The sequence below is a fragment of the Salvelinus alpinus genome, chromosome 8 (assembly GCF_045679555.1).
Source record: "Salvelinus alpinus chromosome 8, SLU_Salpinus.1, whole genome shotgun sequence".
NCBI lineage: Eukaryota > Metazoa > Chordata > Actinopteri > Salmoniformes > Salmonidae > Salvelinus > Salvelinus alpinus.
This window is the reverse complement of record NC_092093.1, coordinates 59,476,325-59,620,503: the sequence shown is the minus strand read 5'-3', so window position 1 is coordinate 59,620,503 and position 144,179 is coordinate 59,476,325. Positions and strand designations below refer to the sequence as shown.

The 144,179-nt window shown below is 45.3% G+C and overlaps 1 protein-coding gene across 1 annotated transcript; it reads right to left on the bottom strand.

Annotated features, from left to right (window-relative positions):
* Window positions 1-27,056: 27,056 nt before the first annotated feature.
* Window positions 27,057-121,375, bottom strand: LOC139583371 (activin receptor type-2B). Its single transcript, XM_071414373.1, has 11 exons — window positions 120,938-121,375; window positions 44,631-44,838; window positions 42,460-42,566; window positions 41,079-41,227; window positions 39,451-39,597; window positions 39,221-39,364; window positions 31,698-31,846; window positions 30,371-30,485; window positions 28,173-28,311; window positions 27,833-27,963; window positions 27,057-27,670 (listed from the first exon to the last, which is right to left on the bottom strand). Exons 1-11 carry the CDS (start codon window positions 120,987-120,989, stop codon window positions 27,476-27,478), a joined length of 1,536 nt encoding a protein of 511 aa, XP_071270474.1. The 5' UTR covers window positions 120,990-121,375; the 3' UTR covers window positions 27,057-27,475.
* Window positions 121,376-144,179: the final 22,804 nt, after the last annotated feature.

Genomic DNA, 144,179 nt, shown 5'->3' with positions numbered 1-144,179 from the left:
AGATATAAGAAAGTTTTGAAAATATTTTAGTTTTTTTGGACATGTCTAATTACTCTTCTTTTTGGCCCAAAACTACCTCCATACCGTGCTTCCATTCATTTGTATGGGTTACCTTCAGATCAGTCCCGTGACCGTTGTGGGGATCCTAGAGCCAAACGGAGAACACCATCGTGTTCGTGAGAGTCTCATCTTTCCATAGTCTCCTGGTCTGACAAAGTAGCTCTGCCACTTTCCACTGCAGATGCGGAAGGCCGACACATGTGATGGATTGAGACGCAGCCCATGCAAAAACAGCCATCTCTAGCTTAAACTGACAGATTTTTATGAGGGTAACCCATAACCCATTTTTATTATGTTACTTAAATCAGCCATAAATAGACTATTAAGGATTTAAGACAAAATTGTCAAGCCTGTTACGGTCAACACTGTAATTTTATTTAGCACATAATAGGCACTTACTATAGTAATGTTTAAATTAACCTCTTCAGATGGGAAGCATGTTTTTTATGAAATTGAACATGTGTCTTTATGACAGAATGTAAAAATTTGGTGAAATCAAATGTTTTTTTCACCAAGTTACACATCCCAGAAGGCACTGAATTGGTGGAACGAACCTGGTACATTCTATTTAGATGTTACCACTTCTTATTTAGATGCTACCACTTTTTATTTAGATGCTACAACTTTTTATTTCGATGCTACCACCATTTATTTAGATGCCACCACTTCTTATTTAGATGCTACCATTTCTTTTTGGGATGCTACCACTTCTTATTTAGGATGTGTCATGTTTTGTCTTTGATCATCATGTCTTGTCCCTGTGCTTCCCTCTGCTGGTCTTATTAGGTTCTTTCCCTCTTTCTCTCTCTCTCTCTCCTCCTCCCTCTCTCCCTCTCCCGCTCTCTCTCTCTATCGTTCCGTTCCTGCTCCCAGCTGTTTCTCATTCTCCTAACGACCTCATTTACTCTTTCACACCTGTCCCCTATTTTGCCCTCTGATTAGAGTCCCTATTTCTCCCTCTGTTTTCCGCTTCTGTCCTTGTCGGATTCTTGTTTGATGTTTGCTGTTCCTGTGTCCTTGTTCCGCCCTGTTGTGTTTTTGCCTTCTTCAGATGCTGCGTGTGAGCAGGTGTCTATGTCAGCTACGGCCTGTGCCTTCCTGAAGCGACCTGCAGTCTGTGGTCGCGTCTCCTGTCGTTCCTCTCTACTGACGAGAGGATTTCAGTTTCCTGTTTTGGATTTACCTTTGATATATCCAGGAGAATCATTGTTTGTTTGATACTGGAATAAAGACTCTGTTTCTATTACGTCGCTTTTGGGTCCTCATTCACCCGCATAACAGAAGAATCCGACCAAGAATGGACCCAGCGACTACGGATTCTCGCAACACTGCCGTCGAGATCCAGGGAGCAATGCTCGGCAGACACGAGCAGGAATTGTCTGCTGCTCGTCATGCCGTTGAGACCCTGTCCGCTCAGGTCTCCGATCTCTCAGGACAGTTTCAGAGTCTTCGTCTCGTGCCACCAGCTACTTCCTGGTCTTCCGAGTCTCCGGAACCTAGGGTTAATAACCCACCATGTTACTCTGGGCAGCCCACTGAGTGTCGCTCCTTTCTCACCCAGTGTGATATTGTGTTCTCTCTCCAGCCCAACACATACTCAAGAGAGAGAGCTCGGATCGCTTACGTCATATCACTCCTTACTGGTCGGGCTCGGGAGTGGGGCACAGCTATCTGGGAGGCAAGGGCTGAGTGTTCTAACGTTTATCAGAGCTTTAAAGAGGAGATGATACGGGTTTTTGATCGTTCAGTTTTTGGGAAGGAGGCTTCCAGGGCCCTGGCTTCCTTATGTCAAGGTGATCGATCCATAACGGATTACTCTATAGAGTTTCGCACTCTTGCTGCATCCAGTGACTGGAACGAGCCGGCGTTGCTCGCTCATTTTCTGGAAGGACTCCACGCTGAGGTTAAGGATGAGATTCTCTCCCGGGAGGTTCCTTCCAGCGTGGACTCTTTGATTGCACTCGCCATCCGCATAGAACGACGGGTAGATCTTCGTCACCGAGCTCGTGGAAGAGAGCTCGCGTTAACGGTGTTTCCCCTCTCCGCATCTCAACCATCTCCTCCCACCGGCTCAGAGACTGAGCCCATGCAGCTGGGAGGTATTCGCATCTCGACTAAGGAGAGGGAACGGAGTGCTGGACATTTTGTCATGTCATGTCCAGTAAAAGCCAGAGCTCATCAGTAAGCGGAGGGCTACTGGTGAGCGCTACTACTCAGGTCTCTCCATCAAGATCCTGTACTACCTTGTCGGTCCATCTACGCTGGACCGGTTCGGCTGCTTCCTGCAGTGCCTTGATAGACTCTGGGGCTGAGGGTTGTTTTATGGACGAAGCATGGGCTCTGAAACATGACATTCCTCTCAGACAGTTAGGGAAGCCCACGCCCATGTTCGCCTTAGATGGTAGTCTTCTCCCCAGTATCAGATGTGAGACACTACCTTTAACCCTCACAGTATCTGGTAACCACAGTGAGACCATTTCCTTTTTGATTTTTCGTTCACCTTTTACACCTGTTGTTTTGGGTCATCCCTGGCTAGTATGTCATAATCCTTCTATTAATTGGTCTAGTAATTCTATCCTATCCTGGAACGTTTCTTGTCATGTGAAGTGTTTAATGTCTGCTATCCCTCCTGTGTCTTCTGTCCCCTCTACTCAGGAGGAACCTGGTGATTTGACAGGAGTGCCGGAGGAATATCAGGATCTGCGCACGGTCTTCAGTCGGTCCAGAGCCAGCTCCCTTCCTCCTCACCGGTCGTATGATTGTTGTATTGATCTCCTTCCGGGGACCACTCCCCCTCGGGGTAGACTATACTCTCTGTCGGCTCCCGAACGTAAGGCTCTCGAGGATTATCTGTCTGTTTCTCTCGACGCCGGTACCGTGGTGCCTTCTTCCTCTCCCGCCGGAGCGGGATTTTTCTTTGTTAAGAAGAAGGAGGGTACTCTGCGCCCCTGCGTGGATTATCGAGGGCTGAATGACATAACGGTTAAGAATCGTTATCCGCTTCCCCTTATGTCGTCAGCCTTCGAGATTTTGCAGGGAGCCAGGTTCTTTACTAAGTTGGACCTTCGTAACGCTTACCATCTCGTACGCATCAGAGAGGGGGACGAGTGGAAAACGGCGTTTAACACTCCGTTAGGGCATTTTGAATACCGGGTTCTGCCGTTCGGTCTCGCTAATGCTCCAGCTGTCTTTCAGGCATTAGTTAATGATGTACTGAGAGACATGCTGAACATTTTTGTTTTCGTTTACCTTGACGATATCCTGATTTTTTCACCGTCACTCGAGATTCATGTTCAGCACGTTCGACGTGTACTCCAGCGCCTTTTAGAGAATTGTCTCTACGTGAAGGCTGAGAAGTGCGCCTTTCATGTCTCCTCTGTCACATTTCTCGGTTCTGTTATTTCCGCTGAAGGCATTCAGATGGATCCCGCTAAGGTCCAGGCTGTCAGCGATTGGCCCGTTCCTAAGTCACGTGTCGAGTTGCAGCGCTTTCTCGGTTTCGCTAATTTCTATCGGCGTTTCATTCGTAATTTCGGTCAAGTGGCTGCCCCTCTCACAGCTCTGACTTCTGTCAAGACTTGCTTTAAGTGGTCCGGTTCCGCCCAGGGAGCTTTTGATCTCCTCAAGAAGCGTTTTACATCCGCCCCTATCCTTGTTACTCCTGACGTCACTAAACAATTCATTGTCGAGGTTGACGCTTCAGAGGTGGGCGTGGGAGCCATTCTGTCTCAGCGCTTCCAGTCTGACGATAAGGTCCATCCTTGCGCTTACTTTTCTCATCGCCTGTCGCCATCGGAACGCAACTATGATGTGGGTAACCGCGAACTGCTCGCCATCCGCTTAGCCATAGGCGAATGGCGACAGTGGTTGGAGGGGGCGACCGTTCCTTTTGTCGTTTGGACTGACCATAAGAACCTTGAGTACATCCGTTCTGCCAAACGACTTAATGCACGTCAAGCTCGTTGGGCGTTGTTTTTCGCTCGTTTCGAGTTCGTGATTTCCTATCGTCCGGGAAATAAGAACACCAAGCCTGATGCCTTATCCCGTCTCTTTAGTTCTTCTGTGGCTTCTACCGACCCCGAGGGGATTCTCCCTGAAGGGCGTGTTGTCGGGTTGACTGTCTGGGGAATTGAGAGACAGGTAAAGCAAGCACTCACTCACACTGCGTCGCCGCGCGCTTGTCCTAGTAACCTTCTGTTCGTTCCTGTCTCTACTCGTCTGGCTGTTCTTCAGTGGGCTCACTCTGCCAAGTTAGCTGGCCACCCCGGCGTTCGGGGTACGCTTGCTTCTATTCGCCAGCGGTTTTGGTGGCCTACTCAGGAGCGGGACACGCGCCGTTTCGTGGCTGCTTGTTCGGACTGCGCGCAGACTAAGTCAGGTAACTCTCCTCCTGCCGGTCGTCTCAGACCGCTTCCCATTCCTTCTCGACCATGGTCTCACATCGCCTTAGACTTTATTACCGGTCTGCCTTCGTCTGCGGGGAAGACTGTGATTCTTACGGTTATCGATAGGTTCTCTAAGGCGGCACATTTCATTCCCCTCGCTAAGCTTCCTTCCGCTAAGGAGACGGCACAAATCATCATTGAGAATGTGTTCAGAATTCATGGCCTCCCGTTAGACGCCGTTTCAGACAGAGGTCCGCAATTCACGTCACAGTTTTGGAGGGAGTTCTGTCGTTTGATTGGTGCTTCCGTCAGTCTCTCTTCCGGGTTTCATCCCCAGTCTAACGGTCAAGCAGAAAGGGCCAATCAGTCGATTGGTCGCATATTACGCAGCCTTTCGTTTCGAAACCCTGCGTCTTGGGCAGAACAGCTCCCCTGGGCTGAGTACGCTCACAACTCGCTTCCTTCGTCTGCTACCGGGCTATCCCCGTTTCAGAGTAGTCTTGGGTACCAGCCTCCTCTGTTCTCGTCCCAGCTCGCCGAGTCCAGCGTTCCCTCCGCTCAGGCTTTTGTCCAACGTTGTGAGCGCACCTGGAGGAGGGTCAGGTCTGCACTTTGCCGTTACAGGGCGCAGACTGTGAGAGCCGCCAATAAACGTAGGATTAAGAGTCCTAGGTATTGTCGCGGTCAGAGAGTGTGGCTTTCCACTCGTAACCTTCCCCTTACGACAGCTTCTCGCAAGTTGACTCCGCGGTTCATTGGTCCGTTCCGTGTCTCTCAGGTCGTCAATCCTGTCGCTGTGCGACTGCTTCTTCCGCGACATCTTCGTCGCGTCCACCCTGTCTTCCATGTCTCTTGTGTCAAGCCTTTTCTTCGCGCCCCCGTTCGTCTTCCCTCCCCCCCCCCCCGTCCTTGTCGAGGGCGCTCCTATTTACAAGGTACGGAAGATCATGGACATGCGTTCTCGGGGACGTGGTCACCAGTACTTAGTGGATTGGGAGGGTTACGGTCCTGAGGAGAGGAGTTGGGTTCCATCTCGGGACGTGCTGGACCGTTCGTTGATTGATGATTTCCTTCGTTGCCGCCAGGGTTCCTCCTCGAGTGCGCCAGGAGGCGCTCGGTGAGTGGGGGGGTACTGTCATGTTTTGTCTTTGATCATCATGTCTTGTCCCTGTGCTTCCCTCTGCTGGTCTTATTAGGTTCTTTCCCTCTTTCTCTCTCTCTCTCTCCTCCTCCCTCTCTCCCTCTCCCGCTCTCTCTCTCTATCGTTCCGTTCCTGCTCCCAGCTGTTTCTCATTCTCCTAACGACCTCATTTACTCTTTCACACCTGTCCCCTATTTTGCCCTCTGATTAGAGTCCCTATTTCTCCCTCTGTTTTCCGCTTCTGTCCTTGTCGGATTCTTGTTTGATGTTTGCTGTTCCTGTGTCCTTGTTCCGCCCTGTTGTGTTTTTGCCTTCTTCAGATGCTGCGTGTGAGCAGGTGTCTATGTCAGCTACGGCCTGTGCCTTCCTGAAGCGACCTGCAGTCTGTGGTCGCGTCTCCTGTCGTTCCTCTCTACTGACGAGAGGATTTCAGTTTCCTGTTTTGGATTTACCTTTGATATATCCAGGAGAATCATTGTTTGTTTGATACTGGAATAAAGACTCTGTTTCTATTACGTCGCTTTTGGGTCCTCATTCACCCGCATAACAGGATGCTACCACTTCTTATTTAGATGCTAGAACTTCTTATTTTGACGCTACCACCATTTATTTAGGATGCTGCCACTGCTTATTTAGATGCTAGAACTTCTTATTTCGATGCTACCACCAACTAATTAGATGCTACCACTTTTTATTGAGAAGCTACCACCATTTATTTAGATGCCACCACTTCTTATTTAGATGCTACCATTTCTTTTGGGGATGCTACCACTTCTTATTTAGGATGATACCACTTCTTAGTTAGGATGCTACCACTTCTTATTTAGATGCCACCACTTCTTATTGAGATGTTACCACTTCTTATTTAGATGCTACCACCATTTATTTAGGATGCTACCACTGCTTATTTCGATGCTACAACGTATTATTTCGATGCTACCACTTTTTATTTAGATGCTACCACTTTTTATTTAGAGGCTAGAACTTCTTATTTAGATGTTACCACTTCTTATTGAGATGTTACCACTTCTTATTTAGATGCTACCACCATTTATTTAGGATGCTACCACTGCTTATTTAGATGCTACAACGTATTATTTAGATGCTACCACTTTTTATTTAGATGCTACCACTTTTTATTTAGAGGCTAGAACATCTTATTTAGATACTTGAACTTCTTATTTAGATACTTGAACTTCTTATTTAGATGTTGCCACTTCTTATTGAGATGCTACCACTGCTTATTTAAACGCTACCACTTCTTATTTAGATGCTACCACTTCTTATTTAGATGCTACCGCTTCTTATTTAGATGCTACCACTTCTTATTTAGATGCTACCACTGCTTATTTAGATGCTACCACTGCTTCTTATGGCACTGTATTTATATTGATGCTAACACTACTTACTTCGATTGTCAAAATGGGACCCTGGGTGATTGTTTCTCAAGGACCCCCTAAAGATGCATAAACAAGGGACATTTTGAAGGGTTTTGAATGATCATACACTCTTCTCGGTGTTGGATAGTGTTCAAGCGTCAAAAAATTGTTCAAGTGCTGAATAATCGCCTTTCTCAAAGACCACCCCACATACTCCCTGGAGTTTAAGAAGATCTAGAGTAAACAATTCAAGCCACTGCCGAATTGTGTGGCAAGTGCCTCTCCTTGACGAGCTTCCAGGAAAGTCAAGCCAGCAGTGAGTGTGCTCTGGGAGGCTCAAGCCACAAAAACAATAATACCGGAACCCCCTCCGACAGCATGTCAGCCCCAGCCCTCCTCACTCAGACTTAATGCGAGTGGTCCTCAGAGCCGATCCTGTTGTCCTCTAGGATGCCTGACCTCAGAACGTCTCTGTGTTTTGCTGCGTCTTTAAGGGTGGCGTTGTCTTGCTAATTCAACAAGACAGCTCGCCAGGGTCAGGGTAAAAAGAGAGAGAGAGAGAGAGAGAGAGAGAGAGAGAGAGAGAGAGAGAGAGAGAGAGAGAGAGAGAGAGAGAGAGAGAGAGAGAGAGAGAGAGAGGGAGAGAGAGAGAGAGAGAGAGAGAGAGAGAGAGAGAGAGAGAGAGAGAGAGAGAGAGAGAGAGAGAGAGAGAGAGAGAGAGAGAGAGAGAGAGAGAGAGAGAGAGCACTTAAAAAGTTAATTGTTTCTATTTTTGACAGGTCTAGTTTTAAGAATAAGGAGGTAAAAGTGGCCTAAAAAAAGTATTCCAGTAAGCAGAACAAGTCAGTTGTAGGGCTAGGCTATAAATATTCATGAACTCATTTCACCACTGTTTAAAGATGCACTATGCAAAAATCTATCTGCCATTTCATGGTTGCTAAAATTTTAATAGTTAGCCTAATTTCAGTTTATGTGACTAAACAAGCAAGTATAGTGTAGTGAACCACTATACCATCTAAACCGCTGTGAAATATATTTTTCATAACCAAAAATATTGTACTTTTAGCTGTTTGAAGCTGGTGTACAAAACTGAAATTAAAAGAAGCAAAAACAAAACTTAAGAACGGGAAGCATAGAAATAGCGCACATAGAACAGATCTACCACTTCTTAGACTTGCTTTCAAGAGAATGACAGATTTATAACTCACAATTCTATGTGAATTTGGTCAGGTCGCCAAAAAAGTTACATATTGCACCTTTAGTCTGTGTGTCACACCTAGGTTGTATTCATTAGGCCACAGGCTGAAACAGGGAGGGACTACTGTACGTGACATTGCCCAATAAGAAACACTCATTTTTGTTTTCCGTTACAAAATGTTTTTCTATGGTGTGCCCTAATGAATACGACTCAGGCATTAGTAAACTAGGAACCAGTTCATCTTCCCGTGTGGTTCTTTAAGCACCTTTAGGAGGATGATATAAGGAGATCATGTTTGGACCAGAGCAAGGCCAGTGTAATTTACAGGATCGTGAGAAAAGGCTAGTCTTAATCACAGATCCTTTGACCTCAATCCCCTCAGGAGTCTGGCTCGTTACACCCTCGCTTTCCTTCTCTTCATCTCCCTCTATCCCGCATTTGCCGCTCCTGCAGTCTGTGTCCACACACACACACACACACACACACACACACACACACACACACACACACACACACACACACACACACACACACACACACACACACACACACACACACACACACACACACACACACACACACACACACACACACACACACACACACACACACACACACACACACACACACACACACACAATTCAAGCCTGACTTCTGTGCTCCAGAGCGAGATCCTAAACCTGCTGGTAATAAACTGCACTGTCATTACCATCAGCTCTAAAGACGTGGGGTAATCAGCTCACTAATAGTATACCACTGATACTGTCATGGTCTAACATCCCCACCTGCTGGTTTCTACGGTTAGGAACCAAGAGTGTCCTGAACACAGCTTAATGTACCTGCTCTCTGCTGAAGGAGACATGCCATCGAAGGAAACGCCAACAGTTTCCCTCATATCTGTTTTGACCGAGAGTTAGTGCTCCGTATCTGAGCAGACTATGGAAAGGACTGAGATGAGGAAGTTATATTGAGAGCCCCAAATGGTGTTACCTATAGGGTTGCCAAGCTTGGAAAATCCTGGATTAAAGACAATGGTTACATCATTTTACAGCATTTTTTTTGTTGCTTGGTCTATGAAGGGGCACAGAGGAAGTGAGAGAGAAGTTTTTTTTCTCACCCAGAAGTGTGTAGGTCTACATACATTGTCCAAGCCGGAACAGAACTCCTACTGTGCTGTAAACTGGAGGACAGTTCATTCCTTGCGAGGCCTCACTATAGCAGAGCATAGATAGGCTAATTGCTAACATGGCATGTTGTTTTGAGGGGGAATTCACTCCGACACCGTGGCAGACTGGGCCTGCTAATTACAGCCTAGGGTTGGCCAACGCACCTGCTCTACACAGCATCAGCACAGGTTTGCATGGGCAGGAGAAACAATGCTCCGTAACACACACACACACACACACACACACACACACACACACACACACACACACACACACACACACACACACACACACACACACACACACACACACACACACACACACACACACACACACACACACACACACACACACACACACACACAGCATAAAAGGAGCACAAGGACACAAACTTTCACATGCACGCATACATTCAATTTCAGGTTTTGCCAGACACACACACTCACAGCCGAGACTAGCACATCTCGATTGAAATAAACGCCACTCAGTCACACTGTGTCAAAACCGCCCACGCCCGCCACTCGCTCCCACCACTTCCTGCTCTGGGAGATTGGAAATCCTGTGGAGGTCGTGGGCAGCAACTAGTGGTTTCTGCATCAATTTTCTGATTGCTCTCAGCATGGAAAGCCACCAGATAAAGTGTTCCTGCGTCAGTAGCACTCAAGACCCACAGTTAGCTCCTTTTGATGAGTTTCAGGTGACTCGCTGCACTGTGAAAAGTAGAGAGTTCATTTTATGTTTAATGTACATGTCCCAAAGTTGCTTGATAGAGCACTCCCACTGGGTATAGACATTATTAGTTCAATATCTAGTTTTGGTTGAGTTGTCAACTAATTGTGAATTCAACGTGAAATCAACAACAATGTCACCATGTAATTGGATAGAGGTTAAAAAGTGATATGGTTTTGCAAATCCAAATCAGTTTTCCACGTTGATTTAACATCATCGCATAGATTTTTGGGGTTGAAATGATGTGGAAACAACATTGATTCAACCAGTTTTTGCCCAGTGGGCTGTGAGCTACAAAATCTGGTCTAATATGAATAACAATGCCTCCAAACAGGGCAGTAAGATACTATTTGCACTGCCTCCAATTGTAAGGTATGTCGACACAAATTGAATAAACCCTTTTTCATACCATAGTTATTGGCACCATGCTGGAACGGACAATGTGAAATGGAAACAACCGAGCCAGCACAGTACGTTTTGGATCTGCCCTATAGTGTGCATCAACTATTACTCTCAATAGCCTATTTATTATGATAAATCATTCCATTCAAATTCTAAACAGCTGTAGCAATACCTTTGAATATTCTGGCATTCTCCCAAAAGGGCACGTGAGGGTATGAACTTTCTCATGTAACTGAACAAAAATATAAACGCAACATGCAACAATTTAAAAGACTGATTTACAGTTCATAAAAATAAATCATTACATTTAAATAAATTCATTAGGTCCTAATCTATGGATTTCACATTATTTCGAATACAGATATGCATCTGTTGGTCACAGATACCTTTAAAAAAAAAGTAGGTGTGTGGATCTGAAAAATAGTCCGTTTCTGGTGTGACCACCATTTTCCTCATGCAGCGCGACACATCTTTTCGAATAGAGTTGATCAGGCCGTTGATTTTGGCCTGTGGAATGTTGTCCAAGTTCGCTAGATACTGGCGGGAACTGGAACACTCTGTCATACACGTCAATCCAGAGCATCCCAAACATGCTCAATGGTTGACATGTTTGGTGAGTATGCAGGCCATGGAAGAACTGGGACATTTTCAGCTTCCAGGAATTGTGTACAGAACCTTGCAACATGGGGCTGTGCATTATCATACTGAAACATGAGGTGATGGCGGCAGATAAATGGCACGACAAAAAGGCTTCAAGATCTCATCATGGTATCTCTGCGCATTCAAAATGCAATCAATAAAATGCAATTGTGTTTTTTCCCGTAGCTTATACCTGCCCATACCATAACCCCACTGCCACCATGGGGCACTCTGTTCACAACGTTGACATCAGCAAACTGCTTACCCACACAACGCCATATACACTGTCTGCCCTCTGCCCTGTACAGTTGAATCCAGGATTAATCTGTGAAGAGCACACTTCTCCAGCGTGCCAGTGGCAATCGAAGGTGAGCATTTGCCCACTGAAGTCGGTTACGACGCCGAACTGCAGTCAGGTCAAGACCCTGGTGAGGACGACGAGCCTGTTGAGGACAACTGCAGACAGTTGCTGCATAAATTCTTTGGTTGTGCAAACCCAGTTTCATCAGCTTTACATGTTGTGGTCATATTTTTATTCAGTTTACTTTACAACGTAATGAGCTGGATTATACAAAAAATGTGATTACATTTGATCCAGCTGTATTCAATTTCCTTTATGGTGTTGGCCTTAATAGAGTTAAGAGTATTTAGGTGATAAAAGGATTATCCCAGTCTGTACTGTACATCCTAGATCCGTCTCTCTCCATATAGATTTCCCACGCAAATTGGTTGGTCTATGTAAAGAGGACACACAAGGTCCCATCTTCCAAATGAGAACTTCTCTGCTCCCCATATTTATGAGCTGTTGGGAGAAGTTGATTCTAATGAACAATCATGTGACAGTTTATTATTAATAAAATCATACATTGGAAAGGTAAAAACGTATTTCAACAAATCATCACGTCGTCCCCACCCCCTGTCCTTCTGTGGCTGGTGATCCCTGACAAACAGGTTGGCATAATGGCACGCTACCCAGTAAAGCAGTGCCAGCTGAGCTCAGACTGGATTACTGTCACCCATTACATAATGATGGCATTATCATTACAGCTAGACAACCTATGACAAGTCTATCATTTCCAGCATCTCAGGGTTTCCCAAACTTGGTCCTGGGACCCCCCCGAGCGAGTGATGGGGGCTAGGCTGGTCATTAGCGTTGTGGTACTACTGTGTATTTGATATCCGCCTGGTCCATTTGGCGGGTGAGCGGCAGTGGATGAGTGGTAGTGTCCTGAAGTTGGCTAAGAGATAATAATAATAATAATAATAACACAAACAGTAAAGCGACCCATAGTGCTTCTCTGTAACCCAATGAGCCATTACACTAGCGATACATGTGCTTTGCTTTTCCTGTGGTCCAATTGAAACGTTCAATGCAATTAGTAATGACAACTATCAGGAAACGCATTATTCTGTCTGGGTCCCTATTTGCGATTAGCGTACTTACCCGTAAAAGCCTGATAAACTGATTGAATTAGAGGGAGGGGCCCCTCGTAGGACATAACAAGACCCCCCGGTTCGGATGTCATCTATCTGGGGCTGAAACCTCATCTCTCTGATCCGGCAACATCAGGGTCGTATTCATTATGGAATGCAGAGGAAATATTTTGCAACGGAAGACAGAAATGTGTTTCTTATTGGACAAGCACAAGTTGTGCATCCCTATTTCAGTTTGTTTTGTTCCATTTCATGTCTAATGAATATGACCCAGCTGTAGTAGGAACTGGTTCTCCATTATGATAAATCACAAGATGCTTTGATTTTGTTGACTAGTAAATGATCCTCTTATCAGACCAGACCAGAGTGGAAGGAAACCAGACAACGTCATTTTCTGAGGCTGGTAACTCTAATGAACTTATCCTCTGCAGCAGAGGTAACTCTGGGTCTTCCTTTCCTGTGGTGGTCCTCATGAGAGCCAGTTTCATCATAGTGCTTGATGATTTTTTGTGACTGCACTTGAAGAAACGTTCAAAGTTCTTGAACTTTTTCACATTGACTGACCTTCATGTCTTAAAGTAATGATGGACTGTCGTTTCTCTTTGCTTATTTGAGCTTTTCTTGCCATAATATGGACTTGCTATTTTACCAAATATCTTCTGTATACCACTCCTACCTTGTCACAACACAACTGATTGGCTCAAACACATTAAGAAGGAAATAAATTCGACAAATTGACTTTTAACAAGGCACACCTGTTAATTGAAATGCATTCCAGGTGACTACCTGGAAGCTGGTTGAGAGAATGTCAAGAATTTGCAAAGCTGTCATCAAGACAAAGGGTGGCTACTTTGAAGAATCTCAAATATAAAACACTTTTTTGGTTACTACATGATTCCAAATGTGTTATTTATATAGTTTTTATGTCTTTGCTATTATTCTACAATGTAGAAAATAATAAAAATAAAGAAAAACCCTTAAATGACGGGTACTGTATGGTCAAAGTTGTTTTCTCTAGATTAAATTAGCCTCTAATCGCCACAGCAAAAAATCCAAAACCAAAGACCAGGAACCAGGCAGTTATCGTTCAGTGTAGTACAATTATTTCTGAAAATATCGTAGAATTACAGTAGTAGGTCTGTTTTCATTTATTATATTTTCATTCATTCTTTATATGATCGTTTGGGTTAGGACACTATCATAAGTCCTTATGAAGTGTTCCACTTCACTGCTCATGTTTGTCTTTTTTTGTTCTCTGATTTTACATGCAAAATAATACAAAAAAATGTAGAGACCATAGAGCCTATACCATAAAACAGGCTGGTATTGAGGAAACACAGTAATGTACACATTGAACAACTTGTTGTGAGATGGTATACAACAGTATTGATGCCACGGACAGTCACTCTGACAGTGACAGGTGTGTGTGGATCCCTTCCTTTGAAGATGGACATCACCCACTGGGCAATAACAACACAGAGCTTTGTTAGAGGGGCAATAACCATTCAGTCACCACAACTGCCCAGTGCCCGGGGCTCCGACTAAGGACTTGATAACTACAAAGACCTCTCACTGGTTTAGATTACTCTAAATAAGGGGAGTACAGACTGTACACTAAGATTACATTTCCCTTCCTAAGGTCATACGGGGCGGCAGGTAGCCTAGTGGTTAGAGTATTGGGCCAGTAACCGAAAGGCTGCTGGATCGAATCCCCGAGCTGACAAGGTAAAAATCTGTCGTTCTGCCCCTGAACAAAGCAGTTTCCCGGTAAGCCGTCATTGTAAATAAGAATTTGTTCTTAACTGACTTGCCTAGTTGGATAAACGTTCAATACAATGAAACTGGGGTTGTGAAGGAAAGTACCCAAAATAAAACATCTATAGGCTTAGACAGTATCGTTTGTAAGACATGTCAGCAACATAGTGAAAGGGAAACGGGGATACCTAATCAGTTGTACTGAATGCCTTCAACTGAAATGTGTCTCCTCATTTTACCCAACCCCTCTGAATCAGAGAGGTGCGGGGGGGGGCTGCCTGAACTGGACAGGGACGAGCAATGTTGGAGATTTCTTACTGTCAACCAGTGACAAACCAGGTGGAAGAAATATAAATCTGGTTAAAACAATACCGTCTTCCACTAACTCTGTCCTACAGTAATTCCCAATAAGGACACAAGATAGGCACTCTTTGGTCTCTCTCCGCTCCATTTCTTCCTGTCTTGGTTCTTTCTCTTCCCCACTCTCTCTCCCTCTTTTTCTCTGTTCTTCCTCTCTAGGTGGGAGTCCTGTTCCTGTTGATGGGGGGACAGTGTGTTGGCCCCTAATAAACAACAGGGAGACCCCACTCCAGAGGTTATAATCTGGGATGAAGAGAATGCACTCCAGGCCTCTGCCCTGCTCGCCTGCGGCTGTTAGAGGCTTGCAGTGCCAACCTAAGGCAGGCATCCCCGAGAGACCCCTCTAAACATCCCAATCCCTCACAGGAAACAAGGACCGCCTGGCACTACCCAGAGGGCATTGCCATGGCAACTTGAGAGGTAGCAAAAGGAAATCATAAACTGTGTGTGTGTGTGTGTGTGTGTGTGTGTGTGTGTGTGTGTGTGTGTGTGTGTGTGTGTGTGTGTGTGTGTGTGTGTGTGTGTGTGTGTGTGTGTGTGTGTGTGTGTGTGTGTGTGTGTGTGTGTGTGTGTGTGTACTGCTGTAGCTCAGGCCCCAGGTGGGTTGGGGGTTTCAATGGGTGGAACACGGCCCATGTCGTGGTTGATCTGTGTGTCGAGGTAACAGCCCCAAGGGCAGCCGTCTGTCTGTTTCCACTCTGGGCCTCACTGGAGGACGCAAAAACACTCATAGCACTCCACCTATGATAGGCCAGCCACAAGGGTGCAAAGCTAGGATGCCAATCCAACGCACAGGAAAACACACTGTAACCTGATGGCAGGATGACACAGCATCCTGATAGTCTGTATTTTGTTTTTCTTCCAGATGTTAAAGCTACTGAACAACCACTGTCAGAATCTAGCAAGTGTAATATTACGAATGAGCAAGCCTATTTTATGAGACAATAGGGGCGGTGGTTAAGATTGTCCTTGAAAAAACAACAACTTAGTACTTGTGTTTTCTGAGGTTTGGAAGCATAGGGTCGCTGAGGGTGCTGCAGCACCCCCTGAAAAATATGAATTAAAATAAAAATATAAATAAGATGGGCAACATCCACATGAGGGAATTATTTGTTCAACAGTGCCATCTAGTGGCCATAAAGCTGCACTGACATTTCCAGAAAATAACCATTACACTGCCTCTTCCAGATTATTCCAATTATATATATACCAGTACAATTATTTTGGAGTTCTCAGACAAACTAGGACCAGTGACATTATATGGACACTGTACCGTGCCATGTAGGGAGAAGTTGCCCCTTGACACCGATCTTGAGTCACTTGAGTCCCCTACAAATGATTAACGGGGAGAGGAAGCTGATCCTAGATCTGTACCTAGGGGAAACTTCACCCTGGACCATACAGGGTGGTCCGCCTAACAGCTTGAGTTACCTGGTAGGACACTGTCATTTTCCCATCAGCCCACTCTTCAGGAAGAACCCGAGGTCCTGATACGAGCCACACGTTGTCAAAGCACTTGGTCAGGTCCCTGCAGTACATCTCCAGTCTGGAATACAAAACAGTCTCTATTATACTGGGGCCACACACGTTCGAAAGACTTAAAAGTAAAGTAAGCTTTCAGGTAGATTAGATTGACAGAGTTTAATTTCAGCATAGGTCATTCCATTTATATACAGCATTAGGACCAAGTAGTATCACTTAACTTATGGAATAAATGCAATGAATATAACGGAATGTTTAAAAAGGGTTCCCATCTACCTGTTCCAGTAGCCGGTGTTGTTTTCATAGTTGTGGGGCACAATGTTGGACATCTATAAGGTCTCGGCTATTGACAGCTGTTGATAGGGACAGAAACTGAGTCTTTTCTGTGAGAGTGATTCATATCACATACCTTCAAAACAAAAGGAGTAAAGTCACTGGTGTAAACACCATCAACTGAGGACGAGACAATACAACAAGACCAGCTTACTATTCTAAATGAAAAGATGACTCGTCAAACATCATGTGAAACTGTAAACAGAATTCATGTCAACTGTAACGATGACCTGGAATGACACCACCGTTTTGGACATGTGTGTTGGGAGGGTAGGGCAGTGGTTCCTAAAATGTGGGGCACGAGAAAGTAACTTAGTCCGGTTTTAAACTGACTCTAGAAAGTTGTGATAGTAGAATGCACAAGGTGCAATTTCTAAATTGGGTAGTGCATCATCAGTTCCTCTTGTCATGTCAGTCATTACATACCTTAGAGAGCTATTTATAACTTCAGAAATGTCCAGATCAACTAGCCAATGTCAGCTTTAGTTTTTTTTAAAGCTCATAGATAGCAGTTTTTTTCATCACTCAAATATCCTCACCTTCCAGTTCTCTGCTGCCAATGACTGGAACGAACTGCAAAAATCTCTGAAGCTGGAGACTCTTACCGCCCTCACTAGCTTTAAGCACCAGCTGTCAGAGCAGCTCACAGATCACTGCACCTGTACATAGCTCATCTGTAAATAGCCCATCCAATCTACCTCATCCCAATACTGTATTTATCCTGCTCCTTTGCACGCCAGTATCTCTACTTGCACATTCATCTTCTGCACATCCTACCATTCCAGTGTTTAATTGCTATATTGTAATTACTTCGCCACCATGGCCAATTTATTGCCTTACCTCCCTTATCCTACCTCATTTGCACATGCTGTATATAGATTCTTCTACTGTATTATTGATTGTATGTTTGTTTATTCCATGTGTAACTCTGTGTTGTTGTATGTGTCGAACTGCTTTGCTTTATCTTGGCGAGGTCGCAGTTGCAAATGAGAACTTGTTCTCAACTAGCCTCCATGGTTAAATAAAGGTGAAATAAAAAATAAAAAACATGAATACACATTAGACATGGCACAATGTATAGAATTGCAAGAAAATTTGCTTTAAACTGCAACATTTTCTTTGCACCCCATGACAAAATGTGAAGAATTTCAGGAAGTAAGCTTTAAACCTGCCAAATTCCCTCCACCGACAAGAAGTACGTGAACAGTTAGTGTCATGAACGGTGCTTGTGCCCATAGATATTGACGTGGCGTATGCGCGATGTTCCCCAATGCTGGAAGGGGGGCTCCGAGTGAAAAAGTTTGGGAAAACCTGGGGTAGGGTACCTCTGAAGACTTGTTTCCTGCGGGGGCCATATGGCCCCTGGACCAGACACTGCCCAGGTAGTCTGCATTGTGTGCAGTGAAGGGTTCTGGGATACTGTGGTCTGGCTTGAACTTAGTGCATCCTGTTGGCTTTCCCTGCGGCAGCAAAAAGAAGAGGCACATCTAGGATCTCGCTTTAACTGTCTCTCTCATTGCTAACATTAGCCTACCACTAAATTATTTCCTAATAGTTTCTCGTGTGAGAGGTGCTCTGCGACCCATCTCAGTATTTTTCCTGGCTAAGTCATAGGACAATGTGAAGCCATACAGCCTGGTGGACTTGCCAAACTGTAACAAAGCATTGGTATTATTCAGGCAGACAACAATAGGGAAAATTCTACCAATCTAGTTAGCTATTTGAGAGCGAAATGAAAATACATCCACATTTAGCTAGTGGCTCTATTTGTGACTACTTTTTCATATAATTCATTGTGTATTTGGGTAGCTAGTAACAACAACCCTACAGTTGTCTCAACTTTTGAGGGAGCATGCAATTGGCTTGCTGACTGCAGGAATGTCCACTAGAGCTGTTCCCAGATAATTTAATGTTCATCTCTCTACCATAAGCCGCCTCCAACGTCATTTTAGAGAATTTGTCAGCACATCCAACCAGCCTCACAACCGCAGGCCATGTGTATGGCGTCAAGTGGAGGAGCGGTTAGCTGATAACATTGTTCCCATGGTGACGGTGGGGTTATGGTATGGGCAGGGATAAACTACGGGAAAAAATACACAATTGCATTTTATCCATGGCAATTTGACTGCACAGAGATACCATGATGAGATCCTGAGGCCCATTTTCGTGCCATTCATCCGCCGCCATCACGTTTCAGCATGATAATGCACGGCCCCATGTTGCAAGGTTCTGTACACAATTCCTGAAGCTGAAAATGTCCCAGTTCTTCCACGGCCTGCATACTCACCAGACATGTCATCCATTGAGCATGTTTTGTATGCTCTGGATCAATGTGTATGACAGCGTGTTACAGTTCCTGACAATATCCAGCAACTTCGCACAGCCTTTGAAAAGGAGTGGGACAACATTCCACAGGCCACAATCAACAGCCTGATCAACTCTATGCAAAGGAGATGTGTCGTGTTGCATGAGGCAAATGGAGGTCACACCAGATGGTGATTTTCTGATCCACGCCCCTAACGAAGGTATCTGTGACCAACAGATGATTAACTGTTCCCCAGTCATGTGACATCCATAGACTAGGGCCTAATTTATTTATTTCAATTGACTGATTTCCTTATATGAAATTTAACTCAGTAAAATCTTAAATTGTTGCGTTTATATTTTTGTTCAGTATTTTGTTACGCTACACCTCAAGCATGAACAAAAATGAAAAGAATCACAAATGAGTCACTCAATTTCTGCTGTATGTTTCTTTGGGAATGAGAAGCTTTGGTGAGTTCACATGTGCAGTAATCTTGTGTAAGTATCAGTAGTAGAGGCACTTAGCCCGCTGGTTGTTCACTGTAGGTGGAGCATTTCACGGTTGAAGCAACAGTCAGAACACAGAATACACAACATTATCACATAAAAACGTTAGATTTTTTATTATGCTGCGGTGATCAACATCCTAGCACACTATAAAAACACATACTGTAAATACACTTGTCTATAATTCTAATTAAAAAGGTTGTTGTAGCTTAGTTGGTAGAGCATGACACTTGCAACACCAGGGTTAAGGGTTCGATTCCCACGGGGGACCAGTACAAAAAAAAAGTATGAAAATGTATACACTAACTACAATAAGTTGCTCTGGATAAGTGTGTCTTAAATGAGAAGTAATGTAACAACTGTCGTCATGGACAATGTAGGCACATAAGAAAGTAGACGCAAGAAAGTAGACGCATGATGCGGCAATCAAATGCTTTTTAACAGTTTTTTTTTATTGTTTACTTTCATATACAAAAAGATAAAATTGAAATAATCCTTTCTAGTATTTTTTTCTCTAACAGTCTGGGTGTAGTTGTTTTACACTGGGCAAATACTACATTCATACTGGTTTATTCTGGCACCAAGTGCAGAGTCGAAACAGCCACACCTCAACAACTAGGCAAATCTATTTCAAACTCTGAATACTGAGATCTAAAATTACCACAGTAAAAAAGGAACAAGGATCCACTGCAAATTAAAGAACTATGTTACAATGATCGTTCAAAACAATTCCTCATCATTACAGCAATACAATGGATGTTGTATTTTTTCTGGGATTTTCATATATGAAACTTTTAAACATGTTCTTCAATCCAAAAGAGGGGTTACAGCAACAAGCTCCACTCTCTGTATACATTTAGTCTTATACAGATTATTTGAGGATATTTATGTTAAAATCAGTAGTACAAGCCATCTCTGTTCTACAATTTAGCTACAATAGTGAAACATAACCTACAACATTTACATTTCACGAATCCTGGTATATAAACAACACTTTTAAATAAGACCCCTTGACAAAACAAGAACCCCCCCCCCTCCCTCACCCTTGTTTTGGTGGGTCTTGGAAGAAAGACATTGTGAATCAGTCCTTGCAGTGGAAAGGTTTTTCGGTTTTGTTTGGTTGAACAATTCCAATCAATGCAAGGAGCCCCTGGCGAGCTCGTAGGAGGAAAAAACAAACATTCACCATTGACAATGTCTACCAACAGCAAATCCCACCTCTTTTTAAAGGAGCGAAATAAACTGTCACTTTATGGAATAATGGCTTTTTAAAGCATAGAGTAGCAAGCTATTCGCATCCAGAGGCTAAAAAGAAGTTGTGGAAGTTTTTAGCAATTGGCAAAGTCAATAGTTCTCTCCAGCTGGGGAAGGTCTTAATATTTTAGGAGGATAAGTCGATTGCCAGGGCTCACAGCTCGCTGCTGCTGATTGACGCAAGACTTGAACCAACTGATCTCTGGGAAAACATGAGGTAATGTTCAGATAGCTTGAGCCACTGTCCGTGCACAGTAAATAAGCAACGTAATAACACTTAAAGATGTTCAGAGAGTTGGGTAAAGTAAAAATAAGAAGAATCAAAGTGGGATTGATAACCAATCTTAGGGTACAATGGTAATTAGTGTTATGTTTTTTTTTGAGAGAGAGAGAGAAAGACAGGGCTAGAATGAAATCTCAGCCAACTGAATCTTTTAACAGTCTGAAAAAAATCCTCAGTCAGTAACAATCACCAGAACCATTTTGTTTCAGTTCTGCCTGATGACAAAGTGAGCTGTCAAACCTCTATACACTAACAATTTCAGTTGGGGAAAGTAGCAGACAAAGCACTTAAACGCTTTTCCATACAATACCATTTCTTTGCTGTTGAAAAAAAAGAAAAAAAAGAAAAAAAAGAGGTGAGATGCTCAGAAACTAAGAGGGTTTTCACATTGTCAAGGGGTGCATGATACATGTTACACCAGTACAAACGAGGTAACCTGTTGGCATGACGAAAGTGTACACCATTATTCTGTAGTATCGACGACTATCCAGCTAGCAACACTGTTTCACGTGAGGTCTGAGGTAATTGGTTCCTGAACAACCTGGATCTAAGACTGCATCCAGAATTACAGCTGGTCACTTAAGAGTTTTTACATTAGATTATATATATGAGATTTTTTTTTGTCAGGTACTAATAACAAATAAACAAAGAGGGGCACCACAGTGGTTGCTTCAGCAATGACAATGAGGAAAATAAAGGCACAACAACATCAGAACACCTCAGGTTTTCCGTCCGACGCTCCCAGATAGCAATGTTGCTGATATCACATGCTGTTTATATTCCAAAACTTCACCCTTGTCATCATGAACCACAATGTGAGTATTGGTAAGAATAGATTTGACCCGATATGCAATGCAGAGCAGGCTGGTGGGAGTAGATATAGGAGGACACACTCATTGTAATGACTGGAATGGAACCAAACACATGGAAACAACACATTTGAGACTCCGTTCAATTTATTAAATTCCAATGAGCCAATCCTCCTATAACTCCTCCCACCAGCCTCCTCTGATCCAATGCACTAAAGCTAAAATATTCATTTGGAAAGACCTGTGTTAAGTCCAGCTCCCATTCCATCTCATCCTGGCCCTAAGCTCTCAGATTTAAGACTCAACTAGAGACGGTAGAATCCTTAAAATGGCACCAGAGTAAAAAAAAAACAGACAATGATGAAAAAAAACAGACTAATACTTGCCTTTCCCATCGTGGATAAAACTTTAAAACCGCCGACTGGTATTGTATAACTCATCATAACACTGACCAACAAAATAGAAAGAATTAAACCCTTAAGTTAACACTGCACAGCATATGTGATGCTCAGAGTGCATCAAGACCACTATTTGGAAAGAAACAGATTTACAATTTGAATTCTAATAGCTCACTTTGCATACCTTGCTCTCCCTCCTCATCAAATGCATCCACTTAACTCTTGAAAAAAAGGTCCTAGCAAGTCAAATCAAGGCCAACAATGTCAGATGACTTTCTCTAGCTTCTCAAATCAAAGTCAAAAGGTCAAATGGGCAGATAAAGATTTTGTCTCTACTGTTACAAATGTTAACAGCAAAGTGAGACAACCTGGTCTCAGTGCATTTCGTATTATTCTGTATGTAAACCCAAGACAAACATTTAGTATATGTTACATTTCGTATGGTAAATTTGTGGATGTCCATTATCCACTTCATATGATCCGTTACGAATTACAATTCGTTTTATATGTAACGAATTTGCAAAACGTATGATATGTTACGAACTCTAGCTTGATGGCTAATGTTAGCTAGTTTTGTGGTTAGGGTTAAGTTTAGGAGTTAGGTTAAAGGTTTAGGGGAAGGGTTAGCTAACATGTTAAGTAGTTGCAAAGTAGCTAAAAAGTAGTTAGTTGAAAAGTTGCTAATTAGCTAAAATGATAATGTGAGATTAAAACTCGCAACCTTTGGGTTGCTAGGCATTCATATTACACGCCCACCCATCCTACTTTCATTGTCTTATGTAACCATACCAAACGTAACATATCATACTAATTTGAGTGTCCATATTTACATTTACTATGTTAAAACTAGTTAATGAGACCAGGCTGAGAGAGAATTGGGACACATTACAACCCCCCAAAAAAATATTCAAACAAAGAATTTGGTTCCACCTCTTGCAGACTTAGGTGCAAGGGATTTGGCTACACGTTTCTCATGGTTAAAAGTCTGACTGAAAAAAAGGTGAAGGCCTATCAAAACTCAACGAACACTATGACCAAGACAATGTCTGGGGATCGACAAACCAACCTTCCTCTTGACAACAAAGCGCATTTTTCAACCAGACGTTTTGGTTGGTCACTAGCTCAAGGGCCTATTACAGTACCTATGAGGTCAGAAAGAATATGTAGAACTATTGCTGTAGATATTGCTTGCTACATTTTATATCCAAACTGGCAATTTCTTGATCCCGTTACACTTATAGCATTAATACAGTTAAAAACTGTTTTACAATAAGATTCTACATAAAACACTAACCTGATCATTTGACACAGACATAACCTTGATTTGCTAACAAGGCAATGAAATCAAACCAATAATAGCTCCGTCCTGGTTAATGATAAAATGGTGTGAAGTTAATCCAGAGAAAATAAAAAGTGCCATACGAGTGTGCTTCCTTATTATTGTTTTCTTGCTCTCTAACACAGGGAAAGAGGGGCTCCTTGAAAAGTAGTCTCTTTACAGACCCAAATACTTGTTAAAGTTCTCTAACCACAAAAACTTAAAATGACGCTAGCTATGGTTTCACTTATTCAAAGCAACATGGATCGCAGAAATCCGCGGGCCCACGTCAAACACTGGGGTTCATGATGACAAGAGGTTGAAGTCATGAGTCTGTCCATGAGTGCAACTAAAACACACTGAAACCCTCTGCTTTACACACAGGTGTAACGCTGCTGAGAGATGTCAAACCTTAAAACGTATGGCACAGTGAACAATAACTTATAACAATAGCTTTCTTCTGTAAGGTGTAGGGTTAAGGAGCTGAGGCCACTGCGGTGCCTCTTGTCAGTCAACGTGTGATGAGATGGGGACGAGAATCCAGGGACAATAACCCCCACACCCCCCAAGGTGCTACCAAATCAAACATCAACCAAGAAAATATTACTTTATGCTTTAAAAAGTTAGAATGCTATAAATCGAGAGAGAAACTAATTTGGAGACACATTGCTTTGTATAAGGAAATTCAATGATATCTCTTGGTATTCATTTAGTCTTTTCCGTAAAAATGCTTTCTTTTTTCATCACGGAATGGGATAAGTCATTAAATACATTTTAAAAGCAATGACAAACCCAAGGTACACTAAATAGGCAGAAGTATGTGGACACCCCTTCAAAACCCGTTGCTGACAGGTGTAGAAAATCGAGCACTCAGCCATGCAATCTCCATAAACAAACATTGGCAGTAGAATGGCCTTACTGAAGAGCTCATCAAATTTCTGCCCTGCTAATGTGAAGTCAAAACATCTAGGAGCAACAACGGCTCAACCGCAAAGTGGTAAGCCACACAAGTTCACAGAATGGGACCGCTGAGTGCGGAAGTGCGTAAAGATCGTCTGTCCTTGGTTGCAACACTTACTACCAAGCTCCAAACTACCTCCGGAAGCAACGTCAGCACAATAACTGTTCGTCAGGAGCTTCATGAAATGAGTTTCCAAGGCCGAGCAGCCGCACACAAGCCTAAGATCACCATGCAAAATGTGGTGGAGTGTCGGCTGGAGTGGTGTAAAGCTCAACGTAATTGGACTCTGGAGCTGTGGAAACACATTTTTGGGGTGATAAATCACGCTTCACCATCTGGCAGTTCGACGGACGAATCTGGGTTTGGCGGATGCCAGGAGAACGCTACCTGCCCAAATGCATAGTAACAACTGTAAAGTTTGGAGGAGGAATAATGGTCTGGGGCTGTTTTTCATGGTTCGGGCTAAGCCCTTTAGTTCCAGTGAAGGGAAATCTTAACGCTACAGCATACAATGACATTCTAGACGATTCTGTGCTTCCAACTTTGTGGCAACATTTTGGGGAAGGCCCTTTCCTGTTTCAGCATGGCAATGCCCGCATGCACAAAGCGAGGTCTATACAGAAATGGTTTGTTGAGATAGGTGTGGAAGAACTTGACTAGCCTGCACAGAGCCCTGACCTCAACTCCGTTGAACACCTTTGGTATGAATTGAAAAACCGACCTCACCAATGCTCTTGTGGCTGAATGGAAGCATCGATGTTCCAAAATCTAGTTGAAAGCCTTCCCAGAAGAGTGGAGGCTGTTATAGCAGCAAGGTGGGGACCAACTTCATATTAATGCCCATGATTTTGGAATGAGATGTTTGACGAGCAGGTGTCCACATACTTTTGGCCATGAAGCATATAGGGGTATGGGGTATGCAAAAATATTACAGGTCAGACACAATGATGGTGGTGGGTGGATATTCGTTTTTTGTGAGGAAAAACCAAATACAGGTTCAATGTTCCTTTAGGTAATGGAGAGGAAAAGACAAGTTGGGAAAAGTCAGCAGAAATTATGAATAATGCTCAGGTGTCATACTGTATATAGGTAGAATTCTACAACTGTATACAGCTATTTACAAGATTTTCTTTCATTTATACAACATGACATGGTACCACTTCTTTAAATGATTTTGGACATTTTATCTTCCAAAATTCCTTAATCACAAAAGCCCCCCCCCCCAAAAAAAAAATCACATTAAAACATACTTACTACAAGTCAACACAACTAACAAAATATATAACAGAACTCATATACATTGAAAAATCTGAGGTATTTCTGGTTTGAGGTGGTCTGTGGTTCATGAACAATATATATATTTTTTTGTGTTTTAGTTTTCTGATCTATTTTTACTAGATTTTATTGTTTGTGTTGTTCTCTTTCACATCGGAAGCCTTGTCATCCCTACCAACGTACTTCTGCTCTTGTATGCACGTTTAGTTAAATCTACTGAGATTTGTATGTGTAATGCACAGGGGGAAAAAAATGGAACACAGAAATATATTCATCTTTGAGCTGAAACAGCAGCATTGTAGACATTCACTGTTACATTATGGCATACAGAAATGTTGCGTGTAACTTTTCTCTTCTAATGAATGAGAACGTGTAACCAATCTGAATGAAGTGAAGTTTAAAATTGGTTGTTACGCTTGGTGCCCTGTCGAAAACCTTTCTACAATGCAGGACCTACCCGGTCAAAACTCTAAGTTTGGTCCCTGTGAGAAAGAGGTAAATAACGAAGGTACCAGGCAGTGACGCTTCAACTGTACTCCGCCCTCCCTCTCGACACTAGTGAAGGATATAGGCTTTTGCTGAGGCCTAAGATGGGCCTTCTGTGGATAGAGTCTAGGTCCTTAGCTCCCAATGTCCAATACACTCACTGAAACAAAATAAGAAATAACAGAAAAAAAAGGGAAAAAAAGGGAAACATTTAACTCATCTTCAGCTGTTTACGGCTGAAACTTTCTTTTCATGGTCTTAATTTCCATCCCTCTCCGCTACACATTCAGTCACTCTCACTGCACAAATAGTCACAAGCAAACACACACGCATTCATTCTCACACCCAAAATGCATACAAATCTTCACCATGGTCATGCACCTATTGTGGTTTTACAAATTTTCACCATGGTCTTGCACCTATTGTTTTTGTAGTTTGTTTGGGCACCTTCAATGTTTAGACCATTTTGATCTCAGCTAAAAAGGTTTGAACCATGTCAGAAAAGCCCCTCTCATCAAAGTCTGCCCCCACCCTACCCATCAAAGGCAGCGGATGTGGCTCTCGCTCTACTTTACGGGACGCGTTGCGATATCAGCTTAAATCATCATCTCCTGCCCCCTTGAGACTGGTTACCTGAGTAGTAGCTCCGTACCAAACAAAATGCACTATCCAGATGCTGTGGGAAGCAAGCCATTTTCTTTTGAACTTTTCAACATCCACTGATTAATATGCTATAGTCAACCCCAGTCAGAGTCACCGGTAAAAACATAGCAAAATCCAAAAGGAAACGAGTCCAGTTGCCTTCCACTTTTCCCTGTGTTCTAGAGACACCCGTTAGTTCCGAAGGTTTGTATAGCACGCTGTCGGAAAAGGAAAAGTTTTCTGAAAACTAAAATCCCTTGAGGAAGGTTAGTTGTGTGTAAGTCTTAATGTTCATATAAGGTTTTTGCAGCATTGATGTATTGTCCAACATGGTAGATGGTTGCTTAGTTGGTTGGTTTTGTCACAGGCAATCCTGTCCAGAAGACAGAGAGGAATAAACTAAACCCAAATAAACGGCTGAGAGCTGAAAACGGTTGAGGTACCTGCACCTTGTCAGCATTCATAAGTCGGCACCTGAATGCACTACTGAGATGTCAATTTCGTTTTTTTTTTGTAATTCTTTTTTTCTTGTCCTCTCTTGATAAAAACACAGTAGAGAAGAAGTGTGCTGGTAATATTGATCCGATTGGAAAGAAAATAACAATAAAAATCAATTTAAAAAAAGATGTCAGGATAAAACAGCAGCTGCATTCATGTTTTTTTTTCTTCTGAGATCGGCTGAAGCTGAAGAAGAACAAGACAAGGCTGTTTTGTTTGCTTGCATGTTGTCGCTCTGCGTTGGGTAGGTGGGTGTTGGTAGGGCAGGGGTTTGGGCTCAGATACTGGACTCTTTGGGTGGCAAGTCCACGTTGGTGACAGAGGTCACCATGGAGACCAAGCAGTCTGAGGTAGGGGGGCTGGTCAGCCGGCGGATCTGCGAGATGCGCTCCTCCACGCAGCCGGCCGAAAGCCGCGCCTCGGCGTCATGGTCCCAGCACTCCTCTATTGTCTCACACATCGACTCTAGGCCCTGCGAGACACATCAGAGGACAGGAACATCTCAGCACTTAACATCATGTTGCAGGCCTGGGTGACATATTGTGGGAAATGTGAATCAAAACTGTACTGCTGTAAGGACATCCCAGTATTGACCCACTGCTCTCTGCGTTGGAGACAAAGCGAGAATACTCACAGCGTGTTTGAGCCAGCAGTCCTTGAAGACCGGTCTCATCTTTTTGTGGACCACCACATCCTGTAAGTCCTCCAGGGACGGGTGCTGGCCAATCTCCTCCTCAAACGGCAGCATGTACTCATCCACTGGGTCTGACCATACAACACAACAGCAACATCTTAGCATGGAACCCCAACAGGCTATGCTACGTCGTTACCCACAAGCTATCAACATTTATGTGTACTCATTTGTCAATTACACTGCATTAAAAGTTTTCAGCCTGATTCCAATGTGGTATGATTGACAATAAATCAGCAAGTATGATCCTGTGTGTGCGTTTGGGTGTTAGTGTGTGACTCACCGTCGGCCGCCTTGCAGCGCGACACCAGCTCCCACAGCACCAGGCCCATGGAGTACATGTCTATCCTGAGGAAGGCATCCCGCTGAAAGTTAATGGCCCCTTCCAGGACCTCCGGCGCCATGTAGCGCCTGGTACCCACCTGCACGACGGACAAGACACTGTCAGACTAGGTCCCCTACACACACTTCCTTTTCCATGTTGCGTGAGTACATGAGCTAGCTTTAAAACAGTGTCTCCAGGATGTTTTTTGTTAATAAACTCAGCAAAAAAATAAACGTCCCTTTTTCAGGACCCTGTCTTTCAAAGATAAATTCATAAAAATCCAAAGAACTTCACAGATCTTCATTGTAAAGGGTTTAAAGACTGTTTCCCATGCTTGTTCAATGAACCATAAACAATTAAATGAACATGCACCTGTGGACCGGTCATTAAGACACTAACAGCTTACAGACGGTAGGCAATTAAGGTCACAGTTATGAAAACTTAGGACACTAAAGAGGTCTTTCTACTGACTCTGAAAAACACCAAAAGAAAGCTGCCCAGGGTCCCTGCTCATCTGTGTGAACGTGCCTTAGGTATGCTGCAAGGAGGCATGAGGACTGCAGATGTGGCCAGGGTAATTAATTGCAATGTCCGTACTGTGAGACGCCTAAGACAGCACTACAGGGAGACAGGATGGACAGCTGATTGTTCTCGCAGTGGCAGACCACGTGTAACAACACCTGCAGAGGATCGGTACATTCGTACATCACACCTGCGGGACAGGTACAGGATGGCAACAACAACTGCCCGAGATACACCAGGAACGCACAATCCCTCCATCAGTGCTCAGACTGTCCGCAATAGGCTGAGAGAGGCTGGACTGAGGGCTTGTAGGCCTGTTGTAAGGCAGGTCCTCACCAGACATCACCGGCAACAACGTCGCCTATGGGCACAAACCCAGCGTCGCTGGACCAGACAGGACTGGCAAAAAGTGCTCTTCACTGACAAGTCGCAGTTTTGTCTCACCAGGGGTGATGGTCGGATTTGCATTTATCGTCAAAGGAATGAGCGTTACACCGAGGCCTGTACTCTGGAGCGGGATCGATTTGGAGGTGGAGGGTCCGTCATGGTCTGGGGTGGTGTGTCACAGCATCATCGGACTGAGCTTGTTGTCATTGCAGGCAATCTCAACGCTGTGCGTTACAGGGAAGACATCCTCCTCCCTCATGTGGTACCCTTCCTGCAGGCTCATCTTGACATGACCCTCCAGCATGACAATGCCACCAACCATACTGCTCGTTCTTTGCGTGATTTCCTGCAAGACAGGAATGTCAGTGTTCTGCCGTGGCCAGCATCTCAATCCCATTGAGCACGTCTGGGACCTGTTGGAGCGGAGGGTGAGGGCTAGGGCCATTCCCCCCAGAAATGTCTGGGAACTTGCAGGTGCCTTGGTGGAAGAGTGGGGTAACATCTCACAGCAAGTACTGGCAAATCTGGTGCAGTCCATGAGGAGGAGATGCACTGCAGTACTTAATGCAGCTGGTGGCCACACCAGATACTGACTGTTACTTTTGATTTTGACCGCCCCTTTGTTCAGGGACACATTATTCCATTTCTGTTAGTCACATAACTGTGGAACTTGTTCAGTTAATGTCTCAGTTGCTGAATCTTGTTATGTTCATAGAAATATTTACACATGTTAAGTTTGCTGAAAGGACGTTTCTTTTTTTCCTGAGTTTAGTTAGTACCACGTTTAAAGCAGTGTCTCCATGTTGGTCTTTGTTCATAGTTAAGTATGATCTTTAAAGCAGTGTCTCCATGTTGGTCTTTGTTCATAGTTAAGTATGATCTTTAAAGCAGTGTCTCCATGTTGGTCTTTGTTCATAGTTAAGTATGATCTTTAAAGCAGTGTCTCCATGTTGGTCTTTGTTCATAGTTAAGTATGATCTTTAAAGCAGTGTCTCCATGTTGGTCTTTGTTCATAGTTAAGTATGATCTTTAAAGCAGTGTCTCCATGTTGGTCTTTGTTCATAGTTAAGTATGATCTTTAAAGCAGTGTCTCCATGTTGGTCTTTGTTCATAGTTAAGCATGACCTTTAAAGCAGTGTTTACGGATGTGTTTACGGACCTTTAAAGCAGTGTTTACGGATGAAAACTAGTTAACTAAAATCGGGAACGGGGCGCCATTTGGGACAGACTGATGGTGACCCACTCACCTGGCCATGAGTGTCCCCTGGGGGCTTGCCCGGCTCGAACCGCACCGCCAGCCCAAAGTCTCCGATGATGGCCGTCAGGTCCGTCCGCAGCATCACGTTCTTACTCTTGAAGTCCCTGGAGAGGAGAAGGAAAAGAGGACGGGGGGTCAGTGATGTTGTAGAGTAGGGCTATTGAACGACACGGCAGCAGGGCTATTGAACGACACGGCAGCAGGGCTATTGAACTATATGGCTCGAGGGCAAAACTGGGTCATGTTTAGTAGGGCACAACGTAGCAAAAACTGTTGCGGCAGAAAACAGAAAAGCGTTTTTCTTATCGGACAAGTTCAGGTAATTTAAAAACGTTGCCTGCCTACTGAACCAGACCCTGCTTTTCTTTTCTACCAGTTCAATTAACATCAGTGATTGGTCTGAGAGTTTCCTTCCCTGGTGTCCAAGGTCTGAAAAGGACCATATAGTATTTCATTGAATAACCCTGGCTTAGAGAGATCGGATTGGCCCCACAACTGGTTTGGGATCAGTTGGCCCTTTGTCATGATCGATCTGATCATGAACTACACACAAATAAAGAAGACCCACTGCCGACAGGGAACGGTCCTGTCTAGACTTATGGCACAGTTTAATCAGAACTGAGAGACTCGCTACAAACAGGGAACGGTCCTGTCTAGACTTATGGCACAGTTTAAATCAGAACTGAATGACCCGCTGCCCACAGAGAACGATCCTGTCTAGACTTATGGCACAGTTTAATCAGAACTGAGAGACTCGCTACAAACAGGGAACAGTCCTGTCTAGACTTATGGCACAGTTTAATCAGAACTGAGAGACTCGCTACAAACAGGGAACGGTCCTGTCTAGACTTATGGCACAGTTTAATCAGAACTGAGAGACTCGCTACAAACAGGGAACGGTCCTGTCTAGACTTATGGCACAGTTTAATCAGAACTGAGAGACTCGCTACAAAGAGGGAACGGTCCTGTCTAGACTTATGGCACAGTTTAATCAGAACTGAATTGAAGTGTATTCCCAATGGCATAAAGTGTAAACAATTTTGATTTCCTGCGGTCAAATAAATTGCAGTAAAGAGGTTTGAGTGCTGTTAAAAGAACAGATACCGTCAAGGATAGATCCCTCCGGATTGTAGAATGACGACACCGGGGCCCGCAGAGTGAACAAAAATGTTGCATAATCATTGCTACGGTATAGGATTACCTTAACTTACCAGATAGGTCACTGAGAAAACAGAAACGCTGCTCGAACCAGACCCCAAGTCTAATGTCTCGCATTCTCTCTCACAAAAACCAGTGCTGACCTCGTGTGCCCTTACCTGTGAGCGATGGCCGGTTTGGGTCCCTCTCCTTTGTAGCGAGGAACGTCCTCGTGCAGGTAGGCCAGCCCGCAGGCCATGGTCTCAGAGATGTGACACAGCTCAGTCCAGCTGATCGCGTTCCCCTTCAGATAGTCTGTCATGGAGCCCTGGAGTATACACACAGGCAGACATACACAGAACAAGAGAGAGGAGAGCGAGAGAGAGCGATAGAGAAAGGAAGCGCGAGAGAGAGAAAAATAGAAAGTGAGAAGTGGAGCAGTTAACAAGATAAAGTAAGACATCCCGAGAGCACACTAAATAACTTTTCAATGATTGAACTGGGGAAAATATAAGTATATTTGACCGCAGAGACAGGGTTGCTATCATTCATACATAGTTTATTGTACGAGATCAATGAAGGCCAGCCACTGAGGTCTGTCAAATTGAGTGCTATTAAACTGTAGCAAAACAACTTTCGCGGAATTGAAAATTCAACAGCGAGGAAAATAAAAAGGCAATACCTCTCGTATAGGGATGGGCAGATTTATTTGAATAGCCAAACAAAAAAAGTCAAGGGGTCTCAACACTTTCCGAAGGCATTGTGTGTGTATATACAGTACCAGTGAAAAGCTTGGACGCCACTACTCATTTCAGGTTAATTTTTACTATTTTCAACATAGTAGAATAGAAGTGAAGACATCAAAACAATGACATAACACATATGGAATCATGAAGTAACCAAAAAAAAATCTACAAATATTTTATATATTTGAGATTCTTCAAAGTAGCCACCCTTTGCCTTGATAACAGCATTGCACACTCTTGGGATTCTCTCAACCAGCTTCATGAGGTTGTCACCTGGAATGCATTTAAATTAACAGGTGTGCCTTGTTAAAAGTACATTTTCTTTCCTTCTTAATGCGTTTGAGCCAATCAGTTGTGGTATACAGAAGATAACCCTATTTGGTAAAAGACCAAGTCCAAATTATGGCAAGAACAGCTCAAATAAGCAAAGAGAAATGACAGGCCATCATTACTTTAAGACATGAAGGTCAGTCAATGCAGAACATTTCAAGGACTTAGAACGTTTCTTCAAGTGCAGTAGCAAAAACCCATCAAGCGCTATGATGAAACTGTCTCTCATGAGGACCGCCACAGGAATGAAAACCCAGAGTTACCTCTGCTGCAGAGGATAAGTTCATTTGGAGGTAACAGACTCAGAAATTGAAGCCCAAATAAATGCTTCACAGAGTTCAAGTAACAGAAACATCAATTGTTCAGAGGAGACTGCATGAATCAGGCCTTCATGGTCGAATTGCTGCAAAAAAAACACTACTAAAACACCGTTAAGAAGTAGAGACTTGCTTGGGCCAAGAAACACGAGCAATGGACATTAGACCAGTGGAAACCTGTCCTTTGGTCTGATGACTCCACATTTGAGATTTTTGGTTCCGACCGCCCCGTCTTCGTGGGACGCAGAATAGGTGAACAGATGCTCTCCGCACGTGTGATTCCCATCGTGAAGCATGGAGGTGGTGGTGTGATGGTGCTTTGCTGGTGACACTGTCTGTGATTTATTTAGAATTCGAGGCACACTTAACCAGCATGGCTACTACAGAATTCTGCAGTGATACGCCATCCCATCTGGTTTGCGCTTCGTGGGACTATCATTTGTTTTTCAACAGGACAATGACCCAAAACACACCTCCAGGCTGTGTAAGGGCTATTTGACCAAGAAGGAGAGTGATGGAGTGCTGCTTCAGAAAACCTGGCCTCCACAATCACCCGACCTCAACCCAATTGAGATGGTTTTGGATGAGTTGGACCACAGAGTGAAGGAAAAGCAGCCAACAAGTGCTCAGCATATGTGGGAACTCCTTCAAGACTGTTGAAAAAGCATTCTAGGTGAAGCTGGTTGAGAGAATGCCTAAAGTGTACAAATCTGTCAAAGCAAAGGGTGGCTACTTTGAAGAATCTCAAAAATATATTTTGATTTGTTTTACACTTGTTCAGTTACTACATGATTCCATATGTGTTATTTCATAATTTTGATGTCTTCACTATTATTCTACAACGTACAAAAAGTAACAAATATAGAAAAACCCTTGAACGAGTAGGTGTTCTAAAACGTTTGACCAGTAGAGTGAGTGTGGTTTATATAAACTCAGCAAAAAAATAAACGTCCCTTTTTTAGGAACCTGTCTTTCAAAGACAATTCGTAGAAATCCAAATAACTTCACAGATCTTCATTGTAAAAGGGTTTAACTTTTTTGGGATGGGGGCAGCATTTTCACTTTTGGATGAATAGCGTGCCCAGAGTGAACTGCCTCCTACTCTGTCCCAGATGCTAATACATGCATATTATTATTACTATTGGATTGAAAACACTCTGAAGTTTCTAAAACTGTTTGAATGATGTCTGTGAGTCTAACAGAACTCATATGGCAGGTGAAATCCTGAGAAAATTCCAACCCGGAAGTGGGATATCTGAGGTTGGTTGATTTTCAACTCAGTCCCTATTGAATGCACAGTAGGATATGGATCTGTTTGCACTTCCAACGGCTTCCACTAGATGTCAACCGTCTTTAGAAACTTGAATGAGGCTTCTACTGTGTTGTGGGGCTGAATAAGAGGGGAATGAGTCAGGTTTCTGGCAGAGAGCCATTTCCTGGTCATGCGCATTTACCATGATAGCGACCTGTGTTCCATTGCTTCTCTACACAGAAAGGAATTCTCCGGTTGGAACGTTATTGAATATTTATGATAACATCCTAAAGATTGATTCTATACTTAGTTTGACGAGTTTCTTCGACCTGTAATATAAAGTTTTTGTCCGACGTTCACCTGGACCTACCTGCACGAGCGTTTGGATATGTGTACTAAACGTGCTAACAAAAGTAGCTACATGGACATAAATAATGGACATTATCGAACAAATCAACAATTTATTGTGGAACTAGGATTCCTGGGAGTGCATTCTGATGAAGATCATCAAAGGGAATATTTATAGTGTAATTTCTGATTTCTGTTGACTCCAACAAGGCGGAGAATTTTTTTTATTTTTCTGAGCACCGTCTCAGATTGCATGGTTTGCTTTTTCCGTAAAGTTTTTTTGAAATCTGACACAGCGGTTGCATTAAGAACAAGTGTATCTTTAATTCTATGTAAAACATGTATCTTTCATCAAAGTTTATGATGAGTATTTCTGTTATTTGAGGTGGCTCTGCAATTTCTCCGGATATTTTGGAGGCATTTCTGAACATGGCGCCAATGTAAACTGAGATTTTTGGATATAAATATGCACATTATCGAACAAAACATACATGTATTGTGTAACACGATGTCCTATGAGTGTCATCTGATGAAGATCAAAGGTTAGTGATTAATTTATCTCTATTTCTGCTTTTTGTGACTCCTGTCTTTGGCTGGGAAAATGGCTGTGTGTTTTTTTGACTTGGTGGTGATCTAACATAATCATATGTTGTGCTTTCGCTGTAAATCATTTTTGAAATCGGACACGATGGGTAGATTAACAAGATGTTTATCTTTCATTTGCTGTATTGGACTTGTTAATGTGTGAAAGTTACATATTTCAAAAAAATATTTGAATTTCCCGCGCTGCCTTTTCAGCGGAATTTTGTCGAGGGATTACGCTAGCGGAACGCATGTCCTAGACAGGTTAAACACTGTTTCCCATGCTTTTAATGAACAATTAATGAACATGCACCTGTGGAACGGTCGTTAAGACACTAACAGCTTACAGACGGTAGGCAATTAAGGTCACAGTTATGAAAACTTAGGACACTAAAGAGGCCTTTCTACTGACTCTGAAAAACACCAAAAGAAAGATGTCCAGGGTCCCTGCTCATCTGCGTGAACATGCCTTAGGCATGCTGCAAGGAGGCATGAGGACTGCAGATGTGGCCAGGGCAATACATTGCAATGTCCGTACTGTGAGACGCCTAAGACAGCGCTACAGGGAGACAGGATGGACAGCTGATTGTTCTCGCAGTGGCAGACCACATGTAACACCTGCACAGGATCGGCACACCTGCGGGACAGGTACAGGATAGCAATAACAACTCCCCGAGTTACACCAGGAACGCACAATCCCTCCATCAGTGCTCAGACTGTCCGCAATAGGTGGAGAGAGGCTGGACTGAGGGCTTGTAGCCCTGTTATAAGGCAGGTCCTCACCAGACATCACCGGCAACAACATCGCCTATGGGGACAAACCCACCGTCGCTGGACCAGACAGGACTGGCAAAAAGTGCTCTTCACTGACGAGTCGCAGTTTTGTCTCACCAGGGGTGATGGTCGGATTTGCATTTATCGTCAAAGGAATGAGCGTTACACCGAGGCCTGTACTCTGGAGCGGGATCGATTTGGAGGTGGAGGGTCCGTCATGGTCTGGGGTGGTGTGTCACAGCATCATCGGACTGAGCTTGTTGTCATTGCAGGCAATCTCAACGCTGTGCATTACAGGGAAGACATCCTCCTCCCTCATGTAGTACCCTCCCTGCAGGCTCATCTTGACATGGCCCTCCAGCATGACAATGCCACCAGCCATACTGCTCGTTCTGTGCGTGATTTCCTGCAAGAAAGGAATGTCAGTGTTCTGCCGTGGCCAGCAAAGAGCCCGGATCTCAATCCCATTGAGCACGTCTGGGACCTGTTGGAGCGGAGGGTGAGGGCTAGGGCCATTCCCCCCAGAAATGTCTGGGAACTTGCAGGTGCCTTGGTGGAAGAGTGGGGTAACATCTCACAGCAAGTACTGGCAAATCTGGTGCAATCCATGAGGAGGAGATGCACTGCAGTACTTAATGCAGCTGGGGGCCACACCAGATACTGACTGTTACTTTTGATTTTGATGTGTTCACGGACACATTATTCCATTTCTGTTAGTCACATGTCTGTGGAACTTGTTCAGTTCATGTCTCAGTTGTTGAAACTTGTTGCGTTCATACAAATATTTGCATATGTTAAGTTTGCTGAAAATAAATGCAGTTTATTGACAGTGAGAGGACGTTTCTTTTTTTGCTGAGATATATATACAGTGGGGAGAACAAGTATTTGATACACTGCCGATTTTGCAGGTTTTCCTACTTACAAAGCATGTAGAGGTCTGTAATTTTTATCATAGGTACACTTTAACTGTGAGAGACGGAATCTAAAACAAAAATCCAGAAAATCACATTGTATGATTTTTAAGTAATTCATTTGCATTTTATTGCATGACATAAGTATTTGATCACCTACCAACCAGTAAGAATTCCGGCTCTCACAGACCTGTTAGTTTTTCTTTAAGAAGCCCTCCTGTTCTCCACTCATTACCTGTATTAACTGCACCTGTTTGAACTCGTTACCTGTATAAAAGACACCTGTCCACACACTCAATCAAACAGACTCCAACCTCTCCACAATGGCCAAGACCAGAGAGCTGTGTAAGGACATCAGGGATAAAATTGTAGACCTGCACAAGGCTGGGATGGGCTACAGGACAATAGGCAAGCAGCTTGGTGAGAAGGCAACAACTGTTGGCGCAATTATTAGAAAATAGAAGAAAATAGAAGAAGTTCAAGATGATGGTCAATCACCCTCGGTCTGGGGCTCCATGCAAGATCTCACCTCGTGGGGCATCAATGATCATGAGGAAGGTGAGGGATCAGCCCAGAACTACACGGCAGGACCTGGTCAATGACCTGAAGAGAGCTGGGACCACAGTCTCAAAGAAAACCATTAGTAACACACTACGCCGTCATGGATTAAAATCCTGCAGCGCACACAAGGTCCCCCTGCTCAAGCAGGCGCATGTCCAGGCCCGTCTGAAGTTTGCCAATGACCATCTGGATGATCCAGAGGAGGAATGGGAGAAGGTCATGTGGTCTGATGATTCAAAAATAGAGCTTTTTGGTCTAAACTCCACTCGCCGTGTTTGGAGGAAGAAGAAGGATGAGTACAACCCCAAGAACACCATCCCAACCGTGAAGCATGGAGGTGGAAACATCATTCTTTGGGGATGCTTTTCTGCAAAGGGGACAGGACGACTGCACCGTATTGAGGGGAGGATGGATGGGGCCATGTATTGCGAGATCTTAGCCAACAACCTCCTTCCCTCAGTAAGAGCATTGATGATGGGTCGTGGCTGGGTCTTCCAGTATGACAACGACCCGAAACACACAGCCAGGGCAACTAAGGAGTGGCTCCGTAAGAAGTATCTCAAGGTCCTGGAGTGGCCTAGCCAGTCTCCAGACCTGAACCCAATAGAAAATCTTTGGAGGGAGCTGAAAGTCCGTATTGCCCAGCGACAGCCCCGAAACCTGAAGGATCTGGAGAAGGTCTGTATGGAGGAGTGGGCCAAAATCCCTGCTGCAGTGTGTGCAAACCTGGTCAAGAACTACAGGAAACGTATGATCTCTGTAATTGCAAACAAACGATTCTGTACCGAATATTAAGTTCTGCTTTTCTGATGTATCAAATACTTATGTCATGCAATAAAATGCTAATTAATTACTTAAAAATCATACAATGTGATTTTCGGGATTTTTGTTTTAGATTCCGTCTCTCACAGTTGAAGTGTACCTATGATAAAAATTACAGACCTCTACATGCTTTTTAAGTAGGAAAATCTGCAAAATCGGCAGTGTATCAAATACTTGTTCTCCCCACTGTATATATACACACACAGGCCTATTTTAAATGGCAAGGCTTTGTCTAAAATGTGACATTGTTACATAGTACACCATGACATTCAACATTTTTATAAAACAGTTTTTTTTTGTTTTTCTGAGTGCGCCCCCAAAAAAGTAGTGCCCGGTAACCTGCACACGTTTCATAGCTTGTTGTTATTGTCGGTCAATGACAGCGGCGCTACAGTCAGAGGCTACATGTGTAGAAAGTGAAGTGGGAGATTTCTAATCAAGGCAAAATTTCAATCACAGAATTAAGTTGGCTAAATGAGAAGGAGTAGGCTGTTGTTTAATATGAATGGAGTTCACAAGGACAGGGAGCGCAGCAAAATAGCCACAATTAGCCTTGTTAGCTAGCTAGCTGGCCAGCTTAGCTGGCTAGTGTAGCTAGATAGCTTCTTTATATCAATTTGATGCAGTCAAGAGTGTACCGACAAGTTCCCATAAAAAAAAATATATACATCTTTAAAACATTTATTTTAACTATCCTGATTCTGTACAAAAAAAACAAAAAAAACAATTTAATAGTGAAATCATTTCAAACTCCCATCCCTACTCTCGGAGAAACAAAACAAAGCCTTCTAAGTGTCAATAAGTAAATAGTGGGTCTCTGTAGCAAGCTTGATATAGAAGGCTAGAGAACATCGCTAAAGCTCAGTGGTGGGACCTTGTGGGGGCTAATTGATGTAAACGAATGACCCAGACTTGAAATAGCTAGTTATACACGTCTTTGCTGAGAGATATCCCAAACTGGATGTAATAATGTCATCACTTTAACGCCCCTCCCCCTAACCTAAACCCCTCCAGCCCTAACCACCCCTCCACCCCCGTTTCCCTACTCCTCCTTCTCACCCTCTGGTGGAACTCAGAGATGAGCCACAGCTCCATCTCCAGGTTGGTCCCGCGCTTCTCGGCCGCAATGTAGCGCAGCAGGTTCTCGTGCTTCATCCCCGGCGTGAGGAACACGTCCCGCTCATTCATCCACGACTGCTTATCCTGTGGGAGGACACACAAACGTTACATCAACGCTTCAGAGGGTACACAAATGGAGGGTAAGTTACATCAACGCTTCAGCCACTTACCTGAATGGGGAAGACCTTGACAGCCACGTATTCATTCATCATCTGGGCCTTCCACACACAGCCGAAGCGCCCCCTTGCCTTGATCTCCAGCAACTGCAGGGGTTTAAGCCCCACCAGAGGGGAAGGAGGGGGAACTAGGCCAGGATCCTGGTAGATAAATAGGTCAGAGGTCAGTACAGGTAAACACTGGGACATTACATTCAACAAGCCTATGAGGACCGAGTGCGGCTCACAACATACGACTTCTATAATAACTGGAGCTTTCATATCAAATGAAAAACTTCTAAAACTCTGTTGCAAAACAGTTTAACTTTAACAAAAAGAAATAAGCACAAGATTCTACACATGCTAAAGACTAACACTAATATACTACCAGCAATATACTAACAACAGTCCTACAGGGGGGACCTATATCACAGTGGTCCTATAGGAGGCACCTATATGACAGTGTTCCTATAGGAGGCACCTATATCACAGTGGTCCTATAGGAGGGACGTATATCATAGGGCAGCGGTCCTATAGGAGGGACCTATATCACAGGACAGCGGTCCTAAAGGAGGGACCTTTATCACAGGGCAGCGGTCCTATAGGAGGGACCTATATCACAGGACAGCGGTCCTATAGGAGGAACCTATATCACAGGGCAGCGGTCCTATAGGAGGGACCTATATCACAGGGCAGCGGTCCTATAGGAGGGACCTATATCACAGGGCAGCGGTCCTATAGGAGGGACCTATATCACAGGGCAGCGGTCCTATAGGAGGGATCTATATCACAGGGCAGCGGTCCTATAGGAGGGACCTATATCACAGGGTAGCGGTCCTATAGGAGGGACCTATATCACAGGGCAGCGGTCCTATAGGAGGGACCTATATCACAGGGCAGCGGTCCTATAGGAGGGATCTATATCACAGGGCAGCGGTCCTATAGGAGGGACCTATATCACAGGACAGCGGTCCTATAGGAGGGACCTATATCACAGGACAGCGGTCCTATAGGAGGGACCTATATCACAGGACAGCGGTCCTATAGGAGGGACCTATATCACAGGACAGTGGTCCTATAGGAGGGACCTATATCACAGGACAGTGGTCCTACAGGAGGGACCTATATCACAGGGCAGTGGTCCTATAGGAGGGACCTATATCACAGGGCAGCGGTCCTATAGGAAGGACCTATATCACAGTGCAGTGGCAGCCGACTACCTCTAGATGGCGGTGGTCATTAATAGAGGCTTTGCACGGCAGCTTAGGGGCTGCTAACAAGATGGCCTCCGAAGAAGAAGGGATAAAAGAACAAGGAAGTGAAAGAATAGGAGTGAGAAACCACAAACAGGAAAGAGGTAGCACCACATAAGATAATTCAACAGCTACATTATCTCTACAGACAGAGAGAGCCAATACCACTGACAGACAGGAGGGACATAAGTGTTGACATTACTGTTTTTAACCCTCAATGACTTTGTGTGTAGTATTGTTGTACTTGGCTGAGGCAAGTCAGCACGCATTTTAAATGTTTCATATAAATTCAATAATTCAAAGATGAGTACAGAAGAGTGACGGGAAGCAAAACTGAATGAGACCGAGCTAAGGAGATGGGAGGGAGATGGGAGGGGGAAACTGGCCGACCTCGTTGATGTCCACGTGGCCATAGGGCGGCTTGCGGTGGCGGTACATCCAGAAGGCCAGCAGCAGAGCCATGGAGAGCATGGTGATAGGCAGCAGTGAGTAGACCAGCACATTGAGTAGGGTGGGTGTGGGGGGAGGCGGCTTGATCACTGGAGGGACAGAGAGAACACAGTGTTACCGAGAGGCCATCGAGAGGAGCGAGAGAGAATAGTAATGGGTAGCTACATGAATAGCTAGGTACATGAATAGCTAGGTACATGAATAGCTAGGTACATGAATAGCTAGGTACATGAATAGCTAGGTACATGAATAGCTAGGTACATGAATAGCTAGGTACATGAATAGCTAGGTACATGAATAGCTAGGTACATGAATAGCTAGGTACATGAATAGCTAGGTACATGAATAGCTAGGTACATGAATAGCTAGGTACATGAATAGCTAGGTACATGAATAGCTAGGTACATGAATAGCTAGGTACATGAATAGCTAGGTACATGAATAGCTAGGTACATGAATAGCTAGGTACATGAATAGCTAGGTACATGAATAGCTAGGTACATGAATAGCTAGGTACATGAATAGCTAGGTACATGAATAGCTAGGTACATGAATAGCTAGGTACATGAATAGGTAGAGACACAGTATTGTTTTCTCCTTTAAGCCTTGCTTTGACTTCAACGCACAAAAAGGTTTGCTGCCTGGATGTCTGTGTGCTCAATAATATAATTTGTGTGCTATTATCCTGGGCAGAATTGCCCCTACCTTTTCAAGACTTGCAGTCTGCAAACAAGGGTTGTAATTCAATACCCGTGTGGCCTCTTGCACATTTCAGTCCGTCATGTTTAAGACCCTACAATTCCCCTCTGTGAAGACCGTTTGGGAACAAAGTCAATAGTTAACCCTGGGTGAGGCCCGCAGAGCTTCCAACTCAACATATACCATCTTCCAGCTGGTATAGGTTTTACACCGATGTCAAATATAATATCAACCTACTGAGATTCACTTCACACCAGCCAGGGGTTGGAATACCAAGATAACATACCAAGATATCATAATAGTATGATCCTATAGCAAAGCATATGATATTTGCTCTGAAACAAATGGAGCGAGCAGTGATTGGGAAAATCAAATACTCCAAAATGATGACATTTATCTATTCAGATAAAGGTCAATATAAACTGTACATCTGACTAGCCCTTGAAATCTGAGTATGGGAGTGAACGTTGCAATTGAGGTGTAGCCTAGCCATAGAAATATAATAATTAGAAGAGACGTTACTACTCAACTCTGTGTTCTGTGTTGGGTGGACCGGCGGCCAGATCTATTTTCTATGGCTGTAACACAGATGAAAGAGACGGCGTCCTACAGGTCTACTTACTTGGTCCATTGACATCGGGGAGGTGGGTGAACCTCTCGTTGCAGAAGTTCCCCTCGCAGCAACAGAAGAAGACCTGAGGATTCTCCTCTGTCGCCACACACTCTTGCCTGAGAAAAAAAGACAACATTTTAGCGACCGTCAAAGGGAAACGCTTTAGTCTAGATTAGAGAACGGAGCGCCTCAGCTTTCTGCTGACTTCAGTGCTTGAGAGGGCCTGTGGTTATACCCTATGCCGGGTCGTGCTGATTCTGCTGATGGGGCGCCAGGCACATCGGCAGCATCGGCCCGTGTCAGCGATGTGGCAGCCTGGCGGGTCATTGGGCAGTGTCCTCTCCCCTCAAAGAGCCAGAGCCAATGGCGAGGCCAGCCAGTCGACCCTGACAACACTGGAAGGGGGCCCGGATTAAGGGCTGCTTGGCCTTGTGGGGAGGGGTGGAGCGAAGAGAAGGAGTCTCCTCAAGCTGTCCCGATATGAACACCAACTCACAACAGTAAGATGGTTGTGATCATGACGCAAATGTGAAGATTGAGATTTTAAAGACATCCACTGTATGTCTAGACTAGAGGGTTCACACTGACAACTGTGGCTTCCAGGATCAACTTACACACCATATAAAAGCATTTACAACAATGCATTCAAGGAACCTGGATCTTCATTCCCGCAGGGTAATATGTTGCACAGTTCATTCAGAACAGGACGGACCTCACCGGTGGCGGCAAGATAACATATCTTTACCCAAGTCTAATCTACAACAGTCTCGAGTGTCTACAACAGTCTCGAGCGTTTCAAAAAAGCTTTTTCGACTTAAGCCAGTCACTCAATGCACTTCGATGTTTGGTATTTCCAACATGCACCAGAGGATCTGCTCGTCTGCTATTTTAAGAAGTGGCGACCTCTAGTTTAAGCAACCTGGGATTGCTGGCGTTGCGTTTCAAGATCAGTCATTGTTGCTGGCCCACTTTCGCACTGGCAGTCTCGATGAGGGATCGGGGAATCGTTTCATACATAGCCTTTTCATGGTGAGAAGCTAATGCAGCTTTAGAATTGAGCTTGTAGAAACCTCTGGTTAAATACCCCAAAACAAAAGCCCTTTATGCATTGTTACCTTGGCTCTTCTCATTCAACACTATAATGTTCATTCTTTTCAAGTTGATCATTTAAACCCCATGTACACATGTGTCTCACTCTGTAAACAACAATGCAGTGGATTGGTTTTAGCCAAAACCTTTTTTCTCCTCTCTAACGTGTATGCGGGGAGAAGCGACAGTATTCAAGCTTCCCATCCGGATCCATCTATTCAACGATTTATGGATCTTGGGAGAGAGGCCGGAAATAGATCGCAACGGCAATCGGTTGAAAAATCTACCGCACCACTCTGCCTGACTTTTCCGGCGACGGCGAAGCCTTGGTTATGGAGCACCTACGGGGCCCACCGGGCGCTGGGCAGCTGTATATTCCAGTTTGACAGAGAGACATTTCATATGGAGTCCATGCTTCTACGTCTGCATTGCTTGCTGTCTGGGATGAGGCTGGCTTTCCGCATTGTGTCATCTGCTGATGTAAAAAGGGCCTTAGAGCGACCTATGAGGAACACTTCCGATAGATGAAATAGAAACTAAAATGTTCGATAACAAAAGCGAAACGTCGAAGACAAGCTCTTAAATGTAAATGTAATGTGAGGTTGCACACACTCACATACCAGCCGTGAAGTCAATAGGCAGTAACGCTTGAGTGACAAATCCAACTGTGATCGTTGAAGTTGTATATATGGTCATATTTGATTGTTAATCTAACCTAGTCATTATCGATCAGTGACGTATGGGGACCCCAATGTGCTTCATTCTAAACACTTGTTGAGGCATTGATCCCACTCGGGAAATGAAAACATTGAGCAGAAACCCACGTATACAACCATAGGGAACACACGGATTCCACCTCTTCGCCACACCAGGACCCCTATTCATAAAGAGCGGAAGAGTAGGAGTGCTGGTATAGGAACAGGTTTTGCCTTTAGACCCTGGATGCCAGCACAGCACTCCTACTCTCAGACTCTTTGTGAATACATCCCAGGACTCCAGTCTTTAAGGCAGAGGAAGGCAGCTCCTCTAATCTACAACTTAACAGTATTATATAGGGCCTTGCTCAAGGGCACAACGGTAGGAGATTTGACCTGTCATAGCAGTTGAAGTCGTCCAGCCAGCAGCCCTTCTTCACCAGCTCGATGGTACCAGAGTTGTTGCGCCATGAGGCGTAGCAGTGCAACCTCTTGTCCTTCTCACCCTCGCAGCGCTCTACCCCGCTCTGGTTGGTCTTCTCGATCTCATAGTTCACGTTATAGAACAAGCACTCCCGTGTGTCCACCTCGCCATGGCTTGGTCCTGTCACAGAGAGACAGATTAGGATGCACTGGTTTAGTCAAGCATTAGAATAATACAATTAGCCCAGATTAAATACACACTATAACCTATCATTTACGCACTCAAAACCCAGGGCTGTGTTTGGTACAACTGTTGCCTCAGAAGTTCCTCATCTAGACATAAACAATCAAAAAGAGATGCTCTCCCTTTAAATACAACCAAATATGCAAGTCAGGATTGAGAAATGAACTAAAAGATCAGGATCAATCAAGAATCACAGATGACGTATAAAACCCCTCAACCCCTGCGTGTCAAGGAGTTTGGAAAATAAGTTTGATACTGAAGCACAACCGAAAGGAGGGGCTTCTCCTGTATCGCGTAGTGTGGTATAGAGCGGTGATTGGTGTGTTGAGTGGCGGCGTGTTTGATGAGGACATGGCACCGCAAATAGAAGCACATAGACGCCTCCCTGCAGCGCACAGAAACTCGGCTTGCTTTACTCTTGTCAAAACAGCATTCGAGACTTTACTCATGCCTTATTTTGATAACAGGGGACAGGGAGGTGATATTTTCTGACGATGAAACCAGAGTACGCGCCGAAAGAGAGAGCGAGAGAAGTAGAGAGAGTTTAGAGGAGAGAGAGAGAGAGTTGAGGAGAGAGAGAGAGAGTTGAGGAGAGAGGAGAGAGAGAGAGAAGTAGAGCGAGAGAGAAGTAGAGAGTTGAGGAGAGAGAGCGAGAAGTATATATCATTTAGAGGAGAGAGGATAGTTTAGAGGAGAGAGGGGGAAGGATAGTTTAGATGAGAGAGAGAGAAAGAGTTAGAGAGAGAGAGAGAAGTAGGGAGAGTTGAGGAGAGCGAGAGAGAGAAGTAGAGTAGTTTAGAGGAGAGAGAGAGAGAGCGGGAGTGAAAGAAATGGTGGGGAAGGGGGAGAGAGGATGTTTATGGTAAGGAAGGATTGTACACAGTAGGCTGCTACAGACTGAAGGCATGTCGACTGCAGCGTTTGCCAGCTCACAAAGAAGCGTCAGCACTGAACAGTTTTCCATGAAAGAAGAAAGACATGCTGGAGGAAGAACACATTAAAAACCTGTGGCAAACCAAATGAGCTTGAGGGGAAAAAGCTACCTTTTCAGCACCCAAAAGCCATTTGACCAACCTTTTCAGCTCAAAGGTTTAACAGCTAGTGGGAGTCCATAGCAACAATCCCCAAAGCCATACAGGCCTTAGGCTATCTCTGCATTTCCTGGAATATTACAATGGCCGCTTGACAAGGGCAGCATATCCTTGCCGTGGCAGAGGAGGGAAAGGTCATCAGGGAGATAACCTCGGTGGTGTGTGTGAATAGAGAGAGAGAGAAAAACACTGCTTTTTCCAAAAGAAACCAGCCCAAAATAACAGCCTGAAGAGCTCCTCTTCCCCTCCCTGCTGGAGCAATAGAGAGAGAGGGCGAGCGGCACAGAGAGATGGCGAGCGGCACAGAGAGAGGGCGAGCGGCACAGAGAGAGGGCGAGCGGCACAGAGAGAGGGCGAGCGGCACAGAGAGATGGCGAGCGGCACAGAGAGATGGCGAGCGGCACAGAGAGATGCCGAGCGGCACAGAGAGATGCCGAGCGGCACAGAGAGATGGCGAGCGGCACAGAGAGAGGGCGAGCGGCACAGAGAGAGGGCGAGCGGCACAGAGAGAGGGCGAGCGGCACAGAGAGAGGGCGAGCGGCACAGTGTGTGAGAGAGAGGGCGAGCGGCACAGTGTGTGAGAGAGAGAGAGAGAGGGCGAGCGGCACCGTGTGTGAGAGAGAGAGAGAGAGGGCGAGCGACACAGTGTGTGAGAGAGAGAGGGCGAGCGGCACAGTGTGTGAGAGAGGGCGAGCGACACAGAGAGATGGCGAGCGGCACAGAGAGATGGCGAGCGGCACAGAGAGAGGGCGAGCGGCACAGAGAGAGGGCGAGCGGCACAGAGAGAGGGCGAGCGGCACAGTGTGTGAGAGAGAGGGCGAGCGGCACAGTGTGTGAGAGAGAGAGAGAGAGAGGGCGAGCGGCACCGTGTGTGAGAGAGAGAGAGAGAGGGCGAGCGACACAGTGTGTGAAAGAGAGAGGGCGAGCGACACAGAGAGAGGGCGAGCGGCACAGTGTGTGAGAGAGAGAGAGAGAGAGAGGGCGAGCGACACAGAGAGAGGGCGAGCGACACAGAGAGAGGGCGAGCGACACAGAGGGCGAGCGACACAGAGACAGAGAACGAGCAAGAGGGCGAGGGAGGAAGTGAGAGTGAAAGAGCGCGAGAGAGAATGAGGGTGAGCGACAGTGAGCGAGCGAGAGTGAGCGAGCGAGAGTGAGCGAGAGTGAGCGAGAGTGGGCGAGCGAGAGTCGGCGAGCGAGAGAGGGCGAGCGAGAGAGGGCGAGCGAGAGAGGGCGAGCGACACAGAGACAGAGGGCGAGCGACACAGAGACAGAGGGCGAGCGACACAGAGACAGAGGGCGAGCGACACAGAGGGCGAGCGACACAGAGGGCGAGCGACACAGAGACAGAGGGCGAGCGACACAGAGGGCGAGCAAGAGGGCGAGGGAGGAAGTGAGAGTGAAAGAGCACGAGAGAGAATTAGGGTGAGCGAGAGGCTGAGTGAGTGAGACAGAGGGGGTGAGCAAGGGAGTAAGAGAGAGAAGCTGATCGAGAGAATAATATAGGTGCGAGAGAGAGAGAGCGAGCGAGGGTGAGCGAGGAAGTAAGAAAGAGCATGAGAGAGAGAATGAGGGTGAGCGAGCGAGCGGTTGCGCGAGGGTGTGAGATGCTGAGTGACTGAGGAGAGTGAGTGAGCGAGGTGAGCGAGGGAGTGAGAAAAGGTGTGACAAGGTGAGTGAGGGAGAGAGAGTGAGGGTGAACGGGGGAGAGAGGGTGCATGAGGGAGTGTGAGGGGTGAGTGAGAAAGGGTGGACACAAATTTGACAGTGCCGACCACGGCCAGTCTGTGCATTAACCGTCACTAGGCAATGGGAAATGTGGGAGTATACGCCTTCACCCCGCTCTGCCAGACAAAGCCTTGTGTAACTAACCTTGTGGGGGAGGAATTCAGTACCATTCAAAATCAGTTTTTCCTTAACCTAACAACCTGACCCAAACCCCAAAACCTAACCCAAGCTCCTAACCCTAAACCTAATTTTAACCCTAAAACTCCCTAGAAATAGCATTTGAAAGTTGGTAAATGGTTTTGTATGTTTACTACTCTTGTGGGGATTTTGGTCCCCACAAGTATAGTTAAACACTTCCACACACACACCTGGTGTACATAAACACTCACAGCAGAAACACACACACACTCCAGCAGCAGTGTGAGACTGGAAACAGGGAGATTGATGCCAATGTCCTGCTCGTGTTGCTGCACGACGGCTTGAATACTAAAACCCCCGCTGCCTCAGCAATGGACACTTCTCAACATTCAGGAGCTGAATTTGCAGGGTTCCATGGGAATTTTAAAGCTAATGGCGATAGCGGATGTCAGGAGCAACCAAAAGGAAATGTGTGCTCAAAAAGCCATTGTTTCAGGTGCACGTTACAACCACATTGGGCAATATAATTTGTCTGTTACCAGAGTTTTACTGGTCCACGTACAGTATGGCTGGCGACAATGATTTGAACGGGCTAATTCACGACATAACCAACCCCTCTACGAAAAAAAAATACAAAAATGGTGCTTATAATCATTGGTGGTCTTAAAGAAGACACTTAAATTCAGATGCCATAAGTCAGGTAAACCAATCCCAGGCCTCACTAGAGATGTCAGAGAGGCATGCCGCTTCCTAGTTGATACAAAAAGGCAGTGGATCATCATAGCCATTCAAACAGCTTTATCCTACTTCAGGCACAAGAGGGAAAAAGAGAAACCATCTGTTTCTAGCAGACAGGAGCAAGCAGATCTTCAGCACTTCATACAGCACATCTTGTTCAGTACTGACTGCCTCAAGAGTGTGGAATGACTTCGCCCAACAAAAAACACTTTCCCAGGAAGAGGAAATGTCAGTACAATGTTCAATCTTAGCTGTACAGCGACATTTCAATCTGTACTGGCCAAACCAAACACTGCTTTTTACCCACAGCAGTTGGTGAGCTCTGGTGCTAATAGTGGTTACAGAGCAAATACTCAATCAGCAAACCAATTCACATTCAACTGGGGCAAATTCCCTTCACATTCCACTCCATCATCAAGCTAAAGGAGAAAGTCCAAATCCAGTTATCCAAAAGCAGACTGGGCAACACCACAGTCCTCTCAGTTACAAGGACTTATTTCCCTCTTGTTTTCCACATAACAATGACTATGAACTACAAACTACGAATCATCAAGACTTGATAAATCAACCTCTAAAACTCTAAGACTTTGTCGTTTATCCTAAGCTTACATATGGAAACGTTTTAAGATGGTCATAGCATAGATGCTTCATTTTGAATGTTAGGACACCTGTATGTAATAAAAAGAAAAAGAAAAAAATATATGTATATAAATAAATAAAAGATGTATATACAGTACCAGTCATAAGTTGGACACACCTACAGTCGTGGCCAAAAGTTGAGAATGACACCAATATTAATTTTCACAAAGTCTGCTGCCTCAGTTTGTATGATGGCAATTTGCATATACTCCAGAATGTTATGAAGAGCGATCAGATGAATTGCAATTAAATTTCAGCCCTGCTACAAAAGGACCAGCTGACATCATGTCAGTGATTCTCTCTTTAACTTCTTTGGGGTAGGGGGCAGTATTTTCACATCCGGATGAAAAGCGTGCCCAGAGTAAACTGCCTGCTACTCAGGCCCAGATGCTAGGATATGCATATTTATTAGTATATTTGGATAAAAAACACTCTGAAGTTTCTAAAACTGTTTGAATGATGTCTGAGTATAACAGAACTCACATGTCAGGTAAAAACCTGTAAAGAAAATCCAACCAGGAAGTGGGAAATCTGAGGTTTTTAGTTTTTCAACTCTTTGCTTATCCAAGATACAGTGGAAATGGGGTCATGTTGCACTTCCTAAGGCTTCCACTAGATGCCAACAGTCTTTAGAACCTTGTTTGATACCTCTACTGTGAAGTGGGGGCGAATGAGGAGATTGAGTAAGGTCTGCCATGCGCTGACCATGCGTGGTCATGTGAGAGTTAGCTTGAGTTCCATTGTATTTCTGATAACAAAGGAATTCTCCGGTTGGAACATTATTGAAGATTTATGTTAAAAACATCCTAAAGAATGATTCTATACTTCGTTTGACATGTTTCTACGGACTGTAATATGACTTTTCGTCTGAGCGCGGTACTCAGATTATTGCATGGTTTGCTTTTTCCGTAAAGTTTTTTTTTTAAATCTGACACAGCGGTTGCATTAAAGAGAAGTGGATCTAAAATTCCATGTATAACACTTGTATTTTTATCAACATTTATGATGACTATTTCTGTAAATTGATGTGGCTCTGCAAAATCTCCGGATGTTTTGGAACTACTGAAAATGTAAACTAAGATTTTTGGATATAAATATGAACTTTACCTAACAAAACATACATGTATTGTGTAACATGAAGTCCTATGAGTGTCATCTGATGAAGATAATCAAAGGTTAGTGATAAATTTTATCAATGTTTCTGCTTTTTGTGACTCCTCTAATTTGGCTGGGAAAATGGCTGTGTTTTTCTGTGACTTGGCTCTGACCTAACATAATCATTTGGTTTGCTTTCGTCGTAAAGCCTTTTTGAAATCGGACACTGTGGCTGGATTTACAACAAGTGTATCTTTAAAATGGTGTAAAATACATGTATGTTTGAGGAATTTTAATTATGGGATTTCTGTTGTTTTGAATTTGGCGCCCTGCAGTTTCACTGGCTGTTGACGAGGTGAGACGCTACCGTCCCACATACACCTGTGTTAACCTCTCTAGGGTGAGTGTTGACGAGGACAAGACTGGAGATCACTCTGTCATGCTGATTGAAGCTTCCAGTCTATTATTCGAACCCAAAGGGAGGGTGGTGCTTGGAATCATTGTTCTTCCTCTGTCAATCATGGTTACCTGCAAGGAAACAGGTGCCGTCATCATTGCTTTGCACAAAAAGGGCTTCACAGGCAAGGATATTGCTTCCAGTAAGATTGCACCTAAATCAACCATTTATCGGCTCATCAAGAAATTCAAGGAGAGTGGTTCAATTGTTGTGAAGAAGGCTTCAGGGCACTCAAGAAAGTCCAGCAAGCGCCAGGACCGTCTCCTAAAGTTGATTCAGCTGCGGGATCGGGGCACCACCAGTACAGAGCTTGCTCAGGAATGGCAGCAGGCAGGTGTGAGTGCATCTGCATGCACAGTGAGGCGAAGACTTTTGGAGGATGGCCTGGAAAAACATTAGGGACAGACTGATATTCTGCAAAAGGTACAGGGATTGGACTGCTGAGGACTGGGGTAAAGTCATTTTATCTGATGAATTACATTTCCGATTGTTTGGGGCATCCGGAAAAAAGCTTGTCCGGAAAAGACAAGGTGAGCGCTACCCATCAGTCCTGTGTCATGCCAACAGTAAAGCATCCCGAGACCATTCATGTGTGGGGTTGCTTCTCAGCCAAGGGAGTGGGCTCACTCACTATTTTGCCTAAGAACACAGCCATGAATAAAGAATGGTACCAACACATCCTCCGAGAGCAACTTCTCCCAACCATCCAGGAACAGTTTGGTGACGAACAATGCCTTTTCCAGCATGATGGAGCACCTTGCCATACGGCAAAAGTGATAACTAAGTGGCTCGGGGAACAAAACATCGATATTTTGCGTCCATGGCCAGGAAACTCCCCAGACCTTAATCCCATTGAGAACTTGTGGTCAATCCACAAGAGGCGGGTGGACAAACAAAAACACACAAATTCTGACAAACTCCAAGCATTGATTATGCAAGAATGGTCTGCCATCAGTCAGAATGTGGCCCAGAAGTTAATTGACAGCATGTCAGGGAGGATTGCAGAGGTCTTGAAAAAGAAGGGTCAACACTGCAAATATTGACTCTTTGCATCAACTTCATGTAATTGTCAACAAAAGCCTTTGACATTTATGAAATGCTTGTAATTATTCTTCAGTATTCCATAGTAACATCTGACAAAAATAGCTAAAAACACTGAAGCAGCAAACTTTGTGAAAATTAATAGTTGTCATTCTCAAAACTTTTGGCCACGACTGTACTCATTCCAGGGTTTTTCTTTATATTTACTATTTTCTACATTGTAGAATAATAGTGAAGACATCAAAATGATTAAATAACACATATGGAATCATGTAGTAAGTGTTTAAAAAAAGTGTTAAAAGTATATTTTATATTTGAGATTCTTCAAAGTTGCCACCCTATCTTTAATAACAGCTTTGTACACTCTTGGCATTCTCTCAACCAGCCTCATGAGGTAGACACCTGGAATGCATTTCAATTATCAGGTGTGCCTTGTTAAAAGTTAATTTGTGGAATTTCTTTCCTTCTAAATGCGTTTGAGCCAAATCAGTTGTGTTGTGACAAGATAGGGGTGGTTTACAGAAGATAGTCCGATTTGGTAAAAGACTAAGTCCATCATTACTTTAACCTCTCTGGGGTAGGGGGCAGTATTTTGACATCCGAATGAAAAGCACACCCAAAGTAAACTGCCTGTTACTCAGGCCCAGAAGCTAGGATATGCATATAATTGGTAGATTTGGATAGAAAACACTAAGGTTTCTAAAACTGTTAAAATAATGTCTGTGAGTATAACAGAACTGATATGGCAGGCAAAACCCTGAGGACAAACCACCCCCCCCCCCCAAAAAAAGATTCAGCTTACCACTATTTTCAATGGGTAGTATTTTAATAATAAGGCCAAGTCTTCCCAGATTGCAGTTCCTATGGCTTCAACTAGATGTGAACAGTCTTTAGAAAGAGTTTCAGGCTGGTTTTTGGAAAATGACCAAGAAGTTGTAGTTTTTCTAGGTGGCTCCCATTTTGGCTGTAGTGTTTCAAGCCAGTGGAGGAAAGGGCGTTCTTTCTTATTCATCTCCGGTAATGAACATACTATTCTCAGTCTTAAATTTTATCGTTTATTTGCGTATTAGGATACCTAAGGTTGGATTATAAACGTTGTTTGACTTGTTTGGAAACGTTTATTAGTAACATTTAGGATTCATTTTGTATGCATTTTGATGGGGTGGATTATTGACTGAAGCGCGCCAGCTAAACTGAGTTTTTATGGATATAAAGAAGGACATTATCGAACAAAAGGACCATTTGTGATGTAATTGGGACTTTTTGGAGTGCCAACAGAAGATGATAATTAAAGGCAAGGCATTTTTTATATCGCTATTTCTGACTTTTGTGTCGCACCTACCTGGTTGAAATATGCTTTTCATGTTTTTGTATGCGCTGTCCTCAGATAATCGCATGGTTTGCTTTCGCCGTAAAGTATTTTTGAAATCTGACACAGCGGCTGGATTAACAAGAAGTTACGCTTTATTTTGATGTATAACACATATATTTTCAAGAATGTTAAATATTTGAATTGAGTATTTTTGAATTTCGCGCAATTTCACTGGATGTTGGTCAGGTGGAACGCTACCTTCCCACGTACCCTAGAGAGGTTTAAGAGATGGTCAGTCAATAAAGAAAATATCAAAAAACTTTGAAAGTGTCTTCAAGTGATTGTGATTTAATTAGATTGTGTCAAACCCTTTTGCTTGATTCATTATGGGTAGATGTCTGACAACAAACAATAGTTTCATCAGCTTAAATTCACTGAACATTACACTAAGATGACTCAGGCACAACAATCTAGGCCTAAGCATGTCACCCATGCTCCCTCACCTTCCAAATAATTGTTAAAGCGCGAGAAGAGCAGATGAACCTAGATATCACTGAGTGAAATGAACCAAGCGTGTTTATCGCAACCAAAAGGCAGTACCAAAAAATGAGCTCGAACTAAGATGTTTTTCAGCTATAGGCCTATTCCCAGGAACCCTGCACCATTGCAGCAATTCAAATAGGAAGAAAAAGCAGTGGGTCTCCGAAGCAGACTCTTTCATAAAGACGGAGAGAAAAAAAGAACGTCTGGAAGTCATTTCATATGGCCCATAAACGGCATCTGTCTGCACTACTGTGCACACACACGGGGCCACAGGAACAGACCGAGGCACAACTGCGAGCGACGCTCCCGCATTTGTTCCAAGGACCCTGGTCTGTAATTAGAAGCAGAACTTGGCCTACCGCAACAACACAGCGGCTTTAACACACAAAACAAATTGAGGTCTTCTCCACTTGCCTCCGAGGCTTGTTTGCTGTATAAACAACAAAGGAATTATATTATGTTGCATGTTTATTTTGTTGGGACATCTGCAACCCCAGAATGAGCTTTGACTTGAATTTGAATTTTTTTGGTCCGTTCTGTGGCTGGGTACTCAAAGCTTTCGCACTAACAGGATAGGAGACATGAGGATCACAAAACTATATGAGACGGAGCTTAGACATTTCTGAACTAAACGGTTCATTTTGATAATAGGCCTACCTAAAAGAAAACATCACATTGTATGAGAAACATACTTACAACATAGCCAATACAAAGACAACACTGAATCATGTTTCGAGTTAAACGTCTCAACATTTGTATCAAAACAATCAGAACACATATCATTAGTTGAAGTCGGTAGTAGTAGGCTTCCAACTTCATTCTTACTTAAAATGTAATATCTCATTCATCAAGCAAATGTGTGACAGACAACAAACACAGGGGAAAAGGCAACTTTTATCAAGCCCATAAAATCCTGTAAAGATGATCAAAGATGAAGAAGATCAACTATCATAACGGTTGTGTACATTCCACCTCAGGACAAGAAAAATAACAAGCTGGCACTTAACCAACTGTACAAGTCTATAAACAATCCAGAAAAACAGCCTCTGGATGTAGGTTTTCTAGTTGCCAGCTAGTTTAATTCTGCGTCACTAAGACACGTGATGCCCCCCCTTCCATCAACACGTCTCCAACCCACTGGGGGAGATAGACCACTGTTATTCAACCCACTGGGGGAGATAGACCACTGTTATTCAACCCACTGGGGGAGATAGACCACTGTTATTCAACCCACTGGGGGAGATCGACCACTGTTATTCAACCCACTGGGGGAGATCGACCACTGTTATTCAACCCACTGTTATTCAACCCACTAGAGGAGATAGACCTCTGTTATTCAACCCACTAGAGGAGATCGACCACTGTTATTCAACCCACTAGAGGAGATCGACCACTGTTATTCAACCCACTGGGGGAGATCGACCACTGTTATTCAACCCACTGTTATTCAACCCACTAGAGGAGATCGACCACTGTTATTCAACCCACTAGAGGAGATCGACCACTGTTATTCAACCCACTAGAGGAGATCGACCACTGTTATTCAACCCACTAGAGGAGATCGACCACTGTTATTCAACCCACTAGAGGAGATCGACCACTGTTATTCAACCCACTACAGGAGATAGACCACTGTTATTCAACCCACTAGAGGAGATCGACCACTGTTATTCAACCCACTAGAGGAGATCGACCACTGTTATTCAACCCACTAGAGGAGATCGACCACTGTTATTCAACCCACTGGGGGAGATCGACCACTGTTATTCAACCCACTGGGGGAGATCGACCACTGTTATTCAACCCACTGGGGGAGATCGACCACTGTTATTCAACCCACTGGGGGAGATCGACCACTGTTATTCAACCCACTGGAGGAGATCGACCACTGTTATTCAACCCACTGGAGGAGATAGACCACTGTTATTCAACCCACTAGAGGAGATAGACCACTGTTATTCAACCCACTGGGGGAGATCGACCACTGTTATTCAACCCACTGGGGGAGATCGACCACTGTTATTCAACCCACTGGGGGAGATCGACCACTGTTATTCAACCCACTGGGGGAGATCGACCACTGTTATTCAACCCACTGGGGGAGATATACCACTGTTATTCAACCCACTGTTATTCAACCCACTGGGGGAGATATACCACTGTTATTCAACCCACTGTTATTCAACCCAATAGAGGAGATCGACCACTGTTATTCAACCCACTGGGGGAGATATACCACTGTTATTCAACCCACTGTTATTCAACCCACTAGAGGAGATCGACCACTGTTATTCAACCCACTGGGGGAGATAGACCACTGTTATTCAACCCACTGGGGGAGATAGACCACTGTTATTCAACCCACTGGGGGAGATAGACCACTGTTATTCAACCCACTGGGGGAGATAGACCACTGTTATTCAACCCACTGGGGGAGATAGACCACTGTTATTCAACCCACTGGGGGAGATAGACCACTGTTATTCAACCCACTAGAGGAGATAGACCACTGTTATTCAACCCACTAGAGGAGATAGACCACTGTTATTCAACCCACTGGAGGAGATAGACCACTGTTATTCAACCCACTGGGGGAGATATACCACTGTTATTCAACCCACTGTTATTCAACCCACTAGAGGAGATCGACCAATGTTATTCAACCCACTGGGGGAGATAGACCAATGTTATTCAACCCACTGGGGGAGATAGACCACTGTTATTCAACCCACTGGGGGAGATAGACCACTGTTATTCAACCCACTGGGGGAGATAGACCACTGTTATTCAACCCACTGGGGGAGATAGACCACTGTTATTCAACCCACTGGGGGAGATAGACCACTGTTATTCAACCCACTAGAGGAGATAGACCACTGTTATTCAACCCACTGGGGGAGATAGACCACTGTTATTCAACCCACTGGGGGAGATAGACCACTGTTATTCAACCCACTAGAGGAGATAGACCACTGTTATTCAACCCACTGGGGGAGATAGACCACTGTTATTCAACCCACTGGGGGAGATAGACCACTGTTATTCAACCCACTAGAGGAGATAGACCACTGTTATCCAACCCACTAGAGGAGATAGACCACTGTTATTCAACCCACTGGGGGAGATAGACCACTGTTATTCAACCCACTAGAGGAGATAGACCACAGTTATTCAACCCACTAGAGGAGATCGACCACTGTTATTCAACCCACTGGGGGAGATATACCACTGTTATTCAACCCACTAGAGGAGATAGACCACTGTTATTCAACCCACTAGAGGAGATCGACCACTGTTATTCAACCCACTAGAGGAGATCGACCACTGTTATTCAACCCACTAGAGGAGATAGACCACTGTTATTCAACCCACTACAGGAGATAGACCACTGTTATTCAACCCACTAGAGTAGATAGACCACTGTTATTCAACCCACTAGAGGAGATAGACCACTGTTATTCAACCCACTAGAGGAGATAGACCACTGTTATTCAACCCACTACAGGAGATAGACCACTGTTATTCAACCCACTAGAGTAGATAGACCACTGTTATTCAACCCACTGGGGGAGATCGACCACTGTTATTCAACCCACTGTTATTCAACCCACTAGAGGAGATCGACCACTGTTATTCAACCCACTAGAGGAGATCGACCACTGTTATTCAACCCACTGGGGGAGATCGACCGCTGTTATTCAACCCACTGGGGGAGATAGACCGCTGTTATTCAACCCACTGGGGGAGATAGACCGCTGTTATTCAACCCACTAGAGGAGATCGACCACTGTTATTCAACCCACTAGAGGAAATAGACCACTGTTATTCAACCCACTGGGGGAGATCGACCACTGTTATTCAACCCACTAGAGGAGATCGACCACTGTTATTCAACCCACTAGAGGAGATAGACCACTGTTATTCAACCCACTAGAGTAGATAGACCACTGTTATTCAACCCACTGGGGGAGATCGACCACTGTTATTCAACCCACTGGGGGAGATCGACCACTGTTATTCAACCCACTGGGGGAGATATACCACTGTTATTCAACCCACTGGGGGAGATATACCACTGTTATTCAACCCACTGTTATTCAACCCACTGGGGGAGATATACCACTGTTATTCAACCCACTGGGGGAGATATACCACTGTTATTCAAGCCACTGTTATTCAACCCACTGGGGGAGATATACCACTGTTATTCAACCCACTGTTATTCAACCCACTAGAGATAGACCACTGTTATTCAACCCACTGGAGGAGATAGACCACTGTTATTCAACCCACTAGAGGAGATCGACCACTGTTATTCAACCCACTAGAGGAGATCGACCACTGTTATTCAACCCACTAGAGGAGATCGACCACTGTTATTCAACCCACTAGAGGAGATCGACCACTGTTATTCAACCCACTACAGGAGATCGACCACTGTTATTCAACCCACTAGAGGAGATAGACCACTGTTATTCAACCCACTAGAGGAGATAGACCACTGTTATTCAACCCACTAGAGTAGATAGACCACTGTTATTCAACCCACTAGAGTAGATAGACCACTGTTATTCAACCCACTAGAGGAGATAGACCACTGTTATTCAACCCACTAGAGGAGATCGACCACTGTTATTCAACCCACTGGGGGAGATAGACCCCTGTTATTCAACCCACTGGGGGAGATAGACCACTGTTATTCAACCCACTAGAGGAGATCGACCACTGTTATTCAACCCACTAGAGGAGATAGACCACTGTTATTCAACCCACTAGAGTAGATAGACCACTGTTATTCAACCCACTAGAGTAGATAGACCACTGTTATTCAACCCACTAGAGGAGATAGACCACTGTTATTCAACCCACTAGAGGAGATAGACCACTGTTATTCAACCCACTGGGGGAGATAGACCCCTGTTATTCAACCCACTGGGGGAGATAGACCACTGTTATTCAACCCACTAGAGGAGATAGACCACTGTTATTCAACCCACTAGAGGAGATCGACCACTGTTATTCAACCCACTGGGGGAGATATACCACTGTTATTCAACCCACTAGAGGAGATCGACCACTGTTATTCAACCCACTAGAGGAGATCGACCACTGTTATTCAACCCACTGGGGGAGATATACCACTGTTATTCAACCCACTAGAGGAGATCGACCACTGTTATTCAACCCACTAGAGGAGATCGACCACTGTTATTAAACCCACTAGAGGAGATCGACCACTGTTATTCAACCCACTAGAGTAGATAGACCCCTGTTATTCAACCCACTGGGGGAGATAGACCACTGTTATTCAACCCACTAGAGGAGATAGACCACTGTTATTCAACCCACTAGAGGAGATCGACCACTGTTATTCAACCCACTGGGGGAGATATACCACTGTTATTCAACCCACTAGAGGAGATCGACCACTGTTATTCAACCCACTAGAGGAGATCGACCACTGTTATTCAACCCACTAGAGTAGATAGACCACTGTTATTCAACCCACTAGAGGAGATAGACCACTGTTATTCAACCCACTAGAGGAGATCGACCACTGTTATTCAACCCACTAGAGGAGATCGACCACTGTTATTCAACCCACTGTTATTCAACCCACTAGAGGAGATCGACCACTGTTATTCAACCCACTAGAGGAGATCGACCACTGTTATTCAACCCACTGGGGGAGATCGACCGCTGTTATTCAACCCACTGGGGGAGATCGACCGCTGTTATTCAACCCACTGGGGGAGATAGACCACTGTTATTCAACCCACTAGAGGAGATCGACCACTGTTATTCAACCCACTAGAGGAAATAGACCACTGTTATTCAACCCACTGGGGGAGATCGACCACTGTTATTCAACCCACTGTTATTCAACCCACTGGGGGAGATAGACCACTGTTATTCAACCCACTAGAGGAGATAGACCTCTGTTATTCAACCCACTGGGGGAGATCGACCACTGTTATTCAACCCACTGGGGGAGATCGACCACTGTTATTCAACCCACTGGGGGAGATATACCACTGTTATTCAACCCACTGTTATTCAACCCACTAGAGGAGATCGACCACTGTTATTCAACCCACTACAGGAGATAGACCACTCTTATTCAACCCACTAGAGGAGATAGACCACTGTTATTCAACCCACTGGGGGAGATCGACCACTGTTATTCAACCCACTGTTATTCAACCCACTAGAGGAGATCGACCACTGTTATTCAACCCACTGGGGGAGATAGACCTCTGTTATTCAAACCACTAGAGGAGATCGACCACTGTTATTCAACCCACTGGGGGAGATCGACCACTGTTATTCAACCCACTGGGGGAGATCGACCACTGTTATTCAACCCACTGGGGGAGATCGACCACTGTTATTCAACCCACTGGGGGAGATCGACCACTGTTATTCAACCCACTAGAGGAGATCGACCACTGTTATTCAACCCACTAGAGGAGATAGACCACTGTTATTCAACCCACTGGGGGAGATCGACCACTGTTATTCAACCCACTGGGGGAGATCGACCACTGTTATTCAACCCACTGTTATTCAACCCACTGGGGGAGATAGACCACTGTTATTCAACCCACTAGAGGAGATAGACCACTGTTATTCAACCCACTGTTAGAGGAGATCGACCACTGTTATTCAACCCACTGGGGGAGATAGACCACTGTTATTCAACCCACTGGGGGAGATAGACCACTGTTATTCAACCCACTGGGGGAGATAGACCACTGTTATTCAACCCACTGGGGGAGATAGACCACTGTTATTCAACCCACTGTTAGAGGAGATAGACCACTGTTATTCAACCCACTGTTAGAGGAGATCGACCACTGTTATTCAACCCACTGGGGGAGATAGACCACTGTTATTCAACCCACTGGGGGAGATAGACCACTGTTATTCAACCCACTGGGGGAGATAGACCACTGTTATTCAACCCACTAGAGGAGATCGACCACTGTTATTCAACCCACTGGGGGAGATCGACCACTGTTATTCAACCCACTGGGGGAGATAGACCACTGTTATTCAACCCACTGGGGGAGATAGACCACTGTTATTCAACCCACTGGGGGAGATAGACCACTGTTATTCAACCCACTAGAGGAGATAGACCACTGTTATTCAACCCACTAGAGGAGATCGACCACTGTTATTCAACCCACTGGGGGAGATAGACCACTGTTATTCAACCCACTAGAGGAGATAGACCACTGTTATTCAACCCACTAGAGGAGATAGACCACTGTTATTCAACCCACTAGAGGAGATCGACCACTGTTATTCAACCCACTGTTATTCAACCCACTGGGGGAGATAGACCACTGTTATTCAACCCACTAGAGGAGATAGACCTCTGTTATTCAACCCACTGGGGGAGATAGACCACTGTTATTCAACCCAGTGGAGGAGATAGACCACTGTTATTCAACCCACTGGGGGAGATAGACCACTGTTATTCAACCCACTGGGGGAGATCGACAACTGTTATTCAACCCACTGTTATTCAACCCACTAGAGGAGATCGACCACTGTTATTCAACCCACTGGGGGAGATAGACCACTGTTATTCAACCCACTAGAGGAGATAGACCACTGTTATTCAACCCACTAGAGGAGATAGACCACTGTTATTCAACCCACTGGGGGAGATCGACCACTGTTATTCAACCCACTGGGGGAGATCGACCACTGTTATTCAACCCACTAGAGGAGATCGACCACTGTTATTCAACCCACTAGAGGAGATCGACCACTGTTATTCAACCCACTAGAGGAGATCGACCACTGTTATTCAACCCACTAGGGGAGATCGACCACTGTTATTCAACCCACTGGGGGAGATAGACCACTGTTATTCAACCCACTGGAGTAGATCGACCACTGTTATTCAACCCACTAGAGGAGATCGACCACTGTTATTCAACCCACTGGGGGAGATAGACCACTGTTATTCAACCCACTAGAGGAGATCGACCACTGTTATTCAACCACACTAGAGGAGATCGACCACTGTTATTCAACCCACTACAGGAGATCGACCACTGTTATTCAACCCACTACAGGAGATAGCCACTGTTATTCACCCACTAGAGGAGATCGACCACTGTTATTCAACCCACTAGAGTAGATAGACCACTGTTATTCAACCCACTAGAGGAGATAGACCACTGTTATTCAACCCACTAGAGGAGATAGACCACTGTTATTCAACCCACTGGGAGAGATAGACCACTGTTATCAACCCACTAGAGGAGATCAACCACTGTTATTCAACCCACTGGAGGAGATCGACCACTGTTATTCAACCCACTGTTATTCAACCCACTAGAGGAGATCGACCACTGTTATTCAACCCACTAGAGGAGATCGACCACTGTTATTCAACCCACTGGGGGAGATCGACCGCTGTTATTCAACCCACTGGGGGAGATCGACCGCTGTTATTCAACCCACTGGGGGAGATAGACCACTGTTATTCAACCCACTAGAGGAGATCGACCACTGTTATTCAACCCACTAGAGGAAATAGACCACTGTTATTCAACCCACTGGGGGAGATCGACCACTGTTATTCAACCCACTGTTATTCAACCCACTGGGGGAGATAGACCACTGTTATTCAACCCACTAGAGGAGATAGACCTCTGTTATTCAACCCACTGGGGGAGATCGACCACTGTTATTCAACCCACTGGGGGAGATCGACCACTGTTATTCAACCCACTGGGGGAGATATACCACTGTTATTCAACCCACTGTTATTCAACCCACTAGAGGAGATATACCACTGTTATTCAACCCACTGTTATTCAACCCACTGGGGGAGATATACCACTGTTATTCAACCCACTGTTATTCAACCCACTAGAGGAGATCGACCACTGTTATTCAACCCACTAGAGATAGACCACTGTTATTCAACCCACTGGAGGAGATAGACCACTGTTATTCAACCCACTAGAGGAGATCGACCACTGTTATTCAACCCACTAGAGGAGATCGACCACTGTTATTCAACCCACTAGAGGAGATCGACCACTGTTATTCAACCCACTAGAGGAGATCGACCACTGTTATTCAACCCACTAGAGGAGATCGACCACTGTTATTCAACCCACTAGAGGAGATCGACCACTGTTATTCAACCCACTAGAGGAGATAGACCACTGTTATTCAACCCACTAGAGTAGATAGACCACTGTTATTCAACCCACTAGAGTAGATAGACCACTGTTATTCAACCCACTAGAGGAGATAGACCACTGTTATTCAACCCACTAGAGGAGATAGACCACTGTTATTCAACCCACTAGAGGAGATAGACCACTGTTATTCAACCCACTGGGGGAGATAGACCCCTGTTATTCAACCCACTGGGGGAGATAGACCACTGTTATTCAACCCACTAGAGGAGATAGACCACTGTTATTCAACCCACTAGAGGAGATCGACCACTGTTATTCAACCCACTGGGGGAGATATACCACTGTTATTCAACCCACTAGAGGAGATCGACCACTGTTATTCAACCCACTAGAGGAGATCGACCACTGTTATTCAACCCACTAGAGATCGACCACTGTTATTCAACCCACTACAGGAGATCGACCACTGTTATTCAACCCACTACAGGAGATCGACCACTGTTATTCAACCCACTAGAGGAGATCGACCACTGTTATTCAACCCACTAGAGTAGATAGACCACTGTTATTCAACCCACTAGAGGAGATAGACCACTGTTATTCAACCAACTAGAGGAGATCGACCACTGTTATTCAACCCACTACAGGAGATCGACCACTGTTATTCAACCCACTAGAGGAGATCGACCACTGTTATTCAACCCACTAGAGTAGATAGACCACTGTTATTCAACCCACTAGAGGAGATAGACCACTGTTATTCAACCCACTAGAGGAGATAGACCACTGTTATTCAACCCACTAGAGGAGATCGACCACTGTTATTCAACCCACTAGAGGAGATCGACCACTGTTATTCAACCCACTGTTATTCAACCCACTAGAGGAGATCGACCACTGTTATTCAACCCACTAGAGGAGATCGACCACTGTTATTCAACCCACTGGGGGAGATCGACCGCTGTTATTCAACCCACTGGGGGAGATCGACCGCTGTTATTCAACCCACTGGGGGAGATAGACCACTGTTATTCAACCCACTAGAGGAGATCGACCACTGTTATTCAACCCACTAGAGGAAATAGACCACTGTTATTCAACCCACTGGGGGAGATCGACCACTGTTATTCAACCCACTGTTATTCAACCCACTGGGGGAGATAGACCACTGTTATTCAACCCACTAGAGGAGATAGACCTCTGTTATTCAACCCACTGGGGGAGATCGACCACTGTTATTCAACCCACTGGGGGAGATCGACCACTGTTATTCAACCCACTGGGGGAGATATACCACTGTTATTCAACCCACTGTTATTCAACCCACTAGAGGAGATCGACCACTGTTATTCAACCCACTACAGGAGATAGACCACTCTTATTCAACCCACTAGAGGAGATAGACCACTGTTATTCAACCCACTGGGGGAGATCGACCACTGTTATTCAACCCACTGTTATTCAACCCACTAGAGGAGATCGACCACTGTTATTCAACCCACTGGGGGAGATAGACCTCTGTTATTCAAACCACTAGAGGAGATCGACCACTGTTATTCAACCCACTGGGGGAGATCGACCACTGTTATTCAACCCACTGGGGGAGATCGACCACTGTTATTCAACCCACTGGGGGAGATCGACCACTGTTATTCAACCCACTGGGGGAGATCGACCACTGTTATTCAACCCACTGGGGGAGATCGACCACTGTTATTCAACCCACTGGGGGAGATCGACCACTGTTATTCAACCCACTAGAGGAGATCGACCACTGTTATTCAACCCACTAGAGGAGATAGACCACTGTTATTCAACCCACTGGGGGAGATCGACCACTGTTATTCAACCCACTGGGGGAGATCGACCACTGTTATTCAACCCACTGTTATTCACCCCACTGGGGGAGATAGACCACTGTTATTCAACCCACTAGAGGAGATAGACCACTGTTATTCAACCCACTGTTAGAGGAGATCGACCACTGTTATTCAACCCACTGGGGGAGATAGACCACTGTTATTCAACCCACTGGGGGAGATAGACCACTGTTATTCAACCCACTGGGGGAGATAGACCACTGTTATTCAACCCACTAGAGGAGATCGACCGCTGTTATTCAACCCACTAGAGGAGATCGACCACTGTTATTCAACCCACTAGAGGAGATAGACCACTGTTATTCAACCCACTGGGGGAGATAGACCACTGTTATTCAACCCACTGGGGGAGATAGACCACTGTTATTCAACCCACTAGAGGAGATAGACCACTGTTATTCAACCCACTAGAGGAGATCGACCACTGTTATTCAACCCACTGGGGGAGATAGACCACTGTTATTCAACCCACTAGAGGAGATAGACCACTGTTATTCAACCCACTAGAGGAGATAGACCACTGTTATTCAACCCACTAGGGGAGATCGACCACTGTTATTCAACCCACTGTTATTCAACCCACTAGAGGAGATCGACCACTGTTATTCAACCCACTGGGGGAGATAGACCACTGTTATTCAACCCACTAGAGGAGATAGACCACTGTTATTCAACCCACTAGAGGAGATAGACCACTGTTATTCAACCCACTGGGGGAGATAGACCACTGTTATTCAACCCACTGGGGGAGATCGACCACTGTTATTCAACCCACTAGGGGAGATCGACCACTGTTATTCAACCCACTGGGGGAGATAGACCACTGTTATTCAACCCAGTGGAGGAGATAGACCACTGTTATTCAACCCACTGGGGGAGATAGACCACTGTTATTCAACCCACTGGGGGAGATCGACCACTGTTATTCAACCCACTGTTATTCAACCCACTAGAGGAGATCGACCACTGTTATTCAACCCACTGGGGGAGATCGACCACTGTTATTCAACCCACTAGAGGAGATCGACCACTGTTATTCAACCCACTAGAGGAGATAGACCACTGTTATTCAACCCACTAGAGGAGATCGACCACTGTTATTCAACCCACTAGGGGAGATCGACCACTGTTATTCAACCCACTGGGGGAGATAGACCACTGTTATTCAACCCACTACAGGAGATAGACCACTGTTATTCACCCCACTAGAGGAGATAGCCCACTGTTATTCAACCCACTAGAGGAGATAGACCACTGTTATTCAACCCACTAGAGGAGATAGACCACTGTTAATCAACCCACTAGAGGAGATAGACCACTGTTATTCAACCCACTGGGGGAGATAGACCACTGTTATTCAACCCACTAGAGGAGATCAACCACTGTTATTCAACCCACTGGGGGAGATAGACCACTGTTATTCAACCCACTGTTATTCAACCCACTAGAGGAGATCGACCACTGTTATTCAACCCACTAGAGGAGATCGACCACTGTTATTCAACCCACTGGGGGAGATCGACCACTGTTATTCAACCCACTGGGGGAGATCGACCGCTGTTATTCAACCCACTGGGGGAGATAGACCACTGTTATTCAACCCACTAGAGGAGATCGACCACTGTTATTCAACCCACTAGAGGAAATAGACCACTGTTATTCAACCCACTGGGGGAGATCGACCACTGTTATTCAACCCACTGTTATTCAACCCACTGGGGGAGATAGACCACTGTTATTCAACCCACTAGAGGAGATAGACCTCTGTTATTCAACCCACTGGGGGAGATCGACCACTGTTATTCAACCCACTGGGGGAGATCGACCACTGTTATTCAACCCACTGGGGGAGATATACCACTGTTATTCAACCCACTGTTATTCAACCCACTAGAGGAGATCGACCACTGTTATTCAACCCACTACAGGAGATAGACCACTGTTATTCAACCCACTGGGGGAGATCGACCACTGTTATTCAACCCACTGTTATTCAACCCACTAGAGGAGATCGACCACTGTTATTCAACCCACTGGGGGAGATCGACCACTGTTATTCAACCCACTGGGGGAGATCGACCACTGTTATTCAACCCACTGGGGGAGATCGACCACTGTTATTCAACCCACTAGAGGAGATCGACCACTGTTATTCAACCCACTAGAGGAGATAGACCACTGTTATTCAACCCACTAGAGGAGATAGACCACTGTTATTCAACCCACTGGGGGAGATCGACCACTGTTATTCAACCCACTGGGGGAGATCGACCACTGTTATTCAACCCACTGGGGGAGATCGACCACTGTTATTCAACCCACTGGGGGAGATAGACCACTGTTATTCAACCCACTGGGGGAGATAGACCACTGTTATTCAACCCACTGGGGGAGATAGACCACTGTTATTCAACCCACTGGGGGAGATAGACCACTGTTATTCAACCCACTGGGGGAGATAGACCACTGTTATTCAACCCACTGGGGGAGATAGACCACTGTTATTCAACCCACTGGGGGAGATAGACCACTGTTATTCAACCCACTGGGGGAGATAGACCACTGTTATTCAACCCACTGGGGGAGATAGACCACTGTTATTCAACCCACTAGAGGAGATAGACCACTGTTATCCAACCCACTAGAGGAGATCGACCACTGTTATTCAACCCACTAGAGGAGATAGACCACTGTTATTCAACCCACTGGGGGAGATCGACCACTGTTATTCAACCCACTGGGGGAGATCGACCACTGTTATTCAACCCACTACAGGAGATAGACCACTGTTATTCAACCCACTAGAGGAGATCGACCACTGTTATTCAACCCACTGGGGGAGATAGACCACTGTTATTCAACCCACTAGAGGAGATAGACCACTGTTATTCAACCCACTAGAGGAGATAGACCACTGTTATTCAACCCACTGGGGGAGATCGACCACTGTTATTCAACCCACTGTTATTCAACCCACTAGAGGAGATCGACCACTGTTATTCAACCCACTGGGGGAGATAGACCACTGTTATTCAACCCACTAGAGATAGACCACTGTTATTCAACCCACTAGAGGAGATAGACCACTGTTATTCAACCCACTGGGGGAGATCGACCACTGTTATTCAACCCACTAGAGGAGATAGACCACTGTTATTCAACCCACTGGGGGAGATAGACCACTGTTATTCAACCCACTGGGGGAGATCGACCACTGTTATTCAACCCACTAGAGGAGATCGACCACTGTTATTCAACCCACTAGAGGAGATCGACCACTGTTATTCAACCCACTGGGGGAGATAGACCACTGTTATTCAACCCACTAGGGGAGATCGACCACTGTTATTCAACCCACTGGGGGAGATAGACCACTGTTATTCAACCCAGTGGAGGAGATAGACCACTGTTATTCAACCCACTGGGGGAGATAGACCACTGTTATTCAACCCACTAGAGTAGATCGACCACTGTTATTCAACCCACTGGAGGAGATCGACCACTGTTATTCAACCCACTAGAGGAGATAGACCACTGTTATTCAACCCACTAGAGGAGATAGACCACTGTTATTCAACCCACTAGAGGAGATAGACCACTGTTATTCAACCCACTAGAGGAGATAGACCACTGTTATTCAACCCACTAGAGGAGATAGACCACTGTTATTCAACCCACTGGGGGAGATAGACCACTGTTATTCAACCCAGTGGAGGAGATAGACCACTGTTATTCAACCCACTGGGGGAGATAGACCACTGTTATTCAACCCACTAGAGTAGATCGACCACTGTTATTCAACCCACTGGAGGAGATCGACCACTGTTATTCAACCCACTAGAGGAGATAGACCACTGTTATTCAACCCACTAGAGGAGATAGACCACTGTTATTCAACCCACTGGAGGAGATAGACCACTGTTATTCAACCCACTAGAGGAGATAGACCACTGTTATTCAACCCACTAGAGGAGATAGACCACTGTTATTCAACCCACTAGAGGAGATAGACCACTGTTATTCAACCCACTAGAGGAGATAGACCACTGTTATTCAACCCACTAGAGGAGATAGACCACTGTTATTCAACCCACTAGAGGAGATAGACCACTGTTATTCAACCCACTAGAGGAGATAGACCACTGTTATTCAACCCACTGGGGGAGATCGACCACTGTTATTCAACCCACTGGGGGAGATCGACCACTGTTATTCAACCCACTAGAGGAGATCGACCACTGTTATTCAACCCACTAGAGGAGATCGACCACTGTTATTCAACCCACTAGAGGAGATCGACCACTGTTATTCAACCCACTAGGGGAGATCGACCACTGTTATTCAACCCACTGGGGGAGATAGACCACTGTTATTCAACCCAGTGGAGGAGATAGACCACTGTTATTCAACCCACTGGGGGAGATAGACCACTGTTATTCAACCCACTGGAGTAGATCGACCACTGTTATTCAACCCACTGGAGTAGATCGACCACTGTTATTCAACCCACTAGAGGAGATAGACCACTGTTATTCAACCCACTAGAGGAGATAGACCACTGTTATTCAACCCACTGGGGGAGATAGACCACTGTTATTCAACCCACTAGAGGAGATAGACCACTGTTATTCAACCCACTAGAGGAGATCGACCACTGTTATTCAACCCACTGGGGGAGATAGACCACTGTTATTCAACCCACTAGAGGAGATCGACCACTGTTATTCAACCCACTAGAGGAGATCGACCACTGTTATTCAACCCACTAGAGGAGATCGACCACTGTTATTCAACCCACTACAGGAGATAGACCACTGTTATTCAACCCACTACAGGAGATAGACCACTGTTATTCAACCCACTAGAGGAGATAGACCACTGTTATTCAACCCACTACAGGAGATAGACCACTGTTATTCAACCCACTAGAGTAGATAGACCACTGTTATTCAACCCACTAGAGGAGATCGACCACTGTTATTCAACCCACTGGGGGAGATAGACCACTGTTATTCAACCCACTGGGGGAGATAGACCACTGTTATTCAACCCACTAGAGGAGATCGACCACTGTTATTCAACCCACTGGGGGAGATAGACCACTGTTATTCAACCCACTAGAGGAGATAGACCACTGTTATTCAACCCACTAGAGGAGATCGACCACTGTTATTCAACCCACTAGAGGAGATCGACCACTGTTATTCAACCCACTGGGGGAGATCGACCACTGTTATTCAACCCACTGTTATTCAACCCACTAGAGGAGATCGACCACTGTTATTCAACCCACTAGGGGAGATCGACCACTGTTATTCAACCCACTGGGGGAGATCGACTGCTGTTATTCAACCCACTGGGGGAGATAGACCACTGTTATTCAACCCACTAGAGGAGATCGACCACTGTTATTCAACCCACTGGGGGAGATCGACCACTGTTATTCAACCCACTGTTATTCAACCCACTGGGGGAGATAGACCACTGTTATTCAACCCACTAGAGGAGATAGACCTCTGTTATTCAACCCACTGGGGGAGATCGACCACTGTTATTCAACCCACTGGGGGAGATCGACCACTGTTATTCAACCCACTGGGGGAGATATACCACTGTTATTCAACCCACTGTTATTCAACCCACTAGAGGAGATAGACCACTGTTATTCAACCCACTACAGGAGACAGACCACTCTTATTCAACCCACTAGAGGAGATAGACCACTCTTATTCAACCCACTGGGGGAGATCGACCACTGTTATTCAACCCACTGTTATTCAACCCACTAGAGGAGATCGACCACTGTTATTCAACCCACTAGAGGAGATCGACCACTGTTATTCAACCCACTAGAGGAGATCGACCACTGTTATTCAACCCACTACAGGAGATAGACCACTGTTATTCAACCCACTAGAGGAGATCGACCACTGTTATTCAACCCACTGTTATTCAACCCACTAGAGGAGATCGACCACTGTTATTCAACCCACTGGGGGAGATAGACCTCTGTTATTCAAACCACTAGAGGAGATAGACCACTGTTATTCAACCCACTAGAGGAGATCGACCACTGTTATTCAACCCACTGGGGGAGATCGACCACTGTTATTCAACCCACTGGGGGAGATCGACCACTGTTATTCAACCCACTAGAGGAGATCGACCACTGTTATTCAACCCACTGGGGGAGATCGACCACTGTTATTCAACCCACTGGGGGAGATCGACCACTGTTATTCAACCCACTGGGGGAGATCGACCACTGTTATTCAACCCACTGTTATTCAACCCACTGGGGGAGATAGACCACTGTTATTCAACCCACTGGGGGAGATAGACCACTGTTATTCAACCCACTGGGGGAGATAGACCACTGTTATTCAACCCACTAGAGGAGATAGACCACTGTTATTCAACCCACTGGGGGAGATAGACCACTGTTATTCAACCCACTAGGGGAGATAGACCACTGTTATTCAACCCACTGGGGGAGATAGACCACTGTTATTCAACCCACTAGAGGAGATAGACCACTGTTATTCAACCCACTAGAGGAGATAGACCACTGTTATCCAACCCACTAGAGGAGATCGACCACTGTTATTCAACCCACTAGGGGAGATAGACCACTGTTATTCAACCCACTAGAGGAGATAGACCACTGTTATTCAACCCACTAGAGGAGATAGACCACTGTTATTCAACCCACTGGGGGAGATAGACCACTGTTATTCAACCCACTAGAGGAGATAGACCACTGTTATTCAACCCACTAGAGTAGATAGACCACTGTTATTCAACCCACTTGAGGAGATCGACCACTGTTATTCAACCCACTAGAGTAGATAGACCACTGTTATTCAACCCACTAGAGTAGATAGACCACTGTTATTCAACCCACTGGGGGAGATAGACCACTGTTATTCAACCCACTAGAGGAGATAGACCACTGTTATTCAACCCACTAGAGGAGATCGACCACTGTTATTCAACCCACTAGAGGAGATCGACCACTGTTATTCAACCCACTGGGGGAGATCGACCACTGTTATTCAACCCACTGGGGGAGATAGACCACTGTTATTCAACCCACTAGAGGAGATAGACCACTGTTATTCAACCCACTAGAGGAGATCGACCACTGTTATTCAACCCACTAGAGGAGATCGACCACTGTTATTCAACCCACTGGGGGAGATCGACCACTGTTATTCAACCCACTGTTATTCAACCCACTAGAGGAGATCGACCACTGTTATTCAACCCACTAGGGGAGATCGACCACTGTTATTCAACCCACTGGGGGAGATCGACCGCTGTTATTCAACCCACTAGAGGAGATCGACCACTGTTATTCAACCCACTAGAGGAAATAGACCACTGTTATTCAACCCACTGGGGGAGATCGACCACTGTTATTCAACCCACTGTTATTCAACCCACTGGGGGAGATAGACCACTGTTATTCAACCCACTAGAGGAGATAGACCTCTGTTATTCAACACACTGGGGGAGATCGACCACTGTTATTCAACCCACTGGGGGAGATCGACCACTGTTATTCAACCCACTGGGAGAGATATACCACTGTTATTCAACCCACTGTTATTCAACCCACTAGAGGAGATAGACCACTCTTATTCAACCCACTACAGGAGATAGACCACTGTTATTCAACCCACTAGAGGAGATCGACCACTGTTATTCAACCCACTACAGGAGATAGACCACTGTTATTCAACCCACTAGAGGAGATCGACCAATGTTATTCAACCCACTGTTATTCAACCCACTAGAGGAGATCGACCACTGTTATTCAACCCACTGGGGGAGATAGACCTCTGTTATTCAAACCACTAGAGGAGATAGACCACTGTTATTCAACCCACTAGAGGAGATAGACCACTGTTATTCAACCCACTAGAGTAGATAGACCACTGTTATTCAACCCACTAGAGGAGATAGACCACTGTTATTCAACCCACTAGAGTAGATAGACCACTGTTATTCAACCCACTAGAGGAGATAGACCACTGTTATTCAACCCACTAGAGGAGATCGACCACTGTTATTCAACCCACTGGGGGAGATAGACCACTGTTATTCAACCCACTGGGGGAGATAGACCACTGTTATTCAACCCACTAGAGGAGATAGACCACTGTTATTCAACCCACTAGAGGAGATCGACCACTGTTATTCAACCCACTAGAGGAGATCGACCACTGTTATTCAACCCACTGGGGGAGATCGACCACTGTTATTCAACCCACTGTTATTCAACCCACTAGAGGAGATCGACCACTGTTATTCAACCCACTAGGGGAGATCAACCACTGTTATTCAACCCACTGGGGGAGATCGACCGCTGTTATTCAACCCACTAGAGGAGATCGACCACTGTTATTCAACCCACTAGAGGAAATAGACCACTGTTATTCAACCCACTGGGGGAGATCGACCACTGTTATTCAACCCACTGTTATTCAACCCACTGGGGGAGATAGACCACTGTTATTCAACCCACTAGAGGAGATAGACCTCTGTTATTCAACACACTGGGGGAGATCGACCACTGTTATTCAACCCACTGGGGGAGATCGACCACTGTTATTCAACCCACTGGGAGAGATATACCACTGTTATTCAACCCACTGTTATTCAACCCACTAGAGGAGATAGGCCACTCTTATTCAACCCACTACAGGAGATAGACCACTGTTATTCAACCCACTAGAGGAGATCGACCACTGTTATTCAACCCACTACAGGAGATAGACCACTGTTATTCAACCCACTAGAGGAGATCGACCACTGTTATTCAACCCACTGTTATTCAACCCACTAGAGGAGATCGACCACTGTTATTCAACCCACTGGGGGAGATAGACCTCTGTTATTCAAACCACTAGAGATAGACCACTGTTATTCAACCCACTAGAGGAGATCGACCACTGTTATTCAACCCACTGGGGGAGATAGACCACTGTTATTCAACCCACTGGGGGAGATAGACCACTGTTATTCAACCCACTAGAGGAGATAGACCACTGTTATTCAACCCACTGGGGGAGATAGACCACTGTTATTCAACCCACTGGGGGAGATAGACCACTGTTATTCAACCCACTGGGGGAGATAGACCACTGTTATTCAACCCACTAGAGGAGATAGACCACTGTTATTCAACCCACTAGAGGAGATAGACCACTGTTATTCAACCCACTAGAGGAGATCGACCACTGTTATCCAACCCACTAGAGGAGATCGACCACTGTTATTCAACCCACTGGGGGAGATAGACCACTGTTATTCAACCCACTAGAGGAGATAGACCACTGTTATTCAACCCACTAGAGGAGATAGACCACTGTTATTCAACCCACTGGGGGAGATATACCACTGTTATTCAACCCACTAGAGGAGATATACCACAGTTATTCAACCCACTAGAGGAGATCGACCACTGTTATTCAACCCACTTGAGGAGATCGACCACTGTTATTCAACCCACTAGAGTAGATAGACCACTGTTATTCAACCCACTAGAGTAGATAGACCACTGTTATTCAACCCACTAGAGGAGATAGACCACTGTTATTCAACCCACTAGAGTAGATAGACCACTGTTATTCAACCCACTAGAGTAGATAGACCACTGTTATTCAACCCACTAGAGGAGATAGACCACTGTTATTCAACCCACTAGAGGAGATAGACCACTGTTATTCAACCCACTGGGGGAGATAGACCACTGTTATTCAACCCACTGGGGGAGATAGACCACTGTTATTCAACCCACTGGGGGAGATAGACCACTGTTATTCAACCCACTAGAGGAGATAGACCACTGTTATTCAACCCACTAGAGGAGATCGACCACTGTTATTCAACCCACTAGAGGAGATCGACCACTGTTATTCAACCCACTGGGGGAGATCGACCACTGTTATTCAACCCACTGTTATTCAACCCACTAGAGGAGATCGACCACTGTTATTCAACCCACTAGGGGAGATCGACCACTGTTATTCAACCCACTGGGGGAGATCGACCGCTGTTATTCAACCCACTGGGGGAGATAGACCACTGTTATTCAACCCACTAGAGGAGATCGACCACTGTTATTCAACCCACTAGAGGAAATAGACCACTGTTATTCAACCCACTGGGGGAGATCGACCACTGTTATTCAACCCACTGTTATTCAACCCACTGGGGGAGATAGACCACTGTTATTCAACCCACTAGAGGAGATAGACCTCTGTTATTCAACACACTGGGGGAGATCGACCACTGTTATTCAACCCACTGGGGGAGATCGACCACTGTTATTCAACCCACTGGGAGAGATATACCACTGTTATTCAACCCACTGTTATTCAACCCACTAGAGGAGATAGACCACTCTTATTCAACCCACTACAGGAGATAGACCACTCTTATTCAACCCACTAGAGGAGATAGACCACTGTTATTCAACCCACTGGGGGAGATCGACCACTGTTATTCAACCCACTAGAGGAGATCGACCACTGTTATTCAACCCACTGGGGGAGATAGACCTCTGTTATTCAACCCACTAGAGGAGATAGACCACTGTTATTCAACCCACTAGAGGAGATCGACCACTGTTATTCAACCCACTGGGGGAGATCGACCACTGTTATTCAACCCACTGGGGGAGATCGACCACTGTTATTCAACCCACTGGGGGAGATATACCACTGTTATTCAACCCACTGGGGGAGATCGACCACTGTTATTCAACCCACTTTTAGAGGAGATCGACCACTGTTATTCAACCCACTGGGGGAGATAGACCACTGTTATTCAACCCACTAGAGGAGATAGACCACTGTTATTCAACCCACTAGAGGAGATCGACCGCTGTTATTCAACCCACTAGAGGAGATCGACCACTGTTATTCAACCCACTGGGGGAGATAGACCACTGTTATTCAACCCACTGGGGGAGATAGACCACTGTTATCCAACCCACTAGAGGAGATCGACCACTGTTATTCAACCCACTAGAGGAGATCGACCACTGTTATTCAACCCACTAGAGGAGATCGACCACTGTTATTCAACCCACTGGGGGAGATCGACCACTGTTATTCAACCCACTGGGGGAGATCGACCACTGTTATTCAACCCACTAGAGGAGATATACCACTGTTATTCAACCCACTAGAGGAGATCGACCACTGTTATTCAACCCACTGGGGGAGATAGACCACTGTTATTCAACCCACTAGAGGAGATAGACCACTGTTATTCAACCCACTAGAGGAGATAGACCACTGTTATTCAACCCACTGGGGGAGATCGACCACTGTTATTCAACCCACTGTTATTCAACCCACTAGAGGAGATCGACCACTGTTATTCAACCCACTGGGGGAGATAGACCACTGTTATTCAACCCACTAGAGGAGATAGACCACTGTTATTCAACCCACTAGAGGAGATAGACCACTGTTATTCAACCCACTAGAGGAGATAGACCACTGTTATTCAACCCACTAGAGGAGATAGACCACTGTTATTCAACCCACTAGAGGAGATAGACCACTGTTATTCAACCCACTAGAGGAGATAGACCACTGTTATCCAACCCACTAGAGGAGATAGACCACTGTAATTCAACCCACTGGGGGAGATAGACCACTGTTATTCAACCCACTGGGGGAGATCGACCACTGTTATTCAACCCACTGGGGGAGATCGACCACTGTTATTCAACCCACTAGAGGAGATAGACCACTGTTATTCAACCCACTGGGGGAGATCGACCACTGTTATTCAACCCACTGGGGGAGATCGACCACTGTTATTCAACCCACTGTTATTCAACCCACTGGGGGAGATAGACCACTGTTATTCAACCCACTGGGGGAGATAGACCACTGTTATTCAACCCACTGGGGGAGATAGACCACTGTTATTCAACCCACTAGAGGAGATAGACCACTGTTATTCAACCCACTGGGGGAGATAGACCACTGTTATTCAACCCACTGGGGGAGATAGACCACTGTTATTCAACCCACTAGAGGAGATAGACCACTGTTATTCAACCCACTAGAGGAGATAGACCACTGTTATCCAACCCACTAGAGGAGATCGACCACTGTTATTCAACCCACTGGGGGAGATAGACCACTGTTATTCAACCCACTAGAGGAGATAGACCACTGTTATTCAACCCACTAGAGGAGATCGACCACTGTTATTCAACCCACTGGGGGAGATATACCACTGTTATTCAACCCACTAGAGGAGATATACCACAGTTATTCAACCCACTAGAGGAGATCGACCACTGTTATTCAACCCACTTGAGGAGATCGACCACTGTTATTCAACCCACTAGAGTAGATAGACCACTGTTATTCAACCCACTAGAGTAGATAGACCACTGTTATTCAACCCACTAGAGGAGATAGACCACTGTTATTCAACCCACTAGAGTAGATAGACCACTGTTATTCAACCCACTAGAGGAGATAGACCACTGTTATTCAACCCACTAGAGGAGATCGACCACTGTTATTCAACCCACTGGGGGAGATAGACCACTGTTATTCAACCAACTAGAGGAGATAGACCACTGTTATTCAACCCACTAGAGGAGATCGACCACTGTTATTCAACCCACTAGAGGAGATCGACCACTGTTATTCAACCCACTGGGGGAGATCGACCACTGTTATTCAACCCACTGTTATTCAACCCACTAGAGGAGATCGACCACTGTTATTCAACCCACTAGGGGAGATCGACCACTGTTATTCAACCCACTGGGGGAGATCGACCGCTGTTATTCAACCCACTGGGGGAGATAGACCACTGTTATTCAACCCACTAGAGGAGATCGACCACTGTTATTCAACCCACTAGAGGAGATAGACCACTGTTATTCAACCCACTGGGGGAGATCGACCACTGTTATTCAACCCACTGTTATTCAACCCACTGGGGGAGATATACCACTGTTATTCAACCCACTAGAGGAGATAGACCTCTGTTATTCAACACACTGGGGGAGATCGACCACTGTTATTCAACCCACTGGGGGAGATCGACCACTGTTATTCAACCCACTGGGGGAGATCGACCACTGTTATTCAACCCACTGGGAGAGATATACCACTGTTATTCAACCCACTGTTATTCAACCCACTAGAGGAGATAGACCACTCTTATTCAACCCACTACAGGTGATAGACCACTCTTATTCAACCCACTAGAGGAGATAGACCACTGTTATTCAACCCACTGGGGGAGATCGACCACTGTTATTCAACCCACTGTTATTCAACCCACTAGAGGAGATCGACCACTGTTATTCAACCCACTGGGGGAGATAGACCTCTGTTATTCAACCCACTAGAGGAGATAGACCACTGTTATTCAACCCACTAGAGGAGATCGACCACTGTTATTCAACCCACTGGGGGAGATCGACCACTGTTATTCAACCCACTGGGGGAGATCGACCACTGTTATTCAACCCACTGGGGGAGATCGACCACTGTTATTCAACCCACTGGGGGAGATATACCACTGTTATTCAACCCACTGGGGGAGATATACCACTGTTATTCAACCCACTGGGGGAGATCGACCACTGTTATTCAACCCACTTTTAGAGGAGATCGACCACTGTTATTCAACCCACTGGGGGAGATAGACCACTGTTATTCAACCCACTAGAGGAGATAGACCACTGTTATTCAACCCACTAGAGGAGATCGACCGCTGTTATTCAACCCACTAGAGGAGATCGACCACTGTTATTCAACCCACTGGGGGAGATAGACCACTGTTATTCAACCCACTGGGGGAGATAGACCACTGTTATCCAACCCACTAGAGGAGATCGACCACTGTTATTCAACCCACTAGAGGAGATCGACCACTGTTATTCAACCCACTAGAGGAGATCGACCACTGTTATTCAACCCACTGGGGGAGATCGACCACTGTTATTCAACCCACTGGGGGAGATCGACCACTGTTATTCAACCCACTAGAGGAGATAGACCACTGTTATTCAACCCACTAGAGGAGATCGACCACTGTTATTCAACCCACTGGGGGAGATAGACCACTGTTATTCAACCCACTAGAGGAGAAAGACCACTGTTATTCAACCCACTAAAGGAGATAGACCACTGTTATTCAACCCACTGGGGGAGATCGACCACTGTTATTCAACCCACTGTTATTCAACCCACTAGAGGAGATCGACCACTGTTATTCAACCCACTGGGGGAGATAGACCACTGTTATTCAACCCACTAGAGGAGATAGACCACTGTTATTCAACCCACTAGAGGAGATAGACCACTGTTATTCAACCCACTAGAGGAGATAGACCACTGTTATTCAACCCACTAGAGGAGATAGACCACTGTTATCCAACCCACTAGAGGAGATAGACCACTGTTATTCAACCCACTGGGGGAGATAGACCACTGTTATTCAACCCACTGGGGGAGATCGACCACTGTTATTCAACCCACTGGGGGAGATCGACCACTGTTATTCAACCCACTAGAGGAGATAGACCACTGTTATTCAACCCACTGGGGGAGATAGACCACTGTTATTCAACCCACTGGGGGAGATCGACCACTGTTATTCAACCCACTAGAGGAGATCGACCACTGTTATTCAACCCACTAGAGGAGATCGACCACTGTTATTCAACCCACTAGGGGAGATCGACCACTGTTATTCAACCCACTGGGGGAGATAGACCACTGTTATTCAACCCACTAGAGGAGATCGACCACTGTTATTCAACCCACTAGAGGAGATCGACCACTGTTATTCAACCCACTAGGGGAGATCGACCACTGTTATTCAACCCACTGGGGGAGATAGACCACTGTTATTCAACCCACTGGGGGAGATAGACCACTGTTATTCAACCCACTGGAGGAGATAGACCACTGTTATTCAACCCACTGGGGGAGATAGACCACTGTTATTCAACCCACTGGGGGAGATAGACCACTGTTATTCAACCCACTGGGGGAGATCGACCACTGTTATTCAACCCACTAGAGGAGATCGACCACTGTTATTCAACCCACTAGAGGAGATCGACCACTGTTATTCAACCCACTAGAGGAGATCGACCACTGTTATTCAACCCACTAGGGGAGATCGACCACTGTTATTCAACCCACTGGGGGAGATCGACCACTGTTATTCAACCCACTGGGGGAGATAGACCACTGTTATTCAACCCACTGGGGGAGATAGACCACTGTTATTCAACCCACTAGAGGAGATAGACCACTGTTATTCAACCCACTAGAGGAGATAGACCACTGTTATTCAACCCACTGTTATTCAACCCACTAGAGTAGATCGACCACTGTTATTCAACCCACTGGGGGAGATCGACCACTGTTATTCAACCCACTGTTATTCAACCCACTAGAGTAGATCGACCACTGTTATTCAACCCACTAGAGGAGATAGACCACTGTTATTCAACCCACTAGAGTAGATCGACCACTGTTATTCAACCCACTGGGGGAGATCGACCACTGTTATTCAACCCACTAGAGGAGATAGACCACTGTTATTCAACCCACTAGAGGAGATCGACCACTGTTATTCAACCCACTGGGGGAGATCGACCACTGTTATTCAACCCACTGGGGGAGATCGACCACTGTTATTCAACCCACTAGAGGAGATCGACCACTGTTATTCAACCCACTAGAGGAGATCGACCACTGTTATTCAACCCACTGGGGGAGATCGACCACTGTTATTCAACCCACTGGGAGAGATATACCACTGTTATTCAACCCACTGTTATTCAACCCACTAGAGGAGATCGACCACTGTTATTCAACCCACTAGAGGAGATAGACCACTGTTATTCAACCCACTACAGGAGATAGACCACTCTTATTCAACCCACTAGAGGAGATAGACCACTGTTATTCAACCCACTGGGGGAGATCGACCACTGTTATTCAACCCACTGTTATTCAACCCACTAGAGGAGATCGACCACTGTTATTCAACCCACTGGGGGAGATAGACCTCTGTTATTCAACCCACTAGAGGAGATAGACCACTGTTATTCAACCCACTAGAGGAGATCGACCACTGTTATTCAACCCACTGGGGGAGATCGACCACTGTTATTCAACCCACTAGGGGAGATCGACCACTGTTATTCAACCCACTGGGGGAGATAGACCACTGTTATTCAACCCACTGGGGGAGATAGACCACTGTTATTCAACCCACTAGAGGAGATAGACCACTGTTATTCAACCCACTAGAGGAGATAGACCACTGTTATTCAACCCACTGTTATTCAACCCACTAGAGTAGATCGACCACTGTTATTCAACCCACTGGGGGAGATCGACCACTGTTATTCAACCCACTGTTATTCAACCCACTAGAGTAGATCGACCACTGTTATTCAACCCACTAGAGGAGATAGACCACTGTTATTCAACCCACTAGAGTAGATCGACCACTGTTATTCAACCCACTGGGGGAGATCGACCACTGTTATTCAACCCACTAGAGGAGATAGACCACTGTTATTCAACCCACTAGAGGAGATAGACCACTGTTATTCAACCCACTGGGGGAGATCGACCACTGTTATTCAACCCACTGGGGGAGATCGACCACTGTTATTCAACCCACTAGAGGAGATCGACCACTGTTATTCAACCCACTAGAGGAGATCGACCACTGTTATTCAACCCACTGGGGGAGATCGACCACTGTTATTCAACCCACTGGGAGAGATATACCACTGTTATTCAACCCACTGTTATTCAACCCACTAGAGGAGATCGACCACTGTTATTCAACCCACTAGAGGAGATAGACCACTGTTATTCAACCCACTAGAGGAGATAGACCACTGTTATTCAACCCACTAGAGGAGATAGACCACTGTTATTCAACCCACTGGGGGAGATCGACCACTGTTATTCAACCCACTGTTATTCAACCCACTAGAGGAGATCGACCACTGTTATTCAACCCACTGGGGGAGATAGACCTCTGTTATTCAACCCACTAGAGGAGATAGACCACTGTTATTCAACCCACTAGAGGAGATCGACCACTGTTATTCAACCCACTGGGGGAGATCGACCACTGTTATTCAACCCACTGGGGGAGATCGACCACTGTTATTCAACCCACTGGGGGAGATCGACCACTGTTATTCAACCCACTGGGGGAGATATACCACTGTTATTCAACCCACTTTTAGAGGAGATCGACCACTGTTATTCAACCCACTTTTAGAGGAGATCGACCACTGTTATTCAACCCACTGGGGGAGATAGACCACTGTTATTCAACACTAGAGGAGATAGACCACTGTTATTCAACCCACTAGAGGAGATCGACCGCTGTTATTCAACCCACTAGAGGAGATCGACCGCTGTTATTCAACCCACTAGAGGAGATAGACCACTGTTATTCAACCCACTGGGGGAGATAGACCACTGTTATTCAACCCACTGGGGGAGATAGACCACTGTTATTCAACCCACTGGGGGAGATAGACCACTGTTATTCAACCCACTAGAGGAGATCGACCACTGTTATTCAACCCACTAGAGGAGATCGACCACTGTTATTCAACCCACTAGAGGAGATCGACCACTGTTATTCAACCCACTGGGGGAGATCGACCACTGTTATTCAACCCACTGGGGGAGATAGACCACTGTTATTCAACCCACTAGAGGAGATAGACCACTGTTATTCAACCCACTAGAGGAGATCGACCACTGTTATTCAACCCACTGGGGGAGATAGACCACTGTTATTCAACCCACTAGAGGAGATAGACCACTGTTATTCAACCCACTAGAGGAGATAGACCACTGTTATTCAACCCACTGGGGGAGATCGACCACTGTTATTCAACCCACTGTTATTCAACCCACTAGAGGAGATCGACCACTGTTATTCAACCCACTGGGGGAGATAGACCACTGTTATTCAACCCACTAGAGGAGATAGACCACTGTTATTCAACCCACTAGAGGAGATAGACCACTGTTATTCAACCCACTAGAGGAGATAGACCACTGTTATTCAACCCACTAGAGGAGATAGACCACTGTTATTCAACCCACTAGAGGAGATAGACCACTGTTATTCAACCCACTGGGGGAGATAGACCACTGTTATTCAACCCACTGGGGGAGATAGACCACTGTTATTCAACCCACTGGAGGAGATCGACCACTGTTATTCAACCCACTAGAGGAGATAGACCACTGTTATTCAACCCACTGGGGGAGATAGACCACTGTTATTCAACCCACTGGGGGAGATAGACCACTGTTATTCAACCCACTGGGGGAGATCGACCACTGTTATTCAACCCACTAGAGGAGATCGACCACTGTTATTCAACCCACTAGAGGAGATCGACCACTGTTATTCAACCCACTAGGGGAGATCGACCACTGTTATTCAACCCACTGGGGGAGATAGACCACTGTTATTCAACCCACTGGGGGAGATAGACCACTGTTATTCAACCCACTAGAGGAGATAGACCACTGTTATTCAACCCACTAGAGGAGATAGACCACTGTTATTCAACCCACTAGAGGAGATAGACCACTGTTATTCAACCCACTGGGGGAGATAGACCACTGTTATTCAACCCACTGGGGGAGATAGACCACTGTTATTCAACCCACTGGAGGAGATAGACCACTGTTATTCAACCCACTGGGGGAGATAGACCACTGTTATTCAACCCACTGTTATTCAACCCACTAGAGTAGATCGACCACTGTTATTCAACCCACTGGGGGAGATCGACCACTGTTATTCAACCCACTGTTATTCAACCCACTAGAGTAGATCGACCACTGTTATTCAACCCACTAGAGGAGATAGACCACTGTTATTCAACCCACTAGAGGAGATAGACCACTGTTATTCAACCCACTGGGGGAGATCGACCACTGTTATTCAACCCACTAGAGGAGATCGACCACTGTTATTCAACCCACTAGAGGAGATCGACCACTGTTATTCAACCCACTGGGGGAGATAGACCACTGTTATTCAACCCACTAGAGGAGATAGACCACTGTTATTCAACCCACTGGAGGAGATCGACCACTGTTATTCAACCCACTGGGGGAGATCGACCACTGTTATTCAACCCACTGGGGGAGATCGACCACTGTTATTCAACCCACTGGGGGAGATCGACCACTGTTATTCAACCCACTGGGGGAGATCGACCACTGTTATTCAACCCACTGGGGGAGATCGACCACTGTTATTCAACCCACTGGGGGAGATATACCACTGTTATTCAACCCACTGGGGGAGATCGACCACTGTTATTCAACCCACTTTTAGAGGAGATCGACCACTGTTATTCAACCCACTGGGGGAGATAGACCACTGTTATTCAACCCACTAGAGGAGATAGACCACTGTTATTCAACCCACTAGAGGAGATCGACCGCTGTTATTCAACCCACTAGAGGAGATCGACCGCTGTTATTCAACCCACTAGAGGAGATCGACCGCTGTTATTCAACCCACTAGAGGAGATAGACCACTGTTATTCAACCCACTGGGGGAGATAGACCACTGTTATTCAACCCACTGGGGGAGATAGACCACTGTTATTCAACCCACTGGGGGAGATAGACCACTGTTATCCAACCCACTAGAGGAGATCGACCACTGTTATTCAACCCACTAGAGGAGATCGACCACTGTTATTCAACCCACTAGAGGAGATCGACCACTGTTATTCAACCCACTGGGGGAGATCGACCACTGTTATTCAACCCACTGGGGGAGATCGACCACTGTTATTCAACCCACTAGAGGAGATAGACCACTGTTATTCAACCCACTGGGGGAGATAGACCACTGTTATTCAACCCACTAGAGGAGATAGACCACTGTTATTCAACCCACTGGGGGAGATCGACCACTGTTATTCAACCCACTGTTATTCAACCCACTAGAGGAGATAGACCACTGTTATTCAACCCACTGGGGGAGATCGACCACTGTTATTCAACCCACTAGAGGAGATCGACCACTGTTATTCAACCCACTGGGGGAGATAGACCACTGTTATTCAACCCACTAGAGGAGATAGACCACTGTTATTCAACCCACTAGAGGAGATCGACCACTGTTATTCAACCCACTAGAGGAGATAGACCACTGTTATTCAACCCACTAGAGGAGATAGACCACTGTTATTCAACCCACTAGAGGAGATAGACCACTGTTATTCAACCCACTGGGGGAGATCGACCACTGTTATTCAACCCACTGTTATTCAACCCACTAGAGGAGATCGACCACTGTTATTCAACCCACTGGGGGAGATCGACCACTGTTATTCAACCCACTGGGGGAGATCGACCACTGTTATTCAACCCACTAGGGGAGATCGACCACTGTTATTCAACCCACTGGGGGAGATAGACCACTGTTATTCAACCCACTGGGGGAGATCGACCACTGTTATTCAACCCACTTTTAGAGGAGATCGACCACTGTTATTCAACCCACTGGGGGAGATAGACCACTGTTATTCAACCCACTAGAGGAGATAGACCACTGTTATTCAACCCACTAGAGGAGATCGACCACTGTTATTCAACCCACTAGAGGAGATCGACCACTGTTATTCAACCCACTAGAGGAGATAGACCACTGTTATTCAACCCACTGGGGGAGATAGACCACTGTTATTCAACCCACTGGGGGAGATAGACCACTGTTATTCAACCCACTAGAGGAGATAGACCACTGTTATTCAACCCACTAGAGGAGATCGACCACTGTTATTCAACCCACTAGAGGAGATCGACCACTGTTATTCAACCCACTGGGGGAGATCGACCACTGTTATTCAACCCACTGGGGGAGATCGACCACTGTTATTCAACCCACTAGAGGAGATAGACCACTGTTATTCAACCCACTAGAGGAGATAGACCACTGTTATTCAACCCACTGGGGGAGATAGACCACTGTTATTCAACCCACTAGAGGAGATAGACCACTGTTATTCAACCCACTGGGGGAGATAGACCACTGTTATTCAACCCACTGGGGGAGATCGACCACTGTTATTCAACCCACTGGGGGAGATCGACCACTGTTATTCAACCCACTGGGGGAGATCGACCACTGTTATTCAACCCACTGGGGGAGATCGACCACTGTTATTCAACCCACTAGAGGAGATAGACCACTGTTATTCAACCCACTGGGGGAGATAGACCACTGTTATTCAACCCACTGGGGGAGATCGACCACTGTTATTCAACCCACTAGAGGAGATCGACCACTGTTATTCAACCCACTAGAGGAGATCGACCACTGTTATTCAACCCACTAGGGGAGATCGACCACTGTTATTCAACCCACTGGGGGAGATAGACCACTGTTATTCAACCCACTGGGGGAGATAGACCACTGTTATTCAACCCACTGGAGGAGATAGACCACTGTTATTCAACCCACTGGGGGAGATAGACCACTGTTATTCAACCCACTGGGGGAGATAGACCACTGTTATTCAACCCACTGGGGGAGATCGACCACTGTTATTCAACCCACTGGGGGAGATCGACCACTGTTATTCAACCCACTGGGGGAGATCGACCACTGTTATTCAACCCACTGGGGGAGATAGACCACTGTTATTCAACCCACTAGAGGAGATAGACCACTGTTATTCAACCCACTAGAGGAGATAGACCACTGTTATTCAACCCACTAGAGGAGATAGACCACTGTTATTCAACCCACTGTTATTCAACCCACTAGAGTAGATCGACCACTGTTATTCAACCCACTGTTATTCAACCCACTAGAGTAGATCGACCACTGTTATTCAACCCACTAGAGTAGATAGACCACTGTTATTCAACCCACTGGGGGAGATAGACCACTGTTATTCAACCCACTGGGGGAGATCGACCACTGTTATTCAACCCACTAGAGGAGATAGACCACTGTTATTCAACCCACTAGAGGAGATCGACCACTGTTATTCAACCCACTGGGGGAGATCGACCACTGTTATTCAACCCACTGGGGGAGATCGACCACTGTTATTCAACCCACTAGGGGAGATCGACCACTGTTATTCAACCCACTAGAGGAGATCGACCACTGTTATTCAACCCACTGGAGGAGATCGACCACTGTTATTCAACCCACTGGGGGAGATCGACCACTGTTATTCAACCCACTACAGGAGATAGACCACTGTTATTCAACCCACTAGAGGAGATAGACCACTGTTATTCAACCCACTGGGGGAGATCGACCACTGTTATTCAACCCACTGTTATTCAACCCACTAGAGGAGATCGACCACTGTTATTCAACCCACTGGGGGAGATAGACCACTGTTATTCAACCCACTAGAGGAGATCGACCACTGTTATTCAACCCACTAGAGGAGATCGACCACTGTTATTCAACCCACTGGGGGAGATCGACCACTGTTATTCAACCCACTGGGGGAGATCGACCACTGTTATTCAACCCACTGGGGGAGATCGACCACTGTTATTCAACCCACTGGGGGAGATCGACCACTGTTATTCAACCCACTGGGGGAGATCGACCACTGTTATTCAACCCACTGGGGGAGATAGACCACTGTTATTCAACCCACTAGAGGAGATCGACCACTGTTATTCAACCCACTGGGGGAGATAGACCACTGTTATTCAACCCACTAGAGGAGATCGACCACTGTTATTCAACCCACTAGAGGAGATCGACCGCTGTTATTCAACCCACTAGAGGAGATCGACCGCTGTTATTCAACCCACTAGAGGAGATCGACCGCTGTTATTCAACCCACTAGGGGAGATAGACCACTGTTATTCAACCCACTGGGGGAGATAGACCACTGTTATTCAACCCACTGGGGGAGATAGACCACTGTTATCCAACCCACTAGAGGAGATCGACCACTGTTATTCAACCCACTAGAGGAGATCGACCACTGTTATTCAACCCACTAGAGGAGATCGACCACTGTTATTCAACCCACTGGGGGAGATAGACCACTGTTATTCAACCCACTGGGGGAGATAGACCACTGTTATTCAACCCACTAGAGGAGATAGACCACTGTTATTCAACCCACTAGGGGAGATCGACCACTGTTATTCAACCCACTGTTATTCAACCCACTAGAGGAGATCGACCACTGTTATTCAACCCACTGGGGGAGATAGACCACTGTTATTCAACCCACTAGAGGAGATAGACCACTGTTATTCAACCCACTAGAGGAGATAGACCACTGTTATTCAACCCACTGGGGGAGATAGACCACTGTTATTCAACCCACTGGGGGAGATCGACCACTGTTATTCAACCCACTGGGGGAGATCGACCACTGTTATTCAACCCACTGGGGGAGATCGACCACTGTTATTCAACCCACTGGGGGAGATCGACCACTGTTATTCAACCCACTGGGGGAGATCGACCACTGTTATTCAACCCACTAGAGGAGATCGACCACTGTTATTCAACCCACTGGGGGAGATCGACCACTGTTATTCAACCCACTGGGGGAGATCGACCACTGTTATTCAACCCACTAGAGGAGATCGACCACTGTTATTCAACCCACTAGAGGAGATCGACCACTGTTATTCAACCCACTAGGGGAGATCGACCACTGTTATTCAACCCACTGGGGGAGATAGACCACTGTTATTCAACCCACTGGGGGAGATAGACCACTGTTATTCAACCCACTAGGGGAGATAGACCACTGTTATTCAACCCACTGGAGGAGATAGACCACTGTTATTCAACCCACTGGGGGAGATCGACCACTGTTATTCAACCCACTGGGGGAGATCGACCACTGTTATTCAACCCACTGGGGGAGATCGACCACTGTTATTCAACCCACTGGGGGAGATCGACCACTGTTATTCAACCCACTAGAGGAGATCGACCACTGTTATTCAACCCACTAGAGGAGATCGACCACTGTTATTCAACCCACTAGAGGAGATCGACCACTGTTATTCAACCCACTGGGGGAGATCGACCACTGTTATTCAACCCACTGGGGGAGATCGACCACTGTTATTCAACCCACTAGAGGAGATCGACCACTGTTATTCAACCCACTAGAGGAGATCGACCACTGTTATTCAACCCACTGGGGGAGATCGACCACTGTTATTCAACCCACTGGGGGAGATCGACCACTGTTATTCAACCCACTAGAGGAGATCGACCACTGTTATTCAACCCACTAGAGGAGATCGACCACTGTTATTCAACCCACTGGGGGAGATCGACCACTGTTATTCAACCCACTAGAGGAGATAGACCACTGTTATTCAACCCACTAGAGGAGATAGACCACTGTTATTCAACCCACTAGAGGAGATAGACCACTGTTATTCAACCCACTGGGGGAGATCGACCACTGTTATTCAACCCACTGTTATTCAACCCACTAGAGGAGATCGACCACTGTTATTCAACCCACTGGGGGAGATCGACCACTGTTATTCAACCCACTAGAGGAGATCGACCACTGTTATTCAACCCACTGGGGGAGATCGACCACTGTTATTCAACCCACTGGGGGAGATCGACCACTGTTATTCAACCCACTGGGGGAGATCGACCACTGTTATTCAACCCACTGGGGGAGATATACCACTGTTATTCAACCCACTGGGGGAGATCGACCACTGTTATTCAACCCACTTTTAGAGGAGATCGACCACTGTTATTCAACCCACTGGGGGAGATCGACCACTGTTATTCAACCCACTTTTAGAGGAGATCGACCACTGTTATTCAACCCACTGGGGGAGATAGACCACTGTTATTCAACCCACTGGGGGAGATAGACCACTGTTATTCAACCCACTAGAGGAGATCGACCACTGTTATTCAACCCACTAGAGGAGATCGACCACTGTTATTCAACCCACTAGAGGAGATAGACCACTGTTATTCAACCCACTAGAGGAGATAGACCACTGTTATTCAACCCACTGGGGGAGATAGACCACTGTTATTCAACCCACTAGAGGAGATCGACCACTGTTATTCAACCCACTGGGGGAGATAGACCACTGTTATTCAACCCACTAGAGGAGATAGACCACTGTTATTCAACCCACTAGAGGAGATCGACCACTGTTATTCAACCCACTGGGGGAGATAGACCACTGTTATTCAACCCACTAGAGGAGATAGACCACTGTTATTCAACCCACTGGGGGAGATCGACCACTGTTATTCAACCCACTAGGGGAGATAGACCACTGTTATTCAACCCACTGGGGGAGATAGACCACTGTTATTCAACCCACTGGGGGAGATCGACCCTGTATTCAACCCACTGTTATTCAACCCACTAGAGGAGATCGACCACTGTTATTCAACCCACTAGAGGAGATAGACCACTGTTATTCAACCCACTGGGGGAGATCGACCACTGTTATTCAACCCACTGTTATTCAACCCACTAGAGGAGATCGACCACTGTTATTCAACCCACTGGGGGAGATAGACCACTGTTATTCAACCCACTAGAGGAGATAGACCACTGTTATTCAACCCACTAGAGGAGATAGACCACTGTTATTCAACCCACTAGAGGAGATAGACCACTGTTATTCAACCCACTAGAGGAGATAGACCACTGTTATTCAACCCACTAGAGGAGATAGACCACTGTTATTCAACCCACTAGAGGAGATAGACCACTGTTATTCAACCCACTGGGGGAGATCGACCACTGTTATTCAACCCACTGGGGGAGATCGACCACTGTTATTCAACCCACTGGGGGAGATAGACCACTGTTATTCAACCCACTGGGGGAGATAGACCACTGTTATTCAACCCACTGGGGGAGATAGACCACTGTTATTCAACCCACTGGGGGAGATAGACCACTGTTATTCAACCCACTAGAGGAGATCGACCACTGTTATTCAACCCACTAGAGGAGATCGACCACTGTTATTCAACCCACTAGAGGAGATAGACCACTGTTATTCAACCCACTGGGGGAGATAGACCACTGTTATTCAACCCACTGGGGGAGATAGACCACTGTTATTCAACCCACTGGGGGAGATAGACCACTGTTATTCAACCCACTGGGGGAGATAGACCACTGTTATTCAACCCACTGGGGGAGATAGACCACTGTTATTCAACCCACTGGGGGAGATAGACCACTGTTATTCAACCCACTGGGGGAGATCGACCACTGTTATTCAACCCACTAGAGGAGATCGACCACTGTTATTCAACCCACTAGAGGAGATCGACCACTGTTATTCAACCCACTAGAGGAGATCGACCACTGTTATTCAACCCACTAGGGGAGATCGACCACTGTTATTCAACCCACTGGGGGAGATAGACCACTGTTATTCAACCCACTGGGGGAGATAGACCACTGTTATTCAACCCACTAGAGGAGATAGACCACTGTTATTCAACCCACTAGAGGAGATAGACCACTGTTATTCAACCCACTGTTATTCAACCCACTAGAGTAGATCGACCACTGTTATTCAACCCACTGGGGGAGATCGACCACTGTTATTCAACCCACTGTTATTCAACCCACTAGAGTAGATCGACCACTGTTATTCAACCCACTAGAGGAGATAGACCACTGTTATTCAACCCACTGGGGGAGATCGACCACTGTTATTCAACCCACTAGAGGAGATCGACCACTGTTATTCAACCCACTAGAGGAGATCGACCACTGTTATTCAACCCACTGGGGGAGATCGACCACTGTTATTCAACCCACTGGGGGAGATCGACCACTGTTATTCAACCCACTAGAGGAGATCGACCACTGTTATTCAACCCACTAGAGGAGATCGACCACTGTTATTCAACCCACTAGGGGAGATCGACCACTGTTATTCAACCCACTGGGGGAGATCGACCACTGTTATTCAACCCACTGTTATTCAACCCACTGGGGGAGATAGACCACTGTTATTCAACCCACTGGGGGAGATCAGACCACTGTTATTCAACCCACTAGGGGAGATCGACCACTGTTATTCAACCCACTGGGGGAGATAGACCACTGTTATTCAACCCACTGTTATTCAACCCACTGAGGAGATCGACCACTGTTATTCAACCCACTGTTATTCAACCCACTAGAGGAGATAGACCACTGTTATTCAACCCACTAGAGGAATGACCATATCGACCACTGTTATTCAACCCACTAGAGGAGATCGACCACTGTTATTCAACCCACTAGAGGAGATCGACCACTGTTATTCAACCCACTAGAGGAGATAGACCACTGTTATTCAACCCACTAGAGGAGATCGACCACTGTTATTCAACCCACTAGAGGAGATAGACCACTGTTATTCAACCCACTGGGGGAGATAGACCACTGTTATTCAACCCACTGGAGGAGATAGACCACTGTTATTCAACCCACTGGGGGAGATAGACCACTGTTATTCAACCCACTGGAGGAGATAGACCACTGTTATTCAACCCACTGGGGGAGATAGACCACTGTTATTCAACCCACTAGAGGAGATAGACCACTGTTATTCAACCCACTAGAGGAGATAGACCACTGTTATTCAACCCACTGGGGGAGATAGACCACTGTTATTCAACCCACTAGAGGAGATCGACCACTGTTATTCAACCCACTGGGGGAGATCGACCACTGTTATTCAACCCACTGTTATTCAACCCACTAGAGTAGATCGACCACTGTTATTCAACCCACTAGAGGAGATAGACCACTGTTATTCAACCCACTAGAGGAGATAGACCACTGTTATTCAACCCACTGGGGGAGATAGACCACTGTTATTCAACCCACTGGAGGAGATAGACCACTGTTATTCAACCCACTGGGGGAGATAGACCACTGTTATTCAACCCACTAGAGGAGATAGACCACTGTTATTCAACCCACTGGGGGAGATAGACACTGTTATTCAACCCACTGGAGGAGATAGACCACTGTTATTCAACCCACTGGGGGAGATAGACCACTGTTATTCAACCCACTGTTATTCAACCCACTAGAGTAGATCGACCACTGTTATTCAACCCACTGGGGGAGATCGACCACTGTTATTCAACCCACTGTTATTCAACCCACTAGAGTAGATCGACCACTGTTATTCAACCCACTAGAGGAGATAGACCACTGTTATTCAACCCACTAGAGGAGATAGACCACTGTTATTCAACCCACTGGGGGAGATCGACCACTGTTATTCAACCCACTGGGGGAGATCGACCACTGTTATTCAACCCACTAGGGGAGATCGACCACTGTTATTCAACCCACTAGAGGAGATCGACCACTGTTATTCAACCCACTGGGGGAGATCGACCACTGTTATTCAACCCACTATAGGAGATCGACCACTGTTATTCAACCCACTAGGGGAGATCGACCACTGTTATTCAACCCACTGGGGGAGATCGACCACTGTTATTCAACCCACTGGGGGAGATAGACCACTGTTATTCAACCCACTAGAGGAGATCGACCACTGTTATTCAACCCACTAGAGGAAATAGACCACTGTTATTCAACCCACTGTTATTCAACCCACTGGGGGAGATCGACCACTGTTATTCAACCCACTGTTATTCAACCCACTAGAGGAGATAGACCACTGTTATTCAACCCACTAGAGGAGATCGACCACTGTTATTCAACCCACTGGAGGAGATAGACCACTGTTATTCAACCCACTGGAGGAGATAGACCACTGTTATTCAACCCACTAGAGGAGATAGACCACTGTTATTCAACCCACTAGAGGAGATAGACCACTGTTATTCAACCCACTGGGGGAGATAGACCACTGTTATTCAACCCACTGGGGGAGATCGACCACTGTTATTCAACCCACTAGAGGAGATAGACCACTGTTATTCAACCCACTGGAGGAGATAGACCACTGTTATTCAACCCACTAGAGGAGATAGACCACTGTTATTCAACCCACTGGAGGAGATAGACCACTGTTATTCAACCCACTGGGGGAGATCGACCACTGTTATTCAACCCACTGGGGGAGATCGACCACTGTTATTCAACCCACTAGAGGAGATAGACCACTGTTATTCAACCCACTAGAGGAGATCGACCACTGTTATTCAACCCACTAGAGGAGATCGACCACTGTTATTCAACCCACTAGAGGAGATAGACCACTGTTATCCAACCCACTAGAGGAGATCGACCACTGTTATTCAACCCACTAGAGGAGATACCCACTGTTATTCAACCCACTGGGGGAGATAGACCACTGTTATTCAACCCACTGGGGGAGATAGACCACTGTTATTCAACCCACTGGGGGAGATAGACCACTGTTATTCAACCCACTGGGGGAGATAGACCACTGTTATTCAACCCACTGGGGGAGATAGACCACTGTTATTCAACCCACTGGGGGAGATAGACCACTGTTATTCAACCCACTAGAGGAGATAGACCACTGTTATTCAACCCACTAGAGGAGATAGACCACTGTTATTCAACCCACTGGGGGAGATCGACCACTGTTATTCAACCCACTGTTATTCAACCCACTAGAGGAGATAGACCACTGTTATTCAACCCACTAGAGGAGATCGACCACTGTTATTCAACCCACTGGAGGAGATAGACCACTGTTATTCAACCCACTGGAGGAGATAGACCACTGTTATTCAACCCACTAGAGGAGATAGACCACTGTTATTCAACCCACTAGAGGAGATAGACCACTGTTATTCAACCCACTGGGGGAGATAGACCACTGTTATTCAACCCACTGGGGGAGATCGACCACTGTTATTCAACCCACTAGAGGAGATAGACCACTGTTATTCAACCCACTGGAGGAGATAGACCACTGTTATTCAACCCACTAGAGGAGATAGACCACTGTTATTCAACCCACTGGAGGAGATAGACCACTGTTATTCAACCCACTAGAGGAGATAGACCACTGTTATCCAACCCACTAGAGGAGATCGACCACTGTTATTCAACCCACTAGAGGAGATACCCACTGTTATTCAACCCACTGGGGGAGATAGACCACTGTTATTCAACCCACTGGGGGAGATAGACCACTGTTATTCAACCCACTGTGGGGAGATAGACCACTGTTATTCAACCCACTGGGGGAGATAGACCACTGTTATTCAACCCACTGGGGGAGATAGACCACTGTTATTCAACCCACTAGAGTAGATCGACCACTGTTATTCAACCCACTGGGGGAGATCGACCACTGTTATTCAACCCACTGTTATTCAACCCACTAGAGTAGATCGACCACTGTTATTCAACCCACTAGAGGAGATAGACCACTGTTATTCAACCCACTGGGGGAGATAGACCACTGTTATTCAACCCACTAGAGGAGATAGACCACTGTTATTCAACCCACTGGGGGAGATAGACCACTGTTATTCAACCCACTGGGGGAGATCGACCACTGTTATTCAACCCACTAGGGGAGATCGACCACTGTTATTCAACCCACTAGAGGAGATCGACAACTGTTATTCAACCCACTGGGGGAGATCGACCACTGTTATTCAACCCACTGTTATTCAACCCACTATAGGAGATCGACCACTGTTATTCAACCCACTAGGGGAGATCGACCACTGTTATTCAACCCACTGGGGGAGATCGACCACTGTTATTCAACCCACTGTTATTCAACCCACTAGAGGAGATCGACCACTGTTATTCAACCCACTGGGGGAGATAGACCACTGTTATTCAACCCACTAGAGGAGATAGACCACTGTTATTCAACCCACTAGAGGAGATAGACCACTGTTATCCAACCCACTGGGGGAGATCAGACCCCACTGTTATTCAACCCACTGGGGGAGATAGACCACTGTTATTCAACCCACTGGGGGAGATAGACCACTGTTATTCAACCCACTAGAGGAGATAGACCACTGTTATTCAACCCACTAGAGGAGATAGACCACTGTTATTCAACCCACTAGAGGAGATAGACCACTGTTATTCAACCCACTAGAGGAGATAGACCACTGTTATTCAACCCACTAGAGGAGATAGACCACTGTTATTCAACCCACTAGAGGAGATAGACCACTGTTATCCAACCCACTAGAGGAGATAGACCACTGTTATTCAACCCACTGGGGGAGATAGACCACTGTTATTCAACCCACTGGGGGAGATCGACCACTGTTATTCAACCCACTGGGGGAGATCGACCACTGTTATTCAACCCACTAGAGGAGATAGACCACTGTTATTCAACCCACTGGGGGAGATCGACCACTGTTATTCAACCCACTAGGGGAGATCGACCACTGTTATTCAACCCACTGGGGGAGATACGACCACTGTTATTCAACCCACTGGGGGAGATAGACCACTGTTATTCAACCCACTAGAGGAGATAGACCACTGTTATTCAACCCACTGTTATTCAACCCACTGGGGGAGATAGACCACTGTTATTCAACCCACTGGGGGAGATAGACCACTGTTATTCAACCCACTGGGGGAGATAGACCACTGTTATTCAACCCACTGGGGGAGATAGACCACTGTTATTCAACCCACTAGAGGAGATAGACCACTGTTATTCAACCCACTAGAGGAGATAGACCACTGTTATTCAACCCACTAGAGGAGATAGACCACTGTTATTCAACCCACTGTTATTCAACCCACTAGAGTAGATCGACCACTGTTATTCAACCCACTGGGGGAGATCGACCACTGTTATTCAACCCACTGTTATTCAACCCACTAGAGTAGATCGACCACTGTTATTCAACCCACTAGAGGAGATAGACCACTGTTATTCAACCCACTGGGGGAGATCGACCACTGTTATTCAACCCACTAGAGGAGATCGACCACTGTTATTCAACCCACTAGAGGAGATCGACCACTGTTATTCAACCCACTGGGGGAGATAGACCACTGTTATTCAACCCACTGGGGGAGATAGACCACTGTTATTCAACCCACTAGGGGAGATAGACCACTGTTATTCAACCCACTGGGGGAGATAGACCACTGTTATTCAACCCACTAGAGGAGATAGACCACTGTTATTCAACCCACTGGGGGAGATCGACCACTGTTATTCAACCCACTAGAGGAGATAGACCACTGTTATTCAACCCACTGGGGGAGATAGACCACTGTTATTCAACCCACTAGGGGAGATCGACCACTGTTATTCAACCCACTAGGGGAGATCGACCACTGTTATTCAACCCACTGGGGGAGATAGACCACTGTTATTCAACCCACTGGGGGAGATCGACCACTGTTATTCAACCCACTGTTATTCAACCCACTAGAGGAGATAGACCACTGTTATTCAACCCACTAGAGGAGATAGACCACTGTTATCCAACCCACTAGAGGAGATAGACCACTGTTATCCAACCCACTAGAGGAGATAGACCACTGTTATTCAACCCACTAGAGGAGATAGACCACTGTTATTCAACCCACTGAGGGAGATAGACCACTGTTATTCAACCCACTGGGGGAGATAGACCACTGTTATTCAACCCACTGGGGGAGATCGACCACTGTTATTCAACCCACTGGGGGAGATCGACCACTGTTATTCAACCCACTAGAGGAGATAGACCACTGTTATTCAACCCACTGGGGGAGATCGACCACTGTTATTCAACCCACTGGAGGAGATAGACCACTGTTATTCAACCCACTGGGGGAGATAGACCACTGTTATTCAACCCACTGGGGGAGATCGACCACTGTTATTCAACCCACTAGAGGAGATAGACCACTGTTATTCAACCCACTAGAGGAGATAGACCACTGTTATTCAACCCACTAGAGGAGATCGACCACTGTTATTCAACCCACTGTTATTCAACCCACTAGGGTAGATCGACCACTGTTATTCAACCCACTGGGGGAGATCGACCACTGTTATTCAACCCACTGTTATTCAACCCACTGGGAGATAGACCACTGTTATTCAACCCACTAGAGGAGATCGACCACTGTTATTCAACCCACTAGAGGAGATAGACCACTGTTATTCAACCCACTGGAGGAGATAGACCACTGTTATTCAACCCACTAGAGGAGATAGACCACTGTTATTCAACCCACTGGAGGAGATAGACCACTGTTATTCAACCCACTGGGGGAGATAGACCACTGTTATTCAACCCACTAGAGGAGATCGACCACTGTTATTCAACCCACTAGAGGAGATCGACCACTGTTATTCAACCCACTGGAGGAGATAGACCACTGTTATTCAACCCACTGGGGGAGATAGACCACTGTTATTCAACCCACTGGAGGAGATAGACCACTGTTATTCAACCCACTGGGGGAGATCGACCACTGTTATTCAACCCACTAGAGGAGATCGACCACTGTTATTCAACCCACTGGGGGAGATCGACCACTGTTATTCAACCCACTAGAGGAGATCGACCACTGTTATTCAACCCACTAGAGGAGATCGACCACTGTTATTCAACCCACTAGAGGAGATCGACCACTGTTATTCAACCCACTAGAGGAGATCGACCACTGTTATTCAACCCACTAGAGGAGATCGACCACTGTTATTCAACCCACTGGGGGAGATAGACCACTGTTATTCAACCCACTGGGGGAGATAGACCACTGTTATTCAACCCACTAGAGGAGATAGACCACTGTTATTCAACCCACTGGGGGAGATCGACCACTGTTATTCAACCCACTGTTATTCAACCCACTAGAGGAGATCGACCACTGTTATTCAACCCACTGGGGGAGATAGACCACTGTTATTCAACCCACTAGAGGAGATAGACCACTGTTATTCAACCCACTAGAGGAGATCGACCACTGTTATTCAACCCACTAGAGGAGATAGACCACTGTTATTCAACCCACTAGAGGAGATAGACCACTGTTATTCAACCCACTAGAGGAGATCGACCACTGTTATCCAACCCACTAGAGGAGATAGACCACTGTTATTCAACCCACTGGGGGAGATAGACCACTGTTATTCAACCCACTGGGGGAGATCGACCACTGTTATTCAACCCACTGGGGGAGATCGACCACTGTTATTCAACCCACTGGGGGAGATCGACCACTGTTATTCAACCCACTAGAGGAGATAGACCACTGTTATTCAACCCACTGGGGGAGATCGACCACTGTTATTCAACCCACTAGAGGAGATAGACCACTGTTATTCAACCCACTGGGGGAGATAGACCACTGTTATTCAACCCACTGGGGGAGATAGACCACTGTTATTCAACCCACTAGAGGAGATAGACCACTGTTATTCAACCCACTAGAGGAGATAGACCACTGTTATTCAACCCACTGTTATTCAACCCACTAGAGTAGATCGACCACTGTTATTCAACCCACTGGGGGAGATCGACCACTGTTATTCAACCCACTGTTATTCAACCCACTAGAGTAGATCGACCACTGTTATTCAACCCACTAGAGGAGATAGACCACTGTTATTCAACCCACTGGGGGAGATCGACCACTGTTACTCAACCCACTAGAGGAGATCGACCACTGTTATTCAACCCACTAGAGGAGATCGACCACTGTTATTCAACCCACTGGGGGAGATAGACCACTGTTATTCAACCCACTGGGGGAGATAGACCACTGTTATTCAACCCACTGGGGGAGATAGACCACTGTTATTCAACCCACTGGGGGAGATAGACCACTGTTATTCAACCCACTAGAGGAGATAGACCACTGTTATTCAACCCACTAGAGGAGATAGACCACTGTTATTCAACCCACTGGGGGAGATCGACCACTGTTATTCAACCCACTGTTATTCAACCCACTGGGGGAGATCGACCACTGTTATTCAACCCACTGTTATTCAACCCACTGGGGGAGATCGACCACTGTTATTCAACCCACTGTTATTCAACCCACTAGAGGAGATAGACCACTGTTATTCAACCCACTGGGGGAGATAGACCACTGTTATTCAACCCACTGGGGGAGATAGACCACTGTTATTCAACCCACTAGAGGAGATAGACCACTGTTATTCAACCCACTAGAGGAGATAGACCACTGTTATTCAACCCACTAGAGGAGATAGACCACTGTTATTCAACCCACTGGGGGAGATAGACCACTGTTATTCAACCCACTGGGGGAGATCGACCACTGTTATTCAACCCACTGGGGGAGATCGACCACTGTTATTCAACCCACTAGAGGAGATAGACCACTGTTATTCAACCCACTGGGGGAGATCGACCACTGTTATTCAACCCACTAGAGGAGATAGACCACTGTTATTCAACCCACTGGGGGAGATAGACCACTGTTATTCAACCCACTGGGGGAGATAGACCACTGTTATTCAACCCACTAGAGGAGATAGACCACTGTTATTCAACCCACTAGAGGAGATAGACCACTGTTATTCAACCCACTAGAGGAGATAGACCACTGTTATTCAACCCACTGTTATTCAACCCACTAGAGTAGATCGACCACTGTTATTCAACCCACTGGGGGAGATCGACCACTGTTATTCAACCCACTGTTATTCAACCCACTAGAGGAGATCGACCACTGTTATTCAACCCACTAGAGGAGATAGACCACTGTTATTCAACCCACTGGGGGAGATCGACCACTGTTATTCAACCCACTAGAGGAGATAGACCACTGTTATTCAACCCACTAGAGGAGATAGACCACTGTTATTCAACCCACTGGGGGAGATCGACCACTGTTATTCAACCCACTGGGGGAGATCGACCACTGTTATTCAACCCACTGGGGGAGATCGACCACTGTTATTCAACCCACTGGGGGAGATAGACCACTGTTATCCAACCCACTAGAGGAGATCGACCACTGTTATTCAACCCACTGGGGGAGATAGACCTCTGTTATTCAACCCACTAGAGGAGATAGACCACTGTTATTCAACCCACTGGAGGAGATAGACCACTGTTATTCAACCCACTGGGGGAGATAGACCACTGTTATTCAACCCACTAGAGGAGATAGACCACTCTTATTCAACCCACAAGCAACCATACAAGGCCCTCCCCTCACCAACCCAGAGGATTGGGTGATCTCGCTCTCCGAGGCCAACGTGAGAAAGCTCTTTAAAATCAGGTCGATACCCACAAGACCGCGTGGTCCGACGGTATTCCAGGGCGCGTATTCATGGTCATTTTGAACCTCTCCCTGTTCCAGTCTGTAATGTCCACATGTTAAGATGACCACTATCATTCCTGTTCCCAAGTACTCCAAGGCTTCAAATCAAATCTTATTGGTCACACACACACACATTTAGCCAATGTTATTATGGATGTAGCGAAATGCTCGTCATGCCACAATGACTACCGCCCTGTAGCACATCTGTAGACATGAAGTGCTTTGAGAGGCTAGTTATGATTCACATCAACTCCACCATCCCAGATACCCTAGACCCACTCCAATTTGCATACCGCCCCAACAGATCCGTAGATTACGCAATCTCAATTGCTCTCCACACTGCCTTCACCCACCTAGATAAGAGGAATACATACCTATGTGAGAATGCCGTTCATTGACTACAGCATTCAACACTATTGTCCCCTCCAAGCGCATCACTAAGCTTAGGACTGGGTCTGAACACTTCCCTCTGCAACTGGATCCTGGACTTCCCGACGGGTCAACCTCAGGTGGTGGGGCAACATCACCTCAACACAGGGGCCCCCACAGGGGTGTGTGCTTAGTCGCCTCCTGTACTCTCTGTTCACCCACGACTGGGTGTCCATACACGACCCCAACACCAAGTTTGCTGATGACACGACGGTGGTAGGCCTGATCACCGGCGACGAGGAGTCAGCCTACATGGAGGAGGTCAGTGACCTGACAGTGTGGTGCCAAAGCAACAACCTCTCCCTCAACGTCAGTAAGACCAAGGAGCTGATCGTGGACTACAGGAAACTGTGTGGGTGGGGGGGTGGGTGAGCACGTCACCATCCACATCGACGAGCTGCAGTGGAGTAGGTCGAGAGCTTCAAGTTCCACGGTACCCAAATCACTTAAAATGTAAACACTTAAAATGGTCTAAACACATGTGCACAGTTGTGAAGAAGGTGTGACAGCGCCTCGTCCCCCTCAGGAGGTTGAAAAAGTTTGGCATGGGCCCTCAAATCCTCAAAAAGTTATACAGCTGTACCATTGAGAGCATCTTGACTGGCTGCATCACTGCCTGTTATGGCAATAACACCGCCCTCGATCGCATGGCGCTACAGAGGGTATTGCGGACAGCCCAGTACATCACTGGGGCCAAGCCACCTGCCATCCATGACATCTCTAGCAGGCGGTGTGGAAGGAAGGCCCAGAAAATCGTTGAAGACTCCAACCACCCAAGCCAAAGACTATCATCTGTGCTTCTGCACGGCAGGCGGTATCTTTACTGACCTTTTAGTTTTGCACTGTCTCTATGCACACTCTCAGAGCCCTACACACTCACTCCATCATCTGTTCACTCACACATAATATGCACATTTATACTGACTGTACACACACACACACACACATTCACATACACACACACACAAGCTGCTACTCTGTTTATGTTCTATCCTGTTGTACATCCACAGCCTTTTTCTGAAATCTGTACACAATGTAATGTTAACCTGGCCTAAACTTGTAGGCCCTATAAGTGGAAGCCCATACCCAACCCTTAATGATTGCGTGCCTGAGGCTTAAAACACCTCGGTGACATTCAGTAGGGCAAACTGTAGAAAAACATTTTGTAACTTAAAAATAAAATTAGGCCTATCTGTTGTTATTGGACAAGCTCAATTTGGCTAGGAATTTCCAGGAACCTCCCGATACGGTATTATCACGATGCGATCACGATACATATCGTATCGGCACCTAAGTATTACGATTCTATATGTATCACGATTTAATTTTGCGTTTGATGTTCCAAAAATATTTCTCACTGTATGTCTGCTGCAGAGAGGACAAGAGAGCCATTAAAAAAACAAGTTGTTTTGATCAGTCATGGAAATAAAACTGCTGAAAACATGTTGGTTCACTATTTAAAAAGGTTGAGGTCAAACTAGAGAGAAATACGGGAGTTTTGGCGCAGGTACAGCAGACTAGACTTACCCAACGTTAGCTACCCAAAGAACGTACGTTCAAGAGTCATCCATTACCTCAAAAGGTCATGTCACTACCGAGGTAAAACTGTAGAGTACAGAGTTCACGGAGAGTTTTAGCCCCAAAACATCAATGCAAGACATGCTAATAATTCAGCTGGCTCACTAGCTGGCCATCTAAGCATTAAAAGAGCCTGCTCCAGCCACAACTCTCTGTGGATCTGGAATTCAAAAACGTGAACCAGATTACTTTTCCTTGCCACGGAGAGCCGGAAAATGGCACCAGGTGGCTCAGGATGAGAAATGGGCTGCCATAAGAGAGGGGGCCCCTTACTGAGAGATCTGCCCACCGCTGCAAACCAACACTGTGAAATGGCTGCAGGTCACATATTGACAGGTAAAAGAGCTTGGCGAAGCGGGTCCATCACCTACGCAGTCAGTGCTATATCCTTATATAATCAATGTGACATAGCCTAGACCAGGCGTTCGTACACATTTTTAGCCTGGGACCCAAATGAGAAATGCTGTTTTTTCCTGGGACCCAAGCGTGGTACATTTCATTGCCCTTATACCCAGTAACAAATGCAACATAGACAAATAACAATGAAAACCCATATAAATATGTTTATTTGTCCCCATTAAAAACACTCTTACATATCTGTCTAGCTTGGAACTTTTGCTGTTAAAATACAATAAATTGTTTTTATTCTGAACTGGAATAAACTGATTGATCACATCACACAGGTGTAGACCAGAAAACAAACACACACACACACACACACACACACACACACACACACAGTCCTAATGATAGGTGTGTGACTGTTTGACGTTTTCAACAAGCAGGTCTATTCTGGGCTCAGTTTTTGTCAGTAGAGAACCCTGACTGGTGCCAAACTGGATCAGAACATCTACTGCTTTCTCAGTCAGTTTCTCAGCCTCAAAAAGCAACTTGCGTCAATCAGTGTACTCCAGAATAAAAATGACTGCTTGTATTGTAACAGCAACAGTTTATTTTGTTCCATCTTCATCTGTACCGTTGCTAGGGTTGCCCTATCAGTAGCTTGCTTGGCTAACGTTAGCTAGTTAGCTATTGGCTGTGTACAAGGGGATTGTTTGAAAGAGAAACTCACGTCGACAACAACGAGAGATAGTACTCCTTATTTCTGCTTATCATCACCTGTTATAAGATGACAACAATGTCTTGCTAGCTGACTTACTCTTCCACTGTCGAAGCACTGTTTCCTGAAGCATTCTGCCCTGTTCTGAAAGAACTCCCTGGGTTTACCGTCATGCTGTGGATGTTTGGTCAGGACCTGTCGTTTTCATTTGTTCGTTTTGAGAGACTCATTACTAAGCACTTCCCTGCTCAAAACACACTGTGTTCTCCTCGTTATTTCTCAAAGTTTGTATTAAACCTAGAGAGAGAAAGTCATCGCTGTATTTGCGATTCATGACAATTGAACTCAGTCAGAACTTGTGGCTAGCTCGAGTACATTCGATGACAGGGGTGAGTGATGGCGAGTGGGAATTGCAAGCCAGTGGCTGACAGCGCATCATCTACAGCTCAACAACAGCACTGCAGCGTGTGGGTCGCGCAGTTATCTTCAGGAAAACTGCAGAAAAAAGATCTGGTAAACCTTGAAGCACACGGCATCTTCCACCCACTCGCGCAGCTGTCAAAGCAGAGAGCGCACTGAACAGAGATTGCAGTTGCACTTGGCCGAAATCAATTCCAGTAATTCATGAAATAATTATAAATGTACTGTGACATGTCGTGACCCACCATTAACAGGTCTGCGACCCACTTTGGGTCACGACCGATAATTTAAGAAAGGCTGGCCTAGATATGTCCAAAATGGTGATATCTTATAGTGAGCACATATTGTTTGTTCTTATATAAAGCACAAAAATCATACAATGTGCCCTATATCAGTCCTGTAAATTCTACATTTCCATCCCAATGGTATTGTAAAGCAGGGGGTAGGAGGCACAACACCATCAGTTTGGTCATGTAATCTGGCATTGCCGCAGGGTCATCATTTCTAGGTCTAGGAGGAGAAGCGGAGGGCACCATTTGAAATAAGGTCTTTTCTCCAGGTGGGTTTGCAGAAGACGGGTCTTTCCGCTCCAGTTAGTGGGTCCTGCAGGGCGTGAAGGGGAGATCCTCCGCTCTCTCTCCCCCCTCCGGCCATGTAAATAAAGCGCTCCATAAACTCTGCCCTGGCACTCCCTAACACACGCAGACTCCCCCCCCCCCCCACACACACAAACACCCTCCCACACACACCCTCCCACCCACCCGATCACACCCCAACACCCACCCGATCACACACACACACCCTCTCTCCCACACACTCCCAACACCCTAACACCCTACCCACACACACACCCTCCCTCCCTCCCACACACCCTCCCTCCCTCCCACACACACACATACACCCTCCCTCCCTCCCACACACCCTCCCTCCCTCCCACACACATACACCCTCCCTCCCTCCCACACACACACACACCCTCCCTCCCACACACACACATACACCCTCCCTCCCTCCCTCCCACACACACACACACACCCTCCCTCCCACACACACACACACCCTCCCTCCCACACACACACACACACACACCCTCCCTCCCACACACATACACCCTCCCTCCCTCCCACACACACACACACCCTCCCTCCCACACACACACACACCCTCCCTCCCACACACCCTCCCTCCCACACACACCTTCCTGGCACGGGGACTCTTGCTTGGCCCTGTCCGAGCTACTGGCGAGACCCAACTTCGTCATTGGCATATGCAGCTACCTGAGCAGAGAACACTTCCTCCTTTGAGCCCCACACTGAGACAGTTGCTTCCTGCAGAGGAAACTGGATGAGGTCAAAGGACATTCACTTGAGTCACACCAGCGTGTGTTCACTTCTGCACATCTGTGTGCCTAGCTAATAAAACAGTTGCCTGAGGCAACTATTGCAAGAACAGAAAACAAATGTTGGAAATTGCATCACGCCATGTACGACATCAAAAGACAAACATTACACAGTCTAGTCCAGGGGTATTGAACTCTAACCCTACGAGGTCCAGAGCCTGCTGGTTTTCTATTCTACCTGAATATTAAATTACACCTAATTGGTGTCCCAGGTCTAAAATCAGTCCCTGATTAGGGGGCAACAATAAAATAAATGCAGTGGAATTGGCTTCAGGATCCAGAGTTTGAAGGGATTAAACTATTTTGAAATCAGTATGGCATCATTCCATTTTGCCCAAGAAGCAATGCTTTGGTTAATTTGATTTTAGCAACGCGAAAGTGTTCAACTGTTTTACTGTCAGATAGGAGCCAACGTGAGACTCATTGCATAGTCAAGCTAGGCAGGTCAGTCATTGTGGATGACTACCAATACGTCGCCATCACAGCCAAGGAGCTCCCCTGCACCAAAACAAATACTCCAAATTGACTGGTTCTCAGAAGCAAGGAAGGGAGAGTTTTAGGTCTTCAAAAAGACGCAGCACAAAAAAACGAGAAACCATTTCATTCAAGTATGAATGAAAACTGCAAAGTCCAAAAGGCAAGTCCGGCTTGACTTGGGCAAAAAGGGATGAGCTGCAAGATGTGTCCTTGCTGCAAGTGTTTGAAGTAACATGCACACTGTAAATGCAGAGTTACTATAAAAGGATGAGGTCACTGCCAGGAAAGATCAATTTCTATCACTAAAAAGCTTAATACGCTGGTTTCACAGGTCAATAATATTGAATGAATAAATACTTGTTTTGACTCTAAAGCTTGGGGAAGCTGGGGGTACTTAACAAGAAGTAGAGTAGTAGCACTTGAAAAATACCTGTACAACAGGTCATTCACCAACAGTGATCTAGAAAACTGTACACAGTATTCATTTAAAATCTTTCAACTGATTCAATATCCAAAGAAATGACAGACTTCTCTTCTATCTAGGTGTTGACGTCAGTTTTTACAAGCGCCTGAGTGGACCTAACAAACTCATCCAAACCAAACATAGCGGATGGGGTGACAGTTTTACAAAGAATATCTAAATGGTATTAAAAGACCACAACCTGGAGAGATGTAACAAGAAACTGACATCTATCCAAGATTTCAAAAAAGCTACTGAGAAGTAAGACTAGCCTCTTGAGCAAGTTACCAGACGCTGCGGGGCTAACTAGTTAATTCAACTGACCAGCATTTATAATGTTCCAGAATCCTTTGACACTCCTGTCAAGTTACAAAAGTAAGGTAAAGAAAACAACACAAGATTAAGTTCCACAACATGGAAGAACAGTAACGTTCTGGCCGAAGCACCTTCTGTAGAATACGAGACTGTACACAGAACGTATGTCAATATTTCCATATAATGCAGGGTATAAGAGTTAATGACGCAGAAGGTTGGCTTTTGTGTCATTAGAAATGTCTACATAAGGGAGCTCATTTTAAAAGCTCACAAAAGCTGACGAAGGCAGTGAGGCCGATACGTAAAGCTTATTAAAGATCAGTGACTATCAAGAGCAGTGTGTGGGTTTCTTCATTTTTCTCATCTTATCCAACTTATACCATGCACCTGCAACAGAGATAGCTCAAGTGTGCGAGTGAATTTTTGAATTTTGTCATTAGAAATGAAAAGCTAGAAGTAAGCCTAGTCTATGACGTAGGCACAGCAACTGTCAACAGCTTTCTGTACATTAATGTCAAGGCTAGAGTGCAACCTTTCCATAAAAATAGTGAATAAGAGTGATAAGTGATAAGAGTGATAAAAAGAGTGAATAAGCAAGAAACTACTTTCTAGCAGTTTCTATACATTGATGTCAGCAAGGGCTAGTGAAAGGAAAAAGGCCTATGAAAAATAAATGGGCATAGGACTTATTGAACCGTTTGTTTGTTGTGCCTAGAGAGTGCAGGTTTATACTGACAGTGTACAAATAGAACTTTGGAATACTGACACTGGGCTTTTTGGGACCCATTCGAGTCAGGGAAAGCAGGTGACCAAAATAACACCGGGGAAATTCCACGGTAACAGAGTGATGCTGATATTCAGATTGTTCACTTTAAAATGTATGCCAAACAAAAACCAATGATTGCAAAGTTGTAGGAGTTGTTTTAACTCGATGCACAAGGACTCCTTCAAACTATATCCACTGAATATTTTACAAAAACACATTTACTTGAAGGACAGTGCAGATGCAAAGTTTGGCAACAGAAAGACAGTTAACTTCATCCATTGCAACATTTATTTTGAACATTAGCATGTGCTCCAGACACCCATGTTCAACCAAACCATATAATTATCTTAACGTTCTATTTTTCAGAAAGATATTATGCACGTTTTGTATAGGTGCAATAAAAGGGTTGTTGTGCTGGGAAAAAGAGAAATCAATCAGATTGTGGGGTTGGGAAATAGCAACATTGTGGTTCATTTATGAAATAGCTGGTTTAAGCTCCACTCACAAAAGCCCTATTCTGTTTTACAATATCCTCTAAGACAGAAGGCCTCTCTAATCACTATGGAGACAGGCCTACATTTTAAAAAACACTCCATGTCCCTGAATGGAGGCTTGACTACACCCCTGAATGGAAGCCTATAGCTGGTGAGGGAGGCAAGGTCATCTTTCTCACACGGTGAATAAGCGGTGGTGACAATGGCAAGATGCTGCTCCGGTGCATGCATGTTTCCCACAAATGAAAACAACAAAAAAGATTCAAAACTACACTATACACAGACCATCAAAGTGTCAGATTCACCTTTGCCAGATCCACACAAGTAAACAGGCTTTGAGCTGGCATTCCTTACGTCAGTAAGACGGGTGCTCTGTTGTGTGTCTCAAAAACCAAGGCCAATAACAAGGTTTGGGCCATAATGACGTTTCATTGAGCAGTTCATTTTCAAATCCATATGATCACATTGGGCATTTTGCATATCTGTGTAAGATTATGACCAAGAGTGTTAATGATCATATACGTCTCAGACACACACACATATCTGGCAAACCTACCATATATGTTTGATGGCTTTGTCTGGACATTACATGCAGTCCAAAGGTTTATCTAAGAAGAACAGCCATGCCTCATATCTTAGACAAAAGTGTCAAGTGATTCAATCTTTGATAAGACAGACATGGTCTTTAATTCGGAACAAATTGCATTTATTTTCTGACATATCGAGAAGCAATATTGTTTTTTAAATTCTTAATAGCACTAGTCAAATGTCCTCTGGATGAAGGTTCTGAGTTAACATTGGTATCTTTCAAATTATAAGCAACAAAGACTTTTGTCGTAGCATTAAAGCCCGCCCTAACTCAATTCGCATAACCTCGGCCTACTCGAAGAAACCCCAAACGATAATCAATCAGCAAGCAAAATACAAAAACAAGACAGTGCCTCTTCACATTCACAACGCTGCCTTCATTTCTCGAAAATAAAAACACACCAGACGAGAGAGAAGATATATATTTTTTTTTTAAACAGCTCTTCACTCCTTTTTACTACACCACCTCCAAAAGCACGCTCCGCCGCCACGCTACACTCGGCCAGGCTTTGGCAGGCCGCCAGCTGGATGCCAAAAAGGGCTTTTTCTTCTGCGCTGCACTGCTCCCACTCATTCAGATACTAACTCAAATACTCTGCTATTTATAGCCACTGGAAAAACACCAACCACAACTCGACCGCATAACCACGGACCAAAACAAAAATAATAAATACAAGAATCGGGGCACAGGAATACATATATAAAAGAGAGGGAAACGGAGTGGATGGGAGGCCTGCCAACGGAGCGAGGCAGTGTGTGAGGGATTCTGAGTGGAGACTGGGTACAGACAGGCTACAGCCATCGGACCAGACGATTCTCTCATTCTCATCCCAAACCAACAGGGTCTGCAGAGGGCACCTTCCGACTGGAACGCTGGAATCTCAGTGGGGGGGCTCCAAAACTAGGTCACGACAAGGCCTGAACCGCATACCTTATGCAGAGGTGGCATAGCATAGGCCTGAATGTACTGCACAGCACATTCAGTATTGTCTACAAGGTCCGTTTACAAAGGTCTGACCTTCTGAAGACCCTCTCCGTCACACTATAAACCATCGGAATCAATGAATCCAGCTGGAATTGTGTGTGTAGTGCGGGTGGGGAAACACCCTGTGTTCACCAACCACAACAAAAAGCAACAGAATACAGTAACACAGAACTCTGGCCACACAGCGCAAGGCAACTCAACTGCACAGTTTTCAAAATTAGGATAGGATTTACTTTGTTCCAGGACTCTGAAATGTTTCAGCCTCATTTATCAGTCTGCGTGGCTCGGAATATACTGCCGCCCATCTGACAGGGACAGCATAATATTAGCCTATTGCTTAATGTGCGGCGATCAATCAGTGTTTGCCCTCAGTGACAGTACAAAAGGACCCTAGACAATGGACCCACAAAGCACCAACTGAGCCTCAGCAGCACCAGGGAGAGATGGGCATAACTCCCGAGGTTCTCTTTCAAAGCATCTCACAACTGCCAGACAGAAATGTTAAGGGACAAATCCTTACTGACGCAAAAGTATGAGTTGTGTAAATATTTTGTCATAGGATTTGGCCGTGGGGGAAGTTTCCTGGACCTGAAAGTAACCCTAACAAATAGCCAATATGAACATGCTGAGCCCCCTATTAGCCAGCTTGTGTTAGTCTACCCTACATTTAAAATAATCACACAGCCTGAAGCATGACCTCCACTCACTATTTTCTCAAATTAAGCTCAGAGGAAATGTTAGCTCTGTAAATGTAGACTACTCAATTCTGAAAATTAGCCTGTAATATTTACACTTCCCCCAGTGGTGTGATAAAGTTTTCAGAGTCAGTCTACATCCTTGGGGGCTGTCCATTTCCCATGCAGCTGTAGACAGCCATTGTTGGAGCCTTATTCACAGCAGGTGGTCAAGTCACTGGGTTTACCATGACAAAGACGCGCCCCCTGTGACCCTCTCCCTCTGTCGCTGGCCCCCCCCCCCTTCCCTCCCCCAACCACTCGAGAGGATCTTGCCCATCACCATGTCTATGGTTCGGCCTGCTACCCCTCTCAGGACTGGGGGAATATGTGACCCTCTCACACACTCCTCCAAAATCTCCATTGTCCATCAATAGTGAATGTATGTTCTCTAGACGGTCACAGTAACATTAAATTAAACAAGAACAGAACAAAACCAAGGATTCCAGCAACGTTTTGGCAGTGGCCTTGGCTTACAATATGATACAAATGTATGATGAAGCTGAGTCACAGGCAACGTCATAAAAGGAATCATTTTTAAAAAGGCACAGAAAAATGGCTTCAAGGTCTGAAATATTCATTTTTTTCACCTTTTGCTCCCTCTCAGCCAAATCAAGGCCGTGCTGGAACAGGATGCCGAAGACATCAGAGAAATGGTCAAACAGAAGTCTGTTTGTAAGTGTAAGCGTGTGTTGACGGTCTGCGACAGCTGGGCCCCGAGACGGGAGGGTCACCAGAGGAGCCTGGGAGTCTACGTGAACCAGTGTACGCCTCCATCTGGAGACGGCGGATGAGGAAGAAACCAGACGAGCAGCTGCCGCCGTCATCTCCATCAAAACAACAAGAAGCTCAAGCAAGGGAGGGAGAGCAGGAGAGAATAGAGAGTTTGCTCCACAGTCTACACACAGCACAGGCATGGGGTGTGAGGGGATGAGGAAGGAGGGGGAGAGGACCTGACCCATCCATCTCAGAGAAAACACCACTGCATCTAGATCCAGAAAGCTAAAGGGGATAGTTCACCTCATAAAGTGTGTTACATGTTTTCAGAAGCGGTCCAAAAGTTACATTGTGCTCATATTCCATGCAATCTGGTTCAGAGTAACCTATGTATTAGCCAAATATGCAAGCCGACATACATTTACATTTTAGTCAGTAAGCAGACGCTCTTATCCAGAGCAGTAGTGAGTGCATACATTTTCATACTTGTTCTTACTGGTCCCCAGTGGGAATCGAACCCACAACCCTGGCGTTGCAAGTGCCACACTCCACCAATTGAACCACACAGGACTTTATTTAACCTTTATTTAATTAGGCAAGTCAATTAAGAACAAATTGTTATTTACAATGATGGCCTACCCCGGCCAAACCCTAACCTGGACGATGCTGGGCCAATTGTGAGCCGCCCTATGGGACTCCCAATCCCAGCTGACTGTGATACAGCCTGAAATCGAACCAGGGTCTGTAGTGACGCCTCTAGCACCGAGATGCAGTGCTTTAGACCGTTGCGCCACTCGGAAGCCCAATTGAATGGAAAGGGTTGGCTCCATCTAGACGATGGGCAGCTTTTTTTTTTATACCAAAACTTTGATTTGGTGTGAACTAGCCTAACGACGGCCAAACTGCTTGGGAAGTTGAAAAATGTAGGCCGCATCCAGGACAAATGCAACATGGGCTTCAGTCAGAGTATGTTGCCAATGGTCACTGACAGAGCTCCAGAGTTCCTATGTGGAGATGGGAGAACCTTCCAGAAGGACAACCATCTCTGGTGGAGTGCTGCAATCACGCCTTTATGGTAGAGTGGCCAGACAGAAGACACTCCTCAGTAAAAGGCACATGACAGCCTGCTTGGAGTTTGTCAAAAGACACCTAAAGGACTCTCAGACTATGAGAAACAAGATTCTCTGGTCTGATGAAACCAAGATTCAACTCTTTGGCCTGAACTCTCTGCAACGTTGATAGATAGAAATCGGCACAAAATACTACAAATGAAGAAACATATCCTATATGCATATTCAACTACCTGGAAATGTTGAGTTAGTACGTAGACATTTTTGAGCTGGTATGGAGAGAGAGAAATCTGTGGCAGGAGTGAGCTTCGCTAGACAACTGATCATTGTGCAAATTAATTGATGCTTTCAATAAACATTTGGAGAGGAAAAATAGTTTACATGTCAACAATCCTTTGATTCTTAGCCAACCCAGACTGTTTGTCCTGAATAACCCACCTTTCTTGGCCCTATTGTTTAAATATTCACGCGGTTAAAGTTAACATCCCTAATCCACACATCGCAGAACAGTCCTTCACACATCCGCATCCTCCAGAGTACAACCCAGACGTAAAATGGGAATCTTTGTTCTCACCCCCCTGATCTGAGAGAGGTGGTGTCAATATCCTACTAAACTCAAAAGGGGAATGGGTGACTGACCACCATGCCCCATCCCCCCTGCCTCCTCTCCCAGTCCCACCCCCAGCATGGGGCCCACGGGCTCCACAAACAGGCCAGCAGCAGCCTGCCTGACATCTCAGCACAGGAGGGGTGGGTCAGTGCGTGGGACACAAAAGCAGATGGGGGGCCCTAGATAGGGTCTGGGTCTGCCCCACCAGAAAGGGGACCCAGATTCTCAGACAAATGGCCTCTAGAGAGGAGAGACCTAGGAGGGGGGAGCCACCCCGCAGGTCCTCTGGGGGAAGAGGAGGCTTCTTTCAGACACAGGAGCATGAGGGCCATCAATCCCACAGTGAAAGGAGCTCCAAAACCAGCAGCCACCCCCCTCCCCACTAGCACTCACAGTGAGTTAAAGTTGTTGCAACCACTTCTCTCTGAAATGGGGAGAATGAGTGGAGCAGAAAATCAGAGGACAGAGGCAAAGATAATTATGCCCCAGTGCAAAACCAACCCTAGCCAAAACCAAACCCTAGCCAAAACCAAACCCCAGGACTACCTGGCCTGATAACTCATTGCTGTCCCCAGTCCACCTGGTTGTGCTGCTGCTCCAGTTTCAACTGTTCTGCCTGCGGCTATGGAACCCTGACCTGTTCACCGGATGTGCTACCTGTCCCAGACCTGCTGTTTTCAACTCTCTAGAGACAGCAGGAGTGGTAGAGATACTCTGAACGATCGGGTATGAAAAGCCAATTTACTCCTGAGGTGCTCACCTGTTGCACCCTCGACAACCACTGTGATCATTATTATTTGACCCTGCTGGTCATCTATGAACATTTGAACATCTTGGCCATGTTCTGTTATAATCTCCACCTGGCACTGCCAGAAGAGGGCTGGCTACCCCTCAGAGCCTGGTTCCTCTCTAGGTTTCTTTCTAGGTTCTGGTCTTTCTAGGGAGTTTTTCCTGGCCACCGTGCTTCTACATCTGCAGTGCTTGCTGTTTGGGATTTTAGGCTGGGTTTCTGTACAGCACTTTGTGACATTGGCTGATGTAAGAAGGGCTTTAAAAATACACTTGATTGATTGATAGCCAAATCCTCTAGATATTTCCCGTGGCTCTGGATGGACTGGGTTACCCAATCTATCTTGCAGGTCAGGTTGAGTTTCCACCATATTGCTTAGACCCATTTGATTCCTGAAGATCAAAGTGTCTAGCGGCTGGGGTTAAAGGGTTGACGTCATGGTATCGGTCTGGTATTGGTGATCAACTCAAAATGTAGAGAAGAGAATGTTCTGGCAACTTTCTATAAGGACAGAGCACGGAACGGTCCTCCTGCTACAGAACAGTTCCAAGACAAAGAACACAGCATCAGTTCTTACAATATTTCATTAACTAGAGGCTTCTGCCGTGGCCCCTAATGGTCAAGAATATCCCATCATTTTATAAGAATTTGGGTACCATATAAATCTGCAGTTAGGCAACAGAGATAAAAGAGCCAGATTGGAATCTCATTTGTTTTCTGAGGAGAAAAACCATGAAAGTGTATATGGGTAGAATCTAGATTGTTGGATGCTGTCTATCCATTTCCCAAGCGGGATATGAAATTGACTCTAAAAGCTGGATCTCTGCATTTTGTGCTAAACAGTAAACATTGGTAATACATTATCATGCTATGAAACGTGGCACGTATTATCGAACAGCAAACGCTTGGCTAATCCCATCCCACTGCATGTTCAGGAGGACTTTGAGTGCTGCGTATGATGTACGACACGGCCCACGGCAAGATAAGGCCTTGCCAAATATCATTTTTTATATACCGCATTCCACCCATGCGGCTTTGCCCAGATACGTGTTATCGGCATAGGTAAACAAACGCTGGGGCCAGAACACTGTGGCTTCTCAGCAGCACACAACCGAGCTGGGATGCTCACAAGCCTTCCCACTTCAAACACTGCACTCGCACTTCAGAAATAATAGAATTGGGGACAAGATATAACTAACCTGAGACATTATCCAAGGTTTGGCAAGCAATGCCTGTTTGTCAGCACTCAGCATGTTTCCCAGGCCAATGCAGAAGAAAAAAGTTCACAAGGACGGTGATAAACAGTGCAAATGAAGTGCCTCTCTCTTAAAAGTAAACTAATCTCAACCATCTCTATAGGCGTATAGGCTTAAGGGTTGCCCATCCCCAAGCATCAAGCATGAGCACAGTTAATGGCCGTTTTCAGCAGGCAAACAACTATGCATGAGGCCTCATGGCAGTAAACTAAAGGAGTCAACATTGCCCCACCAGGAATGGCAAGGATGAAGACATAGGAGCATTAGGATAAGGTTTAACTTAGAAACCCTGGACCAGCCAGTGCACTAACGATGACAACTGCAATGTGCTCTGGCTTATGATGTTCTGTCTCCTGTAACAAGCTATATTAATAGCTGTTAGGAGAGATTCTATTAATGCTTCAGCTTAGCAAATAGCTGAAACATAAGGCAAATACAGCAAAATAAGCCTGTAGTGACTAACTGTACTTGCATTAGGCTATCAAGAGTAAATCAGTGTTTTTTCAAATAGCCAGCACATCATACATTTACCCCTACACAATCATCAATTCAGCCGCTCTGTCAATACACAGTCAATGCAATCATGTTCCATTTCCTTTCGCACAGCGTCTTTGCTGTGGGCGAGAAAATGTAATCGCTCACTGGGCCGCTGTGCTCCATTGAATACATTTTGGTTGGGTTCAAACCTGCCATGAGTCGCCATTTGTGCCAAGCCGCAGCAGTAGAGTCAAACATGGATGGCTCATGTTTCCCCATACACTGGGAGAAGGGAGCCCCAAGGACATCCATGTTGTAACCAGATTTTTGATCTGCGCTTATCAAATTAGCCCCTCATTCTTTCTGTGGGTTTTTGAGATCTGCAGTTAAATTAGGAAAGAAGCCATTGTAAACCGACAGATTAATGGAAGCAACGTTTCTTCACTTTCAGGGACCGAAGCCAATCACATAAGGAAGGCATGCAAGTGGTGCATTGTATACATTTCTTCCCGTGTTTGCGCAACATGTTATGAAGGAGCGTGCTAAGCCTCTCACAGCGTGAGGCGGACGACGAGGAAATTCCACAGCCAGCGCTGATCTCCCTCGCTGCTCCAACCAAACTCGCTGCTTCCTTCTCACTCTAGCCTGGCTGCTGTAAATGTGTCAGATTCTGAACCCCACTCTCAAAAACAAGACTTTTGCACAGAGGTGATGAAGAAAGTTCTACCTTTGCGTTGCTTCAGTTCGCCACGTTGTCACATTCAACTGAAGCTGAATATTAATTTGATCATGGTCACAGCCTATTTCTTTACAATATTTGTACTTGCTATTGAACAATCACTGTTTTTTCTATGTGAGATTTGGTTTCACAACAAGCATTGAGAATAATTTTGCTGCGGGGGACAGATTTCTATGCAATGAGATTAATTTATGCTTGTTTTTGTTCCATTCTAGGAAATGACTGAGCAAACATGATAACGAATACAAGTGTTGATGAATGAACAGCATGGAGTCAAGCAGTGGTTAGGATTTTCAGGGCAGAATTCCAGCCTGTCTCTCATGTTAAAGTGCCAATTGCTTTCTACAACAGGTTATGAGGTGGGGGGGGGGGGGGGGAATGACGCAAAAACTACAAGATGCCTGCCATCTTTATGAGAAAGATTGATTCATGGATTACATTGAGGGAAAAGCTCAAAACAAAAATCACAACCTTTTCTGTGGGCTCACACATTCATCCTTTTCTGTGGGCTCACACATTCATCCTTTCCTGTGGGCTCACACATTCATCCTTTTCTGTGGGCTCACACATTCATCCTTTTCTGTGGGCTCACACATTCATCCTTTTCTGTGGGCTCACACATTCATCCTTTTCTGTGGGCTCACACATTCATCCTTTTCTGTGGGCTCACAAATTCATCCTTTTTGGAAAAGAAACTGACCGATTCTCTCCCAAACAACTATGCCATGAATCTCCTACAGCTCAACATCTTTGTTTCTTGGCAGGGGGGGAAAATAGACCCTGCCACTTTAAAAGTCTACGCCTGCTAGAGGCTACCCATCCCCCACAGTGTTTGTCCCCTCTTACACTCCCCCTCCCTAATTCTCTGTCAATGCGCTAGAAAATGTATCCACATGAAAATGATAAATGCATTCAACTGCAAATCTTGGGACAATATGCAGAAATGGGATTGATGTTGTGTGTCTCAGGTAGAGAAGAGAGGGTAAAGCAGTGGCCATTATAACCCAGAGGAGCAACCCTCCCCCACTACACCATGTGGCCAAACCTTTGAAAATCCAGCACAGCACAGCACACACAGACACACCACATTGTTACTGATTCAGTGATGTTACGATGAGAAAGCACTAAAAGCATTCCAAACCCCATGTCCTGCTCTCACACAGTACATGCACACACACACATATATATACACACACACGTCGGTGGGCAAGGTCAATCGACACCGGGACATGCAGCCCTTGCCTCGGCTGACGCCGTGCTGTCATAGACGATACGGGACAATCGCAGTCTCTCCTCCACTCAGCAAAAGCCAATGAATCGACAGGAGTGAGTGAGGAGAGAGATGCTATGACTCAGGTCAGCATCTCCTGCTAGTAGAGAGAGAGAGAAAGAGAGGTAGAGAGAAAGAAAGAGGTAGAGGAGGGAGAGAGCGGGAGAGGTAGAGACGGGAGAGGTAGAGGAGGGAGAGAGCGAGAAAGAGAGAAGTAGAGGGAGACAGAGAGGAGGAGAGAGAGGTAAAGGAGGTGAGAGAGAGGTAGAGGAGGGAGAGATGGAGAGAGCATGGGCAGGGATCCGGCTTCCTTTGTCTCAACAGAGTGGATGATCAGCTGAAAAGAGCAGAGCACAGCGAAGCTGCATATTTACTACCTCTGCTGCTATCCAGGGAGCCACGGAATCAGTGAGGCCATTACACAACGCATCCAGCAGCCAAAACAGATCGTTTTACGAGACCCCTCTTACAGCATTGCAAAACCATTTTACTATTCTGGCTGCTAATGATCTGAGTGGCAGCGATGATTTGGCATGTTTCATTACAATGACTTGTCTCTTCCCACGGACTTGCTCAGAAAAGGGATAATACATGTGATGTTCAATAGTAGCCCAAATGTTTCGGTTGTGTATTGAGAACGTATCTTTCTGTTGCTTACAAGAAACCAAGAGTATTGCCATTGACCTATCATATCCCTAGTGATCTTTAGGACTTGGATGGTTGAAAGGACTACGTTTCTTGTATTGAGGTAGATATGTACATATAGGTAGGATAAAGTGACTGGGCAACAGGATAGATAAACAGTAGCTGCAGCGTGTGAGGAGTCAAAAAAAGGTTACATGCAAATAGTTAAAAAGTTAGCCCAGGTAGCTATTTGGTTAACTATTTAGCAGTCTTATGGCTTGGGGGTAGTAACTGTTCAGGGTCCTGTTGGTTCCAGACTTAGTGCATCGGTAGCTCAGCCCCAGTGATGTTCTGGGCCGTACGCACTACCCTCTTTCAGCCTCCTGTGGTGGAAGAGCGTTGTCGTGCCCGTTTCACAATTGTGCTGGTGTGTACGGACCATGATAGATCCTTAGTGATGTGAACATGAAGCTCTCAACCCGCTCTACTACAGCCCTGTTGATGTGAATGGGGGCGTCCTCGGGCCTCCATTTCCTGTAGTCCTAGATCAGCTCCTTTGTCTTGCTGACGTTGAGGGAGAGGTTGTTTTCCCTGACACCACACTGCCAGGTCTCTGACCTCATCCCTATAGGCGGTCTCACCATCATCATGGTGATCAGCCCAACCACTTATGTTGTCCGCAAACTTAATATTGTGTTAGAGAGGACTAAGCACACACCCCTGAGGGGCACCTGTGTTAAGGGTCAGTGTGGCGGAGTTGTTGTTGCCTACCCTCACCACCTGGGGAGGCCCATCAGGAAGTCCAGGATCTAGTTGCAGATGGAGGTGTTCAGTCCCAGGGTCCTGAGTTTATGATCTTGGAGGGTACTATGGTGTTGAACGCTGAGCTGTAGTCAATGAACAGCACGTAGGTGTTCCTCTTGTCCAAGTGGGAGAGGGCAGTGTGGAGTGCAATAGAGATTGTCATCATCTGTGGATCTGTTGAGCGGCTTACGAATTGGAGTGAGTCCTGGGTGTCTATGGTGTTGATGTGAGCCATGACCAGCCTTTCAAAGCATTTCATGGCTACAGATGTGAGTGTTACGGGGCGATAGTCATTTAGACAAGTTACCTCAGTGTTCTTGGGCACAGGAACTATGGTGGTCTGCTTGAAATGTTGGTATTACAGACTCAGACAGGGAGAGGTTGAAAATGTCAGTGAAGACACTTGCCAGCTGGTCAGAGCATGTTCGGAGTACGCGTCCTGGTAATCTGCCTGGCTCCGCGGCCTTATGAACTTTTATGTAGGCTAACCAAGTCACTGTAGAATGCACTGAACCTGCATTTAGCCTGACAACTCACACTAGAATATTCCGCTGCTCTGTCGTTGGCTACATTTGTTATTGTACTTTATACTTCATTGCGGAGAAGAAACAACTGTCCCTGGGCGTGGTGTAGCATTTGGCCGGAGCAAGTAGTATGGGGAGCCAGGCAACACTGTATAGGCTAAGTATCCAGAATTGCCACTTTGTAACCAATTACCAAAATATCAGGACATTAGGATAGTGTTTGACAACAAGCATAATTTGTGTCTGTGCTTTGGAATGAATGGTAATCATACACAAAAGTGATTCATTAACTTGATACATTTTTTCAGATATGTGACATAAATCATTTTATTTCAACAACAAAAAAATTGACACAAGAGCCATTTTAGAAGAGGGAACTACACAACAGAACAATCACATAATGCATCTAATTCATTCCATTTCGCGTGGAAATCCAGAGTAGAATACTTATTAAAAACCTATTTGGAAAACCCCAAAGCCAAAGCATACATTATTTGTTGTTACAAGAAAAACTATTAGGCTACGTGATATTGGGCTCTGTGAAATACGTGTGGAATTCTACTACTTGTTGTGATCTGAAATAAGTATCATTCATTCCAGTATCAACACCTCCCTGTCATGCGCTTCAATGGCGAGAGAAATCTTCACTCATGCTTAAAAAAAACTGTTGTCTACACAGGACAAACTACACGGATAAATGTGTCTTATAAACGTGCAAAACACTTCAAATCAGCTTGTGGATCTCTTGCATATTTCTGTATTTCCCAATAGAGTACCACACTTCTATATTTAAAATGATCCTTGAAACATTATGAGGCCACATGACTTATTTCATATTTCTGCCAAATACGAGCTGCCAGACGTAAATAAAATATATAGTCGAATAAAAACGATACATCTATTTTCATCACTGAGCCTTGACAATTGATATGACAAAATAATCGAAATAATTCGGAAATTATATGTGGTTGCGATCTACTTATTGATCTTTATAGACAATGAATCACTGCATCGAGAAGCCGAAATAACCTCTCGCATCGTCACTTATTAAAATAACATAAACAAGATGTCAACTATTGAATTACTGCATTAGCTATTTCAATGCCATTTGATAAAAATATAATAAGATAACTATCATTTATATTTAAGGCAATATCAATAGCCAAGCGACTACCTAGAGCATGTTATCCCTGGATTGTCTCTACATTATTAGATTCTCTTACAATTTGAAATCACTGGATACAGTCTATAACTGATTGACAATTCGCTAACCTCAATAAGCGATGACATAATAAGGGTGCTTACCTGCACAAAAAGTTCCCAGAAGAAGTGCAAAAGTCAGCCAGGAAGCAAACATATTCCTTTAATTAAAAAGAAACACACCAGATGTTTTCCTTTTGAACCTCTTTTCCTTTGCGAACATTTAAAAAGATGATCGGCATAACACAACGAGCCAAATGACCCAAGGCCTTCGATGTCCACAGCACCAAGAGTTCGCGTTGCTTTTGTGTGTACAGTCCCCCAATGCAACAAAATTGCACGGGCTAGAAGTAAGTTTTACATATAAACAAATCCATCGGGAAAGGATCGGTCGATTCCAGGATGTAAAATCGACAAGGTAAAAGAAACTCGATGATTAAAATAAACACATTTCTCGCTCCGCGGTGCGCGTTAACCGTTTCTACTCTGTTGTCGTGAGTCGCTGAGGACAGGGTCCGACATTCACATGCAAGAAACTGAACTGAGTCCAAGATGGCTTCTGAGAGGGGAGTAAGCACAGTCAGTGGGAAAACCCGGATGTTTAAATAAAATACAGGAATGCAATCAAAGAGGCATGGGGTGGAGTGCAGTGCAGCAATCCTGAAGCAAAATGCTAGGCGGGTAGTAGGACATAGAGGGAATTAAATCAGAGACTACTAGACGTTGATAATAAAGGTCAACAGGCAAAAAAAAATATTATGTGGAGGGAATTGCTGATGCCTACATCTAAACAGCAACCTATTTTTGGCTTAACAAAAGTGGTTGGAAAGAAAACCTGGTTTGATTTTTGGAAAATGCTGCACACTAAGTTCTGCTTTTTATAAAGGTAAGTATGCTTTCATTACAATATGTTAATTTATCTTAGGCATCCTGGAGATCAAATTAATTAAACCATATGAAAAATGGTGAAATGACCAATGGCAGGTTATTAATATAGCCTATGCTATGTACGTCTCTGAACTAGGTACTTATAAGCCTATCCACGTATAATTAATCTTTATGAATACCTGCTATAAGTAGCAAGTTTAATTGGTTATTGTAGTTCTAACAGCATATTACAATGACATATTGTATGTGATCAGAGCCATATATAAAGCCAAATACCCTTAGATAGAGCCATACATACACTATATGACCAAACGTATGTGAACGCCTGCTCGTCAAACATCTCATTCCAAAGTCATAGGCATTAATATGGAGTTGGTCCACCTTTTGCTGCAATAACAGCCTCCCCACTTCTGGGAAGGCTTTCCACTAGATGTTGGAACATTGCTGCGGGGACTTGCTTCCATTCAGCCACAAGAGCACTAGTGAGGTCGGGCACTGATGTTGGGCGATTAGGCCTGGTTCGCAGTCTACGTTCCAATTCATCCCAAAGGTGTTCGATGGGTTTGAGGTCAGGGCTCTGTGCAGGCCAGTCAAGTTCTTCCACACCGATCTCAACTAGCCATTTCTGTATGGACCTTGCTTTGTCATGCTGAAACAGGAAAGGGCCTTCCCCAAACGGTTGCCTCAAAGTTGGAAGCACAGAATTCTCGAGAATGTCATTGTATGCTCTAGCGTTAAGATTTCCCTTCACTGGAACTAAGGGGCCTAGCCCGAACCATGAAAAACAGCCCCAGACCTTTATACCTCCTCCACCAAACTTTACAGTTGGCACTATGCATTGGGGCAGGTAGCGTTCTCATGGCATCAGCCAAACCCGAATTCTTCTGTCGGACTGCCATATGGTGAAGCATGATTCAGCACTCCAGAGAACTCGTTTACACTGCTCCAGAGTCCAATGGCGGCCAGCTTTACACCACTCCAGCCAACGCTTGGCATTGTGCATGGTGATCTTAGGCTTGTGTGTGGCTGCTCGGCCATGGAAACCCATTTCATGAAGCTCCCAATGAACAGCTTTTGTACTGACTTTGCTTCCAGAGGCCGTTTGGAACTCTGTAGTGAGTGTTGCAACCGAGGACAGACGATATTTACGCGCTACGCACTTCAGCACTCGGCGGGCCCATTCTGTGAGTTTGTTTGGCCTACCAATTCGCGGCTGAGCCGTTGTTGCTCCTAGATGTTTCCACTTCACAATAACAGCACTTACAATTGACCGGGGCAGCTCTATCAGGGCAGAAATTTTGGAAAGGTTGCATCCTATGACGGTGCCACGTTGAAAGTCACTGAGCTCTTCAGTACGGGAAATTTTACTGCCGGTGTTTGTCTATGGAGATTGCATGGCTGTGTGTTTGATTTTATACACCTGTCAGCAACCGGTGTGGCTGAAATAGCCGAATCCACTAATTTGAAGGGGTGTCCACATACTGCTGTATATATAGTGTATCTCTATATGTGTCTGTAGTTGTAAGAAAATAGTTCAGATGTATCAAAATCTGGCAAAGGGTTATTTGTCATAACTTGGAAACACGTCATTGTTTTTACACAGTGTACACAATGGACATCGTACAAAGATATTTGGCGTTCATTATGAATTGGTCCAGAACAGCTTTCCAGAACTACGCAGAATTTGTAGGCCAAGGAGCCTTGTCACATTGAGTGAGACATGATATTTTAGTGAAGTTATGTAATGAAATGTTATGAACATCTACTACTACTACAGAAACATATTTGTAACAACACAAAGGGATGGTTCCAAAACGTAGCTTTTGAGGAATGCAATATGTAACCTCTTCTTCTGAAGTTTTTTACCCACTGGCTAGATATTTCTCATAGTGACAGGAGAAATATTACAGTAGTAGATAGCAGCCGGCCTCCAACTCTCTCTCACACACACACACACACACACACACACACACACACACACACACACACACACACACACACACACACACACACACACACACACACACACACACACACACACACACACACACACACACACACACACACACACACACACACACACACACACACACACACACCTTCTCTTAGCCGGAGAAGGAAGAGATGAGTATTTCTGTGCCTCATCCACAAATCTGTTGAGTAGGTCTGCCAAGGAGCACTCAGCCAAATGAAGAATATGAAAAGCTGTGTACTGTCATTAGATCATCATCGTAATCATTCAAGCGAAGCTAACCGCACCCAACGAAGTATGTGACAGTTATTCATTTCATGGCGCATCTCTCGCTCCCACACACACTCTCTCTCTCTTTCTCTCCCCTTTGTTCTTGGTTGTTATTCTCTCTCTCTCTCTCTCTGGGTGTGTGTGAAAAGTGAAAATATTGATCCAGATCCTCATCTTGCCAGGAGCTGAAGATTTGGAGAACATTGAAACCTAACAATGAAATATCTCCTCTTGTCTGGAGCTCAAGCCTGTAGCACATTGTAAGACTGGATACCATGTGCTACGGCTTAGCTGTAAAAAAGTGATCACTGCTTGAATGAGTTAGCCAGATTAACTGTCTGCATATAGCAAGGTAGTAACATGTGGATAATTAACATTAGGTGTATTCTATAATGAGCTTTGAAAATATAGCAGCTGACAGGTTTTAGCCTCTAAAATAGTAAATTCTCATCCAGTCTCATTGTTTTAGTTTGAGACTGAAGTATTTGTGTTAGTTAGTAAGTTACTGGAATGTTGGCCAAGTGGAAAGAATTGTAATGATTAAAAAGAGAGAGAGAGAGAGAGTTTGATGGATTGTCCCTCAGCTCAGTGTGCATGTCTCAGGTAACACTTGTAGTGAATGAGTGTACATAGTGTCAGAGATATCGTGCAAAAGGATGCACATGCGTAAACTAAAGTATTCTGTGTAAAAAACATAAATTCTAAGCATCATAGCCTCCTATAATCATAACCTCCTACCAGGCCGGCAGGTAGCCTAGTGGTTAGAGCGTTGGGCCAGTAACTGAAAGGTTGCTGGATCGAATCCCTGAGCTGACACGGTAAAAATCTGTCGTTCTGCCCCTGAACAAGGGCCACTGTTCCCCGGTAGGCTGTCATTGTAAATAAGAATAATGTGTTCCTAACCAGACTTTCCAGGTTAAATAGAAAGTTGTCAGTGATGTCTAAAAATATGATCTGACACCACTAATGTGTTCTTTTTGTGTCTTCTCTTTTTTCTTCAGCTCTGTCCTGCTCTACAGAATCACACACATATCCTGCAAAGAGACAGATCATGAAAGAGGGACTCAAAGCAAAACTTTAAGCTTCAGACATTCTTGAATCAAAAGACGTTTGGTGTCAAGAGTGAGTTTATGTGAGATCAAAACAGTGGAAATTGCAAGGGTGATGTCAGTTGGGAGAGGTATATTATTGACAGGCAGTAATGTGTAAAATGCTCCCTCATGTTGTTCATATATGATATCTCTCCACCCTTAATGGTTGCCATGGGAACAGGAGGAAAGGTTACGATTCCTTAACATTTCCTTAAGACAGTGGTTGATCGTTGCGGCACCTTTTGTTGAACCTGCCAACACATCCTTTGTGGTTAAACAGACTCAGTTTATTCTGTCATGTTTGTATGAAACATTCATCTCACTTAATCAAATGGCATGGTGCACGACAGCTCAGTTTCAAAAAGCTCTGTAGCTTTTAGAAAAATACTAAACGGTGCAAAACTATCATTAGTCAACACGCAGCCCTAATGACCTCCCTCAGACAACCCATAATAATCCACTACAACTGTGGTGTAATTACTCGGTTTGCTGTATTGCAGGCGATGATGATGGACAACAAGCGAAGCTGAATAACAAACGGACATACATCAGACGCAACTTAAAGCACACACTAATCAACATGAAGGTTGGATTGTAGGCCTGTTCCGTTTAGGGACGGTTTTCCTACTTCACTACTAATACAATGCTTATCAGTTGGGAGTATGGCAGGTTTATGGTGACAGTGGGCTCCTCGTCTATGGCAGGTTTATGGTGACAGTGGGCTCCTCGTCTATGGCAGGTTTATGGTGACAGTGGGCTCCTCGTCTATGGCAGGTTTATGGTGACAGTGGGCTCCTCGTCTATGGCAGGTTTATGGTGACAGTGGGCTCCTCGTCTATGGCAGGTTTATGGTGACAGTGGGCTCCTCGTCTATGGCAGGGTTTCCAAACTCGGTCCTATGGCAGTTAGCCATTAGATTAGCAGAAGGCTAGTTTTCCGACGTGGAAACGAATATACTTATGAGTGGCCAACCCGGCAGTGCTCTTTGAACAGCATGTGGTGTGTGATAGTGTTCTGTTGAAGGAGAGACAATATGATAGAAGTGATGTGAATCTCTCTGACAACATATTGTTTGTTTTCTCTTGGTGTTGCTTGTATCACACACACACACACACACACACACACACACACACACACACACACACACACACACACACACACACACACACACACACACACACACACACACACACACACACACACACACACACACACACACACACACACACACACACACACACTCTACTGCACATTCAGTTAATGTATTGATAGAAAAAGTATGTGCAGGTCACAGGAGGTTGGTAGTACCTTAATTGGGAAGGACAGGCTCATGGTAATGGCTGGAGTGGAATTAGTGGAATGGTATTAAATACATCAAACACATGGTTTCCATGGTTTCCATGTGTTTGATGCTATTCTATTCACTTCATTCCGGCCATTATTATGAGCCGTCCTCCCCTCAACAGCCTCCGCTGGTGCAGATAGGCACCAGCACTATTTCTCTGTGAGGCTGGAGGATTTAATGCAAGGCCAGGGAGCATCACACAGCGGCCTTGCATCAGTGCCCCGTCATCAGCAGAGCCTCATGTGCCTCTGGTCATAGGTAAAGAACATAATGTAAGTCCTCTACATAAGATCACAATGTGTTCCTAATGTCCATCAATGATTAATGCGCCCCATTATGTTTCATAATGAGAGGTGATCATCATATAGAACATGGGCACTCGGGCCACAGATCTATAAGTACACTTTACCCACATAAAATATATGATACGTTGCTGTACAAATCTAGCATTTGATAAGATCTAAGCAGAGGCAAATCTGTCGTCTACATTTTGTAGTGATTGCTACTGTATGCTTCAAGGAAGCATCTCGTATGACTCACAGAGCTGGAACTGTGTCAATATTTGATGGAGTGGTGGAAATCGTTTTCCAGCAAAACAATATCTCTGGCAAACATTAAACTGATCACGAGCAATCCAGTGGAGGCGAAACCTATTCAGCTACTTAATGTCTTAAACCTGAGACAAATACATTTTCTTCTGCAAATCTGTGGGTGAACTGTGAAGTTATGTACTCACTCTACTCATATTAGTATTTTATTTGGGACATAATATTATTTTATTACTATTTTTGTGATGCAAACGAGCCCAGATCTGTGAGAAATAAATACTGTACACTTCATTCTTTTCCGGCAAAGTTTTATCAATTGTTACACTGTGTTATACATTGTTGCAAAGTGTTATAAATTGTTACAGTGTTATAAATGGATAGAAAATGTTGTAAATTGTTAGTTTTATCAATTGTTACACCTTGTTATAAATTGTTACAAAGTGTTATAAATTGTTACAGTGTTATAAATGGGTAGAAAGTGTTGTAAATTGTTAGTTTTATCAATTGTTACACTGTGTTATAAATTGTTACAAAGTGTTATAAATTGTTACAGTGTTATAAATTATTACAAAGTGTTATAAATTGTTACAGTGTTATAAATTGTTACAAAGTGTTGTAAATTGTTACAGTGTTTATAAATTGTTACAAAGTGTTATAAATTGTTACAGTGTTTATAAATTGTTGGAAAGTGTTAGAAGAAATAAGTGTTATAAATTGCACATTGTTGAAGAACATTTTTAAATGATACACCACTGACGGATTATAATGAAGTTTACAGTGGTTTTTGCACAAATCTCTGCTCCTTTGCATCACGAAAATGTTTCACAGAGTATCATGTTTTTGATTAATGAGAAGGCTTTAGTTTAGTAGGTCTGGGTTGGTGGTGCTTGTAGTTTAGCTGAGGTAACCTGAAGACAACCTAGCAAAATTGTCTAATTGGTCAAGATGCACAGATAAAAAGATGGTCCATTTAATTCCATTCTGCCATAGTGAAACAGTGCATTCGGAAAGTTTTCAGACCCTTCACTTTTTCCACATTTTGTTATGTCACAGCCTTATTTTAAAATAGATTTTTTTTAAATTGTCCTCATCAATCTACACACAATACCCCATAATGACAAAGTTAAAACAGGTTTTGGACATTTTTGCTAATTTATAAAAAAATCTATCTATATTTTTTTCTCACAAGTATTCATACCTTTTACTCAGTACTTTTTTGAAGCACCTTTGGCAGCGATTACAACCTTGAGTCTTCTTGGGTGTGGCGCTGTATTTGGGGAGTTTCTCCCATTCTTCTGTGCTGATCCTCTCAAGCTCTGTCAGGTTGGAGGGGGAGCATCACTTCACAGCTATTTTCCGGTCTCTCCAGAGATGTTTGATCGAGTTCAAGTCCGGGCTCTGGCAGGGCCACTCAAGGACATTCAGAGTCTTGTCCCGAAGCCACCCCTGCGTTGTCTTGGCTGAGTGCTTAGGGTCATTGTCCTGTTGGAAGGTGAACCTTCACCCCAGTCTGAGATCCTGAGCCCTCTGGAGCAGGTTTTCATCAAGGATCTCTCTGTGCTTTGCTCCGTTCATCTTTTCCTAGACCCTGACTAGTCTCCCAGTCCCTGCCGCTGAAAAGCATCCCCACAGCATGGCCACCATGCCGCAAGCATGCTTCACCATAAGGATGGTGCCAGGTTTCCTTCAGATGTGACACTTGGCATTCAGGCCAAAGAGTTCAATCTTGGTTTCATCAGACCAGAGAATCTTGTTTCTCATGGTCTGAGAGTAATTGATGTGCCTTTAGGCAAACTCCAAGCGGGCTGTCATGTGCCTTTTACTGAGGAGTGGCTTCCGTCTGGCCACTCTATAATGGCACCGGAGGGGATGGCTGCCGTTTTACAGGCTCCTCACCAACTGTGCTATTTTGATTGTTTTTTCTCATTGTTTGTAACAAATTTAGTCCATAATGTTGCTGCTACTGTCTCTTATGACCAAAAATATTTTTTCTTTAATGAGCCCGACGCGATGGATATACTGCTTTGTTGAGACAAGGCCCAAATCCCCGTCATCCACGTGAAGAAAAGATGGAGAAAAAGGGGGAGGAGGGCGGGGTGCCTTGTAAGAACTTGCCATTGAGTATGTAAACCAACATTACCCTCTGTATCATTGGCCAATGTTCAATCATTGGAAAACAAACTGGACGATCTACAAGTAAGACTATCCTACAATTGGTACATTAAAAGCTGTAATATCTTATGTTTTACCAAGACTTGGCTGAACGACGACACGGATAATATATAGCTGGCTGGCTTCTCCGTGGTTAGGCAGGACAGAGCAGCTACGTCTGGTAAGACGAGGGGCAGGGGTGTGTATTTGTCAAAAAAAAAGTCTTGAGGTATTTCTCGCCTGAGGTTAAATACCTCATAATAAGCTGTAGCCCACACTATCTACCAAGAGAGTTCTCATCTATATTATTTGTAGCCGTCTATTTACCACTGCAAACCGATGCTGGCGCTAAGACCGCACTCAACGAGCTGTATAAGGCCATAAGCAAACAAGAAAATACTTATCCAGAAGCGGCGCTCCTAATGCCTGGGGACTTTAACGCAGGAAAACAAATCTATTTTACCTAATTTCTACTAGCATGTCTCACCAGAGGAAAAAAACTCTAGACGACTTTTACTCCACACACAGAGACACATACAAAGCTCTCCCTCACCCTCCATTTGGCAGATCTGACCATCATTCTATCCTCCTGAATCCTGCTTACAAGCAAAAACACTGGGGCCCCTCAGGTGTGCGTGCTTAGTCCCCTCCTGTACTCCCTGTTCACCCACGACTGCGTAGCCAAGCACGACTCCAACACCATCATTAATTTGTTGACGAGACAATAGTGGTAGGCCTGATCACTGACAAAGATAAGACAGTCTATAGGGAGGAGGTCAGAGAACTGACAGTGTGGTGCCAGCACAACAACCTCTCTCTCAATGTGAGCAAGACAAAGGAGCTGATCGTGGACTATAGGAAACGGAGTGCCGAACAGGCCCCCATTAACATCGGCGGGACTGAAGTGGAGCGGGTCAAGAGTTTCAAGTTCCTTGGTGTCCACATCACCAAAAAACTATCATGGTCCAAACACACCAAGACAGTTGTGAAGAGAGCACAACAACACCTTTTCCCCCTCAGGACACTGAAAAGGTTTGGCATGGGACCCCATATCCTCAAAAAGTTCTACAGCTGCACCATCGAGAGCATCCTGGGCGGTTGCATCACCGCCTGATATGGCAACTACTCGGCATCTGACAATAAGTCGCTACAGAGGGTAGTACGTACGGCCAAGTACATCACTGGGGCCAAGCTTCCTGCCATCCAGGACCTATATACTAGGCGGTGTCAGAGTAAGGCCCAAAAAATTGTCAAAGACTACAGTCATAGACTGTTATCTCTGCTACTGCACCGCAAGCTGTACCGGAGCACCAAGTCTAGGACCAAAAGGCTCCTTAACAGCTTCTATCCCCAAGCCATAAGACTGCTGAACAACTAATCAAATGGCCACCCGGACTATTTAAATTCACCCCTCCCCCTAGTTTTTACACTGCTGCTAATCCCTGTTTATTATCTATGCATAGGCACTTTACAAATGACCTCTACTAACCTGTAACCCTGCACATTGACTCGGTAACGGTACCCCCTGTATATAGCCTCGTTATTGTTATGTACATTTATTGTGTTACTTTTTTATTGATTTAATTTTTAAAAAACTTTAATTTATTTAGTAAATGCTCTTTTTCTTGAATTGCATTGTTGGTTATGGGCTTGTAAATGAGCATTTCATGGTAAGGTTGTATTCGGGGCATGTGACAAATACAATTAGATTTAATTCGATTTTTTACCATAAAGGCCTGATTGGTGGAGTGCTGCAGAGATGGTTGTCCTTCTGGAAGGTTCTCCCATCTCCACAAAGGAACACTGGAGCTCTGTCAGTGTAACCATTGGGTTCTTGGTCACCTCCCTGACCAAGGCCCTTCTCCCCTGATTGCTCAGTTTGGCCGGGCGGCCAGCTCTTGGAAGAGACTTGGTGGTTCCAAACTTCTTCCATTTAAGAAGGATGGAGGCCACGGTGTTCTTGGGTACCTTCAATGCGTCAGAAATGTTTTGGTACCCTTCCCCAGATCTGTTTCTTGACACAATCCTGTCTCGGAGTTCTACAGACAATTCTTTTGACCTCGTGGCTTGGTTTTTGCTCTGACATTCACTGTCAACTGTGGGACCTTATATAGACAGGTGTGTGCCTTTCCAAATAATTTCCAATCAATTGAATTTACCACAAGTGGATTCCAATCAATTTGTAGAAACCCCTCAAGGATGACCAATGGAAACAGGATGCACCTGAGTATTGAATATTTATGTAAATAAGGTATTTCTGTCTTCTTATTTTTAATACATTTGCAAAAATGTCTAAAAACCTGTTTTCACTTTGTCCTGATGTGGTATTGTGTGTAGATTGATGAGGAATTGTTATTTATTGAATCATTTTTAGAACAAGGCTGTAACGTAAGAAAATGTGGAAAAAGTGAAGGGGTCTGAATACTTTCCGAATGCACTGTATGGATACATTTTGGTTCCATTTAAAATGCGTAATTCCATATGAATCCTAATTAAATGGATTGTTGGTCTGATACGATCCACTGGGCTACACCTGATTTTATGTAAATTCCCCTCGAAATAAAGGTCATGAATTTCAACATATGATTTCTTTCACTATTTGCAAGCAGGAATGGAGATGAAGATAGAATAGCAATTACATGCAATAAATCTAGAAATGTAAGTATCCTGTCTGCAATAACCATATGAATGTTGGTCTCATGTGAACGCACAATTCTGCTCACATCATTTTGTTTGTAAATGTTTTTAAATCTCATCGTGAGATTGTGGATTAAATTATGATCATTCAAACAAACAAAAAACGAAGTTGTTGATACCTCAGAGGATTGTCGTAAGTCATCAGTATAACATTTTTTGGGGGGTGTTTAAAACGATTTCCATATTTGACAATTGATCATGTAAAGCCCAGAACAGACATAATATGGGTAAAGATGACAGCTGACAGAGAGTTGTGGTACTGGGGCTTGAAAACGTAAACCCATTTCTTTCTGGCTGAGGAGCCAAGCAATTGAGAGTGAAAGGCACTGCGGGGTCATCTTCCTCATGAAAAAGACAAAATGCTGCCCTTGTGGCCACTATTACAAATGGCAGAATTCCTCCACTGTGTGTGTGTATGTGTGTCTTGCCCAGAATTTCCACTACCCGCTCAGCCCTCCCTGCTTGACACTCCCTGGCCGAGGTGACTGTCTTCCAGGTCACCATCTGCATAATGGGCTTGGATGGGCCCAGAGGAGGAGTGGAGAGGGCAGGGAGGGGAGGGTGACTACGGCCTTTTCCTCTCTTCCTTCCTGCAGAGCAGATCACCAGTCTGAGCAGGCAGCGCCGCGACTGATTTATAACCCCACACGCTCCTCTCCCCGTCACATCCTCTGGGGCCCACAGACAGTGCCCCAGCCATTGCCTCTAATAGCCAAACCTGATGCTCCCAGTCCCCTGCTGTCTCCACCACGAGATTATCAACAGTTTACCAATTTATAGAACCCCCCTGCAAACAGTAAAACGGTTACTCCGGGGTTTAATAAATTATCATCAGTGCTTGGTGTATAACACCCCATTAACCATGAGAGAGAGAGAGAGAGAGAGAGAGAGAGAGAGAGAGAGAGAGAGAGAGAGAGAGAGAGAGAAAGAGAGAGAAAGAGAGAGAAAGAGAGAGAAAGAGAGAGAGAGAGAGAGAGAGGACAGGGTTTGAACGTTGCATTTATTGTACACAGCTATCGCGCACTTTTGGTGTAGGACGAAGATGTGACGAAGATGTGATAAGCACATAGCCTATAGTTACTCAGCGGGCAAAACTGACATTTTCTGATGTTACGTGATGTCTTTTGTGATATATTTTCCAGATATCTTTCATTACCTCGTTAAAGCCCTTTTTTTCCTGACTTCAACCAGTTTACAACCAAATTTGCTTTATGGATACATACATGTTATCTTTCCCTATATTAATGACAGTAATAGGTGCTAGCCAACAGGCATCAATCAGCAGCCAGTGTGTTAGTAGTCTATGTTCATGATTCGGAACACCTTGTATGTCAGAGGTAGGCTAAGGTGAGGCGAGGGTTTAATGAAGTGCTAACTGCTGCTCTGGCATTTCAGAATGTCGCAGACAGTGTCATAAAATGGAATTAACAGATATTACACACATACAAGTATTAGTGCTTCACCAAATGAATGTGCGACTTAGTCCTGGAGGAAATATGTTATGGCCCCCTCCTCACACCAAAGACTCAAACGCGTATACCGTAGCTGGTGTTTGATATTTTGTCCCACTGTCTGGCCTTCTTCCTAAATGATAAGCTTGTTAATGTTATTGTCATCTGATTCATCCTGTTATCAGTTGAGGAGAGCGATTTCAGCGGACCGGAACGGTAGATAGTGACAATGCATTTTCAGTGTATCGTGTGTGTATGGGGAAAGCGAGAGAGAGAAAGATAAAGAGGGAACAGAGAGAGAGAGAGAGAGGGAGAGAGAGCGAATGGGCAAGAAAAAGAGACCAAGAGGGAGAGAGAAGAAGAGAGAGAGAGAGAAGGAGATTGAGAGACCAAGAGCAAGCAAAGGACAGAGAGCGAGAGAGCAAGAGAAAGAGAGAGAGAGAGGAGAAGGAGGGAGGAAGGGAACACCACATGTGGCAACTTTAAATACTGCAAAGCTGCTCAGGTGAGAGAAACAAAGAACAGCCAGAGCACGGAGGAGAAATATCTATACGCAGTTCAGGGATGGGAATGGCCTTCCTATGGAGATGAAATATCCTAGCCTCTTTAGAAAAGACAGAACAGGTTACGGCAAACAAAGGTTATATGGGGGCCATTGTGTGAAGCTCTTTGTGGAAATAATGGAGAAATGTTTGACCTTTCAATTGTTTACCAGTCACACAAATGTTCTCTCAGTAACATGTTTTAACTTTTGAACTAAAGATCTTGTAGGTTCTATGACTCAGGTGAGCATACTTTTTATGTAGCAAAATTAAACCTGATGGAAACAAAATAATGCAATAAATTGCCTATATAGCCAGTAAACAATCCTTTCATTACCTGGACATGCAGCTATTTTCTTGGTATGTCATTACTTTAACAGAATGTTTCCTTAAAGTTCAAACATGACTAAATTTCATTTCAATTTTGGTTATGTTCTAGGAACGTTTCCCAACCGGTTTGACATTGGGAATGCTATCAAATAGTTCAGAGAACGTTAAATGAAAATTCCCCAGAATGTCAACTTCATATTCATCATCTCCAGGCCAACACCACCCCCACATTAACATATGTGAAAATGGTGCGTTTCTATGTTTTGTTGTAAAAAAAAAGATAGCAGAAGATAATTGTGTCACGCCTGCTCCCGCTCCCCCTCCCTGGCGCTCGAGGGCACCGCCCATCATTACGCACACCTGTCACCTTCGTTATGCGCATCAGCGCTTCATTGGACTTACCTGCACTCCTTCACATTTTGATTGCCTTCCCTATATCTGTCTGTTCCTCTGTTTCATCCCCGTGTCAGCATTAATGTTGTTATGTTTTTCATGTCCAGACACTGTCTTGTCCTGTTTCATGTCTGTTTATTAATTAAATGTTCACTCCCTGTACTTGCTTCTCATCTCCATGTGTCTGTCCTTACAAATCGTTGCCAATGACATCATAAACCAATTAGTAGGCAATACCTACTCATAATTGGTTAAAATCACATGATGTACTAGGCATGTCAGTTAAGAACAAATTCTTATTTACAATGACAGTCTACTCCAGCCAAACCCGGACAATACTGGGCCAACTGTGCACCACCCTATGGGACTCCCAATCACAGCCAGTTGTGATACAGCCTGGAATCAAACCAGAGTTGGTAGTGACGCGTCTAGCACTGAGATGCAGTGTATTAGACCGCTGCGCCACTAGGGAGCCTGGAAACAGTTATCTTCTTCTATCTTGTCTACTACCAAACATAAAAACTTGACTTTTTCACATATGTTGATGTTGGGCTGGTGCTGGAGATTTTGACATTTCCCATTTTAAGAAATTTGTTCCAAGAACGTTAAGAAACAACGCTCTTCTGTGGGAATTTTAGTACTTCATCATAATGTTTCTGACAGGTTTCCTCATGGTTCTATTTATGCTCCCTAGTGGCGCAGCGGTATAAGGCACTGCATCTCGATGATAGAAACGTCACTACAGATCCTGGTTTTATTCCAGGCTGTATCACAACTTGCCGTGATTGGGAGTCCCATAGGGCGGCACACATTTGGCCCAGTATTTGGCTGGGGTGGGCTGTCATTGTAAATACATATTTGTTCTTAACTGACTTGCCTAGTTAAATAAAACATGTAGATTCCGTTCACAGCATCAACAAAACTGTCTCTATGCTCTATCTTGTTAACTGTGTTCATGTGTGTTTGAATCTCACTAATGACATGCCCATAAAAAATAAAAAATGTGTTTGCATGATTAATGCCTAAGCAAATGAATTTCCATGTGTCCTATCTGTGCCTGGAGTTCAAAACAGTTAACCTAAACTAGCCGTCTTTGTAACGGTAATCCTCTTCCTCTTCCAACCTGTCTGGTTGGCGGCTCTGGCAGATCCTGTCTGGTTGGCGGCTCTGGCAGATCCTGTCTGGTTGGCGGCTCTGGCAGATCCTGACTGACGAATGGCTCTAGCGGCTCCTGACTGACTAACGGCTCTGACGGCTCGGGACAGACGGATGGCTCAGACGGCGCTGGGGAGACGGATGGCTCAGACGGCGCTGGGGAGACGGATGGCTCAGACGGCGCTGGGGAGACGGATGGCTCAGACGGCGCTGGGGAGACGGATGGCTCAGACGGCGCTGGGGAGACGGATGGCTCAGATGGCGCTGAGGAGACGGATGGCTCAGATGGCGCTGAGGAGACGGATGGCTCAGATGGCGCTGCGGAGACGGATGGCTCAGACTGATCCTGTCTAGCGGAAGGCTTTGGCTGCTCCTGTCTGGCGGAAGGCTCTAGCGGCTCCTGTCTGGCGGAAGGCTCTAGCGGCTCCAGTCTGGCGGAAGGCTCTGTAGGCTCATGGCAGACGGGCGGCTTTGCAGGCTCATGGCAGACGGGCGGCTTTGAAGGCTCAATACAGACGGGCAGTTCATGCGGCGCTTGGCAGACGGACAGTTCAGGCGCCGTTGGGCAGACGGCAGACTCTGGCCGGCTGAGACGCACTGTAGGCCTGGTACGTGGTGCCGGAACTGGAGGCACCGGACTGGAGACACGCACTTCAAGCCTAGTGCGGGGAGCAGGGACAGGGCACACTGACCTCTCAAAGCGCACTATAGGCCTGGTGCGTGGTACCGGCACTGGTGGCACCGGGCTGAGTGCACGCACATCAGGACGAGTACGGGGAGAAGGAACAGTGCGTACAGGGCTCTGGAGACGCACAGGAGGCTTAGTGCGTGTTGTCGGAACTGGAGGCACCGAACTGGATACACGCACCATAGGAAAAGTGCGTGGAGGAGGAACAGGGCTCTGGAGACGCACTGGAAACCTGGTGCGTAGTGTAGGCACTGGTGGTACTGGGCTGGGGCGGGGAGGTAGCGCCGGAAATACCGGACAGTGCAAACGTACTGGCTCTCTTGAGCATTGAGCCTGCCCAACCTTACCTGGTTGAATGCTCCCGGTCGCCCGACCAGTGCGGGGAGGTGGAATAACCCGCACCGGGCTATGTAGGCGAACCGGGGAAACCATGCGTAAGGCAGGTGCCATGTATGCCGGCCCGAGGAGACGCACTGGAGACCAGACGCGTTGAGCCGGCCTCATGACACCTGGCTCAATGCCCAATCTAGCCCTACCAGTGCGGGGAGGTGGAATAACCCGCACCGGGCTATGCACACGTACAGGAGACACCGTGCGCTCTACTGCGTAACACGGTGTCTGCCCGTACTCCCGCTCTCCACGGTTAGCCTGGGAAGTGGGCGCAGGTCTCCTACCTGCCCTTGGCCCACTACCTCTTAGCCCCCCCCCCCAAGAAATTTTTGGGATTTCTTCTCGGGCTTCCTGGCCAGCCGTGTACCTTCATAACTGCGGTTCTTCACTCCGGTAGCCTCTGCTCTCCTCAATGCCTCCAGCTGTTCCCATGGGAGGCGATCCCTTCCAGCCAGGATCTCCTCCCATGTGTAGCAACCCTTTCCATTTAAAACGTCCTCCCAAGTCCACGAGTCCTGGTTCCTCTGCTCGACATTACGCTGCTTGGTTCTGGATTGGTGGGTGGTTCTGTAACGGTAATCCTCTTCCTCTTCAACCGAAGAGGAGGAGTAGTGATTGAACCAAGGCGCAGCGGGTTGTGATGACATATTTATTTACAGAAAAGACGAAAACACGAACTTGACTATAAACTAACAAAACAACAAAACGGAGTAGACAAACCTGGACATGCGAACTTACATAAAACGCAGAACTCACGAACCGGAAAATGACTACACAAAAGACCGAACTTACAAACAAACCGAACAGTCCCGTATGGTGCGACAAACCCTGACACAGGAGACAACCACCCACAACAAACACTGTGAAACAACCTACCTAAATATGACTCTCAATTAGAGGAAACGCCAAACACCTGCCTCTAATTGAGAGCCATACCAGGCAACCCTAAACCAACATAGAAACAGAAAACATAGAATGCCCACCCAAACTCACGTCCTGACCAACTAACACATAAAACAAACTAACAGAAATAGGTCAGGAACGTGACAGTCTTATTGAAAGTGTTATTAAACCATGTTCTCAGAACTTTAATTACCTTCAAATAACCAATCATTTGGGAGAACACTAATAAAACTTTGAAGGAAAACTTTCAGGGAACCATTGTAAAACATTATCAGAACCTCCCTGCAACCTAAAAATGCACGTTCCCAGAACAGGCCGACACTTTCACTTCCATTCTCAGAACAAAAAAAAAAAAACTGTCAGCAAACTTATGGCTTCGTTCCCAGAACCAAAGGGAAACCAAAAACGTACATTACCCCAACTTCCAATGAACCAAATGTGCTAACTGGGGTATGTGTGTGTTTGTGCACGTGAGTGTGTACAAGCGTGCATGCATGCGTGTGTGCATGTGTGCGTGTGCATGTGTTTGTGTGGGTTTGTGTATGCATGCGCACTTGCATTAGTGTGTATGCCCCGGGTCTATCTGTCAACCCTGTGTCAGCAAATGAGCTCCCAAGTAGAGGCAGAGGGTTCCTCCAGCCCTGCATGTTTGTGTGCCTCCATCGTCATGCCTCTATTCCAGTAAACATATACATACAAACAATGCATCCGCTTTGATGGAGATACAGCCTCACTAACTCACTAGATACATATCTCCTACAAGAAGCCTCACTCCTGCAGCAGGAACAGGTATTGTGGAGGCCATTGTTCTAGAAAAGCCTGGGTTGTTTTATTTAGCATCCAGAACAGATTTCTATCTGGTTTAATTTGAGGTTATTAACCTTTAGAGTCTCGTAAATCAGGGGGAAGATAACAAAAAAATTATAAAAATACCTAATTAAACTTTAATTATTTGATAGGGAGACATTTCAAACAAAAAGATAGGGGAAGAAACTGACAGTTGGTTTCACTCTGAGTCCGTTTAGCAGAAATACTGTAGTATATCAAATTTGACATAACATCGGTCATTTGCGTGGCGTTTTCAGGTTGGTCTAAGAGATCTGTATTTGTATTTGAATGAATGTGTGAAAGACATTATTTTAGTTTCTTTGTTTTTGAGCGTGTAGGTAAGATCATCTGAGGTAAAATCCACACCACTGACAAAGGAGAGGGAGGAATAGAGAGGGGAAAAGAGAGTGAGGGGCAGAAATGAGAGAGAGAGAGAGAGAGAGAGAGAGAGAGAGAGAGAGAGAGAGAGAGAGAGAGAGAGAGAGAGAGAGAGAGAGAGAGAGAGAGAGAGAGAGAGAGAGAGAGAGAGAGAGAGAGAGAGAGAGAGAGAGAGAGAGAGAGAGAGAGATGGAGAGAGAAGTAGAGAAGGGTAGGGATTGAAAGTGGAGAGAGAGAGAGAGAGAGAGAGGTGTCTGTCCAGTTCAGTATGAAGCCTCTAATCTAACCCAGCAGTGTGTTGTGCCCGGGCAGAGGCAGATGTTGAAATACTGTTGCCGAGGCGATGGGAGAGGTAGGCATGCCAGCATGGAGTCAAGAGTCAAAAAAGCTGGGAGGGGAAAAATCCACAAAACTGGCAAATGCAGGACAGAACATAGGAAAACCAGAAAGAACAGCATACATGAAGAATTATAATTGTGGACTCTGGTCTAGATCACACCTTAGACTGCACTGCAGGCCTATCAGGATCAGAACCTTAAGAAATACAACATAATGTTCTACTGTAATTATGTGATCAGAACGATGAACATCTCGCTAACACATTGATTGTGTGTTCAAATCCGACCTTGATTTGACTTATTAACAAGGGGACCAGCTTAAACGAGGTGGCTCCAAAATGTCACCATTCCACCATTGACCATCGGAAAACGAGCAGGGCTAACAATAGAGACGGCTAACGTTTGAGTGAAGTCAAGCCGCTCCAACGGCCCTTCTCTCTCTAATGAGGCAGAAAAAAGGATGAACATCCAATATTATCATTGTTTCTTTGACATTTAATTTCCTATTACCAGTCCACTTGGCCCGGAACACACACACACACACACACACACACACACACACACACACACACACACACACACACACACACACACACACACACACACACACACACACACACACACACACACACACACACACACACACACACACACACACACACACACACACACACACACACACACACACACACACACAGGAGGCTGAAATTATTTGGCATGGGCCCTAGGATCCTCAAAAGGTTCAACATCTGCACCATCAAGAGCATCTTGACTGGCTGCATCACTGCTTTGTATTTCAAATGCACCACCCTCGGCCACAAAGCTCTACAGAGGGTGGTGCAGACAGTCCAGTACATCACTGGGGCCGAGCTCCCTGCCATCTAGGACAGGTGTCAGAGGAAGGCCAGAAAAATTGCCAAAGAATCCAGCCACCCAAGCCATAGACTGTTCACTTTGCTACCGTCTGGGAAACGGTTTTGGAGCATCGGCTCTCGGACCAAAAGGCTCCGAGGAAGCTTCTACCCTCAAGCCATTAGTTTGCTAAATAGTTAATTAATGGTTACCCAGACTATCTGCACTAACTCTATGCACACTCACAAAACTATATACTGTATACAAACTTTATATACATTCACTCACGCGCTACACTGACGCGCTCACACAAAACCCACACACATTCACATACACTACATACGCACGCACGCACACAACCACATAACACACAGACACGCATACCGAAAACACAATCACACACATACACACACACTTTCACACTCATCATAAGCTGCTACTACTCTGTTCTCTATTCTTCCTATTACTATTATCTATCCTTATGTCTAGTCACTTTACCCTTTATTTATTTATTAAATGTTTTAATTTCACCTTTATTTAACCAGGTAGGCCAGTTGAGAACAAGTTTTCATTTACAACTGTGACCTGGCCAAGATAAAGCAAAGCAGTGCGACACAAACAGCACAGAGTTACACATGGGATATTGTCAGTAACACAATAGAAAAATCTATATACAGCATGTGCAAATGTAGTAAGATTAGGGAGGTAAGGCAATAAATAGGCCGTAGTTGCGAAATAATTACAATTTAGCAATTAAACACTGGAGTGATAGATAGTGCAGAAGATGAATGTGCAAGTAGAGATACTGGGGTGCAAAAGAGCAACAAAAATAAATAACAATATGGGGATGAGGTAGTTGGGTGGGCTATTTACAGATGGGCTGTGTACAGGAGCATTGATCGGTAAGCTGCTCTGACAGCTGATGCTTAAAGTTAGTGAAGGAGATATAAGACTCCAGCTTCAGTGATTTTTGCAATTCGTTCCAGGCATTGGCAGCAGAGAACTGGAAGGAATGGCGGCCAAAGCAGGAGTTGGCGTTGGGGATGACCAGTGAAATATACCTGCTGGAGCGCGTGCTGTGGGTGGACCAGTGAGCTGAGATAAGGCGGTGGAGATAAGCAAAGACTTATAGATGACCTGGAGCCAGTGGGTTTGGCGACTGGAAGCGATGTGAAGCGAGGGCTAGCCAATGAGAGCATACAGGTCGCAGTGGTGGGTAGTATATGGGGCTTTGGTGACAAAACGGATGGCACTGTGATAGACTACATCCAATTTGCTGAGTAGAGTGTTGGAGGCTATTTTGTAAATCACATCGCCGAAGTCAAGGATCAGTAGGATGGTCAGTTTTACAAGGGTATGTTTGGCAGCATGAATGAAAGATGCTTTGTTGCTTTGCGGAATAGGAAGCCAATTCTAATTTTGGATTGGAGATGCTTAGTGTGAGTCTGGAAGGAGAGTTTACAGTCTAACCAGACACCTAGGTATTTGTAGTTGTCCACATATTCTAAGTCAGAACCGTCCAGAGTAGTGATGCTAGACGGGCGGGCGGGTGCGTGCAGCAATCGGTTGAAGAGCATGCATTTAGTTTTACTTGCATTTAATAGCAGTTGGAGGCCACAGAAGGAGAGTTGTATGGCGTTGAAGCTCATCTGGAGGTTTGTTAACATAGTGTCAAAAGAAGGGCCAGATGTATACAGAATGGTGTCGTCTGTGTAAAGGTGGATCAGAGAATCACCATGTACTTATCTACCTCAAATACCTTATTATTATCTATCCTGATGCCTAGTCACTTTACCCTGCCTTTATGTACATATCTACCTCAAATACCTTATTATTATCTATCCTGATGCCTAGTCACTTTACCCTGCCTTTATGTACATATCTACCTCAAATACCTTATTATTATCTATCCTGATGCCTAGTCACTTTACCCTGCCTTCATGTACATTTCTACCTCAAATACCTCAAATACCTCTATGTCATCTTCCTCGACCTGGCCAATGCCTTTGGCTCAGTTCCCCATGAACTCCTCTGGGAATCCTTCAACTTTTTCCACGTACCAGAACCCATCACTACACTGGTAAAGGCCTATTTCCAAGACCTGCAATTGTGTTTCACAACACCTGACTTCACAACAACATGGCAGCGCTTGGAAGTGGGCATAATGGCAGGCTGTACAATTTCACCTCTGGCCTTCACTATGGCCATGGAAGTCATCATCAGGGCATCGAGATGGGTGGTCGGCGGTGAGAGAACTAAGGAAGGGCTCCGTCTCCCACCTATCCGAGCATACATGGATGACATGACTACACTGACCACCACTGCAGCATGCACCAGGCGGCTACTTGCAAAACTGCAGGATAACATCAAGTGGGCCCGGATGAAAATCAAGCCAAGCAAATCTCGAAGCATCTCCATAGTCAAGGGACAGCTTAACCTTTTCTCAATACAGGGGGTGCTGTTTCCACTTTGGAAAATATCGTCTCCAAATTAAACTGCCTCATACTCAATTCTTGCTCGTACAATATGCATATTATTATTACTATTGGATAGAAAACAATCTCTAGTTTCTAAAACCGTTTGAATTATGTCTGTGGGTGAACCAGAACTCTTTCTACAGCGAAAATCATGACAGGACATGCGAAGCTCTGAAAAATAGTCTCTGATCTCGGATCAGTTTTAAGCTCTGTGTGTGCCCTATGGATCGAAATGATGTCAGTAACCAATGAGAAGTGGAATGGCGTCTCTACGTGTTTCTCAGAGTTTATAAAAGGCAATGGAGTGAGATGTCCCTTCTTTTCGACGCTCGCCAGGACGCAAGGGAGGACATCAGAATGGCATGCTCAAAAGCTCTCGTTATTGACCAAAGATCTATCCGTCTGTGATTTAATTCGATATAGGTGTTAGAAACATCATAACGAAGTTATTTGAAACCGATTTATATCAGTTTATGCGAGTATATTGCTATTTTTCGGAATTTCCTTAGTATTGCGTTTGAGGATTTGGACATGTGTGTGCCGTGTAGCTATCGTTAGCTGCTAGTTCCGAAGTTGAAGAGGTCGTTTTACAACAAAGCAACGATTCTTTTGGACAAAGGACACATTGCCCAAGATACTGATGGAAGCTCGTCCAAAAGTAAGAGTTATTTATGATTTTATTCCGTATTTATGTGGAAAAATGTAAACGCAGTTGTCGGCCATTTTTTGCGGCACTAGTCTGGCTGTAACTCACAATGTATGTCTTGTAACGTTAATTTTAAAAATCTAAATCAGCGGTTGCATTAATAACCAATGCATCTTTCATTAGCTGTCCAACCTGTATTTTTTTAGTCAATCTAATCGATAAATAATCGTAAACATAGGTGCCTTTCCAAGATGGCGCCGGCCAGAATGCATGCCATGTTTTGACAGATTACATTGCATAACCACGATTTGTGATGCTAAATATGCACATTTTCGAACAAACTCTATATGCATTGTGTAATATGATGTTACAGGACTGTCATCTGAAGAATTCTGAGAAGGTTAGTGAAAAAATTAATATATTTTGGTGGCGATAACGTTATCGCCCCTTTTGCATTGATTCAATGCTGGGGTGATGTTAGCTCATGTGGTATGCTAATATAACGATATATTGTGTTTTCGCTGTAAAACACTTAGAAAATCTGAAATATTGTCTGGATTCACAAGATCTGTGTCTTTCGATTGCTGTATGCTGTGTATTTTTCAGAAATGTTTTAGGATGAGTATTTTGGTAATTGACGTCGGTCTCTGTAATTATTCCGGCTGCTTCCAACGCTATTTCAGATTGCAGCTGCAATGTAGAACTGTGATTTATATCTGAAATATGCACATTTAAAAAAAAAAAACATATGCTATACCATAAATATGTTATCAGACTGTCATCTTATGAAGTTGTTTCTTGGTTAGTGGCTATATATATCTTTATTTAGTCGAATTAGTGATAGCTACTGATGGAGTAAAAAACTGGTGGAGTAAAAAAAGTGGTGTCTTTTGCTAACGTGGTTAGCTAATAGATTTACATATTGTGTCTTCCCTGTAAAACATTTTAAAAATCAGAAATGATGGCTGGATTCACAAGATGTGTATCTTTCATCTGGTGTCTTGGACTTGTGAT

Coding starts and splice junctions, on each gene's coding strand:
- LOC139583371 (XM_071414373.1), bottom strand. CDS start 120,989: ATGTTTGCTTCCTGGCTGACTTTTGCACTTCTTCTGGGAACTTTTTGT. Junction 39,365..39,450: donor TCAAGGTCTTCCCCATTCAG/GTAAGTGGCTGA, acceptor GTCCTCCCACAG/GATAAGCAGTCGTGGATGAA. Junction 28,312..30,370: donor CAGGGGACACTCATGGCCAG/GTGAGTGGGTCA, acceptor TCCGTCGTGCAG/GTGGGTACCAGGCGCTACAT.